The sequence below is a fragment of the Ochotona princeps genome, chromosome 6 (assembly GCF_030435755.1).
Source record: "Ochotona princeps isolate mOchPri1 chromosome 6, mOchPri1.hap1, whole genome shotgun sequence".
In the NCBI taxonomy this organism is placed as follows: domain Eukaryota; kingdom Metazoa; phylum Chordata; class Mammalia; order Lagomorpha; family Ochotonidae; genus Ochotona; species Ochotona princeps.
The window spans coordinates 21,600,619-21,744,797 of NC_080837.1; the positions used below are offsets into that span (position 1 = coordinate 21,600,619).

Genomic DNA, 144,179 nt, shown 5'->3' on the forward strand with positions numbered 1-144,179 from the left:
TTCTTCTGTCTATTTTGGGTGCTCACTTCTGTTTTGTCTATTCAGTTTTCTCTTTCTAGATTTCCTCGTGTATGCATTTTGGATTCTTGACTGCTCTCTCAAAGTCAGCCTCCCCTCTCATTAATTTCCTGTAGGCCAAGAGAACATCTGTACCTTTCACTTTCCCATACTGGTTAGTAGTTTGTTATCTCCTTAGAGTTATCATTCAGATTTTTCAGCTGTAGAGCTTCTTTCCCTAACTCCATTTTCTGAACTGTGTTCTATTCAGGTCTGCTCTAGCTTTAAATTCAAACTCCACCTGAATTTTGATAAGAAAGCATTTTAAATGTTCTCCAATTTTATTCCAGTTGCTTCAGTCATAAGACAATTTGATTGGAAAGATGTGGCCCCCTCTCTTGAAATGGTGTCTCTTTTCCATAATTTTGTAGGAGGTGTGTGCATGTCTACCTTTGTGAGTTTGAATATGCAGTTTGTTAGAACCCTATTCAAAAAGTTTAGCCTAAAGAAATAGTGGAAATGAATATAAATTTGCTCTAGCTTTACTTATGTCTTGAAGTCTATGGAAAATGATGAATGTGCCGTAACTCAAATGTTTCAAACAGGATTCTTCACTTCTGTAGCTATCACTTTTGCTGCTCCTTTTGCAGCTTGAATTGCTCAAGGCAGTGCCCCCAAGTCCACGGTTGCCCTCAGAAAGAATCAGCCATAGCCGTGTTCTCTCTCAGTTCAGCTGGCCTACTCATATCAAACTAAAAATAGCAATAATAGCTAACATTTTTGAGGGCTTATAAGATCCCAGGCACTGTTCCATCCTTTGTGTAAACTTGGTGTAAACATTTCAGAAAGAGTCTCCCCACTCCCCTGGCTAAGATGTTTCCCTGAGGAATAACTGAGGTTGATATTTGATCCCTTCATGTGTCATTCAACGAACACTAGCTAGAATGACCAGATAATTTATCATCTAAACTGAGATGCCTTTGAAAGGACAAAGGAAATGAACAGCTAAGACAACATGGGGAGAATGTAAAACAGGATTATTCTAGGTCCCTGTTGGTTACAATCATCGTAGCACACCCTCACCTCCAGCCATTGTTGCTCTGAGTAAGAATTGATATGTTTCCTTAAATTGTTGTACTAACTAAACAATTCTCATCCAGTTTTTAAGAGTTATTTAATTAGCTGAAAGGCACAAGAGTTAGAGAGAAAGTGGGATCAGTGAAGTAAGAGATGCCTTCCAGCTGCTGGTTCTTTTTCAAATGGCCACAATGGACAGAGCTGGGCCAAGCTGAAGCCAGGATGAAGCCAGGGTCCTGGATCTTTATCCAGGCTCCCATGTGGGTCCAGGAGTATGATTGACCACTAGATGCCACCTTCTAGGATCAATGAGAATACAGCCTTGTGTCTGTGATATTATGTATGAAGATGTATAACCTGGATCAAGCTCTAAAGATATAGCAGACAAACCTAAATTGAGGGACCATTTCCAAACCAACTGGTCTGTAATCTTTAGAAGTGGCATCACTGGTAAAAGCAAAGGCAAACAGAAGGATACACTCCATGCAGAAGACAAGAGAGCTATAACAACTAAAGACATGTAATTCTAAACTGGATCCTGTTGCTGCAAAACAAAAAAACAAAAACAAAAACAAAAAATCACTACAGCAAAGCTGGTGAAACCTGAATGGAGATAAAGACAAGACAGAAGTAATACAGGCACGTGGATGTCCACATTGCAATGGCTGCAGTGTGCTTATATAGGCGAGTACTTATTTGCAGGCAATGCACTCTGATGTATTCAGGGACAAGGGCACCATATTAGCAGCTTCCTTCCCAATAGTACAGAAGAAGTTTTTTGTATTCCAGTTGCAATTTTTAAATGTTTTATGATGTTTTTAAGACATTTCATATGATACAGAGGTATGAAAATTTTAAGGATTCTTCATCTGAATTGCTAACTTGTTGGCTGAAAGTGTTATTCTTTGAATGACAACTATGTCGTTCCATTTTTTCCTCTTAAATTTTCATCATGTAAGCCAGGCACTTATTTTCAGTCCTACCTGTGACACTTCATAATAGAAGTATGGGTTTTCATGAACTCTCTTATTATCTCAATGTGGAGGCAATCACTCACTATATCATTAGCTGATAATGACTGGATGAGTTGATTGAGCTGTAAATGACTATGGCCAGAGATTGCAGCTCTAGCTGATTAGGTAAATATGCCACATATTTCATTTTGATCGTATCAGTTTCGCTATCATTTGATTGAAATGTCTTCCTTCAACCTAAACTTCTCATTAAAGCATGGTAATTTCTCTGAAATATGACTGTATGCATGACTTCAATCAGCCAAAACCAATAGTCACAGAAAAGAAAGAGTATTCTATGTTTTAGCAACTGTCCCACTATATGTTATTTTTTTCAGCTCTCAGAATCTGAAAATCCTTTGTGAGAAGGTGAAAAATACCTTTATCAATCTTGGACTATTACACATGTATGGGAGAGATCATAGTGTCTTTAGGAACCTTGTCTAGTTTGAGAATTATTTGGGGATGTCACTCTGAACAATATGTCCTAAAAGATGATTTGTTTTGGCACAAGGTGCCAAGCCTTTAGTTTAAACCTTGTAAGTTACGTGTCACTACCTGTCATGTACACAGGAACCACTGGAGGTATTGCTAAAGTGCAGGTTCTGACTCAGTAGTTCAGGGTGGTACCTAAGAGTCTGTGTTTCTAACAAAGTCCCAAGCAATGGGAGCTTGTGAGTTGCCCAAAACCTACTGTAAGTGAAAGGCAGACCACATAGCTTGTATGAGGACAGGCTCTGCAGACAAGACTTCTTCCACCAAGAGGACTGGCTCATTGGTCATCCACCTGCTCTGCAGTGCAGTTAATCCAGCAGTAAGTGGGGTGAATCATGAAGCTAATAACCGGGGGAACATTTACGGGGTCAGGATTGTGTGCTTATGAAAACATCCAAGGGTTGGTTGTGCCACAACAAGTCAAGCTGCTAATTGGGATGCCTACATCTCGTATCAGTGTACCTGGGACGGAGTCCTTCATTCGCGTCTGATGCAGCTTCCTACCAGTGTACACAATTAGGAGCAACAGATGATAAGTCAGTTATATGCATCCTCACCACCCACATGAAAGATTCATGTGATGCTCCTGGCTTTGGCTTGACTTAGAATTGTCTGTTGTGTCTGGGGAATGAACCAGTGGATAGAAGATACCTCTTGTATGTGCCTTCTCTTATTCTCCCTTCCAAATAAATAAGTAAATATAATAATAATGAATTCCAAAAGTATCAAAGATAATAATGTTTTCAAAAAGCCCCAGATTTGAGATCTTGTCCATAATCTGATGATTTCAACTAGAATATGATACATGTCTCTCTTTTTCTCCTAACATTTCTTGTATAACTTTGGGTAATGAGTGTAAATCCTTACTGAGCAGTGGAAAGAAAACAAAATAGGAAGATGCTATAAAAGCATCTAATGAGCTTCTCTGTGCCTCCAGGTAAACAGGAGTATGCCTGTTCTGGCAGGCCATAAACTGGCTTGCGATTTAAGTTTATTCAATCATCTTTTTCTGTTATGGGCTAAGGTCAGGAATCCCTCTGTAGGTAGCTTAGAGTTGCTGAGTCTTTTTCTTCGATGGCTTAGATTCAGCATTTTTAAGGATAGAATTTTCTCTTTGGTAAACCAATACTCTAACATTCCCAAGGAAATCAGAACTTTCTACTTCAAAGGATCTCTTAACCATGGAAAACTAGGTCATACTATCCTTATAACTAACCTGGAAACTGGGGCATCGGGCAATTAATGAACTTACCCAAAGCCTCACACCTTGTGAGTAGTGGAGGTAGGATGTGGACTCCACCTGTATGACTTCACAGCTCAATACCTTCTAGTAAGCCAGATGTCTTCTCTAAGAATAGTTGTAAAATAAAACTGCTCCATAGAACTAGCAGGATAATTTGGTGGGAGATAAGTAATATGCTGATATTTCATGCTACTAAGAAGTGATGGAGAAAGAATGCAAACTCAGGTCTAATCAACTGCAAAGGCTTTGCATTAAGCACATCACCTCCAATGAGGTGCTAATACCAGTAAAAGGAGTAACACATTACTTATGTCCTGCACATCAAAGTTCTCTGCAAATGAAAGAATTGTCATTTTGGCTTCTTGGTAATCATGGAAGATAAATAGGACAGACTTTCTGTGCAGTTCTCAAATTAGGAAACCAAGACTGAAAATCTGAGACTCACAACCAGATTACAAATGTCCTAAAATCCGATATTAGGCAGAAGATTCCACGATTCCACAGTCTCCACTGTCCTCAAAAGACCTTGGCATGTTTCTGGAACATTTCTTAAGTAGACATATCTACTGCTGTGCCCAGAGAGATTTATCTTCATTTTAAAGCTGTTATTTACAAGGTAGCCAAGGTCTTGATCTACTTTCAGATTCCTAAAGCAGCAGCAGGTTCTGAATAGAATTTATTGAATACCTATGAAATAAAATTGAAAATGACATTGGGTCCTTCCTTCAAGTTGCTTACAAACTACTAGACATAAAAAGAAAAGAAGACTACCCTACGGGCCGGGAGTGATGGCTCAATAGCTAAATCCTCACCTTGCTAACTTCAGGACTCCATATGGGTATCAATTTAATTTTTAAAATTGTAAATTTATTTTTGATATTTACATAGTTGAGATGGATGCATGCCCCTGTGGACCACTGATTAGGGTGGGGAGGTCTGAGGTATGGAGGAAAGTGAATGAGACAAATGCTTCTGATTGTTTTTTCCTTCCTATATCTGTGGGAATAGGGCAGAGAGGTAGAGAGCGCTGATCCCAGCAGCCAAACCACATCAGTACTAGAGGAGGGGGACAGCCACTGAATGTTATCCTATGGTCTCCAATGTGGAGCATGTTCCAAGAGTATTGCTTAAGTGATTTTTAATAGTTCTGGCCTGCTGCCAACTCCAGTACATGCACATGCCAATATGTGCAGCAGACTGAGGTAGTCAGTCCTGTATTCCATTTGGCTCTCATACACATCAATGGGTATTGGAGCATAGCTCAGCCCAATTGACTCCACTGTACAGCCCACACTTATGCTGGTGGGTGCTACCACCTGTCCAGCCAGGCCTGCCCCCAGCCCTGGTTCTCATGCTGTGCCCATCAGAGAGGTGCCCATGGTTTCCCTGCTAGGTCCACTCCTAACCCCAGATCTTGTACTTTGCAGGTGCTATTGCTGTCTAGCTTAGCAGGAATTTGTCCCCAGTCCCAGCACTTGCCAGTTGATGCTGCAGCAAAGCCTAGCCAGCCTGCACTTACTCTGTCTCATGCAAGCACTATTGGATATAGTCACTTAGCCCAGTCTGGTTCTCCTCCTAACCCAGCTCATGTGCAGGCCAATAGGTTTTATAGCCATCAGATGGGGGATGATTCTCTCCATAAATCTGATCTGCCTTTCCAATAAAAATGTTTTCTTTAAAAAAGAAAGATATAACTGTACAAAGTGAGAAATCCATATTAGTCCACGGATATAGAAGTAAATGCAAATAGAGGTAATGAATTAATGAATTAGAAAAATACTCTTATGGAAAGGAGAAAACCACTTTACACTCTGCAGATGAAGTCTTTAGAAGAGATCATTACCGTACTTTTGGTCCATAGCAATATGTGTCTTCATTTCTCTTTCCTGTGTGCAAGAGCCCACATAAGCCTATGAGTAGCCCTTGGATATCATCCTGGAGATGCAATCCCTGCTAACCACACTCTAATAATTACCAGTGGTTCTGTTGAGCTGCCACATGCCAACTGTAAAAAGTGAAAGCCAACGGCCCGGCGGCGTGGCTTAGCGGCTAAACTCCTCGCCTTGAAAGCCCCGGGATCCCATATGGGCGCCGGTTCTAATCCTGGCAGCTCCACTTCCCATCCAGCTCCCTGCTTGTGGCCTGGGAAAGCAGTTGAGGACGGCCCAATGCATTGGGACCCTGCACCCGCGTGGGAGACCTGGAAGAGGTTCCTGGTTCCCGGCATCGGATCGGCGTGCATTGGCCCGTTGCGGCTCACTTGGGGAGTGAAACATCGGAAGGAAGATCTTCCTCTCTGCTTTTCTGTGTATATCTGGCTGTAATAAAATGAATAAATCTTTATAAAAAAAAAAGTGAAAGCCAAGCTCTCTGTAACACATGCTGAATGTCCATCCTACTCCAAGTGTTTGCATGTATTCTGACCTCTCAAATACAGTTGTCTTTGACTCTATTCATCCTGCAGGTTTTAGAATAGCTTCATGCCCTCTGGAAACTTTTGCAAATTCTCCAAGCCTGTGGAGGTCAGTGGAGGTCATGCAGCCTTCAGATCTGTGTGGTTTCCAAACACAGGTTTGTTTCTGTCACACCACATATCCCTTGCAGTTTGGGGGAAGTGGAGGCCCTCCTCCATAACATCTTCTCCCAAGAGCCTAGTCCTGTAGATTCTTCACCATCTGGAGTATTCAATATCCCCATGAGAAAAAAAAATCTCACTGCCTCAATGCAACTGGTGTTACTCCCAGTCATATTTCAGTAACTGAAGCAAGTCATGCTGAACTTTAAAGATCAAATTCAGTCTCATGCTTGTGCCAAGAGGCAGAAAGAGAATGTTGGGGAAAATCACTCCTAGCCAGCACAGCACTCTTTGCCCATTCCCAGAGCTCCAGCTCTTATCCTGTGCAGCATTTATCATACTATTCTACAAAGGCATGCTCAGGATCATTGCCTTATAGCACAGTGAGTTAGCACTGTAATCTCATTACCAGAATGCCCATTGGAGATCCAGCTCTCTGCTAATGCATCTAGGAAAGTAGTGGGTCATGACCCAAGGACTTGGTTCCTGCCACCTATATGGGAGACCTTGATGAAGTGCCAGGTCACTGGTCTCAGCCTGCTCCAGCCTGGCTATTTACAGAGGAAACAAATATTCTGCTTCTCTCTGTGTCTGTCTCTCTGTCTCTCTGTCTTTCTCTCTCTCTCTCTCTCTCTCTCTCTACCTGAGTGTGTGTCTCACTCTGCCTTCGAAGTACATAAATCTTTTTTTTAAAAAAAATGCATAGATAAAAAAAACTTGAATAAAGAGGACAATGTCCCCATGTCTTAAGATGCAGGTCTGTACCCTTAAATGTATGATTGCAAAAACAATTACAATTCACAGTGCTATTTGTATCTTATGTTCCTTAGGAAGGAGCCTGGAGCTATAATTCTAACTTTGCTTATGAATGCAAATATTTTAACAAGTACAACACACAGAAACTTGAAGTATCAATTATTCTTAGCAGCGTATGTAAAATATCTTGCTTATTTCAGAGATTTCAAATTAGACTGAAAGGAAAAAAAAACCCTGCCTTTAAAAATACATCTCTGAGATTTTTGCATGTTTTTCAACCTGTATGGCAAATTAGTTAGGGCAGTTCAAGTCTCAGTTGCTTGCTCAAGTTCTGTTCCAGTTCCTTGCTAATGTGCCTGGGAAAGCAGTGAAAGAAGGCCTAAGTGTTTGGGCTCATGTACCCAATGTGGGAGGCCCAGGAGGAATGAGTGCCAGGCTCCTGGCTTTGACCTGGACCAGCTACAGACATCACAGCCATTGTGAGAGTGAACCATTGGATGAAAAGATCTCTCTCTCTCTCTCTCTCTCTCTCTCTCTCTCTCTCTCTCTCTCTCTCTCTTGGCTGCATCCCGTGTGTTTTGATGTTTTTTATTTCAGTTTCATTTCTTCCAAATACATTCTTCTTTCTTATCGAATTTATTGCTGGCTCATGGATTACACGGTGGCATCGTTTTATGCAAAAGGCTTTTGTGTTTTCTTTTTGACGCCCATATGTTGGTTACTCAGTGGTGTGTTTTTTTCATGGTGCTGTAATTTTGTTGTTGTTGCTGCTGTTCTAATTCACCCCAGTTGTTGACCTTATTTCATGGCTTCCCATTTATGGGAATGTATAGTGATAGAGACTACCATATCCAAATGTGGGGATACAATGTAGTATGTGTCCCTGCTTCTAAATGAAAGATGGATTCCCAGTGAAACTGTTGGAAATGTGTAGACAATGGGATGCTGGACTGTCTGACATTATTTGTACCAGCAATGTCAGGGCACACTTAAATAACAGACTGATGGAGTTATAACTTCTTATGAAGGACTATACTGCTGTAGCAACATGGGGAACAGCTGTTGGCATTGGGAAATTTGGTGGGGGGGGATCCCAGTCTATACAAAGTTATACCAAAAATTCAAAATGAAAATTTAACTAAATAAATAAATTAATAGATTAGCTAAATAAATTAGCTAAATAAATTAATTAATTAATGGTTTGCAAAAAAAACAAACCTGGGATATAATGGGGATGATATACACGAGTCAGGCAGTGCCTAGTGACAAACCGAGACAAGCATTTTGACATAGACTAGCCCTTCTTTAAAAGTGAATGAAGGGCCCGGCAGCATGGCCTAGCGGCTAAAGTCCTTGCCTTGAACGCCTCAGGATCCCATATGGGCGCCGGTTCTAATCCCGGCAGCTCCACTTCCCATCCAGCTCCCTGCTTGTGGCCTGGGAAAGCAGTCGAGGATGGCCCAAAGCCTTGGGACCCTGCACCCGCGTGGGAGACCTGGAGGAAGTTCCTGGCTCCTGGTTCCAGATCAGTTCAGCACCAGCCATTGCGCTTACTTGGGGAGTGAATCATTGGGTAGAAGATCTTCCTCTCTATTCTCCTCCTCTCTGTACATCTGACTTTGTAATAAAAATAAATAAATCTTAAAAAAAAAAGTGAATGACACATATAGGACTTGATTTGGAGGAAGGGAGAAGAGAGGATTAGGAGAACCTTGCCTGAGAAGATGACCTTTAACCTCTGTTCTGACTAATGAAAAGGTTAGAGGTGAAGCCGGGGAGCAAGCAAGAATGAATGGAATTAAAATACATAGGAAAAGTTTGGAACAGGAGTTCAATCAGTAACAAATGAGCCTGGGAAGGCAGGACCCTATGGAACATGCTAAAATTTTTGTCCTAATCACAAAACAATAGAGAACCAATTACACATTGTACTGATTTTAAAATTGAATCATTTGAAAGGCAAAGAAAAATAGAGGGACAAGCTCTCCCATCCACTGGTTCACTACCAAATGCGAACAGCAGCTGGGCCTGGTACAAGATTTTAGAACATATGCAGGTCTCCCAAAAGAGTGGCAGCAACCCAAGCACTCGAGCCATCACCTGCTGCCTCCCAGGATGTAGAATAGCAACAAGTTAGAACAGGATGCAGAGTCAGGATTCAGACCCCATTACTTCAAAATGAGATATGAGGGCCCAGCGCTGTGGCCTAGTGGCTAAAGTCCTCACCTTGCATGCACTGGCTATATGGGCGCCAGTTCTAATCCTGGTGGCCTGGCTTCCCATCCTGCTCCCTGTTTGTGGCCTGGGAAAGCAGTCGAGGATGGCCCAAAGCTTTGGGGCCCTGCAACCGCCTGGGAGACATGGAGGAATTTCCTGGCTCTTTGCTTCAGATTGGCTCAGCTCCAGCAGTTGCGGCCACTTGGGGAATGAACCATCAGACGGAAAATATTCCTCTCTGTCTCTCCTCCTCTCTGTTTATCTGCCTTTCCAATAAAAATAAAAGAAAATCTTTTTTACAAAAATGAGATGTGAGGTCCTCAGCTCCCATACCAACGCCCACTTCCATGACACATTTTAATGAGAAGTGAAGAGAAAAATCAAAGTAATGCATTTTTCTCAGAATCAAGAGAAATATGTGTTTTTTAAAGATTTATTTATTTTTATTGGAAAGTCAGATATACTGAGAGGAGGGGAGACAGAGAGAAAGATTCAAAAGCCATGAGCCAGAAACTTCTTCCATGTCTCCCATGTGGGTACAGGGTGCCAAGGCTTTGGGCCACCCTTAACTGCTTTCCCAGACCACAAGCAGGAAGCTGGATGGCGAACAAGGTCACCAGGACATGAACTAGCATCTGTATGGGCTCCTGGCGTGTGCAAGGTGAGGACTTTAACCGTTAGGATGCTGTCTGGGCTCTGAGAAAAATGTTTTGAGATGCTCAACAGTGTCTATTTCTGCTGAAAGATTAAGAGAATCAGGACTAGACTCTGTCTACAAACATTAAATTTGAGATTCAACACCAGAGCCTCGAACTGAACATGTTTAAATGACAATTGGGAACATCTGCTTGGCAGGGAAGGGCCACACATGGGAGAGAATGGGTAGCTTTTCATTCTCCAGTGCCATCCCAGTAGGCTACCCACTTTGTGTTATCTATTCTGATACCGAGTTAGGCAGTTCAGAGCACCTTTTTAAAGGCGTCTTACATAAAATGAGAATAGTAGGGCCCAGCATGATGTCTTAATGGCTAAATACTCGCCTTGTATGCACTGGGATCCCATATGAGCACTGGTTTGTGTCCCAACTGCTCCCCTTCCCATCCAGCTCCCTGCTTGTGGCCTAGGAGCACAGTGGAGCATGGCCCAAAATCTTAGGACTTTGCACTCGTGTGGGAGACCCAGAAGAATTTCTTGGCTCCTGGCTTTGGATTGGCTCAGCTCCAGCCATTGCAGCCATTTGGGGAGTGAACCAGCAGATGGAAGATCTTTGTCTCTCCTCCTCTCTGTATATCTGATCTGCCTTTCCAATCAACAAGAAATCTTTTGAAAAATGAGAACAGTAACATCGGTATTTATTACACAGGGTGCCTATGGAGATTAAAACAGTAGATGAATGGATAGTCTATACTATCAAAATGGAACTGAAAGTATAACAATTGCTACTTCTCTTCAAACTCTGGTTCAGCCAAAGCTTATATTTCCTATGTCCTCTTCCTGAAAAAAAAAAAGTTATACCTGTAGCTGGGAACAACTTACTGTATATTGTACTGTGCTATTAAGAGGGGCTCCTGTAGCCTCATTGATAATACCTACAAAGAAGTTCTCACAATCTGGGTACAGGCAATGTGACCAGCCAGCAGGCCAGACAGCATGCTGAGCAAAGGCTTACTGACGTAGCCTACCTAAATTCATCTCCAGTGGGTAACTGCCTTCTCAACTCACTGAGAAAGCACTGATTATTAGATAATACGAGGAGTATGACTTTCTCTCTCTCTTTCCACAAATTGAATCACCCAACCTTGTGAGGATTTTTATAGAGCTTTGTTTTTGAGCCAAGGAGTCATTTAGAAAAATAAAGCAAGAATGCCATCTTGGGGTTTCTGCTGTCAGCACAGTCTAAGTGACAGATGGGAAGAGGAACATGTTCCTGAAGAGTGTTCTGTGGGGTGACAGGAATGCACAGAGAGCCCTGGTGGCTTTTTCCTCTGATTAAATCAGTTTAACTGTTGAAATCCTGTATTTAGAGATTTTAAAAGTTTAAAGTTAGACTAATTTGCTGCATTTCAGATTGGCCTTTCTATATAAACTGAAAGTCTATTGGGCTCATTCTCACCTATTGGCTACTTGCTGGTGATCTTATGTCTGCTTGATGAGATGTCAGAGTTTGGGCCGTCATTTTATTATTTGCTTTCTCGTTTATCTTTCCTGTTCATCTCAGAACAGATTAAAAGATGGTGATATGATAATTGTTCTGTTTTTTGTTTCTTTTGCTTGGGGAGGTGTGAGATTTATGGCTTCCAACACTAGCTCCCAAGGTTAAAAAGCTGTCAAGTAATAAAATTTCTTCGTGGAAGTGAGTTCCAGTCCTTGACAGAATGCCTTTGTACCTCATTACTTGCATAATTGCTCTCTTATAGGTATATTTTTCAAAATAGGTTTATTTATTGATTGATTAATGAGCGAGCGAGAGAGAGCACTTCCTTCCAATGGTTCACTCCCCAAATGGTTGTGAAAATTAGGACTGGGTCAGGCCAAAACTAGGAACTTCTTCTGAGTCTCCCACATGGGTGTAGGAGCCCAAGAATTTGGCCCATCCTCTGTGGCTTTCCCAGGGAACTAAATCAGAAGCAAAGCAACTGAGACATGAAACAGATCTCATACAGAATACAACTGTTGCAGGCAGCTTTATCTGCGATTTCAGAACTCCAGACCCTCGTTGAACTTTTTTTTTAAGAGTGACATAGAAACCAATATATTGTACATGGCCTCTTTCTTTAGTCACTCATATTTACTAAGAAGTAAATCCAGTCAAAGTTGCAAAGAATTCAGTAGCAAATAATTTGGAGTTTGCTTGCTTGCTTGCTTGCTTGCTTTATTTATTTATTTTAGATATATATTTTCCATCCAGTGATTCACTCCCCAAGTTACCATAATGGCCAATGCTGCACCAATCCAAAGCCAGGAGCCAGGTGTTCTTCCAGGTCTCCCACATGAGTGCAGGGTCCCAAGACCTTGGGCCGTCCTCGACTGCTTTCCCAGGCCACAAGCAGTGAGCTGGATGGGAAGCGGGGATGCCAGGAATAGAACTGGCACTCATATGGGATCCCGGCGTGTGCAAGGCAAGGACTTTAGCCGCTAGGCCACATCGCTGGGCCCTGGAACTTAACATGTTTCTTTCTCCTAAGATTCTTTCTGTTTAAAGTAATGTGTTTGAATGAGGTTTTCTGTGCAGGAGGAATACAAAACAGAAGATGAAAAGAAAATATTTGCAAGATGTGAACGCTTGTTTGCATTGTACCTTTGGACGATCTTGCCTAGGACGATCTCAATCCTAGGAAGTGTTTTCATTGGCTTGAGATGAGTGCCCACTGTTATCTATAACATGGGGCTAGAGAGCGGCTGAATCTACCCATGTGTGCCTGAAAGGTGACATTCACACTTGGCTTGGCCTTTCTCTCAAGGTTTTAGAGAGGACATTGTCACAAGTTTGGAAGCAAGGTTGTTTTTTCTGTACCTATAAGGGAAAAGCAGAAATTTGAATGCCAACCAAGTTAAGTGTTAATTACTTATTCTCTTATTTCTCAACTACAGAGAAACATGTAGTAGCTCTTCAAAAGCAAAAGAAAAGAGACATTATGGATTTTTTTCTCTTGTAATCAAATATGCAAGGGGAAGAGTATGTGAGAGGTGAAAGGATAAGAAACAACAGATAAGATTTATGGATTTATTTGAAGGAGTTTCTCTGTCTCTATCTCTCTCTTTCACACACACACATGCACACGCACACGCACATACACACATATACAGAAATATAGCCCGTCCATTGTCTCACTCCCGAGTTGATTGCAACAGCCAGGGCTGGACCTGGATGAAGTCAGGAGTCAGGAATTCCATCCAGGTATCCTGTATTGGTAATAGGGACCCAAGTACTTGGACCACCTTCAGCTTCCTTCCCAGATCCTTACTAGGATACTGGATTGGGAAACATAATAACCGGGACTCAGACCAGCACCCTGATATGGGATGAAGGCATTGCAAGCAGTGACTTAGCCCACTATACCACAATGCCAGTCCCAGGGATTGCAACAGCTTCATCGCTGTTCAAAGTCTCTCCTTAAATTCTCTAAAGTTTGAGTTTGGGCTTCATGTGAGCTTTGTGGCCTTGGATAAATAACTGAACATCTCTATGCTCCAGAATCCTCATCTACAAAGTAGGACTGATAATAGTACCTCCTTCATTATCAGGGTTGAATGAGATGATGAATGTAATGTGTCTAGTGAATGGACATTGTTTTAAAAAAAGTTTAAATCCTAAAGCCAGAGGCTATCCAGCCTAGTCAGTAACAATGGACACCTGTGTGGGGCAACAGCCTCATACAAGGTCATATTGCTCTTGAGGGAGACTCCTTCTCAGTGTGTGTGTGTGTGTGTGTGTGTGTGTGTGAGAGAGAGAGAGAGAGAGAGAGAGAGAGAGAGAGAGAGAGACACTCCTGGGTGGAGAAAGAATGACCACACAGAGTTATGCTTTATTAGATACAATGAAATGTCTTTAAATAAATACTGCCAGGTTGCCTTGCAAAGATTGACATCAGATAAGGGAACCATGTGGAAATTGGCTCTGCAAACTACAGAACTCTGGTACAATGGAAAATGCAAGCTAAAGCAACTTCAAGGTCTCACTATGAGGGGAAGTCACCAGGAAAGAACAACAAGTTAGTTATAGCTGGGAATGTGTCCAGGCAGAGACCATGCCCTAAGAGGAGCAACTGGTTTGGTAGGAACCCAGGATTTCAGGAGGCGGGTGTTGTGGTACAACAAATCAGACCACCATCTAAGACAACCACATCAGCAGTAGAGTGCCAGTTCAAGCCCTGGCTACTTGGCTTCTGAGTCAACTTCTGGGAAATTCACCTCAGAGGTAGCTGGCAATGGCTCAAGTACATGGGGCCCTGTCACCCATGTAGGAGGGCTGGCTGGGCTTCGGGACTCCTGACTATAACCTGCACCAGCCCTAGTTGTTGTGGCAGTTCAGAGAGTGAGCCAACAAATGGAATCTCTGTCCACAGCTGGGTCCCTGATCGCCTCTTAAGCCGTGTTCATCTGGATGGAACATCAGTATCAGTTAAATGGCACTGCTGCTCTACCTTCCAAGTAGATGATAATCCATACGTGAATCCCAGAAATTCAAGGAACAAACCAAACATATCTTGTAGTCCTACCTGTCAATGAAGTTTTTGAAGCCCCCTCATAGTATCTGCTACTAAACTTTTTTTAAGAAGAAAGAGGTATGTGTGTGTGCATGTGTGTGTGTGCATGTGTTTGAATGTTCCTTAAAATCCCACTGAAAGAGTAAATAAAAAGCAAATGGCTGATTATCTCTTGAAAACATTATGAGCCAGGAGGTAGGGGAGATTAGAAGGAAAATTTGAATCATGTGAGGATATTCTTTACAAATGACACACACTTTCATGGCTTAGCTTACAAATTTTTTACCTGATGGTGTTAAGAAATTTGTTTTGTTCCAAATCACACTTGGAACTTGGCATTTTGTTCTTTTCCTTGGCTAGTAATGTGGGTGTGATACTCTCCTGGAGTGCTGGTCAGCAACACTGAATCTCAGCTCCTGATCTGCCTTGGGGTCCTGCAGGAAACAGCCAGGAATCTGCAGGTTACTAAGTTGTCAGCATTTTGTGATGCTCTATTTTGTGCTTTCTTGCATCATTATGTCTACAAAACATATACCAATATCTTATTTATTCATATAGTCATTACTTTTTTTCTTCCAGCATAATAAATTATAGTAAGTTACATGAGATATTTAGTATTCTACTAGGCATAGTAAAGGTGGTTTGCCCAACTATTAGCTAGTGCAGGTGTTTTGAGCATGTTTATTTAAGGCAGGCAAAGCTAAGCTGTATTTGGCAGATTAGATATGTTAGATGTACTTTTTTTTTTTACAACTTCTTTGGGTGCTAACACCAATGTAAGTTAAGCATTTTAATTCGAAAAATTAAAAGCAAATCATTTTATAAGAAACCTAATGATATTTTATTTAACAACAAAGAAAAACTAACAAACCAACAAACTAACAACAACATGTAGGAATATCCCTAGAAAAGAAAAAAGAAAGAGAAATTTAACTCAAAGGTTCATGTCATATGTTTTGAACTGCCAGACTCTAGAAAACCTATTTTCCTATTTCTTAGGCCACAATACTTATCAAATGAACATAGACTTCAATAAGCAAGTCAATATTGCTGAGACTCAGGGTCTGTGGTGATGAACTGTAAGCAACAATAACAGTACATTTTCAGTCAAGATGATCTTATAAAGGTGGCGTGAAAGGAAGTTATAAACATCAAATATCCCATAAACGTGCAATGACCAGTTGCTTCTATTTATCTTTCTCCTCTTTTTAAGATTTTTATTATTATTGGAAAGCCGGATATACAGAGAGGAGATACAGAGAGGAAGATCTTCCGTCCAATGACTCACTCCCCAAATGAGCCGCAACGGGCCAATGCACGCCGATCCGATGCCGGGAACCAGGAACCTCTTCCAGGTCTCCCACGCGGGTGCAGAGTCCCAAAGCTTTGGGCCGTCCTCAACTGCTTTCCCAGGCCACAAGCAGGGAGCTGGATGGGAAGTGGAGCTGCCGGGATTAGAACCGGCGCCCATATGGGATCCCGGGGCTTTCAAGGCGAGGACTTTAGCCACTAGGCCACGCCGCCGGGCCCAATCTTTCTCCTCTTTGATGAAATAGAATTATGGACTTTCATAGTAACTTTGCTCAGAGGATGACAAACCTCTGCAGACAGAGGCCATAGGTTTTAACATGAAGTATATTCCTGCTGCCTCGGGCCTACTATGAATTCTTAGCTTGGATTCCTGAAATGAAGAATCTAAGAGCCAGTATTTTGGCACACTCAGTTAAGCAACTGCCAGCAACCCATGTGAATGCAGGTTCAAGTCCCAGAGCTGCCTGCCAAAATGCTTGGGGAAAGATGACCCAAGTGTTTGGACACCTGCTACCCACATGGAAGACTCAGATCAAGTTCCTGGTTCCTGCTTTAGTCTTTCACAGCCCCGGCTATTAAAGCCATTTGGAGAATAATCAAGTGAATGAAGATCTCTTTTTCTCTTTGCCTATCAAAAAAATAATCTTAGAAATAAAATGAGGTTGGGTCCAAGACAAAAGTTGGCTATTTGTTCTTCTGACACCAGAGGCAAGAGTACACAGAGAAGAGGTGGAACTGGGTTGCATTACCAAGATGCCCATAACCTGAGCAGTCTCGTGAAGTGCATCCCCAGCCCTTATTCTTAGAAAAAGGAAAGTGAGCCCAACCCTATGGGTCATGGACTGACTCCTTGACCTTTCTAAGTTTCACAGGCATAGGTGCCAAGTGGGTTGCCCTGGAGGCTCAAAGGTACAGCCTCCAAAGAAACAAAGGCAGGAGGCAAAGAAGGCTGGGATGCAAGCCCAAGAGAAGCCCTGTTAGGCTTCCTCTGTGCAGAGCTGGATCAGGTCTTCAGGGAACTGGGTGTAGCAGCTGTAGCTGTCGTAAGAGGCAAGGCTGAGAAGACCTGAAGTGGAGCACAAGAGGTGTTCAACACACAGTGACTTGCCACGCAGTCACAGTTCAACAAATATTTGTTCAGTGAAAAGACCCCAGATGACCAGATCACAGAATTGGAAACCTGGAGGAGGCCTTGGAAGTGAACTTCTTCATTCCACCTGGGGCAGGTCTGCCTGCTCAAGGAGCCTGACAGATACTTCCACACTTTGCAAGAGGGGAATTTTACCCACTAGTCCTGAGGGAATCCCTTTTGTGTTTAAGTGTCTGTACCTTCACAGGAGGAGTCTTTCTTCACAGGAAGAAAAATCTGGCATGCCTTAAATTCTACCATGGGGTCCACTTCAGTCTTCCAACAGCTCCGTAGGACCCACCCAGCTCTGCACACAGAGAACCTCTGAGGCATACGTGCATATGCACACATTTGTTCATGCTAGAGGCTGAGGGGGAAGAAACACTACACTCAGTTAATTTTGAAAAAAAAAAAAACAGAATAAAGCTAAATAGATTGTAGAGATATGAGACACTGTTCCTGTACTAAACAAATTATTTTTTAAAACAATGTACATCATGTTCTTTATTCAGGATCTGATTACATACCTTTCACAAGAATATTTTATAGACAAGAATTCTGTCACTCTGATGATATAGGGCACAACAAATTATTTTTTTGAAAAGGAAATACACTTGAATAAAAGGAGGAAGCCGTGATTGCACTTTATGGAGATCAGAATTCCTTTTTCAGTTATTTAAGTTTTAAAATGTTCATTAAAGAGAGGTGAGGGGAAGGGAATGTATGTTACTCCCTCCCTTTAGTGCAGGGGAGACGATCTGATGTTTCCTCAGTGGCCTTGGTGCAAGGAAGAGTGTCCTGGGGGTATTATTTGAGTGGTCATTGTATAAGAGGTGACACATTCCATCTGTCCTCACAGAAACTTGGTCTTGTTCTCTCTGTGTGAGTCTTAAGACCTGTTGGTTGTCCACGTATACCCCAGAGTGTACACAGGCCTGGATGTTTCCTATAGAACTTGGCCTAAAGTGCTTGCCACTTGTTTTTCTTTCTACCCTTCCAAGAGGTACTTGAGCTCATCTGTTGGCTTAGGGGAGCCAGTGTCTTGTCTTTCACGTATATCTGGGTATGTTCTTTGCCCTTCTCTGTAGTCAGCAACAGGGGTGGCCAGGTATCCAACATGTGTTCCATGGTCAGAGGACATGTCTATGGGATGTCCCTGAGATCAGGATCCTGTTGGTCTAAGACACTTATGTAATTTAGGGAGCCTACTCTGACATCAGGATTGCTTTTCTCATACTTCACACATTGAGTTGAACTTGACTGGAAAAGAACACCCAAACTCCTGATCCACCTCACTTACATCCAGAACCCTCACTTTAGGGGAGCCTTGAGTTCACATGAGATTCTACCAGTTCGCTCACATCCCCATTCTCATTGACTGTTTCTGTATTGTTTCCTTCCTCAAGGGCTCAGTAGCTCCTTACCAACAGACACAGCATGGAGGCATTGAAGGTATATGACTCCCAAGTCTGGGTTTTCAAGCATTGAGGCTGCTGCCTTGTTCTTTCTTGTACTACTCACTTGAAAAGAAAAAACCGTATTGAGAGTACACTCAAGCAGCCCTGTGAAGAGTCCACCAAATAAGAAATTGAGGTGTCTTGCCCTAGCCAACATGAAATTTCCAGTCATAATAGTACACTATATCATAGTCTTCAAATGAGCTGTGCCCAACATCTTGACTACACACACACATAACAGATCTTGAGCCAGAATCACTCAGTGTAGATGCTGCTTAATTCCTGACCAACAGATGCCGTGTGAGTTAGTGAATGTGGGTTTTCCTAGCTCTGAGTCACTAAACTTGAGAAGAATTTATTACATAGCAATCAACAGTTAACACATTATGGAGGAGCTCTTCGTGGTTCAATCCGGGGCAAACTCTTCCTTTGTGAACAGGATCTCATCTCCTTTCACCAACTCAAAACATCAACTCAAAACTACCCAAACAGCTGTCCTCTTTCCTCCTACATCGCCAGTACTTTCCTGCCTACAGAGCCATTACCATGAGCATGCCAGCATACTCCTATCTCAGAGGCAAACAATGCACACTTTCTGGTTACAGCCCGATTTCTGCAATGGGAAGACATAGAAACTGAGAGATCTTTGTAAAGAATGTGGCCAAAATGAAAGTCAAAGGCTAATTTGAAGAGTGGGACCACAGGCAATTGAGAAGCTATGAGTGGATCCTTCCCTCAGCAGAGAACCAAGTATCCTAAGGTTAGCTGAATACGGCAGTATGCATAGCTCTCTGAGCAATCTGGGTATTAACACAGTAACATTGAATAGGATGTTTACCTGCCATCACCATCCAGAACCCCTCAGCAGTTGACACAGCAGCCTGTTTGTGTCACACAGTTTGAAAATTACACCCGGCAGGGATGAGTGCCTGCTTCAGGGAAGTTGCGGGGGGGGGGAGGGGAAGAGGAGGAAAAGGGCAGTTAGCTCATTGTTCTGTTGGTGACAGGAAAATCTACCATAGCATGTTAGGTCTGGAAAACGCTGTGACAAGTGTGTTCTTTCCACAGAGGACAACAACCTCCAAGGGACTCAACTGAGGTCAAATAATGTTAGTAACTCAGCTGTTGCAAGAATTCTAGCCTCCTGGCTCTCAATTCAGCACTCCTCCACCTCACTGTGCTGTCCTGGCTGGTGAATCCAGAGGTGCTCAATGACACCCCTGTAACTGTAAGATGAGCTCAGCACAGTGCCAGAGCTCCCTCCATGCCACCTTGGCTGCCCCAGCCCCACCCCCAACCTTGACACCTAGCACAATGGTTCTTTGCATCCTTGGACAGTTTCTACTTGCATCTGCATCGATTAAACCTTGATCTCATTTATTATCTCAGGAAATGGTCTCAAGGTCACAGGGCTTGAAATTTAATTATGGTAGCAGTATATTAAGTGGCACATTTAAAGATGCTGAATTGTAGTAATTAATTTTTTGGATAGTGGTCTCGGAGGAATGGGTTTTCTCCATACTGGGTGTTTGGCATCCATCATGGCCATTGAGCTTGGCAGCTGTCTTTTAGCTTTAAACTGCCTCGTTATTCATCTTTTATGACTAGCCCTTAAAAACACCCGGCGCCAAGATCCCCCTATATTGTAATATACGCGTGCAGTGGGAACTCAGCCACACTTTCCTTTTGCTATAAAACATGAACCGAAGGTGCCAGTAGCTACCTGAGCTGGCCTCTAAATTGAGACAACAATTACCCTTCGCTGACATCTAGTGTCAAAGCGTGAGATATAGCCAGAGTGCTGAATCCATTGGCCTGGAAAACTTAGGCTTCCCCAGCGACAAAGCCTGTCTCGCCCACAAGGTTTCAGGCCCAGCTAGAAGGAGGGACCCAGAGGGATTCATTTGGCACTGACTATTGACTTTGCTGGGGCTCCAGGTTATCAAAGAGGTCACCTGTCTGCCAAGGCATTACAGGGCTTGTAATGTTTAACAAAGGGACAGTTATTAAATGTGTTTGGTTCAAATATTAGGCTCGATAAGCCTCAGTGGTACTTAATAGAGAGGTGGGAAAATATGAATTAAATTAGAGAGATTCATTAAAGAAATTGGCCTGGAGCCCGGGCATGACTGCTTGTCAGACAGACTTGCCAGGAGCCCAGACCTTATCCAGTGAGGAAAACTCAAACTAGGTACGGGTTTTAAAGTCCACAAAACCAGCATAAAATGTGTTTGCTCATCAGCCTTTGCCTAGGAACTCAGTTTTAAAACTGACATAGGCATGGTGATCCTTTTTCTCAGAAAAGCCATGTTCCTTGCAGAATTCCCACTCCTCCCTCTCCAGTGGGGATCTTTCTTATCCCCTTTTCCAAAATTTCTCTGCCATTATGCTCAGTGAAATAAGTCAATCCCAAAAGGACAGATATCGTATGTTCTCTCTGATATAAGGCAACCTTCCTGCAAAATACAAGATCAATAGATATTTAGGTAAAATGCATGTACCTATAGTCATCTAGAGGAACTGTATAATAGAGGCTATCATATCAAGATGTAAAGATACAATGCAGTATACATCTCTATTTCCAAATCAAAGATGGACTGCCAATGAAACTGTTAAATATATCTTGACAGTAGAATGCTGGACTGCTATTCTCCATACCTACAATGTCAGGATACACTTAACTAGCAGAAAATGGATTTACAACTGTTTTCTGAAGGACTATATTATTGTAATAAAATAGGAGAAATCAGAGTCGGGGGGAGGGAAGAAGAAAAATCCAAGAGCCTCTGGAACCATATCATAAAATAAATTAATTCATTCACCTTTAAAAAGTGATATTCCAATGCTGCAGCATTCAATAAACTGAGGTTAATGCAAGATGATACAATAGAGGATGATGACGTAAAAAACTCCACAAAGAATCTTCCTGAAAACCTTTATAATGACAGGATGCTTCACATTAAGAGGACACTGGACCTCACCATGAAGCATCAGATCTTGCCTAAGGAGCAGCGGACAAATATGAGTAAGAATTCTACCTTTAACCGTGTCTGGGATAAGTTATTTGGGAAAGAAAAGATAGAAAAGAATGGGCAAAGAAGCAATCATATAGTTGACATCTGTAGGTACAGTTGTCCTCATGTCCCTATTTCAACAAAGTTCATTAAATGTGAAACACAAAACTATTTGGTCTGCAGATGTATTACCTTAAATAAATGTCAATTTTAAAATAAGACAATCAAAAACACTGCATCACAGAATTTGGATTCTAGTGATGAGAGCTAGCCAGTAAATCTGTTAGCCAATAAGCCGTTTTCAGACAATGACAGTGTCAAGAAGGAAATAGATAATTGGATAGAATGCAGAGGAAAGAGTGGGCTGCCTAGCCATGGTCACCAGAGAAGTGAAAAGAGAAACTGGGGCAAAGTGGAAGGTAACCCTGAGTTCAGCGATATTACCATTTCTTTTTTTTTTTTAAAGATTTATTTATTTTGTTACAAAGTCAGATATATAGAGAGGAGGAGAGACAGAGAGAAAGATCTTCCGTCCAATGATTCACTCCCCAAGTGAGCCGCAACAGGCCGGTGCGCGCCTATCCGAAGCCGGGAACCAGGAACCTCTTCCAGGTCTCCCACACAGGTGCAGGGTCCCAAAGCATTGGGCCGTCCTCAACTGCTTTCCCAGGCCACAAGCAGGGAGCTGGATGGGAAGTGGAGCTGCTGGGATTAGAACCAGCACCCATATGGGATCCTGGGGGCAGGGAGCTGGATGGGAAGTGGAGCTGCTGGGATTAGAACCAGCACCCATAAGGGATCCTGGGGCGTTCAAGGTGAGGACTTTAGCCGCTAGGCCACGCCACTGGGCCCACCATTTCGCCATCTTTTCCCAGTCAATGAATATCTCTATGGAGCACTATTCAAACTTTGATCTCTGTCAACTCATTTTGTCAACAGCCTACACTATTTGTGTGGGAGTGTTCTGCTTTCCTTTTTCTGGGAAAATCAGCAACTTTTTATCAACTATAAACTTCCAGTTACTTATAAACCTATGAGGGGGGTCCTCCAGCTGCCTTTGGAAACTAAAGGAACTAGTTATGATGGAACCCACATCACAAGCACCTGTCAGGTTAACCCAGCACTGCTTGATGCCTAGGAAGGAATGGAGACTCAGAGAAGACATAGTTCTATGTGCTTTTGTCCCCTCTCCTCCCTTCTTGTTTGCTGAACAAACATTCCTGCCAGAGAACATGAGAGTAACACTGGGTGCTGCCAACCTCCAATTAATCAGTGAAGCCATAACAAATCTCGAGATGAAGTCCATGACACATCAATTACACTAAAAACTAAGGGTGTGTATGGGAACTGGCAGTCAGCACAGGACCTCCACCCTACTGGTGGAGGACTGAAAGCTTTGCTACTTCTCAGTTCAATTGTGGGGTGATGGCTCACAGCTCAGCAGGTGCCTGTGGCATAAGAAGTGTTTTTGCACTGGTAGTGGTCTAAGTAGAGACTCTGTGTCTGCTATTTGCTTCCCCAGGTCAGTTCTGAGGGACATTTTTTCACAGGACTTAGTTATAATGAAGGGAAATGATTCACAATTTGGAAACTTCCACTTCTGCCCCTGGCTGATGCGACTAGAAAGCTGATGCACAGATCTAAATACTTGGAGTCTTCATTTCTTCAGTGGCTACACAGGGATTATAATGCATGCCCTATCCATCTCCTGGAAGCATTTTCTTATGACAACATCAAGGGAGACATGAATTGATGGGTGATTATGTTTTTGTATGAGTAGTTGTTCACTGATTGTCCTCCCAGTAAACAAGAATGGACATACTTTGCAGTAGGGCTTCATTTCCCTCAAGGAGGTCACAATGGGGAAGAGTAGACTTGAATGAGAAGTGAGAAATCCACATAAAAGCATACTGGAAAAAGCTGCAGAAGTAGCCTGCCACTCTCTGGGATGCCCACAGGGAAAGCTTGTCAGGTGTTGTTTGAATACTGTGAAGCACCCAGCACTTGAAAACTTCAATGATGCACTTCTTAGACTTGTCTGGGACATCCTTGTATGGGCTGTAGTGAACCCCTAGCTCTTTTCTCATAGTTTTTTTCTCCATTATCCATTGTCCCTCTGCGTGAATATGATTATGTAGAAAAGAAAAAAAAGACATAAAACATAAGAGTAGTTGAACAGGTGAGGGTAAGGAAAAGATTTGTCAAGTGGAGCAGGAGTTGCGACACACTAGGTTAAGTTGCTGCCTGGGTCTCCTATATACCATATAAGTATGCCAGTTTGATTCACAGCTATTTTGTTTCTGATCCAACTTCCTGGTAATGTACCTATGAAGGCAATGGAAGATAGCCTAAATGCTTCAGCCCCTGTCATCTGCAACTCTTGTTTGGCTCCTGGCTTCAGTGTGGCTGATATCTAGCTTCTGTGGCCATTTGGAGAATGAACCAACAGATAGAAAAGTTCCTCTTCTTCTCTCCCTCCCTCCCCCTCTCCCTTCCTCCCTCCCACCCTCTCTCCCTCCCTCCCTTCCTCCCTCCCTCCCTCCCTCCCTTCCTCCCTCCCACCCTCTCTCCCTCCCTCCCTTCCTCCCTCCCACCCTCTCTCCCTCCCTCCCTCCCACCCTCTCTCTTCCTCCTTCTCTCTCTCTCCCTCCCTCTCCCTCCCTCTCCCTCCCTCTCCCTCCCTCTCCCTCCCTCTCTCCTTTTCTCCTTTCCCTGCTTTCCAAATAAATAAACCTTTAAAAGAAAAAATTACCAGTTCAGGACAGTGCCACTGGTTCCATCAGCATGAAATTCAGTGTTTCTCAGTGTCTAGCGTGTGGCCCAAGTAGCACAGTTAGTTCCTGAGCCCAAACTACCCCTCGAGTTTTCTGTGTCTACGCTGCTTCCCACTGGGAGGAGGTGGCTTACTGAATCAGAGTCCTGATCGCAAGCAACAGAGACTTACTTGGCCTGATAATGTGGACATTGCCAGGCAAACATCACCAGGAAATGTAAATTTGTTCAGGTGATAGGTTTTTTAATTTGTGCTTTTTTTTTTTTAGGGTGGGGAGGGTAGAGACAGAAAAACAGAGATTCTATCTGCTGGTTCACTCCCCAACAGCTCAGTACAGCTGAGACCTGAAGCTGGAAGACAGTGTTGCAACACAAATCTCCCATGTGGGTGGCAGAAATCTAACTGTTTGAATTTCCCAGGGTCTATATTAGCACAAAGGTGCAGTCCAGAATAAGAGATGGGTATAAAATCGAGGAATTCTAGGATGCTCCAGGCATCTTAAACAGTGTCTTCAGCACCAGGCCAAATGCCTGCCCTAAAGTGAAAACTTTTAAATAGCGTATACATGGGCATTCAACTCATATTACTTACAAGATTACTTGCAAAAGAGAAAAGTGCGCATTAACGCTGGAGAGAATTCTCTTAGCCGAAGGACCAAACTCAGCATGTTCGTTAGCACATAGACTGATGGACACAACCCCACCCAGGGATTGTGCTTGCCAGGCTTCCACCATGATTTTAGATTTACATGAAATAGAGAAGAAAAGTCTAAGCAGAACCAAGAAGAAACTACTGGGCCAACCTGCAGAGTAAAACACCCTGGGAGACAACTGTTCAACCTTTACACAAGTCATTATTGTGAATACATCTTTACTTCAAGATAGAGTACGAGAGAAATGGAGGTCTTCCATCCACTGTTCACCTGCAACAGCCACGGCTGGACCAGTGACTCCATTCTGCTGTCCCACATGAGTGGCAGTACCCCCATAGTACCCCCAGGGTGCACGTGAGGGGAAGCAGGGTAAGAATTGAAGGCAAGACTCCATCCCAGGCAGTGGCTTATCCCACTGTGCCACAATACCCACCTCATTTTTGAATGTTAGAAATAGTCTAGACTGAAAGAAGCAATTATGTAATATTGAGCCTAGGTTGGCTCTTCTTTGGAGAAAAAATAGTAATAAAAAATATTCTCTGGCAGGGAAAACTATGGGCTGTATTCCAGATAGTTTCATGATAACAGGTAATTTTCTTGGGATGAATAACAATTTTGTGGTTCTGTGAGAGATAACGCTTTTTCTCAGAGATGCTTTCTGAAATGTTTAGGAATAAATTGCCAGGATACCAACAACTTTGAGTTATATGACCAAAAAAAAATGTCTAAAATAAAAATAAGGGGCCACCTTGTGACATAGCCACTACTTTTGACCCAACATCCTTGGCTTGACTCCTGTCTACTTCACTTTCCATGCAGCTTGCTGCTAAGGCATCTGGGAAGTCATCAGAGGATGGCCTGATTGGCTGGGTCCCTAGCACCTGCATGGGAGACCTAGATCGAGCTCCAGGCTCCTGGCTTTGTCCTGGCCCGGCACAGGCCATTGCAGCTGTTTGAGAAGTGACCCAACAAATGGATGGTTCTCTTTCTCATTCGCTTTCCCTCCCTCCTTCCCTCTCTCCCTCCGTCCCTCTCTCCCTCCCTCTCCCCCTCCCTCTCTCGCCCCCCCTCTCTCTCTCCCTCCCTCCCTCCCTTCCAAATACATAAATTTAATTAATTTTTAAAATTACGTTAAATTAAGCAATACAGGGGGAGAGAAAGTAAGCACAGCAAGACTTTACAAGTATTGCAGCTTAGTGGAGATAATACTAAGCATATATCAGAGCAGGGGTATGCAGTGAGGCACTTAGTGATCAGAAAGGTGCTCTGAGGGAACCTGTATGGAAATTAGGCTTCCAGGACCAAGGCCAAAGCTCACCCCCAGCAGGTTAGGAAGGAGCCCCAATCACCAGAGTAGATGATTGCCCAATGCCATTTCTACATCAGCAGTTTACTTCAGAAACCACTGGGATTGATCCCTTTTGGTCCTATAGGACCAAAGGTTAGGCACCTGTGTCACCCCCTCCACCAGCAAAAACAGAGACCCTGCACCTGCACAAAGCTCTTTGCTCAAATGTCGGGTAGGCTGGTCTCCTGCAGGTGCGTGGGAGTGGCAGATCCCCTGTTGCAGGCTAGGAATGGGCACGTGATGCTTTTTGGTAAGGATGGGGAAACGTGGTACCAACTCCTTCATAGGAAAACATCGGCTCCCTGGAAACAGAATGTATGTAAAATAGCAGGGGCCCTGGCTCACTGAGTTCAGCATATTCCAAAGTCAAAAGAATTGTGACTTTTTCAAAAGACCTTGCCTAGTTTCATTTATAGCATTTTCTAATTGTTCACTCCTAGCTGTAGACATTTACTTCTGGACCTCTTATTTGTTCAGCCACGTGGCCTTATTTAATTACAAGTTCCTCTCATCATTATTTTCTTTTAAAATGCCACAGGCCTTCAGGTAGGATGCCCATGAACTGAAGTACATGATGATGATGGCCATGTCTCACAATGTTTTCATAATACACTTTCATCGGAATGCTTCATCAAGACATTGCACAGAGACATTTGTAAAAAAAAAAAAATGACTTCATGTGTTTTCCCTTGCAAATCAAAGTGGATGACAGTGCCATTCTCCTAGCCATTGGTGAGAGATTCAGATAAGCTGAATTCGTGTTTGCTGTGACCAAATATTAATATCCATTAGCACGTTTTATATTGATAAATTTCAAAAGGGAATTCATGGTATTCTCTTGGAGGCTGCTGGAAAGTGTCTTTGACCCTTTCATTTGTCATCATTATGGACAAGAACTGTGGCCCACAACTTCTCATTTGTTTTTGGCAGTAAATACAGCAAAGAAGGCATAGGCAGTATGCACAAGCAGGCTGCTCATCTTCCTTGATGTCCCCAGCACGCCATATCATGTATCCAGATATTCCAACCACAACCCCCCAAAAATACTCCCCAGCACCCAGTCACTCCTAGCCCTACTGATTTTAACTCTTAAATATCTCTGAAATCCATTAAATCTATTACTCCTCTCCATTTCCTGCTATACCTATTCTTGCTTGAGTTAACAGCATCTCTGTGCTTCATCAGTCCCCAGCTGGCCTGCCTCCATATGCCACTAATGCCCCACTTCCATCTGCAGCATGAGGAAACTTCTTAAAGATTTATTATTTATTAGAAAGTCATATTTACAGAAAGGAGGAAAGGCAGAGAGAAAGAGCTTCCACCCACTGGCTCACTGCCAGAGCTGAGCTAATCCAAAGCCAGAAGCCAGGAGTTTCTTCCTGGTCTCCCATGCGGGTGCAGGGTCCCAAGGCTTTGACCCGTCCTCCACTGCTTTCCCAGGCCACAAGCTGGGAGCCACATGGCAAGTGGAGCATCCAGGATGTGAACCAATGACCATATGGAATCCTAGCAGATCAAATTGAGGTTTTAGAGACTAGCCTGTTGTGCTGGGCCTGTGGAAATCCTTTAAATGCAAAGAGGACCTACTATTTCTCTCTTCTCATCTCCCTAGCTCTCAACCTAAAAATGTGCTTGATATTTCCCAATTGCAATTATAATGCAACCCCAAATCCTTAGTGCAGCCTGTATGGAAGGCAGCTATGCTTACCACTACACCACCAACGCAGTACAACCTGTATGGAGACTTACACTCCCCACCACACAGCCTTCTCAGCCTCATCCTGCTGCCTTCTCTGCCTTGATCAGAGCCTCAGCTGCAACAGCCTTGTCTCAGTTTGTTCCAAACTTCTCTCCTCCAGCCTTCCCACCTACACCCATTCTTGGGCAAGGTCCTCCACAAGCTAGATCTGCTCTGGGCTCTGATAGCACCCTATGTCTTTCCTATGGCCACCCATCACAGTTGGGAATTGCCTGTTTATTGGAGTGATTATTCTGTTGTCCCCAGTAGAGAGGTAGTGAAGGCAGAGACTATGTTTCAGTTCACCTTGCATTCTCAATTCACAGCACAAAAACTGAAAATGCAAGAAGTACTTGTTGCTTTTTAAGATTTATTTATTTAAAAGTCAAATAGAGAAGAGAGAGAGACCAACACAGAGAAATAGAGCTTCCATCTGCTGATTCAGTCCCCAGGTGGCCACATGGATGGCAGCCATGATCCAAGTACTTGGATCATCTTCTGCCTTTCCAGGCACATCAGCAGGAAGCTGGACCAGAAGCAGAGCAGCCAGGACTGAAACAGGCGCCCTAACATGGGCTTCCACCATCACAGGCAGCAGCCTAACCCTCTGTAGCCCAAGGCCAGTCCTGCTAAATAACTACTTGTTGAATAAAAGAATTGGTGCACCGATGAATGAATGTGAGTGCATTCTGGTTGGAAAGGGGTGAGAATGTTCAGAATGCATGTGTTTGGTGCTGTGAATTGGACATCTGTGGACTTGGATTCAGACACCAATGCAGAAACACAGGCTGGACTGGTCAGTCACATTTGGATCTTTCCAAGACTTTGAGAGACTGCCTGAGGAACAGCAACAACTGACTTCAACTTATGGAGCCTTCAGTCCAACCTTAGGTTTCCATGATTGAAATTCTGCTAGGCAGCTCCCCTGAATTGCACTCAACTTTCCTAAATGAGATTTTATGGGAACTGATTGTGATTAGATAAATGGGTGACTTCACTAATGTATAATACAATTTTCAATTACCATGTGTATATAATAATTTATATTTCCTGTTTGATGGTGTAAATTTATGTGACATATTCTGGATAGGACCCTGCTGCTGTTTACATAATGATCTTGCTTTTTCTCTGAGAAGATCTGGTTTTTTAATTTTCTGTTTTGTGTGTGTGCTGCAAGGTATTGTCATTTCAAGATAAACATTGTATATTATAGAATGTGCAGGTGAGAAACATCAATAAAGTAATCATCTAGATGGGATTTAATAATTCTTAGTTCTGTCACTGGTTTAGGTAATAGAGTGATTCACCTTTCATAAAATGTTGGAATAAAAATGTCTCTAAAATTACAGTAAATTTTTTGTAATCTCCTAGCTGCTTGATCACTTCTATGGCAAAATGCCATTGAAAAGCAAAAAAAATTAATGTTTTATTGAATATATTCAACCATTAATAATAAAATATTTATCACCAGAATACTGCTCTGAAGCTAAGCAATAGCACTGGAAAAAAAAAAAGTCTTTTTTTTTTTCCTGACCTTTAAAACTAGGTCTACATGAAACAAAGGCTTTTATGCATTTAACCCCAATGTCATTGTTCCGCTTCTGACTGGAGATGGATGATAGATAAGGGAAAATTCCAGGCACAAGACTCTTCTTAAAATAGCAGGAAGTGGGGTAGGAGTGAAGGAGGCTGAGAAATAAATCCAGTTCAGGGTTCAGGGCTCGGACAAGTAGCAGGGCAGCATGGATGGCCTTGAACCCCAGGGGCCACAACTGTAGACGGAGAGAAGGCCTGGCAGGTGCAGCCCCCCACCTGGCCTCTGCCAGAGCTGCTGTCCTTCAACCCGACAGATCCTGTACAGATCAGAGCCCCCAGCGAGCATATATTCAGAAAGGAGACATGGCTCTTTGTAAAACTTCACAAAAGCACTAGTGGAAAGAGCATTCTTCCGGAAGTTAGCTCTCTGTGCCTTGTTTATGAAATAAAGGGTTTGTCTCTGACAGTATTGTACTGTTACATTAGACCTGCCATCAATGTGGCTTCCATCTGTACAGCAACCAGTGAGACGGTTGCCCGATGTGCTTGCCTCCCTTTGACCTCAGCAGGGAAGTTAAACATGGAAACATGGAGCCAATGATAGAGCAAGAGTGCTGACCTCAAATATAGAATGCTCCCATTAATGTGGGTCCCTGAAAAACATTCAGATGGCCTAAATCCCACATATTGTCTGAATTCACACGAGCCCACCTGGAGATTAAATTGCAAATAAATCTAGCATTAAGAAACTTTCACAACTTCAGATCATGTTCTTTTAGTCAAAATCTACTCGAGCAGTAAACAGTGTGTTGGATTTCTTCTCCTTCCTGCAAATAAATAACTCATATAAATAAATTCATTAGCTAAACAAGCCATGGCAGAATCAAAAATTCAAGTGCCAAGCATCTATGAAAAATCATAATATGGATATATATTTAGTATGAAACAATGTCCAGATATATTGAGTGAAAATCAAATAAGAAAACATTATACATAATATTATCTCACTTTTGAAAAAATTAGCTGTATAAATTGCACACTGAAGACAGTTTTAAAGGATATTCATAGTTATCCCCTGTAGAACTGCATCATAAATTACCTACTTTTATCTTTTTTACCTTTTAGTGTTCAAAATATTGAAGGAAAGGTTGCAAAAGTATTGAAGTATGAGACACCAGTGGGGGAAGTAATTTTGGGGAAAAAAAAAAAACCTTACTGTTTTCCTGCTCTCAGACACCATTCAACAATATAAATCTAGTGTTGTGGTACATCAGGTTGAGCCACAACCTGCGATGTTGGCATCCCATATGAGCACTGATTCAGAGTCCTGTCTGCTCCACTTCCCATCCAGTTTCCTGCTAACACACCTGGGAAGGCAGCAGAGGATGGTCCTTGCCACCCACATGGGAAACCCACATGGAGTTTCTGGCTGCTGGCTTCAGCCTGGCCCAGACTTAGCTGTTGTGACCATACGAGGAGTGAACCAGCAAATGAGAGATGTTTCTCTCTCTTCCCCTCTCCCTCTCTCTTTTACTCTCTTCCTCCTTGTCTCCCAGTCTCTTTCTCGCCCTCTCTCCCTCTCTTCCTCTCCCTCCCTCCATTCCTCCCTCTCTTCCTTTGTCCCTGTCACTCCATGTTTCAAATAGATAAGTCTTTTTAAAAGATGTAAATAATAAGCCTTAGAAATAGTGACTGTCAAGAAGCAATGAACTTTCTCCATGAAGGGCTAAATAATAAATATTTAAGCTCTAAGCCCTATTTTTTTGTAATAACTCAAATTTACTATTATAGCACAAAAGCCCTCAAGGATAGTAAGTTAATGAATGCACATTATTGTGTACCAATGAAACTTAATAAAAGCAGGAGTCAGAAAAGCTGTCATCAAAGAAAGTTAAAAAAAAAAAGAAAAAACGAAGAAATCATAAATGCTGGTGAGGATGTGGTGGGGAAAGGTACCCTAATGCACTGTTGCTAGAAGTGTAAACTAGTGCAAGCATTATGGAAGAAGATAGCATGGAGATACCTCAGAAATCTGAAAACAGATCTACCATAAGACCCAGCCATCCCACTCCTGGGGGTTTACCCAAATGAAATGAACTCAGCATACAAAAGAGTTATTTGTTCCAAATAGCTATAATGTGGAACCAACCTGGACATCTTCAACTGATGATTGGATAAACAAAATATAGCATACATACTACTATGTGATACTTCACAGCTAGGAAAGAATGAAATCCTCTATTTTACAACAAAATTAATGCAGCTAGAAACCATTATACTTAATGAAATAAGCCAGTCCCCAAAGACAAATATCATATTTTTTCTGATATGTGGTAGTTAATATAGAATAGACAGTTTTTCCCATTGCCTAAGACAGAGAAGCAGTTGTAGATAATGATTAACACACATACCGAAGGGGGCATTTTTACTCTATAGCTAAATACATTTCTTAAATATAATATTCAAATCCAAAACACAGTGATTTATGTTAGTTCCTTTATTTTTCTAGAAAAAAATAGATTGTGTTCAAATGCAAACTGCTTGTAGGACCACAAAGAACAGCAAAATCTGCACTGCCTACTCCCCACAGCTGCTGGGTCCAGGAGAGGAAGGACTGAGTTCCAGTCCAAGTTCCGGTGTCAGGCTTAAGGAAGGAGTTGTCTGGGCAAGTTGTAGCCGTGGGCATTTGGGGAAGTGAATGTGATCCCCAACAGAGACTTAGCTAGAAAATCTAGGGCTCTCGAGGAAACCTGTGTGAGCAGGTCAATGGCAGAAGGGGACAGATGGTTGAACTCAGAAGGTGGAGCTGCATTCAAAGGCAGAACAGCATACCAAGAACTTATCAAAGCCTTCATCCAAGAAATATTTTCTTACCATATAGATAGCATTCCATGTTGTGGATGACATAAGAAGAGTTTTCATGGAGCAAATAGATATGACTCCACATGAAACGGTGATTGGCCACTGGAAAGTAGTTCTAGGGGAGGAGGAACAGGCAAAGAGCTGTGATCAGGGAGGTGCTCCGGAGGATGCCATGTCTGAATAGGGCCTGGCTGGAATTCACCAGCTACACAGAAGAGAAGATATTACACGTAAAACGGTTAACATGGGCAAAGTTCAGAGTCATGGAACCTGTCCAACTAGGGAAAAGACAAATAGTTCTGTGTGTCTGAATATAGGGCCGTGGAGTTAAGGGGCCATAACTGGGGAGGTAAATAAAGGGCTCTGCACTTGGTGAAAGTGGTTGGAGCATGATCCTCCATGCAGTAAACCTTTGTCCTTTTCTCCGTAAAGTATGCCAAATGCCATGACGTGCTTAGTACGCATCAACTTACTTCATCTTCACAAGAACCCTCTGAGGTGTGTATGAATACTCTCCCCATGTCACCAGGAAAGGAATGGAAAGGTTAAACAACTTGTCTGAGGTCAACGAGCATGTAGACGTGGGACAAGAGGAAACCCCAAACAACCTGGCTGTAGTGTGTGTGCTAACACCATCATTGCTAAGTTTCCTTTGCTGGGCATTAGACCCAGGTTACAGCTCAGGCTAAGTAGGCAGTGAATGTCGGTGCTGACAGCACACACTCCCACGCCCCCCTCGTTCTCTCTTCTCCCAGTAACCCTGGGCTTCTGCCTGGTCCTGGCCTGTTTCTACCTGACGCAGTGCTGGAGGTCGGGGTGAGCAAGGAGCATGTTTTTCATTGATTCTGTTCAGTGGGCATTCGCCTTCCATTCACAGTGGATGACAGCAATGCCCAAGAAGTAGAGCCTGGGACACCAGGGAAGACATGTGGATATGTGTGTCTTTCTATACATACACAGGTTTTGGTCACTTTCTAAAAAAAAAAAAATCTGGTATGCTACATCCTTTGAGATAAGCCACTTCGGCTATTACACAGCACTTTTGACATGAGTCTGTAAAATTGATTCAGATAGTTTGCCAAAGCCGTCAGTCTTAATTAATGACTTGCTATAACCTCCTGTTTTATTAGGGCTGTATTTCTGGTATATTGGCACATATATTAATGACTGGCCTGTGAAAAAGCTGACAGTTTTTAAATGATACGAGATAACTTGTTTTCTGATGGAGACTTCACTCATGCCTTGAACTTGCAGTTAAGATGAGGATTCGTTCAGTAAATTATGACTCCAGGGTTCTTTGCTCGGTGAGCAATGGGAAGATGGATGAGTGGAGCCTGTCTCCTTGTGAGACACCACTTCAGATGCATCTTTCTAGCGAACTTGATGCTGCACCAAATAAGACAGTTGTCCTCACAGTTGTCTCCAGCAGGAAGACACTCACTAGGAGTCTGCTGTGTCTAGATTAGTGGACATCTAACTCTATCAACAATTCCAAAGTACGTTTCTCATCCCATAAAGGGTATTATCATATGATGGCAAAGCAGAGCTAGTTCATTTTCTTTAACTGTTAATAAAATTCATGGAGAACATTTTAAAATGAGACATGGTATTGATAAAATGAAAGACTAAATAGCTGGATGGTCTCCAGTACCGCTTCAGAGGTTTCCCATTATCTCCAAAAGGGGGCGACAGATGCACCATATTTTTAATGTGTGTATTTCACAGGCAAAGGTCTTAACTGAGATGTGCTAGAAAAAGCAGTAAGTATTGAGTTGCTGATGAATTAGAGTTTCCAGAGTCACTACCTTTTTTGAAAGGTAAAAACTGAAGTTACGGTGACAATTCCAAGTGAGAATGAATAAAAGAGCTGGGATTTTTCATCTGAAATGAATCCAGACAGTCTGATCCAGTCTACCATCAGTCAGCCACATGTATTACTGTGGTTCCCGATTATTCCCAGAGGTCCAACATAATTAAAGACTCATTTTCCCACAGAATTGACAAAGGATGGTTGGAATTTGTTTTTTAGTTAAAGTGGCGCCACCATGTGGCAGTCGTTTAACACAACACAAAATTCATAATCAGGCAAAACTTAAAAATTAGGAAATTCTTAACACCTTTGATGGGAAGCAAACATCTACATTACTTGAAGTTTTGTGTGTGGAGAGTGGTTTCCATTTATATATTTTTAAATTATAAAATTTAAAATTAATATATTCAAAATTAGTAAATACGAGCATGTGTGTTTATATAGCAGTACCTTGTTGCTTAAAAGACCACACTTGGCAACTCATTGGCCTAAGTTCAAATCCCATCGCTCCTACTTATCCCTTGAAAGTCTCACTTTTCTCATCTGAAATGGAGACAATAACAATATGTATGGGTTGCTATGAGAATTGAATGAACTTAAATAAGATCCATGGAACACTGCCTAGTACAATGGAAGTCTTCTAGAGGGTTTTGTTACTGCTTTTCTGTTATTAAACTTAAGCGACTTTGGTAAGTTATCTAAGCCATATTTACAAATCCATTCAGGGTACACTCTAAATCAATTCACAAGAGATTAACATCAAAGACCAAGCCTAGGAAATATACAGCAACCTCATGTTACAGTTTAAAAGCTGGTAACTATGCAGTGTTCCAAAAGTTTGTGGTAAATGCACATTATAAAATGTGCATGGGTTTAATTTTTGCACCAAAATAAGCTTTTCATTCCATTTCCAACAGATTGTTTTTAGTAGCCACATATTTTTAAACGATTGTTGCAAAAACTAGTTAAAGTAACTTCAGTGGTTTTTGTGGAATCACTAAACATCAACATTTTGCCTATATTGTTAAATTTGTTCATCTAGGTCAAAAGATCTAAGATTTTAATGTGCAAGCAAATTAGAAAGTATTTTGGCCTAAATGCAGATCTTTTTTTTTTTCTTTTTATTGATTATATTGCATTATGTGACACAGTTTTATAGGCACTGGGATTCCCCCACCCATCCCCAAACCCTCCCCCCATGGTGGATTCCTCCACCTTGTTGCATTACCACAGTTCAAATTCAGTTGGGATTCTTTCATTGCAAACATTTATCAAGGATAAAGTCCAGCATCTTATTGTCCAGATAAGTTCAACGGTTTCTTGGGGAGACCATCTCTGGTCTGAAGGTAGAGCTGGCAGAGTATCATCCCAAACAATTAAAAGCCCCAACATAACATCAGTAACAATTTATAACATTGTGGAATTAATTGACATGGTATTGAGTAACCAATATGTTAAAAAAAAAAAAAAAAAGAATGCAAGTTCTGAACCACATCCTGTGACTTCTTCATAGACATTTCAATTATTAGTTTATGTACAACCAGGTTCTATACACCTTAAAATGGCTATAGATCACTATTCAGCTGTCTTGTGTCTATTTTAATTTTAATGTTTAGCAGTTTATAGCGTTGAAGCATGATTTTGCTGAACCTGGCTGTTTTTCAGGTAGTCTAGCTCTATAACTCTAACAAGACATATGTCAGCAGTTTAGGTGGACAGTTTTAGGAGGGGTGTGCAGAGAAATCTTCAATACCCTAGTGAGGAGTAGCTAATCTTTGGGTCCTACCATCCACGCTGACTGTTTCCTGTCTGATTCTAAGCTTTGCTTGTTGTTCTCTATCTATTCTAGATTGTTTGTTTTGAGGAGTTTCTGGAGCGACCCTGATGGTCATTGCTAGAGAGGGTGGGGACCCAAAGTCGGAACCAGGCAAAGACCAGAGAGAGCTCCCCTCCCTAGTCCCGAAGGAAGTTTACTGTTCTTCTGTTTCTGCGGACCACTCAGTGCTCCTGGTTGTCGTTCCAATGACCTTGGATCCTGCAAGGCAGGATTTGGACTTCTTCCATCCCATGTGGTAGATCCAGATGGGAGTGGGTGACCTCAGAGTTCTAGGCCTCCGAAGGCACTCCAATCCCCAGAGTGGAGCAGGTGGACAAGAGGAGGCTTGTATTCCAACCCTGAAGACTCCCAGATCCTCACCAAGGACTATCAGTACAAGCACCAAGGACTACATCCCAACTGCCAAGGAGATCTGTTGGTTTTTTTTTTTTTTTTAATTTAACAAGTATTTGAAAGGCAGAGGGAGAAATATCCCATCTACTGATTCACTTCCACGATGTCCACAGTGGCCAGCACAGGGCTTGCCAAAATCAGAAGCCAGGAACTCAGTCTGGGCTTGCCACATGGCTGGCACATCCAGTAGAAGTGTATCTCAATAAAAACTTGGAAGTATCTATTCGTTGAAGAAACTAGGAAGGTGTTCAGTCCAATGCTGAGATGAGTTAATACTCACCGAAGATTGGATTTTCATTTTGCTAAACTGTACCTGTCCCTCGTCCGCATTGCATAACCAGCTTGTATTACTTTGTGACATGGAAAGAAAGACCAAAAGGAAATTACACGCAAAAGAGAGAGAAACAAAGAGAGACAGTATGTGAGTAAAAACCTTAAGAGTTTACTGTTTCGCAACTGAACAACCTTATTCGATATGCTAGTTCAGAGTAGAGTTTCCGACCCTTGTCTTGCTCCTTGATGAATTTCTGGAAAATATCCTCTTGTTTATTTTTAGAAAATAAATATCCGGGCCCGGCGGCGTGGCCTAGCAGCTAAAGTCCTCGCCTTGAAAGCTCCGGGATCCCATATGGGTGCCGGTTCTAATCCTGGCAGCTCCACTTCCCATCCAGCTCCCTGCTTGGGGCCTGGGAAAGCAGTTGAGGACGGCCGAATGCATTGGGACCCTGCACCTGCATGGGAGACCTGGAAGAGGTTCCAGGTTCCCGGCTTCGGATCGGCACACACCGGCCGTTGCGGCTCATTTGGGGAGTGAGTCATTGGACGGAAGATCTTCCTCTCTGTCTCTCCTACTCTCTGTATATCTGACTTTGTAATAAAATAAATAAATCTTTAAAAAAAAAAGAAAAAAAGAAAATAAATATCCAAGGTGGCACTTTAGTGTGTTGTGAATTTTCTCTGCTAATAACAGAAGCTGTGGCCTCCATGAGTTCTTCATTACTCTGGAAAAAAAAAAAAACTGAGATCTAGAAAACCTCGATTTTGCTATATTGTTTAAACTCCTGAAACATTTCCAAGCAGCACTTCCAAGAAAGCTGCCTTCCACTGGAATCCTTCCACTCGAGTACAATCCTGCAAACAGCCGGCAGAATTTATTTAACCTTCAGCCACTGCTCAACCAACTTGAAATTATGGATAGCCCATCAGCAATGATCAAGATGGAGAAGCTAAATGAAGAGGTGCATTTGATTTTTTTTTTTACAAGAGACCCATTGAGCTGGTAACAGGACTTGAAATGCCCTGTCAGCTCGGCTCGCGTGGTCAGGGAGCTCAGCTGCTGCAAGGAAATAAAACTGTTCAGTTCCGGGCACCCTCCCATCAGTCACAGGGGTAATGGTGTTTGGCTACAGTCAGGTTGTATGTCAGCAAATATACATCTCTTAGACAGCCCCTAAGAGTGCCTTAAGCTCATGCTTATTGTTTTATATAGATAGGGGTCAGATCCTGATCGATGGTGGCCATAGGCCACCGAAATAAATTTTACCACCTTCAGCAGGTAAAGTTAATCTCAATCCTGGAGAGCGGGAGAGCCATTCCGATAGAATATTCATCCCATGGACAGTGATAGGACATTTTTTTCCTCTTCTAATGTCTTGCACAGGCCATATGAAAGTGAATAGCTTCTCCTACCTGTTTCCCAGCCCCCCGTGGAGAGGGGTCCTGTGCAGAAAAGAGACACCAGGAACAACATTAGAGAGTTAACTAAGACTGAACTTTCAAGATGGAGTTTTGGTGGCAGAGCACTTTGGGGAAATGGGCATGTACCAGCCCTACCTGGCTGGGGTCAGAGTGGCACGGAAGCACAGAATGAAGCACAACTGTACCACATCCTTACTCCAAAGAAGGACTGGGGCAGCCAAGCCAATGTTGAGGGTCAGCCATTACTCACAGCTCAGCATCTTAATGCAATGTTTGAAGCACACAGAATGAGTTGGGCAGCATCTCATGAAGTCTTGAAAATCTAGCAGTCTGCCCCCAATGATTCCAAACTATTTAGTGAGGTAGCTACAGGATTCGGGAGTGGGGGGAGAGGGACAAATTTTGGATGACAACCTATGAAAAAGACAGTCTGTAACCCTGCAGGAAGTCCCCCTCCCCCCTTGGAAATGACAGGAAACAGCCATTGAGCAGAGGACATTGGCCCATTCTCTGGAGAAATGAGAGGATTTTTCCCCCAAAGGCTGGGTTGCTCCAACCCCAGAGTACCCGGTCATGCATCATGAATCTAGATCAGTAAACACAAGAACCCCTCAGAGGCGATTCTCATTCAAAATTCTTAGAGAGCCTGAAAGAGGTTGAGGAGACTATTCTTGGGAGAAATGTTCACCACAAGGTGACCTCCTGTACCTCACCCTAGGCATAGGGAAAAATACCAGCCCGTTTGCCAACACCTTCAGCCCTTTTGAGATCTGCTGTAGGACGGGCACTTGCTTCGTCTCCCTGGCCTGTTGTTTTGTATCAGACTGCAGAGCACGGAACTTCCCAAAGGCGTTGGGACTCAGAGCTTGCTTCAGGATGAAGGAGTAACTAGAATCTCATTTGCTTAATCTAGGAAGAGTAAACCTTTGTTTGATTAACTTGTTCACCTTCTTGTTACCCACTTGTTTGAAAATGGAGCCATAATCACCTCTCTTTGCATTTGCAGAGGCTGGCTTGGAGCCTCAGGGTTAGTGAACTCCCAGTCCTCTAACCCAGCGACTGAATCATTCAACTCTCCCCCTTCACAGAAACACTCCAGATCAGGCTGCTGTCTGCACCTGTGAGCTTACTGCAGCTTAAGTAGGCCAACTCCTTTATCTAGGCCAGAATATGTCTATATATACTTAGCCTACGTCCCTTCTTTAAAAAAAAAGTGACTAAGCTGTCCTAGAAATTGGAAACTTGGTTCTTAAAATCTTTATTCACAATGATTGTATAAGTACAAATACTTGGGTTAAAGTTTGCTGTGTAGTGTTCCAATAAGAAAGCTGGACTGTGGGATGAAACTGTTGCAGTGGAGGCCTCGACTTAGACTTTTTGAACATGCTATCAACATGTTTCTTAATATAGCAACCAGCCCTTAATGAAGGAGCTTCCCCCAGGGCCTTCCTTTGATGACTAACTGAAGGGTTTGTGATTCATTGGTTTAGTGATTTCTTGCTTATCCTTGAGGAAGAAATCGGCAATTAATACAAACTTTTTTAAAGCAATTAATACAAACTTATGTCCTTGGTAGTTTTCAGCAGTCTGTCTTGCATAAGCCTAATGTTGGGAAGCTAGCAATGGGATACATGATGAGCTTGAGAGGAGTTTAGAAACAGCTGCCTCTCTTGAGCAAGCATGTGCTGTTCCTTTTCACAATGTACTTGCCACGGTTTTAATTTTTAAGATATTTGTTTTGAGCCTGGCATGATGGCTCAATGGCTAAATCCTTACCTTGCAAATGTCAGCATCCCATATGGATGTTGGTTCGTGCTCCAGCTGCTCCACTTCCCACCCAACTCCCAGCCTAAGGCCTGGAAAAGCAATGGAGCATGATCAAAACCTAGGATCAGCTCAAACCTGGACATTACAGCCATTCAGGGAGTGAACCAGAGGATGGAAGATCTCTGTCTCCCCTCTCTGTATAAACAAATAAAACAGTAAACACAAGTAAATCTTTAAATAGTTTAAAAATAAAAGCAAAAAAATCTTTTAAAAAATAAAATGTATTTTTAATGCATTTGAAAGACAGAATGACACAAAGTGAAAAAAAGATAGAACAAGAGTAAAGAGACATCTTTCTTGTGATGCTTCATTCCCCAAAAACCAGCATCAGCCAGGGCTGGGCTAGACCTAAGATCAGGAGCCCGAAACTCCATCCAGGTATGTCACATGGGTGGCAGGAGCCCAAGCACATGGGCCACCCGCTTGCTATCTCTGAGGGTGTGTTAACAGGAACTGGATCGGAAGCTGGAGAGCCAGGACCACCACTTGTGCTTTGTCGCCATTGGTGGGTTAAAGCCCCTGCACCAGAATGCCCACTGCACCATTTCTTAGCCAGTACAAAGTTCAGTTTTAGTTCAGGCCACAAAGATCCTTATTAACAGGATCCAAAAATGCCTGTGGTTTTACTTAACTTTAAAATATGGTGCTCTAGGGCCCGGCAGGGTGGCCTAGCAGCTAAAGTCCTCGCCTTGAACACACCGGGATCCCCTATGGGCGCCGGTTCTAATCCCAGCAGCTCCACTTCCCATCCAGCTCCCTGCTTGTGGCCTGGGAAAGCAGTTGAGGACGGCCCAAAGCTTGGGACCTTGCACCCGCATGGGAGACCTGGAGGAGGTTCCTGGTTCCCAGATCGGCTAGGCACCAGCCGTTGCGACTCACTTGGGGAATGAATCATCGGACAGAAGATCTTCCTCTCTGTCTCTCCTCCTCTCTGTATATCTGACTTTGTAATAAAAAAAATAAATAAATCTTTAAAAAAATATATGGTGCTCTAAATTTAAAGCACTAAAATACATGCATGCCTTCCGCCTCGTCATTTCACTTTTAAGAGTAGTAAGTAGGGCCCAGCGTGGTGGCCTAGTGACTAAAGTCCTTGCCTTGAACCCACCAGGATCCCATATGGGCCCCGATTCTAATCCCAGCAGCTCCACTTCCCATCCAGCTCCCTGCTTGTGGCCTGGGAAAGCAGTCAAGGATGGCCCAAAGCCTTGGGACCCTGCACCCGCGTGGGAGACCTTAAAAAAGTTCTTGGCTCCTGGCTTCCGATTGACATAGCACCTGCTGTTGCCCTCACTTGGCGTGTGAATCATTGGACAGAAGATCTTTCTCTCTGTCTCTCCTCCTCTATATACATATCTGACCTTCCAATAAAAATAAAATCTTTTAAAAAAAGAGTAGTAAGTAATGATAGTGTAAATATTCAGATTTAAATAAAGTTCATGATTTGGAAGCAGGAAGACATTCAGTAGAAGATACTCAATAGGAAAAGCATCCCAGCTTCTTAAAATGTCCTTGTAGGAGCAACTACTGTTGCGTTTCAAGTTAAGCTGCAACTTGCAATGCTAATGTCCCTGTGCTGCTTTGAGTCCTGGCTGGTTCCACTTCCAGTTCCCTAATGCCCTTACGAAGGCAACAGAAGGTGGTCCAAAAGTGGGAGGCCTGGGTGTCTGCTTTGACCTGCTCCGGCTTGGTCATTGTAGCCACTGGGGTGTGAACCAGCGAATGCAAGAACTCTGTGTGTTTCCCCCTCTCTCTGTCACTGTGCCTTCCAAATAAATGTTTGTTTTATAAAGGCCTTGTGAATAATTACTTAGTGACTTGGAAAGATAAAAATGTGTTAATTTTTTCTCTTTAAATCAAGTTAAAGATGACCTAAGTGATGTTGAGTTTGAGAGATTGGCCACAGAGGAATACTGAGCGACAGGGAGGGATCGCTGGGTAGTTTAGAGAATTCTACTTATTTGCATTTGAAATTGTTTCATAATGAAAAATCAGAAAGTAAAACAAACTGAATAATAATCCCATTATGTAGAAAATTTAAACCATGATACATGTGATATGCAGAAAGATTGAGAAAAACCTCAAAATATAGTTGTCTCACATGAGAAATCTGTATTTCGGGTTTGGTCTATATTTTTTATTTATATTTTACAATTGTTTCTAATGCATGCATATTAGCTTTGTAATGTCAAACTATTCTTTTAGCTTGTTCATGCAATTAAGTAATTTCTAGGCTTAAAATGATAAGACTATATTATAAAATGAAATTGCTTTATCCATAAATCAGTTAACCCCTACACTATATAATGTACTTCCAAGTCACTATAACATTGTCTTCTCTGTAAAGTGTGAGAAATGGCTGTAATTGGAAAATTCTGTTTATCTTTCCTGCTGATTTATTGTCTGCTGATTTATTGTGATTGAATCAATTCCTTTCTTATTCTGTGCTAAACTTTTAAAATGCATTAATTCTTATTATATTGATATAGAAATGCTAAAATAATTGCCTTTTGCAATTATGGGTTTCAGTGTTTTTATTGCTTTTCTTAATTTATTCAGGACTATGATTATAAACTTATTAAAGAATAACTGGAAAAATTAATGAGACTGAAATAGCTAGTAATGTTGTCTGTATCTACAGATCTGTTGTGTAGGAAACTCTTAGAGAAATCATTTGAGATTCTTGTTAAATTATATTCATTGGGCCTGGCAGCATGGCCTAGCAGCTAAAGTCCTCATCTTGAACCCACCAGGATCCCATATGGGTGCCAGTTATAATCCCGGCAGCTCCACTTCCCATCCAGCTCCCTGCTTGTGGCCTGGGAAAGCAGTCGAGGACGGCCCAAAGCCTTGTAAACCTGCACCCACGTGGGAGACCTTAAAGAAGTTCCTGACTCCTGGCTTCGGATTGGTATAGCACCTGCCATTGTGGTCACTTGAGAAGTGAATCATTGGGCAAAAGATCTGTCTGTTTCTCCTCCTCTATATACATATCTGACTTTCCAATAGAAATAAATTATATTCGTTAACATGAAGCATGTGCCTCTGGTCCTTGTCTGGTTCCGACTTTGGGTCCCCACCCCTCTCGTAATAACCATCAGGAGCGCTCCAGAAACCCCTCAAAACAAACAAACAAACAAAACTGGAATAGATAGACAGAGAACAACAAGGAAAGCTTAGAAACAGACAGGAAACGGTCAGCGGGGATGCACTTATAACTCACTGGGTGGGACACAAAGATTAGTTACTCCTCACTGGGGTATGGAAGATTTCTCTGCACACCCCTCCTAAACATGCTCACCTAAACTGTTGACATATATCCTGTTAGAATTATAGAGTTAGACCACCTGAAAAACAGCCAGGTTCAGCGAAAACGTGCTTCAATGCTATAAAGTGCTAAATACTAAAATTAAAATAGGCATGAGACAGCTGAATAGCAATCTAAGCCATTTTAAGGTGTATAGAACCTGGTTGTACATAAACTAATAATTGAAATGTCTATGAAGAAGTCACAAGTTGTGGTTGAGAACCTGCATTTTCCTATTAACATGTTGGTTAATCAATACCATGTCAATTAATGCCACAATGTTGTAAATGGTTGGAAATATTATGTTGGGGCCTTTAATTGATTGGGATGATACTCTGCCGGCTCTACCTTCAGACCAGAGATGGTCTCACCATGAAACCATTGAACTTACCAGGACAATAAGATGCTGGACTTTATGCTTGGTAAATACCTCCAATGAAAGAATGTCAACTGAAGTTGAACTATGGAAATGCAACAAGGTGGAGCAATCTGCCGTGGGGGGAGGGTGTGGGGAAGGGCAGGGGAAATCCCAGTGCATAAAAAATGTATCACATAATGCCATGTAATTAATTAAAAAAATGAAATGCAATAAAAATATGTTTAAAAATGTAAAATAATCTCTCAAAATGCTCAAATCATTGTAAGGAAAAAAAAACATGAAGCATGTGCAATGTTATTTTTTAAGGTTTATTTTATGTATTTGAAAGGTAGAATGACAAGGAAGGAGAGAGACAGAGAAACATATCCTTGATCCATTGATTCACTCCTCCAAATGATGCAATAGGCAGAACTGGACCAGGCTGAAGCCAGGAGCCTAGAACCCAACTGGGTTCCCCACACGAGTGGCAGGGGCCTAAGTACACTGCTTTCCCAGAAACATTAGCAGGGCACTGGGTTGGAAGTGCAGCAGCTAGAATCCGAACTGGCACCCTAAATCCAGCTGCTGCCGTGGCAGATGGAGGCTGCATATAACACTGAACCTGATTCAGGTGTTGCTACTGCCTGCAAACACAAGGGCTGTGTGTTTGCCTGGTCTCTCATAATGAGAACTTTGAAAATGGATTGTTGTTGTTGTTGTTATAGCTAAAGCTGAAATTATTTATCCAGTTCCAACAATAAATTGAAATTTATGTTCATCGTATACCTAATATATAGACTGCAACACTGAAACTATATGGTTGGTACACATTTTTTTTCACGTTAACTTTAAAAAGCAAGACCTAGAAATTGGGAGACGACTAGGTCTGTTATTAGGGATGGGTCAGATGTGCTGCCATGCAGACAAAAGGAGGAACGGAGGTAGCAGAGAGTGAGAGTTACTGGGGAGCTTCTTAAGCAAACGTTCTGTTGCAGGATGTCATACATGGTGCTGGAAGATTTTGGCAAGAGTCTGTGGGACTGAGGCCGTGTTCCATGGAATCATATTTTATTCCTTGTTAACGTGGAAGTCCCTCGGAACCAACAACATGCCTTACAGTCCCTCTGTGTGTCCCCAAGATTCTATGCAGGCAGTTACCCCCAAGTTACATCAGCCCACCGGAACTGACCACTTAGGATAATCCTAGTCACTACTGAAGAATTTAAAGCCATTTGCCAGCTTGATACACGTTGATTCCTTCTGTAGTGAAGGTGTGAAACATGGTAAAAATAAACAGGTGAGATCACAGTCTACGTCTGAATATATATATATATAATCTGGAGTGATTTATAGAGATAGTCTAGTACAAAACAGAATTTGATGAGTGCTGTGATATAAAGTAAGATGATTAAGGAAAGTTTAGTTATGCCTTGAAGAACAAGAAGATGTCAGTAAACAAAGGAAAAGGAAATGGCCTTTCTGCCTAATTTATTACTGAGCTAGCTTCCTGTGCACCATGAACCATGCTGCGTGCTGAGGAAGCAGCAGAAGACACAACTTTGGTTCCACGAGCATTCTAAGGCGAAGAGGAGCTAGTCAGTGAACAAGTACCTCATGTGCTATACTTGGGAAGCACTGAAGTGCTAACTCTTGTATGTGGTGGCCAAGCAGAGACAAGTGGAAAGCAGAATTGGGATCAGACAGACCAGTTGGAAAAGAGGAAGACATGACATGGGCAGAAAGAAGGACAGGCGTTATATGTGGATGGTGAAGTGTTCAGCAAAGTGATCAGCAGTAAGAAAGATCTAGGTGAACCACGACAGAGTTCCTGACCCAGAGTTCGTTAGACATCAGAAAGGATTTATGTTAAATAAGTGAGGTTAGGGCTGACCTGCACATCTAGTAGTTTAACTGTTACTGTAAAACATAGTAGCATTGAAAAAGCACTAGACTAGTTAAACAGGTAAGATTATCTCCTCCGGAAAGTGTGATGTTTTCTCTGAGGGTTTTCTATGGTTTTCTCTAAAGCTTTGACGCTTAGTACACAAAATACAAGATCTAATTCTAGTCCCTTCACTTACTACCCTGTGGGATCCAGGGAATGTTGTTAAAGCTTTTCTAGTAGGTGACTCCAATATCCACTGTTTTCTGTCTTTATGGTGTTTGCTTGAAAGAAAAGATGAATTTTTGTAGCTGGCCCTTCCACAAAATAAATGAATACATAATGAGGTCTCAGCTTGAATATTAGCATGGCTAGTAGCTTTTCCTCCCTCCTGCCTTAAATGACTAAGATATATGTATCATATATATTATATAAACATATGTTTATATATTACATATTATATAATATATATTATATATGTTTCAGTGAAGTGTGATTTTTCTCTGTATCATATTTAATACTTATGGAAAGCAAAATTTAACTGATATTTAAAATAGCATATTTTAGTATCATTTTCTGAAATTTAGTTGTCATTTTGCCATATTCTTTGACAGTCATTTAAAAGTGTAAAGTTGCATAGCCTTATGATGCTAGACAATTAGAATTTAGTTGTTCGATGATGTTCATCTTCATAGTGACATGTTGCTGGTATTTCTTTGTGTTTCTTTTTTACTTTGTAATTTTCCCTCTCAAATAGTTTTTTTTTTACTAAGTTCCTCTGTATTCTACTGGACTAATTTTTTTATAATAACGATTATAATTTAAGAACTTTATTAACAGATTCGAGCAGTTTGTTGACTTGAAAAAATCAGGTTGTAAATATTTCTTACAAATTAAAAATGAAGTTCTTAAAAAATCCCAACTTGACTGTATGTGAAACAGTTTTAAACCTTTAAAGGTAATTGAGAAAAATCAGGCTTTAAAACAGACACACATACACACACACAGATACATTTATCATTACCAAAAGGAGATGTCATTAGGTTAAAATAATTAAAATTCCATGATGCCTAAATAATGCAGATAGTTCCAGTAAATCTGATCAGTGGACAAAAAGCAGGTACTTCAAGTCTTCAGATCCAACCTTTTGTATATTTCTTATTTTTGGAATTTCATTTTTATTTCTTCCTGTTGGATTTCTAAGCCGGATGCTGGTAGAGATGCTAAGCTGGCATTTGCTCAGCCCTGCCCTGCTCAGCCTCGGGAGCCAAGGATTCTCAGCTGGTGGGTCACTGGCTGCCTTTGTCTCTTCCCCGACTTGCTTTTAGGGTTATCCGGGCATCAGTAATTGAAGCTGCGGTGGTACCAACAGGGAGGTAGCTGACAGCCCTGGGTCTCATCTTGATTTCCTGGTCCTCCTCATTGCCATCCTCTCTGGGCTGTCTTTGGCGAGGAGGACATCTGGGGAATTGTTGTCTGTAAGCTCATACATGTTCTGTCTCGTGGATCTACCGTGTTCTCCCACACGCTGGTGGCCATCACCTTCCATCTCTTCTCCCTGCTCGGGAGGGTTAGAATACTGTGGTCAATGCCCTTGGGTCTCTGCAGGTAGTGAGGTGGGAACCTTCTCCTGCGGCAGGCCTGGCGTGATTAGGCCTGGCCCTCGTTCTTCTCCCCACTCTCACCTTCCTGGTGAGTCTGCTGGTGGATGCAGAATCATGGAGGACCCCCAGTACGTGAAGCATCTGTAATAGTTAAGGCCTTCTGCATATTTGCTGCCTTGCATTGGAACTCTACCAGGACCTGTAAGATTGGCTGCCTCGACACCCTATTCTCCCTCAAGAATATCAAACTCCCCAGTCTCTCCATCTCCTCCGCTATCAAGGTGCTCCTGGGGTAATTCTTCATGGCGGTGGGATGTACAAACGCGTCTTCCTTGGTGCCATGCCGGTTGATAAAGGTGAATCTTTTTCTATTTTTTTTTTTTTTTTTTAGTTTTTACCTTTAAATGTATTATACAGGTGGTACACACAAAATGGAATACTGGCTACAAAAAAATGTATTTGAAAGAATAAGCTAAAAAATAAGTATATGATGTATGTCCAGCAGTACACACACATTTAAACCTCAGCAACCAGTATTGCTGGTTGTGTTACAGAAGACAGTACCTACTAATTAAAATACCCAAATTATCACATGTCCCAAGGCTTCAAATACAATATTTAGAACACTGAATCAACAAGAGGCAGTGCTGAACTGTCTCAGTATCCAGAAGTTCTCCTTTTAGATTATCATTCACTGTTCACCTCAAGCAAGGTTTCCAACAGAGGTTGCTTTACAAGCTATTAATGTCCCCCACACCTCCCACCAAAAATATGCATGGAAATGCATGATCTTAGCATTAAGAAATAACTATATGTTTATATTAACAAAAATTTATATTTGCGTTTACATATTTGTATATAGAAGGTATCTATATAGCCTACAAATTTAAGATATAAATATTTTTTCAAATATAAAAACTTTGATATTGGGCCCGGCGGCGTGGCCTAGTGACTAAAGTCCTTGCCCTGAAAGCGCCAGGATTCCATATGGGTGCCAGTTTTAAACCCGGCAGCTCCACTTCCCATTCAGCTCCCTGTTTGTGGCCTGGGAAAGTGGTTGAGGACGGCCCAAAGCTTTGGGACCCTGCACCCGCGTGGGAGACCTGGAGGAAGTTCCTGGCTCTTGGCTTCAGATCAGCGCAGCTCACTTGGGGAGTGAATCATCAGACGGAAGATCTTCCTCTCTGTCTCTCCTCCCCTCTGTATATCTGACTGTTCAATAAAAATAAATAAATCTTTAAAAAAAACTTTGATATTAAATGGATGCTAAAGGCAGATGGGAGAGAACATTAATGAAAACCAGAATGACAAAAAGAATGACAATGACAGCATGGCTAAGTAAGTTTTACTCTGATATATTAAACTATTTTTAGGCAAGATAAAATTGAAAGTGCTTAATACAAAAAAGTCCATGTTGCTAACTACTTTATAAAGTGCCATAAATCCTTAGATACCAAAAAAATTTATTAAGTTGGCTGAATTTTAATTACTATCATTACAGCTCTGTGTTCAAGCAAATTTAAAATATTTATCAGTTCTTTTACATGTAATTTATCTTACACATGTACATAAATAATGGGAAAGTCTAAGTATTTCTTACTATTTTACTCTTTTGCTTTATGATGTGGACCAATTTTACTGTTCCCAAAGCCGTTGTGATGACTTAACCCTGCCAGCAGGTGCCGCCACGTGAGGTTGCCTGGGCCCCCTGCTCCCTGCAATGTTATGGTGGTACTGGACTTGGTTTCCTGATGCTAAGGGGTGTGGGAACAGTGGGAGGATACTGGGTTGCTCAGCCTCATTGCTCACGATTGATGTGATGGTATCTGGGGCTTGATGCCGTAGTTGTGACTTCTTCACGGAATGTGATGGTGACCAGACCCATGGTGGCAGTGGGGCTGCTCAGGGCTCTCTGGTGTCGCTGTCCGCTTCCTCTACTGGTGGAACTCAGGCTTAATTTTTTAATGTTATTATATTTAAATCACTCAGTAAACGCTGAAGTCAATTCTGTGCCTTCACACTAGGGTAGTAGCAGAGAAAGGGAAAAATGGATGGATGGATGGATGGATGGGTGGATAAATGGCTGGCTGGCTGGCTTTTGGAAACAGTAGGCTGGCACTGAGCCAAAACAGAGAGGCAATTAATGGAACTGAATCCACTCCTTCTTAGAAAAGGAGAAGTAGTAGAGCAGGGCAGGGAATATTTCCAAAGGAAATGGTCATCAGGGTTTTGAGGACTAGTGAATAGGAGACAGTGTGGCCAGCTAAGTGGGGAGGAATGTTCTGGCAAAGGGAAGTGAGTGTACCAGCAAGAGATAAAGTCTTGTCTTATTTCAAGCAGAATTTGAGTCTCACCAGGACTTTCAGATTACCCTCAACATTTTAGTGCTTGTCACACCAAGAGTCTCTGAGGTCCAGAGTTATTTCCTGGCCTTCACTAGTTCCTGATCTTTGCTTTTGTGTGGCTGAGGAGGCTTAGGATGAGGCTGGCTCTCCCCTCCCTGGGGAGTCTGACCCTGTTCTTTAGAGCAGCACTCACCCAGGACTGCGTTAGTGACTTCATACAGACATACAGCTTGTCTTAATCTTTTACTTTCTGATGCAGAACCGTGTTACTATTCCCAAAACTGTTGTAATGACCTTCTTGTCCTTGCAACACCCATGGGAGGCCGCCCTGGGCCACCTGCTGCCTGCATTGTTACAGGTGGTACTAGACTTGAATGAACGTGTCAGACTGGACCTCACTGCCAGGATCAGAGGACAAATACGGGAAAGCTGCAGTGTGCAGAATCTACTCTTCTTGCTAAGGTGCACCCTAGGAGGTGAAGGTGATGACTCAAGTGACTGGGTCCCTGCCAGCCAGGTAAGAGGTGCAGGTGAGTCCCTGGTCGCTGACGCTGGCCTGGCCCAGCCCTGCCCCCTGCCTATTGCAGACATGGATAGGAAACTTCTATCTTTCTGAAATTTTGAAACTTTTGAAATATACTTTTTTTACTAAAAATAAGTAATATAACTCAAACTTCAGAAATTAAAAAGAATAATGCTGCAAAACATACAGCTTCTATCTGTGCTGTGAACTAGGATAAAAGGTGGCTTGCTTTTCTCTGCAAACATCTCCCCCTAGCGGAGATGGCAAGATGTTGTCCTACCTGGAAGCATCAGGCTCTTTAGTGAATGAGAAGTGAGTGGTTTCTATTATCTGTCCTTTTCCAAGATGGATCTCAGCTTAGGAATACAGGCAACTGAATGGTGCCCCCAAAGTGCACAGAAAGCACCCACAGTGGCCAGTGAATGGACCACCATTCACAGAGATCTGTGGCTACATCTCACAGAACAGCATATTTTGAAATGGCTAGCACAGAAATAAATGTCCAGACGTTATCCACCGATCATGGCAAGTCGGTTGCTGCTGTACCGCCACAGCATGGTTCATAGTAAAGATGGATAATTCAAGATGTCCAAGGCAGCTTCCGCTGCTCTGTATTCCTTGGTATTGGTATTACCAAGGCAGTGATATTCCACCTCTGTCAGAATTTTTTTCCTACTGTGGGCACCAGTGAAACCTCACAGACATTTAAATCCCATTAGCACGGGAGAGAGTGCTGATTTAATTGGGAGTCAACACACATTTACACCTCTTTGGGAAAAACAAGCCGGAGACCTGAGCATGATTCACGGAAAAGGCTGGGTGAGGCACTAGGAGGGATAATTAAGCTATAAATTTCATCTTTGCCAAATGAGAAACACCTTTTTTTCGAAGAAAATATGACGCACTCTATTTCTCCCAATCTTATCTGTCTAGATAAATATAATTAGTTAATGGATGATGATTTGTTAGCATTTTATTTCCTGTGTTTGCAAGGGCATTAAGCGCGATCTTAAAGCTCGCAACAACGAGAGTCCATTTCTGATTTCCAGAGGCAGAACGTGACTTTTGAGAACCAGATGGGCCAAGAATAGGCCTCCTTGCAAATTACCTCTTCCTGTAGGCTAAACAGGATCAGAAGGACTTTTGTCTCTGCAGATTTGCATGCACTAATTGCTAGTTCTGAACAAATGTGGAGTGATCACCTACACAATTACATTCATAAATTAATATTTCTACTTCACAATTATTTACACACAGGAAGAAATTGTATAAATAATTGTAAAGCTTGTGTCTACACTTACATAATGAAGTGGTTAATTAAAGTAATGAGCTAGTTATTTTTTATGGGAATATCCAAATATTTTTTTATGAAATACCAAATTTTTTATGAAATATCCATATGAGGGAGAAATTAGAATTCTTACAATTTCCTCAGTGTTTCATGTGAGTTTTATACAGAGATTTGCCCTAAATGACACCATGGTTCTAGATCTGTGATGGTGAGAAGTACCATACAGGGAGCAAGAGAACCCATTCAGAAAGACTGGCCACAGGCTGAGTTGGACAAATAGGTGGCTCTGAATCTACAGAAACATAAGCTTGAGCTAGGTCTGGGGTAAGTTGCCGACTGCCCACACCAGTGGGTGCCCTCATCATCCCCAGTCCAAGGTCCACACACAATCAAATTTTAGATGTCAGCCTTTCAAAGAGCTCTGATTCTTTGGTCCAGTAGATCCCTGACCTTAAGGTTAGACTCTAAAGTCTATTGTGGTTGGCTTGATTCACGCTTACATCAGGGACCTGCAACACCCAATCACCTAGGTTTGGACAATCACCTTGTTCATAGTGGAAGGGATCAGAGTGATCTCCCCAGTTCAGTGCATGGAACCCTGTAGCCAGCTGCTCACAGCAGGACCATAGAGGCCACCCTTGACTCACCACCTGCCCTCCTGTTGATCTGGGCCACTATCATCTCTGACTTGGATTCCTCCAGGGGCCTCACCAGTCTGCTAGCCTCCACCTTTGTTCCCTAAATTCCGTCACTGATTCCCAAAGCCTATTCCCAAAGTGCAGGGTCCAGAATACTTCTCTTAAAATGCACATCCTATCATGTCAGTCCTCAGAATTCTGTGATGGATGGGGGCTGACGCTACGAAATATACCAAGAGCCTGGAAGCACAGAGAGGACAGGACGCAGGAGTCCAACTCCTGTGTGATGAGAGAGGCTCACGTGCTCAAGGAGAAATAGTGGGCCATAGCCCCTCCTGGTCTGAAACCAGACCCCTTGGAGCTCTTCTATTCAAGTTCAAGGACACTTTAGTGCAGATAGGATTTGAGAAATGAACCTCTAGGGAGATAAAATGACACAGACCCAGCCTCGTGATGTGGACCTGATCCAATACCACCTTGTGTGTCAGTGACATCCCCTACAACAGGAGCTGGGAGCAGTTGACTTTAGACTGAATTCAAAACTGAGGTCTCTAGAGGGGATCATACCAATGAAACAATAAAATAAGCAAATGCAGAAAATGCCAAAAAAAAAAAAAAACTCCTTTCCAAATAACTCTGAAAAAGAATTCTAAAATATAGGAGTAAAAATCATCTTAAAAAGACTGCCAAGGGACCAGTGCTGTGGCCCAGCACGTAAAGCTACTACCTGCAGTGCTGGTATCTGTATTGTCGTTAGTTCCATCCTGGCTGCTCCACTTCTGATCCACTTCCCTGCTTCCTTGCTGGGAAAGCAGCAAAGAATAGCTCATGCTGAAGAACAATTGGCCATTTCTTACAAACATTATAGTTGTCATACAATCCAGAATCCAGACCAAAATGAACTTATACTTGAATTGTTTCCATGCACTTTTTGAGGTTTACTTGTATAAGTGTCAAATTAAGCAAAATTATATTTTCACATAAAAATTTGACCAAAGCAAAAATAATGATTGCACTGAACAGGGATGAAAGAATAGAAAACATTTCAGAAGGGTGAACAATTCTGGGGGTAGGCACTAGACCTCACAGCTAAGATGCTGGTTAAGGCGCCTGTGTCTCACTTCAGAGTTCCTGGGTTCAATTCCCAGCTCTGGGTCATGATTCCAATTTCCTTCTAAGGCAGACTCTAGGAGGAATCAGTGATGACTCAAGAAATCGGATTCCTGCCCTCTATGTAAGAAACCTGAATTGAGGGCCCGGCGGCGTGGCCTAGCAGCTAAAGTCCTCGCTTGAAAGCCCCGGGATCCATATGGGCGCCGGTTCTAATCCCGGCAGCTCCACTTCCCATCCAGCTCCCTGCTTGTGGCCTGGGAAAGCAGTCGAGGTCAGCCCAAAGCTTTGGGACACTGCACCCGCGAGGGAGACCCGGAAGAGGTTCCTGGTCCTGGCATTGGATCGGCGCGCACTGGCCCGTTGCGGCTCACTTGGGGAGTGAAACATCGGATGGAAGATCTTCCTCTCTGTCTCTCCTCCTCTCTGTATATCCGGCTTTCCAATAACAATAAAATCTTAAAAAAAAAAAAAAAAAAAAAAAGAAACCTGAATTGAATTCCTAGTCCCTGGCTCTGGCTCTAGCACAGTCCCAGCCATCATGGGTATTTGGAAAGTAAAGCAGGTGAAAGTTTTGTTCTTCTTAATATTCTCTCTCTCTCTCTCCCAACTTGAAAATAAATCTAAACCAAGGTGAACCTGCTAAGCCCATACAGCATGTCCTTGCAAATATGTATTAGGGCTTCCAATCCACCAGCAGATACCGACAAAGTGGCAGCCTTCACTGCTCGACTTTCATGGGTGTCATGTTAAAACAGCCTGGCTCTGTATTTGGGGGGCTAGATTATGGAAGTGTAGTGGAGACTGATTTGTTCAGTATGTCTCTATGCATACAGACCAAAGATGGATTCCCAGTGAAAGAACTGAAATATCCTAACAGTATTATGATGGACTCTATGACATTGTCCATGCCTACATTGTCAGGAAACACTGCAATAACAGCATGATGGACTAATGACTGTCCATGAAGGACACCCATTGAAAAACTAGAGGGGAAATCAATGGCGGGGGAGGAACTTGATGAGAGGCAGAGGAACCCCAGAGCCTGTGGAATTGCATCATAAAACAAAACAAAACAAAAAATCCCAGGAGAGTTTAGAACTACCCCATACATGGCATTCTGGACAATTTTATCTCCAATTTCCACATCCTACAGAGAGGTGTGCCTAAAGGCTGATAAAAGTATCTGCAACAGAACAAGACTTAAGAAGAAGGTTAGAAACAGTATTCCCATGTTCATCCTTCTACTAATAGAGCAGACGTAACTGCTAATTTCCTACTTACATTTAACCTGACTTGCATAGAATTTCTGTAGTAACAGAGCAAGCGGACTATTTATAAGACCGATCTCTAATCCTAGGAGAAAGGAGAGGAGTTTATTCCTTCTCTTCCAGCAGTTTCATTCACCAGCACACATTTCCCCAGGCACTCATGTGATATGGATTAGGAAACCACGTGAGATGAGAAGTTGATGTCATGGTGGGTAGGGATGTATCAGTAGTAATACCACAAGTATTATTGAAATCATTGATACCGAGAGGATGGTAACAAAGTTCTACTTTAACACAATGGCATTTCAATATTCGGAAATATGTAGTCATTTCAGTTTAACTATATTCATTGTCTTGTGTTCACTTTTAAATTCAAGATGGGATATGCATTTTTAAAAAGTTAGATGCTGCTTTTTTAAGAATAGCAGAGTTCAAATTTAAAATTAACATTATGTTAAAAGTTAACTACATCTCATGTTCAATATTTTCTTAAATAACGATTGTATGGAGCAGGCTACTCTGAAGCATAATAAGTGGTTTATTCTGAATCCTAATACTGGCTGGCATTACTTATGACCCTTTCTGAAGCAGTAGCCAATAAAAAAGATCATATTTTCAGCATATACCTATCATTTTGAAGACCCTAACATTCCAAATTGAGCCAATTTATTTAATTTATGGGAATATGAAAGCCATTCTAGGAATAGCATTTTATGATTCTACTCTCATCAATATCTGATACTTTAAATTTTCTTTTTAATCATCTCCATTTTCTATTGTCAAATGTGAATTACCTTTATTATTGTATTTTACCTATTTCAATGTCTACCTTTTATTTTATAAAGTAATTAATCAATTGAAAGTCAAAATGAGCCTAGAAACCCTTAGATTTAAAATACATTTTAGTCACCATATTTCATGTCACTAAGACATTAGTCAAATTTAGTGTGTGTGTCTCTCTCTCTAAGAATCACATTTATAGGTACCCTACCATTAAGTCTGATAAATATGATCTTTTCGGGACAGCTCTGTGCACAGTGGCTTAAAGCAGCAATTGGTACGCCTGCATCCCATATCAGAGAGCCAGTTTGAGTCCGGGCTTCCCCATTTCCTATCTGACTTCCTCTTAATGCACCTGGAAGGCAGTAAATGATGGCCCAAGTGTATGGCTTGCTTCTACCCAACGCTGGCTATGTGGGCATTTGGGAATGAAATAAAGTGCAAGATCTCTCTCTCTCTCTCTCTCTCTCTCTCTCTTTCTCTCTCTCTCTCTCTCTGTGTCTCTCAATCTATCTTCTCTCTCTTTCACTCACTCTTTGTCACTCTGTCTTTCAAATATATAAATGGATTTTGTTTAAACATTATATTTATTTTTATTGGAAAGTGAGATATACAGAGAAGAGGAGAAACAGAGAGGAAGATCTTCTGTCCATGGATTCACTCCCCAAGGGACTGCAATGGCCAGAGCTGAGCTAATCTGAAGCCAGGAGCCAGGAGGCCAGAGCTTCCTCCTGGTCTCCCACATGGGTGCAGGGTCCCAAGACTTTAGGATATCATCAAGTGCTTTCCCAGGCCACAAGCAGGAAGCTGGATGGGAAGTGGGGCTGCCAGGATTAGAACTGGCACCCACATAGGATCCCAGCATGTGCAAGGTGAAGACTTTAGATACTAGGCTACCACTAGGCATTTTTTCAAAATATATATAAAAAAACAATGTGCGTCTTTTTTTTTTAAAGATTTATTCATTTTATTACAGCCAGATATACACAGAGGAGGAGAGACAGAGAGGAAGATCTTCCGTCCGATGATTCACTCCCCAAGTGAGCTGCAACGGGCCAGTGCGCGCCAATCCGAAGCCAGGAACCAGGAACCTCTTCCGGGTCTCCCATTTGGGTGCAGAGTCCCAAAGCTTTGGGCCGTCCTCAACTGCTTTCCCAGGCCATAATCAGGGAACTGGATGGAATCAGGACCATTGGGATTAGAACTGGCGACCATATGGGATCCCAGCATGTGTAAAGTGAGGACTTTAGTGCTAGGCTACTACACCAGGACCATACATATTTATTGTAATGGGTGGCTTATTTCTTCCTAAAACAGGCAATAGGAATGATGGAAATGCAAATGCAACAATAGCACTCAAATAGTTTGAAAGGTCAAATATCAACAATATACTCAATTTTTATATGTATTTCCATGTTGTCACTTCAACAATTTTTTTTGAAAAAAAGATGCGGGCCAGGCGGCGTGGCCTAGCAGCTAAAGTCCTTGCCTTGAAAGCCCCGGGATCTATATGGGCGCCGGTTCTAATCCCGGCTGCTCCACTTCCCATCCAGCTCCCTGCTTGTGGCCTGGGAAAGCAGTCAAGGGCGGCCCAAAGCCTGGGGACCCTTACCCTTGTGGGAGACCTGGAAGAGGCTCCTAGCACTGGCTTTGGGTATGCTCAGCTCTGGCCATTGTGGTTGCTTGGGGAGTGAATCATTGGACAGAAGATCTTTCTCTCTGTCTCTCTTCCTCTCTGTATATCTGACTTTCCTAAATAAAAATAAATAAATCTTTAAAATAAATAAATATATGTGAGTAATGGAACCTATGCATAAGTATATAAAATGAAAATGTATGCATACACATATTAGCGGATGACACTGTAAAATGACTTTGTAAAATTAATGCTAGTGAGCCCAGCATGGTGGAATAGTCACTAAAGTCCTTGCCTTGAATGCCCCGGGATCCCATATGGGCGCCGGTTCTAATCCCGGCAGCTCCACTTCCCATCCAGCTCCCTGCTTGTGGCCTGGGAAAGCAGTCGAGGATGGCCCAAAGCCTTGGGACTCTGCACCCAAGTGGGAGACCTGGAAGAAGTTTCTTGTTCCTGGCTTCGGATTGGCACAGCACCAGCCGTTGTCACTTGGGGAGTGAATCATCAAACGGAAGATCTTTCTCTCTGTCGCTCCTCTTCTCTGTATATCTGACTTTCCAATAAAAATAAAATAAATCTTAAAAAACATTAATGCTAGTAGCAATGATTTGAATACAAGAGATGGGAGAATTTTCAAAGATTCTGTTAGTGTGGAGAACAGCATAATAATAACTTTTGATGAGCTCTTGTCTGGTCAATTAAATCCACAAAAATTTTTTTTCTGGTTTTCGTTCATCACTCATGCTTCCCCCAAGAGGCATTTTGAAAGATAAGTTCAGTTTGTTACGATCTCAGCACTGTGGGAGTTTACCTTGACTCACCGAACCCCTCTCAAGATGAAGATCCACACATCTGCCTTCAGCTGGAATGGCTCTTTGGCAATAGAAGCAGGTCTTTATTTCATAACCACTAAAACTCATCTGGAGAGTTTATTGTCCATGGTTAAATATTTGATCCTCATAAAGAAATTTCAGGATGCGTATTTAAATCAGTTTATCTTATTAATTGCATTAAACCTCAGTATTTTACCTCCCCTGGTTATTTTTAATTCTCATTCATCCCTTCAGTTAGTTTTTTCCCTTTAACTAGTTTATTTTTTTTTTTTAAGATTTTTTTTTTTTTATTATTATTGGAAAGCCGGATATACAGAGAGGAGGAGAGACAGACAGGAAGATCTTCCATCTGATGTTTCACTCCCCAAGTGAGCCGCAACGGGCCGGTACGCGCCGATCCGAAGCCGGGAACCAGGAACCTCTTCCGGGTCTCCCTCGCGGGTGCAGGGTCCCAAAGCTTTGGGCCGTCCTCGACTGCTTTCCCAGGCCACAAGCAGGGAGCTGGATGGGAAGTGGAGCTGCCGGGATTAGAACCGGCGCCCATATGGGATCCCGGGGCTTTCAAGGCGAGGACTTTAGCCGCTAGGCCACGCTGCCGGGCCCTAACTAGTTTATTTTAATTATCATTTTTCCTCTTTTTCCCTAAGCTAAACTTTGCCTTTTGCATTTTAGAATGAGTAAAATTATCCTTGCTCTAATTACCTGAAAATATTGGTAGTGTAAATATTATTAAATGTGCTATAAAACCTGTAAGATTATTAGACACAAAAGACAGAAATTGATTTGAAGTTTTCAGAAGGTACTGGAAGTTTTTTGTGACACTACAACTCTAGTTACAACTGAAAGTGTAGAAGATTAGAGCAAAATTATCTATATTAATTTTTTAAAACTGACATAAATAAACCCCTTGTTTCTTATGGATATGTGTCATCTTAAAATGATTAGTTTAAAACTCAGCCTAAATAAGACCCATTCCATGAAGTATGTATCACATAAATATTAGCAGAAAAATGCTTGAGTTGATTTTATAAAACCAATGCATTGTTACAATATGCATTTTTTTTCTTAATCCACGAACAAAACACTCTGTTATTGAAGATGTACACCTATTAAGTTATGGCACATCGTATGAGCTTGCGCAAATCTAACAAATACATTTAATTTCATTTCTTATTGTGAGTTTCTAAGTTTAAATTTCGTCAGTATGCCATTGGTGGGGGAATGCGGTTACCATTTTTCTTAGTACATTGGTCTTCACATTGTACCAAGCAGAACATTTGCTTTAAGATAATTTCTGTTCTTTTTTGCTTTCAATATTTTTAAACACTTGTATTGATAGAAAAAAGTATCTTAAGCGTGCAAATGAAATAACGGCCAACAAAAAACTCTTCTCTGCATTGGATAATAGAGTTGTAATGTATTTCCTCTGTCATGTTGGTGTATTTGTGTGATAATTTTATGTGACAGTGTAATTAAATTGTAAAACAATTCCCATTTCCTATGTATTTTTTATCTATTTATCATCATTTATTTTCTTACCTTCTTTTTCTGCAATAAACATTATTGTAAGGAGAGTTAAATAAGTTAAACCAATGCAATTAGTTTTACAGATTGAAATTAACTTCATATATCAATTTGTACGCACTTATACAAAGTACCTACAACTTTCTAGTATAAACGAATGTATTTATTGCAGTATATTTATGATGTCACTGTAGTTTTCATGTTTGCCTTCCTTTTGAGTAATGATATATATGTTTAAACTTGACATTTTAACAGTATTTTCAAACAATTTCATTCATTATCAAATAACCATTTATTACACTGTGGCAATTTCATACCATTTACTGAACCCTTTCGACACTCCTAAACAATGATTTATCAACCAATATACAGATTTTAATGCTTATCACAGCAAACACAGAAAGTAACATTTAACATTAAATAGTAACTTGACAAGAGATAACTAAATTATCCTTTCAAAAAATTCTTGATGAGTCATGTTTAGTATCAGCTAGCATGCATTTATAACTGTACTAAAACTTAAGAGAAGTACATTAAATTCTGTAACATTCATGCATTAAGATGGCTAAGTGTAGAACCTATGTGGACATCAATGGTTTGATTCCAAGTGTTGATTTTAGAGGAGAGGAAGGAGAAAGGGTATTTTGTAGGTCTTGTAAGTGTGGTAGCTTTTTGTATCATGGCTTTCCCGTAGGAGGGCATATAGTGCGTCTCAGAAAAGTCATCTCTAGCTAACAAATCTAGAATAGTCCAGAGAGATCATGTTTTGTTAGATGAATAGTTCCTTAGAATAATCCTATCTGCTGGCTGCACACAGGAGACACCCAGATCATTTAAATCCTCACAAGATCTAACCACATTGTCCTCACTAGAGCGAGCCACTGGAGCCACAGGGTCATGAACTGCAATGGGGGAGAGCAAACTGAATTTCATCACTTAAAGGAGCCAAATAGCAGGAGAGTGCTTTGGTATTGTAGCATCACACAGTAGTCTGAGCGTTTAGGCTGAACAACAATTATAGGGCAGAAAGGGAGACTGGAGAAAGAGGACCAGCTTCTTTCAAGCAGGATCATTTGCATAAAACATTAAACCTGATAAAGGTATCTGTCAGCGTGTGGGAGGAGCTGTGTTCCTTCAGTTATGCACATCCCGAATGAACTAATTTGACACTAATTGCGGAAGGATTAAATTTATTCAATCTCCATAGACTACCCCTCGACTATTAAAATTAAATGAAGATAAAAATGAATTATTCTTTCCTGGATCAAAAATTAAACATCACACCAGTTTATGAGAGTGTGGGAGAAGGAGGCAGCAAGGATCACAATCTGTGACTTATTCTTCTAAAATAAATTGAAATAAGGAGCTTCATTTCGGGTAGATTTATGATTTCACAGAAAGCCTCCTTACTTAAGAGCCCCTGGGACACCACTGGGAATGTATTAAACCCTGGCTAGAAGAACCTAAAAACATGTACATGTTTATCAATACTTCAAAGACATACAGAGCAGGGTGAAGAAACTCAGTAGTTACAGAATGATTTTGTTATTAATCAAAGCACACGCACAGTAAAACTATCCAGGGCCCAGTGCAGTGGCCTAGCGACTAAAGTCCTCGCCTTAAACCCGCCCGGGGATCCCATATGGGCACCGGTTCTAATCCTGGCACCTCCACTTCCCATCCAGCTCCCTGCTTGTGGCCTGGGAAAGCAGTTGAGGACGGCCCCAAAGCCTTGGGACCCTACACCCATGTGGGAGACCTGGAAGAATCTCCTGGCTCCTGGCACAGCACCAGCCATTGCACTCATTGGGGAGTGAATCATCTGACGGAAGATCTTCCTCTCTGTCTCTCCTCCTCTCTGTATATCTGACTTTCCAATAAAAATAAAATAAATCTTTTTAAAACAATTATCCAAATGAAAATAGGACTAAGTTTCAACTGATCTGGCAGACATTCCATACCTCCAGGCACGTTAAAAACTGAGGGACAAACCACCTGAAGAAACTGAACTTTGCAGGAACTCTCTGTAGAAGGACATTGTGACCCTAGAAAGTCAGCGAGCACAGGATTACAACTGATAGGATAATATTTATACGAGAACAACTGAGTGTGTACCATTCATATAGCTAAATGGATATCATTTGTATGAGAACAGCTTAGTGGGACAGAAAGTGAACAAAAAAAAGAGAACAGCTTAGTGGACAGTGTGAGTGAGAACACTTGGTGGGATATACAAAACAAAAGAGTTCCAAATAAAAGTACAGAAACAGTTGAAGGGTTTTGTTGGTAAGCTCAATACCTCCTCCCTTATCCTATGTGACCCTCGGTGTAGAAAGTCTGATGCCACTAATAAACTTCAGCTTTCGACCATCAGTCAGAGCCACGCGTGTTATTGTTGGCTCCATACTCCAAGTCCTTTGCTGCTGGACAGCGACAACGCTCCATGTTCAGAATGGTCTTAAAACCAAAACAGTCACATCAAACCAGTACTGGAGACAGCCATCAGTTTCATCATTGGCTGTTGCCTAGTAGTTAATAAAGACGCTGTGATCAGATTGGAATTTTAAAGGAAAATTGCTAATCTTGAGTTCAGCCATCATCATGGGCTTGATTGTGCAAAACAGCCTATTGTTATCTCTGAAAAATCTTTAGATTCTTGGAAACATCTGTTCTATCGTCTGGCAGGGCTTTGGGTATTGGCCTGCATTGTCTTGGCTGTGTCTTTTATCTTTTTTTAAGCTAGAATGTCTTATAATTTTCAAATGTTTGCACTTCAACATCCACATGACATTTTATTAATTTATTTTTTTAAAAGTCAGACATACAGAGACAAGGAGACAGACAGGAAGATCTTCATTCCAATGATTCACTCCCCAAGTGGCCGCAACAGCCAGAGCTGTGTCAATCCAAAGCCCAGAAGACAGGAGCCTCTTCCAGGTCTCCCACATGGATGCAGGGTCCCAAGACTTTGGGCCATCCTCAACTGCTTTCCCAGGCCATAAGCAGGGAGCTGGATGGGAAGTGAAACAGCCACCAGAATTAGAACCAGCACCCATATGGGATCCTGGTGTATACAAGGCAAGGACTTTAACTGCTAGGCTACCACGCTGGGCCCCCACATGACATTTTAATGAATTTCTAAAAACACAGGAAAGAGTCATCCTAGCTTTAAGGAAAATCTAAATTAGATCAAATTAATCTTGGGTACATCATAAATAGCTAATAAGGAAATAGAGGTTAAATAAGTAGCTCAAGATCACAGCGATTAGACTAAAACAAAAACAGACTGCTTCTACACCCAATCCAGTCAGCAGGCCTTCCGTTCCAATTTGAGGGCTACGTGTTCAAATGTTTCTGTGAAAAATAATTGCATTTTAGTATGGATCAGTGTCATGAGCTAATTAAGGAAAGACTAACAATGTAATTTCAGCCATTAGTCATCTTGTTGATTCAAATCCTGTCCACACACACACACCCTCACCCCACCCCAACACACAGACTCTTACACTCCAAGCTACAGACAAGGTGTATTATGAACACTTTTTGTAAACAGTGCTTGGGTAGAATAATTGGAATGGCATCTCGAACACACACACACACACACACACACACACACAAAATCTAGAATTTTAAAGACTGTCATTTGTAGCATATTCATGCTAAACTTGTCATTTCATCTTTCCTTATAATTTACTTACCAGAAACTACAAAGTTTTCTTCTTTTTCTTAGTAAGGATAATTTTGATGCTTTAGCAATCATATTAAAAGAAAGTATTTTCTTTATCATAAATGAACCATGTAAATGAAAAATAACGTTATAGTTTGAATATATTGTTAGCTATAGTGAAATTCATTAAAAATAATTTAATTTTATTAGTATATTTTTTTATTTATTGAGTTTCCGTGTTTTAAAATATAATCCGCTAGATTCACTGAGTAGGTTACTTTTAGGATGTTAACTATTTTTAAAAATATGTTTGTAGAACATTTACATATTGTGACACCGAGGAGATGCCATCTTTTAATTTTTATATTTGTATTAAGTGAAGATATATTTCCCTTACATAAAGCTGATTAATGCTTTGCAAATATATTGCACTTTCCAGGTGACCGAACAGTTGATGTGTATTTTGAAATGCACGTGCTTTCTAAAAACAGTTACGTCAGCTTTCATGCTGAAGATGCAGAGTGACTGAGGAACGCTTCCGAGTCGCGGCAGTTAGAGCTCAAGGTTGACCTGCATGAAAAGACTGCAGCTGGCTGCAAACCAGCTCACTTCAGTCGACCAATTCTCACCTTACATTTCAATTAATTAAATAATTGAAGGGGCGAGGGGGCTCTTCCATCTGCTGGTTCATTCCCCAGATGAAGCCAGGAGCCATAGAATTCCCTGCCATGGAGGTGGCAGGAACCGAAATGCTGGGACCATCCTTGGCTGCCTCCCTGCAACATTAGCAGAAAGCTGGATCAGACAGAACAGCCAGCCCTGCAACTGGCCTTCTGATGTGGATGCCAGCATCCTGGCAGCAACTTAACCTGCTACACCACAATACCGGCTCCTTCCTGCTGGTGGATGAAATACACATCTCCATTCTTAACAAACATGACTGCTCCAAATTTGAACTCCCTGGATGAATCAAATCCTTAAATTCCTATACACTAAAGACCTTACATGGGCATTTTCCCCTGACATGGCTATACTTTGCACATGGGAGTATTTCTATATGACAGATATAAAGAGCCCTGCTGCCTTCGGCTGGCACTCAGGAACATGGACTCACCCACAAGAGTGGTGTATAATACATGTGTACCTCCGCTTTGACTTTTGTGACATAGGGGAGCATGAATTCTCTCTGGAACAGTCTGTTTGACTGGTTCATTGTAGAAAAGGAACTTGTCGGGCCCGGCGGCGTGGCCTAGCAGCTAAAGTCCTCGCCTTGAAAGCCCCGGGATCCCATATGGGCGCCGGTTCTAATCCCGGCAGCTCCACTTCCCATCCAGCTCCCTGCTTGTGGCCTGGGAAAGCAGTTGAGGACGGCCCAATGCATTGGGACACTGCACCAGCGTCGGAGACCCGGAAGAGGTTCCAGGTTCCCGGCTTCGGATTGGCACGCACTGGCCCGTTGCGGCTCACTTGGGGAGTGAATCATCGGACGGAAGATCTTCCTCTCTGTCTCTCCTCCTCTGTGTATATCTGGCTGTAATAAAATGAATAAATCTTTAAAAAAAAAAAAAAGAAGGAAAAGGAACTTGTCACCATGCCAAAGATAAAACTGCTGCTGGGTTTAGTTTTGAATTTTATAAAGTGAGTAAGTGAAAGTATATGTATTCATTTCAGGCTGAGCTTATGAATAATTCAACAAATATATAATTGTATCTAGCTTTACCCTCCAGCTTCACCAGCAAAGACATCTTCAGTCCATGCGAAAGGATTTTTCATGTTTTTCAGAAATTATGAGTGAGCTGCTGAGTATCATAGAATTTATATGCACATAGGGAAGAATAACAATGTGCCATTCAGTGGACAGGGACAGTAACCCATGAGAGCTCTGTTTAACCTGTCTTATGCCTTCCAACTTCAAGCTCACACAAACATCTTCTTTGTCTCTGGCGTCGTCTTCTCTCTCTAGCCCAAGGTTGGACAGGGGGCTGGACAGCAGGCCTAGTGAGCTTCAGTAAGTAGCATGTGTGAATGCAACTAGAAAGTCCATTTCCATGGTCAGAATGAAGCCTCCAAAAATGCTTTCTTAATAGCACAATTTAACAGTTTTTGAATGCTACAAAAATAAATTGTCTTGAATTTGAAGATCTCGGGGGGCGGGGACTAGGGCCAGTCTGGACAGTGAAGGGTGTGTCCTGCGCATGCCATAGCTGAGGAAACACCGCGCTGATCGAATCACAGGCTCTTGAGCAAGATTTTTTCTGCCCAGGAGGGTGAGGTAGTTTTAAAACTATGCACTAAGGTGCGCATAGGTAAGTAGTTGCCATGGCGGTGTTTGGGGCAGGCTTTAGGCTCAGGAGTCAAGATGTTGTTTGCATTGTTTGGGTTGCCCACATATGCCTGGGTTCCAGTCCCTACTCTACTCCCAGTTCTGACTTTCTGCTGTGTATGTTCCAGGCAGTAGTAACCTTACCTGCAGCACCACACATTCAGCTCTATAGTAGATCTTTTTCTTATCTCGAGATATTTTCTGATCTGTAGTCTCAACAAGTTCAAATGATACAATGGCTTACTTCCAAACCAAAGCAAACACTGATCAAACTTATTAAATAATGAAGTGACTAAAAATAGCGAATTATGTTATCTGCATTATGATTTCAAATGCTTTCTCTGCCCCCCTGTGGGGAATTTTATGCATTGCAGCACTGAAATAAGCAACATTGGGAGTGATAAAATTTCTGCAATTGAAATATCTTACAGGCATATGGTCAAGTAGTTGTTTAGCTAAAGTTGTTTCATCGGTCATGTTTTCTCTGCCAGCTATTTCACCTAGTTGTTGCTAGGAAAATAATACTTAACTCTAATGTACAGTTACAATATGCAAAACAACCTTACCTTACTAAGACTTAATGGGGTAAGAGTTGTCCAACTCCCTCGTCACCCATGTTATAGACAAAGTGTGCAGCGCTCAGGTGCCTGTCAGCAGTGAGTAAATGTGACCAAAGCAATGCATCAGTTGCTCCAGAACTCTGCATTTGGGGTCAGTGATTTCCATTTCTGCTCACTTTGGGCTTGATGATTCCTTTTGCATTATCCAGATTGTACAGATTTAGTAGGTTACACTCTAGAGAGGGATTATGATGTTCCACTAATCTCATTTAAAAAATTATTTTTTTTCTTGAAAGAGTTGAGAGGGAGGAACACACACAGAGATCTTTCACCTGTTGGCTCCCTTTCCAGACTGGCCACAATGGCCCACACATCTGGGTCATCCTTGTTGTCTTTTCCAGACCTTTGGCAGGGAACTTTGAATGGGAAGGGAAACAGCCAGTTCTCCAACTGGTGCCCACATGAGAAGTTGGCATCACAGACCTTAGCTTCTATCCACTACGCCACAACGAGGCCCCTACTCTCATGGTCTTGATTCTGTAGAGCAGGGTTGCCACCCACAGACCTCATCTCTTCAAGAAAGCGTTAGTGGTGGGTGGAGAGGAAAGTACAGAAATGCAGAGACCTTACGGCATGTGCACAAGGAATATTATGACTGATGGCTAACAATTTTTAAAAGATTTCACTTATTTTTATTGGAAAGTCAGATATGCAGAGAAAAGGGAAATCAGAGAGGAAGATCTTCCATCCACTGATTCATTCACCAAGTGGCCGTAACAGCCAAAGCTGAGTCGATCCGAAGCCAGGAGCCCTGGGTGCAGGGTCCCAAAGCTTTGGGCCGTCCTTGACTGCTTCCCCAGGCCACAAGCAGGGAGCTGGATGGGGAGTGGGGCCGCTGGGATATGAACCGGCGCCCATAACAAAAATGTTTTAACTTGCAGCTGAAATGCTTTTTTTTCCATTTCTTTTATTAAAGCATGATTCACAATGGGAAATTTAAACATAATAAATTGATGGCTTTGTACAGACAATTTGAGAAACACTGCTTTAAAGCTGTTCAAAGTAAGGAAATTAAAAAGAAAAAGATTTATTTATTTGAAAGTTAGATTGAGTAAGAGAGAGAGGGAATCTTCATCCCCTGGTTCACTCCCCAGAGGGCTGTGATAGCTGGGTTGGATCCAGCTGAAGCAGGGAGCCAGGAGCTGCTGGGTCTCCTAAGGGGGCCCATGGACCAAGGACTTGGGTTATCTGCTGCTGCTTTCCTAGGAGCCTTAGCAGGGAGCTGGATCCTAAGGGGAGCAGCTGGGACTGAAATCAGCACTTCTATGGGACGCTGATGCCAGAGCACTGGGCCCGTAAACTAAGAGAATTTGGGGCCAGGCTTGCAGCCACAGAGATTAATCCATCCTCTTACAATGCTGGCGTCCCCTTTGGGCACCTTTTCAAATCCCAGCTGCTCCTCTTCTCACCCAGCTTCCTGCTGATGCACCTGTGCAGCAATGAAGCTAGCAGAAATGCTCCACACCCTAGCCCCACCCCCCCCCTCTCTCTCTCTCTCTCTCTCTCTCTCTCTCACACACACACACACACACACACACACACACACACACACGATGGAGCCGGTTGGAATTTCTGACCCAGCAGTTGTGACACAATTGTGTCATTTGTGGGAGTGAATCAGAAGATGGAAGGAATCTCTGTCTCTCTCTTCCACTGGCATAAAGTAAATAACTAAATCTTAAAAGAAAAAAATTTTGCCAAACGTTGACTTCTTTCTTGTTTAAAAAAAATTTTTTTTTCTTGGCAGCCCAATGTTACAGAGAGGAAGAAAACATCCATCTGCCGGTTCATTTCCTAGATGGCTGCAACGGGCGGCAGACGCCAGGGTGGACCGTCCTACGCTGCTTTTCCCAAGCCCTCAGCAAGCACAGGATCCAAGTGGAGCGGCCTGGACTTGAACCGCTGGCGTCGCAGATGGCGATTTTACCCCCAGCGCACCAGCTCCTAAAATGGTTCATTCTGAGACCAACACGGCGTGAAATGAAGCCTTCCCTATTCCTCCTCCACTCGGTTCAACTACTGTATGGTAATGATCAGTATAGACAAGCCCGGGGAAGATCCAACGCGTCCTCTCCACAGAGAAGCCGGCGGAAGCGCGTGGAGACTCCGAGACGCCGCCGGAGAGGAGCCTCCAGCCGTCGCTAGTGCGCATGTGCGGCCTGGGGGACGGGAGCCGAGCTGTGGGTTGGCCAGGACGCCCCGCCCCGGCCACGCCCAGACCACACCCAGCCACGCCTCTCTCCCGCGGCAGCCGAGCCCCGAGGAGGTCGCGCTGTTGTCACTTCCGCCCCGAGATGCGCTCTGCGTCCGGGTCGTTTGCGGCGGGGGACTAGGCTGGTTCTGCACCGCCGGCCGGGAGGAGCGGGCTCCTCTCGGCGTTGTCTTCTGCGACCTGGCAGTCAGCCCCACGTCGTCGGCCTGGCGGGTCCAAGAGGACGAGGGGGCCCAGGCTTCCTCCGGGGTGAGTGCGGCCTGGGGCGCGCCCGAGTCCCCCGGGCCGGGGTGGGGTGCGTTTCCGCGGTCTCGGGGTGCGCTCGGGCCTCCCGGCGAGGCGCCTTCCGCTCCCCGCCCTTGGCGCGGCTCCGTTCCTTTTCCGTGGTTGCCGATCGTGCTACGGATGGAGAACCTACGCCAAGGGGTCGGGCCGCGTGGATGCCATGTTTAGGGATCTGTCCTGGGGCCCGAACAAAGAAGCTCGGAGTCGGGGTGCGCCGCGCACCCTGGGGGAGCCTCTGTCAGCAGGCGGGGCTGGACCGAGACGCCCCGGGCAGGCCGGAGCACGGGCGGGGTGTCCAGGGCCGAGCCCCTGCGTGGGGCAGCCGCGGGCAGGCACGTTCCCTCCGAGGTGTGGTCCCATCTTCGGGACGCGGCTGTCGGGGAGCTCTGAGAAGGCAGGGGTTCCCGTGTGCAACCCCGTAGTCACAGTGCATGAATAAAGTATGCGACTGCCTTATCAGGGTACTTTTTATCACCCTCGCTTATTAAAAAAAAATAGTAAGAGTTAGGGTCTGTAACAAATAAAAGCACTGATTGGTTTCCTATTTTCAGTTAAATGTATCATTTTTTCTGGGATTTTATGTTGGTGTCTGCAAGTATAGAGCACATTGTAATTTGTCAATGGTCACACTGCTCCCAGAAGTGTAATGTAAGTTACCCTACAGCCTACCAGTTTCTTGACGGATTTATGCACCTTCTCCTTAGCTTTTATCTTACGTAGGCTCTAAATTCTTTTCCTGGTCTTCCTAATCTTTTCTCATGCAGCCTAAAGTTGGGCCTCCTTCTGTAAACCCAGAACTTGAACTGGATTGTTTTATAAAGCAGGACGTTTGCCCCTTGCAGGCATTGTAGGACCTTGGCAGCTGAGTACCAGATCTGGCCTCTGACAGGTCGCGTAGCCAGTGGAGGAGCTGGGGAAGCAGGATGTGGTGTCCGGACTTCCTGGAGACAGCCTGGGGAGAGAGTAGTGCCAGGGTCCGTGCCCATCAGAGGTTGGCGAGAGCAGGTGGCCTGTTGCACATGTCCGTGGCCAGTGAGTGGGGAAAGCACTGTTTTGGAGGGTGGCTCTGTGCATCCTACCTGGATTAAGGTTGAAGTGATAAGGGTGGGAACTGTCCCAGAGAAGAAAAACACTTAGAGCCACACCCAGTAAGTTAACCTTGGCTGCCGATGGATCAGAAGTTAACATCCTGTAAAGCAGAATGCTAGAATGATAAGGGGATAGTAATAGTCCAGGATTACAGAGTGGCAAGGTCTTTTTAAAGCTCTACAGTATGTTCTGCAAACTGATCATTTGTCTTAAACAGTTTTTTTATTTGAAAGGTATGGTTAGGTAAAGAAAGTGTGCCTCCACCGATTCACTCACTCGGTAAGTGGCTGCAGCAGGCAGGGCTGGGCCAGGTGCAGGCCAGGAGCTGGAGATGGCATTCGGGGTCTCAGTGTGCACAACACCGGAGCCACCTTATGAAGCTTTACCAAGCCAGTTAGCAGGGACTCACAGGATGCCAGCAGTGGCCTAACCCGCTACGCCACAGTGCTGGCTTCTGTATGCTCGTGACTGAATACGTTTTTTTTTTTTTTTTTTTTTTTTTAAAGATTTATTCATTTTATTACAGCCAGATATACACCGAGGAGGAGAGACAGAGAGGAAGATCTTCCATCTGATAATTCACTCCCCAAGTGAGCCGCAACGGGCCGATGTGCGCCGATCCAAAGCCGGGAACCTGGAACCTCTTCCGGGTCTCCGACGCTGGTGCAGTGTCCCAATGCATTGGGCCGTCCTCAACTGCTTTCCCAGGCCACAAGCAGGGAGCTGGATGGGAAGTGGAGCTGCCGGGATTAGAACCGGCGCCCATATGGGATCCTGGGGCTTTCAAGGCAAGGACTTTAGCCGCTAGGCCACGCCGCCGGGCCCCTGAATACTTTTTATAGGTGACTTATTATCCTTTGCTTTGTTTTCATGATTTTCAGAAAAATTGGAACCCTTATAGTTTTTCGTGGAGTTGTAGATTTTGTCTTAGCATTTCTCACTGAATATCTCATTGTATTCTTAAAAATTTACAAGATACTGTCCACCCTGAAGGGAGAAATGACGGCAGGAGAGACTTGTCCAGGGCTGTTAAGCATGCAGATTCTTTTTTTCTTAAAGATTTATTTTATTTTTATTGCAAAGTCGAATATATAGAGAAGAAGAGAGACAGAGAGGAAGATCTTCCATCTGTTGATTCATTCCCCAAGTGGCCACAATGATGAGAGCTACACCTATCCAAAGCCAGGAACCCGGAGCCAATTTTCCAGGTTTGCCATGCGAGTGCAGGGTCCCAAGGCTTTGGGCCATCCTCAGCTGCTTTCCCACAAGCAGAGAGCTGGATGGGAAGCGGAGCTGCTGGGACTAGAACCGGCACACATATGGGATCCTGGCACATTCAAGGCAAGGGCTTTAGCCACTAGGCTACCACACCGGACCCAAACATGCAGATTTTTGATGAGAAACTAAACAAAAGTGTTTTAGTTTTTTGTGTTTAAAGGAGTAGATGCTTGATTGGCATTTTGCTTCTGCAAGCTGTAATTGATAACAGCATAGATAGGCGTGATGTGCACCTCTTCCAGCAGCAGTTACAAGGATGTGACAGTCAAATCGCCATGTGCAGTTATGAGTTGCAATGAGACAGTTCAAATATAACCCTAATGTTTACTTTTTGCATCTGTTGCCAGGTTCTGTGGGGAAATCCTTTCCTTCACCCCCCTTCTGTGGCTTTGTCGGGGAAATGGGTGTCTCCCCGAGTTTGCCCTGCCCTTGGTCGGTGACAGTCTAGAATTCATCTTTGTAGCCTCCCCGGGTAACTGGAGGATGTGCCACCTGCTGCCCAGTCTGTTTGGAAATCATTTGATTCATGTGGCGCTAGGTTATCTGAACAAATTGCATGTTGAAGTGCTATTTCCCTATTCTAATTTACCTTTAAAAAAATCTGAGTAAAAAGGGGAAATAACCTCCGTGAGCGTGTGTGAGTCAGCACTATCCGCATTTCCTTTCAAAACGGCTGTGCTTGTGTGAACTCCTTTCTTGTGTTTCCTGTCCCTGCAGCTGCGTGGTGATAAAATGCTTCCAAGAACAGTATGCACCCATTTATTTGAATTGTTTTTATCTACCTGGTGTACTTTTTTTCTAAAGTTCTTGGTGAAATGGTCAAGTCATTCTATTTCTTTTTCTCCTTCTATATGTCTTTGTGTAATTATACTCCAACTAAACATCCCTACTCATGCGCTTAGGTGTGTTAACATCACATGATTTGGTGTGTTCAGATTGAGTAAGTAGACTGAGAAGGCAGAGGGATCCGATATGTAGTTTGATAAAATAAGTTTGAAAGGGGCCATCATTGCAGCCTTGCAAGTTAAGCGGCTGCCTGCAAAGCTGGTGTCACAAGTACTGGTTCAAGTTCCTGCGGCTCCACTTGTGATCCAGCTGCTTGCTTACTGCCTCTGGGAAAGCAGGGGAAAAAGGCTCAGGTATTCAGGCGCCAGGCACTCAGCTGGAGATCCAGGTGCACTTGGAGGTTGGCTGTGGCCGTGGCCATTGCAATCATTTCGGAAGTGAACTAGCAGATGGAGAGGATAAGTCTTTAAAAATTGTGTGTGTACACGTGCACACATGTGTCTAAGCTTGAGCAAACCCTTGCTTCAGTGTCACAGCTCTCAATTAAATATTCACTAAGTTGATACTTACAGCCCTAATACATGCCAACTACTATGCTAGATGTTGGCAATACGTGGGTTGCAACTATCTTTGATGTGTTAAATGTTCTGCTAAAAGATAACCTATGCTTGCTGATATTTTCGAATCCCCAGTAAAAGAGTGACACAAGATAATGCAAAGTTTTTCAAATTGATGAATTTCAAGAAATACTTTTCTTTGGAGTACCCAAGAATTGAGAAAACAACATTGAGAGGTATACAGTGAATTATAAGTCTAGAAGGGACTGTTTTTTTTTTCTCCGCCAAAGGCAGAGTTACAGGGAGAGGGCGTCTTTCGCTTGCTCACTCCCCAAGGGGTTGCGGGTGGAGCTGAGCCTGAAGGCAGGAGACAAGCTTCTTTCTGGATCTCCCCTGTAGGAGCAGGGCCACAAGGTATTGAGCCATTTTCCACTGCTTTCCCTGGCTGTGAGAGGATAACGAGACGGGTCGTGGAGCACCTGGGACACGAAGCAGCACCCGTACGGGACACTGGCACCGCAGGCTGAGACCAGCCCACCATGCCTCAACACTGACTCTGGGCTGTATTGCCAACCCTTTGTGATGCAGTCGTTCAGTCTCATTGATGCTACAGTAATCAGTGTCAGCCATTTGGGCTTGTCTATAAACAGTGTTTCACCAGTTTCTCAAAACTGCTTGGCTCATTGTTCTCCCGGAGAATCAGAAATGCCTTACTCCTATGTAAAATATGCTGACGGAAAGCATCTGGCTGGCTTTTTCTTCTTCTTTGTGCTAACAAGTACATGTTCAAAAATACTAGCTTTGGGAATGTTTAAAATTTCGAATATAAATAAAAATTTTAAGTAGGAGTAGAGCCTTCCAGTCCGCATAGAGATGAAAATTTAATTTACCATGTGAAATGTAACATTTTCGGAAGTTTTCATTGTAATTTTGTTAATGTTCTGAAATTTTTTTTCTGTACAATTTTGTGTATTTTATGAGGGCTATGGCAACAGCATATAAGGCCATCATAAAATGTAGCTACATCTTTGTTTTAGACTAGTTGCATGTGAATGGCTGGCAGCATTTGTTTGATAGTTTTTTTTTTTAAACACCTTTATTTGCTTTAAAAACATAAGACTTCTTGTACAATAAAGCATAAGCATGTTTCATCTACAAAGTCAGAATATCTTCCTCATAGAACACGCAGGAAGAAAGGAAAAACACACACATGGCAAAGTAGTCACAGATTACCTCTAAAATAATTAAGACTTTCGGCCAGAAAAATTAATCTTTTGAGTTTTTTTTTTTAAGTTATGCATATGTAGTTTAAAAATCAAGTGTGGGTGACAGTTAAGAACTTGCTCTGAGGGCCCGGCGGCATAGCCTAGCGGCTAAAGTCCTCGCCTTGGAAGCCCCGGGATCCCATATGGGCGCCGGTTCTAATCCCGGCAGCTCCACTTCCCATCCAGCTCCCTGCTTATGGCCTGGGAAAGCAGTTGAGGACGGCCCAAAGCTTTGGGACTCTGCACCTGCGTGGGAGACCTGGAAGAGGTTCCAGATTCCCGGCTTTGGATCGGCGCACATCGGCCCGTTGCGGCTCACTTGGGGAGTGAAACATCGGATGGAAGATCTTCCTCTCTGTCTCTCCTCCTCGGTGTATATCCGGCTTTCCAATAATAATAAAATCTTTTAAAAAAAAAAAAACTTGCTATGAAATCAGTATCATACCAGTTAATCTGTTGGAGGCGTTTGGCATTGTTGCACAGTGAGTTAAACTACCTGCAATACCACATCCCCTGTGAGCTCTGGTTCAAATCCTGGCTGTCCCACTTCAAATCCAGCTCCCTGCTAATGCACCTGGGAAAGCAGCAGCAGATGGCCCGAGTACATGGGGCCCTCTCATCCATGTAGGAGCCTTGAAAGAAGCTCCTGGCTCCCTGCTTCAGCCTGATCTAACCTCACCTGGCTACAGCCATTAGGAAATTAATAGCCTAAGTTAAAATACATAGTTGCATACACAATGACATCCCCAAACTGAGGGTCCTAAAACATGCTGAATTATGAGAAAAAGTGTTGATGGTATAAATGTGAACTTAATCAACATAATTCATTTATTGGGCTATTCAGTAGTAGCCTCCATTAAGTGACTGTAGAATAGTGGTATCAGAACCATGGGGAAGAAGATAATAAATAGTAACATTTTGGCTCTGCTGAATCATCATCATGTTAGTTTGTTATTGTTCATTTTCTGGAATTAAGTTATATCCAAAGGATAGAAAACCTTAGGGATATTTAGTGGAAAATGTTACTTTTATTGCTTGTCCCAACTTCAGATTTTATATACATAATCCATATGTGAAATACATTTTTAATCACACTTGAGACACAATATGCCTATGAACAACTGGGGGAAAAAGCTAAACAGTGTCCTTAGGACAGACAGTCATCCTTTATAAGAATATATGGCCTTTGAATTTTTGTATTAACATGTATTTATTTGAAAGCCAAAGATAGTGATTTTTCTGTCCACTGATTTATTTCCTAAAACCCTTCAATAGGTAGGGCTGAGCCAGGCCGGGGCCAAGAACTCCATCCAGATCTCCCTTGGGTGGTGGGGTCTCAGATACTTGAGCCGTTATCTTCTGCTTCCCAAACACATTGGCGGAAGCTGGATAGGAAGTAGAGGTAGAAGTGGGACCCAACTCCATGCACTCTGGTGTGGGAGGCAGGTGCCCCAACCAGTGGCTTAAGCCACTGTGCCCCAATGCCAACTCCTGTGAATATTTTTCTATTCTGAATCTCCTGAGGGAAAATTGTAACCTGATAAATTGGTTTCTCCAGCATACCTTCCCACTGCGGTTGGTGGGGTAGAGGTCTGAACTGAGATCAAGATGACTATAGCTTATCAGCAGATACAAGTAGAATTTAGGTTAGCCATTTTTCTGTCTTCACAGGACATTGGCGCTCCAGATTCTCCAGGACTGGTAGCTGACATCGAGTCCAAGCTAAGGATGGAAGGTGTGGAACTTAAGGAAGAATGGCAAGATGAAGATTTCCCAGTGTGAGTAATACACTGGAGTGAAAATAGACTTAAAACGTCAAAGTTTTTTATTAGGATATTGCTTAATGAATACTGGGCTTCACAAAGAAATTCAATATTGAAAAGTGGTTCTTTGATAGTAGGAAATAAAGTTCATTTCCAACAATTTGAATATTTCTCTTCAGTCTCACTTTCCAATCAAATGTACAGGTTCTACAATCTTCAGTATTTGTTTTGACTGTTGAAATTTTTAAAATTTTTGTCCTAAGCACTTCTTGAAAGCTATATAGTTTTTAAACTGGGGACTGAGAGGTTCCTGGGAGAAGGGCAACTTTGGTTGTGAATAAGAACATTTAAGTATTGTAAGTATTTCCAGGGCTCAGGGGAAGGAGCTGTATTCAATAAATAACGAGGATGTTCTATGTCCGGCTAACCCTGTGGGCACACTTGCGGAAGCAGGCCTTCTGTATAATGCTGTTTCTATGCCATCATGGCCAGAGGATATCCTGGTGTGCAGTGAGGTTTTTTAGCAATTGGAATGTGGACAGATGGTGGGAAAACTGGGTCATTTTAGCACATAATCATGATAGTAACAGAGGGATGCGAAATTCAGATGTGTAGCCTAGTTACTATATTCTCACTGTGAATTAAAATCAGATTTGAAGGTCTGGCGTGGTAGCCTAGTGGCTTAAGTCCTTGCCTTGCACATGCCAAGATTCCATATTGAGACCCTGTACCCATGTGAGAGACGCAGAAGAAGCTTCTGGCTCATGGCTACAGATTGGCTCAGCTCTAGCCTTTGCAGCCATTTGGAGAGTGAACCAGGGGATGGAAGGTCTTTGCCTCTCCTTCTCTCTGTAGATTTGCCTTTCCAATAAAAATACATAAATAAGTAAATCTTTTTTTAAAAAGCAGCTGTATTATGCATTGCATTGTATCTGTGCATTTGGTGGTTTGTGGTTTTTATAGTATTTAAACAGTTGCATAGGAATTTGTATCTACTGTGTGTTAAATAAATAGGTCAGTCAATTCTCACAGACTGGGAATGTTTCTTTAAAAGTGGTTTGTAATTTACTAAAGATGAAATGCACTATTTTCTGCACATCTGTTCCCTTAAGCTATATTTTAATAGATCTTCAACCTCCAAAATAAGTTTTTATTCTACTTTTAAAAATGTGTTTATGTCTCTTAGACCTTTGCCAGAAGATGATAGTATTGAAGCAGACATACTAGAAGTAACTGGACCAGAGAGCCAGCCTGGTAAGACCTGACACTTTTACTTAAGTGACATGATGAGCTTTGTGTTGGTTTTGAATCCATTTCTTTATCAGAAATATACACTGAGCTTTTAGTTCTTTTTTTTGTTTTATTTTGTTTTATTTATTTTATTGTATTTTATTTTATCTTATTTGTGTTTGTTTATTTGAAAGTCAGATACAGAGAGATTAAAAAATTGTCCACCCACGGATTCAATCCCAGATGGCAGCAACAGCCGGGCATAGGCCAAGAGAAGCTAAGAGCTCTCCTGTAGCTCTCCCACATGGGTGGTAGAGTCCCAAACACCTGGCAGCTTTTCCAGGATCATAAGCAGGAGCAGCTGCTTTACCTGCACTGGCCATGACCTTTTATTTCATCATAGGAGCCAAGGATAAATTCACTCCGAAAGCATACCCTAGGTCTTCAGAAATTTTCAAAGGGATGAGAGGAGATAATTTTTTAATAGAGAAGTGATTGTAAGGTCTGTGTCTCTTCCCAATGATGTAGCAATAATAGTGATCAAAATCCAAATTTTGTAAGTTAGTGTTTTGGAATTTTGTTAAATAGTCTTCTCACGAATGAAGTGATTAATATGCTGTTACTACTCACCAAGTGTCTAAGCATTCCTTCGAGTATCTTTTTGTTTTCCATGCCAGGCTCCCTGGAAGTTAATGGAAATACTAAAGTAAGAAAGAAATTAATGGCTCCAGACATTAGCCTGACCCTGGACCCTAGTGATGGCTCTGTGTTGTCTGACGACTTAGAGGAGAGTGGGGAGATTGACTTGGATGGCTTGGACACACCCTCAGAAAACAGTAATGAGTTTGAGTGGGAAGGTGAGTGCAGCCCTGTTTTTAGTCTGGTGTTTGATGAGTAATGTTTGTCTTTGTGTGCACACGAGTTCTTATAGTGCTGTTGTCTTAGGAATCTCGCAAGTTGATCGTGAACTAACTAGATTGGATACGTTTTGTCTGAAACATGTTACTTTTTCTAGGATTCACACATTTGTTAGTGAGGTATAAAATTTTGCTAACATCTCAATATTCTCATGGTGTTACCATTTACAGTAAATTACCTTGGTGGCTTTATTTTTCTTCTTAATTGTCCAAAGCTGTAAACTTAGTTTTTTGGTAGATGCTCCAGAAATATTGCTTGGTAGTTATGGCGTGCTCTTTTCAGCTGATTTAGGAAGGGGAGGGGGAAAAGACACAATTTGGAGAATGTGCTAAAAATAGTAAGGATTTGCATGAAGGGCATGCTGAAGGCAGTTCTCAGGAGTTACTTTTTAAGTAGGTTTGTTTCATACTGTTCCACTTTTTGAAGCCATCAATTTGAATTAATGTATGCTCTTGGCCACCAAACCTTGTGTGTATCAGTGCTTATATCGATTTAAAGAGATTGACATGTTTTTGCTTTGTGTGCTTTCCTTAATTAAATAATTGCTATCTCACTTTATAGTGGCTAATTAGTGGTTTATATAAATAAGTCCTTGACATTATTTCTACTTCAAGTTAGTGTCTGGCATTAGGTATTTTGCAGTAAAAAAATTATATTTTGTATCTTCTGTTCTTATTTTCCCTGACTTACTGGTTCAGTAAGCAGTCCAGTAATAAGCAATATTTTATGAAGATACTGAAATAGTTTTTTGCCTGTGTGTTTTGTCTCTTTCTTTAATGCCGCTGTAGTCATTTCCGGAAGGATATTTTCCATTAACAGCTTTGTCTTGGAAACAAACAACTAACATGCAGTAGGTTTCCTATTCCCCCATCTTTTGGTAAGGACTCTGATACTAAAATTTTGAAAATCATTACTTCAGTAAAAATCGGCTAAACTGCAAACCTTAAAACATAAATTTCACCTAATCATTGGTGCTTATACTTCAGCTAATTTTAATTGCTTTTGCATGTCCACTTCAGAATATTATAAATACATTTCTGCTTCTAAAACTGATGATGAAATGAAAAGTGATCATTGTAGTTAACCACTTTCTATCTGGCATTACAATGTTTGAGAATTTATGTGCTCAGTAGAAAAAAACGACTGATTTTCAGTAACCTATAGAAGCAGTGAAAAGTACAATCTAGAAAGCCTTATAGATCCCATGTACTAAAGTTTTGATGGCTCTCTGTAAATTAGCTTTCTGATGAGCTTGTAGATACACATAACACTGTGATCAAGTGCTTTGCTGAATTGAGCAGTTAAAAAAAAATTTAAAGAATTGTGATTTCTGAAGACTTAAGATGGCTGCATGCTAAAAGCAACCTTTTTTTCTGTAATGGAAGAGATATTTAGAAGTCCACAGGTAGTATAATGAAAATTCTCCAAACAATCTAGATAGTAAAGTGGTTAGCATTAATCTGATTTTTATTGTATAGCAGTCTGTGATTTAAAAGCTTTGTCTTTTGACAGATGATCTTCCAAAACCCAAAACTACTGAAGTGATTAGGAAAGGCTCGATTACTGAGTACACAGCTGCGGAGGAGAAGGAAGATGGGCGGCGCTGGCGCATGTTCAGGATTGGAGAGCAGGACCACAGGGTGGACATGAAGGCAATTGAGCCCTATAAAAAAGTTATCAGCCATGGAGGTAAGAGGTACTGAAGATTGTTCTTTAGACTTACGAATGCAGTATCAAATTCTAAATGCTTCCAAAAATATCTCTAGAGATTTAAGAGATACTGTACTGCTGTCATTTTATGAGTATAGCAGTTTTGAAATAAAAGGATGAAATTACCACTTAAAAAGTCATTAATACACATCTGCAGTCAGTTTAAAAAGTACAAAGAGAGTAGGGCAGGTGTTGTGATGTAGGTCAGGCTGGCATCCCATGTGGGCACTCAGTCCTGTCGTGGCTGCTCTCCTTCTGATCCAGCTCCCTGCTAATGCACCTGGGAAGTGGCAAACTATGGTCCAAGTGCTTGGGCCCCTCCATCCATGTGGGAGACGTGGATGAAGCTCCAGGCTCTTTCCTAGGTTTGTCCTGGCCCAGCCCTGCCATTGCAGCCAATGAAGCAGTTAACCAGTAAATGGAAGCTCTCTCAATCTCCCTGTCTGTAAATAACTACTAAGTCTTCCAAAAAGTACAGAAGAATATGCACTAGAAGCTGTCTGCCTTCCATCCGGCCACCTGAAACTGGAACTGTACTTCTCTCTTTTGTAATCACCTAAGACTTACATCAAGTTTAATGAGTTTTAACAAATGTGTATGTAATGGTTTATGCCAATGTAATGTGACTTCCACCTCCTAACATATGGAACATTTTTGTTGCCTTAAACTAATTTTTAAATTTATCCTCCCAATAAATATCCCTTCTTCGGTAACTAAAATCTAGCCTGCTAGTTGGGACACGGCTTGTTGTGTAAAGCATGTCATATTACCGTATATCCTCTTAACTGAGGACAGCCACCACTTGGATCCAGCAGACGGATTCTTTTCACTTAGCGTCATTTCCACTTAAAATTTGCTCTCTGCCAAATGCATCCCATTGCTTTTCTCTATTGTCCTCATTCATTTGATAACACATTACTTGAATATTTGCAGTTACATTCTTCTGCCTAATCTAACCTTATTCAGATGAAGAAAAATGGATCATCAGGATGAGAAGCCCAGATACCTGTTCATTTCTGGTACAGAAGAATCAAACCTTGAGACCTTCCTTCCAGTTTAAACCAAGGGTCTCTTAGAAATAGCATTTCACTTCTCGTAGGGGAAAACAATTAAGATACCTTAGCCTGGTGGATTAATACCTGTTAACTGATACGCATTGTTTAGTTATTTGAGATGATTAAGAAACACAGATAGAATTCTAGTGTTCCTGAAATGTTCGTGTCTTTTCACGTTTTTAAGAACAGTTAAACATCTGGCAAAGAATACTTTTACTGGTTACAGCTTAATGTCTAAGCATTGCAGTTGAAGCGAAGGCATTTTAGTCCTGTTTTTCTTTGCTGAAAGTTGTGTCAATTATATTATTAGTTTTAATATCTTAAAATCTGCAAAATTTTAGGCATCATTGAATGTAAATGCATCTGTGAAAAAGAAGAACCTTTGAATACTTCAAAATATGTTATTTCTGATATGTTTTAGTTGCTGAGATTTTTATCACCTAAAGGAAGGTTTTAATAAAATTATACTAGTTGAAGTGTGTTTGTCAGGTGGCATCTAAAAAGATCAGAGTAAAATCATGCAAGTAATGTAATCTTTGGTTTCTTATTCAGGATATTATGGGGATGGGTTGAATGCTATTGTCGTGTTTGCTGTCTGCTTTATGCCTGAAAGTGGTCAACCTAACTACAGATACCTAATGGACAATCTCTTTAAGTAAGTATATCTTAAAGATATTTGCTGGAACTTAACCTGTGTAGAAAGTATACATTTCCCAGTTTTGGTTCTTTGTCTATCCTTTGGCTTTATGCAGTTGTAGTTTTACAACTCAGTAAAAACAAGGTGTCATTTTGAATTTAGAAGATATAACTTTAGATTATCCTAAAGTCTTTATTTATATTTGTGGATTTGTGAATCTTAAAGAAGTGACTTTCTTAAAAGCATATGGCTAGATTACATGAGCCCCCTGAAGCCCAATGTCATAAGCCGACTCTTACTAATCCACATCCACCAGATTTCTCAGGTTGATGTAGGTTTCTGGAACTGTGGCAAATAAGCATCAACTTCTATAATTATCAATTTTTATGTCATCCTTTCTTCTCTCTGCACTGTATCATTTTGAAACAGATCCCACACATTGTTATTGCATCTGTAAACATTTTAATATACATCTCTAGAAAATAGCTTAGAATATTCATAATGCCATTTAATACAGTTTTAAATTTTTAATTGTGTTTCCTGTCATTGTTGGGTAGAAAGGGAGTTGTATAATTTAGAAGACTTAGTTCAAACCCACCGTGATATTTAGGGCTCAATTTGTTTTTACAGGTATGTTATTGGCACTTTGGAGCTGTTAGTAGCAGAAAACTACATGATCGTTTATTTAAATGGTGCAACAACACGCAGGAAAATGCCAAGTCTGGGATGGCTCAGGAAATGCTACCAGCAGATTGACAGAAGGTAATAGAAATACAGTTGAAAGCCGGGCTGAATGATTTTTATAATGACCTTAGTGGATTTGTGTTTTTTTTTCTATTGCCTTGTAAAGACACCATGTCTGCTTCTTAAATTGCATTTGTTCATTTCATAATAGATTTCTTTTTTTCTGAAGGGTGTTTTAAAATGTCACAAGGGACATCTATTTAAGTCTTAAGCAAACACTCTCTTATTTATGCCAAATTGAACGCTTTGCTACAGTTTCTATCTTGGGAAGGGATGGAAAATAGAACATTTCTGTACTTTGTCATATTCCAAGTTTGCCAGGTTCATATTGCTTAGCATATTCTGGGCCTCTTAAAGACACAAGAGAGCTTCAAAAAGTTTGTGAAAAACCAAAGATATTTGGGTGACCCAAATTTTTGTAATGTAAAAAGAGATCTTGAGCTGCTGATTCATTCCTCATATGACTACAATGTCCCGGGCGGGGCCAGGCCAAAACCAGTATGTAGCGGCTTCATCCAGATCTCCTACATGAAGGGCAGTGGGCTAAGTACTTGGACGATTTTTTCCAATACTTTCCCTAAACCATCACCAGTGAGCTGGATTAGAAGTGGAATATCAGGTGCATGAACCAGAGATGCCAGCATCTCAGGTGGCAGCTTTACCTACTCTGCCAAAATGCTGAGCCCTAAACTTATCATTCCTTTAAAAAAAAAAGATGGGGAAATATTTATTTATATTTATTTGAAAGGTGGAGAGAGATATCTTTCACCCATCTAGTTTATTCACCAAATGGGCACCAAATGAGCTAGAGCTGAGCTGATCCGAAGGCAGGATCCAAGAGCTTCCTTTGGGTCTCCCGTGTGGGTGCAGAGTCCCAAGGCTTTGGGCCATCCTCCACTGCTTTCCCAGGCCACAGGCAGGGAACTGAATGGGAAACAGGGTAGCCAGGACTCAAACCAGTGCTATGTGGGGTTTTGCATTTACTGGTAGAGGATTAACCAGTTGAGCTATCGTGCCAGCTCCTGTTCTTTAATTCTCTTTTCCATAGATTTTTCAAATGTCCTAGTATTAGTTTAATTACAGTGTTTGTAAACAACTCTAAAAGTATTCCTTTGATTCATATTCGTGCTAATGAAAGGAACTTTGATTCTCTGGTGTATTTGATCTGGCACAGCTTATTTGAAATAGTTTCATCAGTTAAGATTCATTACTAAGTTTCTCTTTGTACCTGCATTGGCTAGTTCTTGTGATGAAAAAGGAATCACTTTGTTTATATATGAAATATGCATGATTAAACAGTAGTTTATTTACTCACTTGAAAAAGAAGCCATTTTGGGGTTATTGCATTTAATTTTAAAGTAAAGTTAATTTTAAAGTAAAGTGTAAGAGTGGGACTTAGGACTTAGGCCTGATTCATGTTGTTAATGGCTGTGGGATCTCTGCTCACAGCGCCCTACCTACCGAAGGACTTGCATGGTGTTTGAGAAATTGGTGTTCGTTTCTCTCCAAGTTGGAAAATGAAAATCATTTGCTTTCATAGTCAGTATAGCTGCTTTCCCCATTGGCAGAGTCCTGGAGACGAGTGAATGTGTGCTAAGAGGCAGTCCGTTCAGTGGATAGAAATTTAGCTAAATAAGTAAAATTCATTTAGTAGCAGTAAAGAGAGGTGGTCATGATTAAAGAATGTGTTTTCTTATCTTCAGTAAAAGCTTTTATTTACTTTCCATAAACTTGCATGTACTTATGATGTCTTAACCTCTAACATTAAAATTTGTAAATATTTTTAAAATTTCCCCCTTGTTTTAAAACTGCAGGTTGCGAAAAAACTTAAAATCTCTAATCATTGTACATCCATCTTGGTTTATTAGAACACTTTTGGCTGTCACAAGACCATTTATTAGGTAATTTTAGCTCTTGACCTTATAAAGAAAAAGTTCTCGTGTAAATTTCTTTGCAGCTATATTGGTTGGAAATGCTGAGGTAATTGTTACTTTTTTCTTCCATAGCTCAAAATTCAGCCAAAAAATTAGATACGTCTTTAATTTGGCAGAATTAGCAGAACTGGTCCCCATGGAATATGTTGGCATACCAGAATGCATAAAACAGTATGTGTTACTTTTATTTCTTTCATTGTATTGGTTCTTTGTGCTTTCATATAAGTGGGTGATAATTTTTAATGTGCATTCTTTCTGAGTTTATTTTGAAATTGCATGCTAATGTGTGTAACAAAGACATAAAAGCCATTTTCTCTCACATTATCCATTAGTCACCAAGTTCTTCAAACTATCAGTTGAAGGATTACAACAAATTGATTTCTAATAGTTATTCATTTTATGCTTTGAAAGACTGGTGACAAGCTGAGAGGTGAGTTCCTGTTTGTTTAGTACTAAAGAACCCTCTCCAAGCCTGAGCGTGATGGTCTCCTAAAGGGGGTTCGTTGTGGCACTGAATGATCATACTGCTGGAAATAGGGGGCATTCATGAAGTCAGTCAATTGGTAATAATTTTCAGTGAGTAGAAGTTAAGAAATTCACTTTTCCCAGTCTGACTTTGGAAGGACATGGTTTAAGGCTGTTGAGATAAATACCTGAACATCATAATGCTTTTACATAGAAACGTTAATTTGTTTTAGTGATCTGAGATTTTAGGTTGTATAACGTCAAAGATGACATTAAGTCAGTTTGTACATTGCACATTTTTTGTTTTGTCTGCAAAGTTTTAAGCTTATTTTTGGTATCTTTTTTCAAGTTTTTTGTTCACTTCATAATATGTGTACTTACTGAAATAACTCTTCCCTACCAAGGTATGAAGAAGAAAAGTTTAAAAAGAAACAGAAAAGGTATATGCACACCTCGACTGGGTTGCATCTAGACTAGTTCATTTGCATTGCACAGACTAACCCTTTCTTACTGGTTGGTTAGCTTGTAGACAAAGATAATAGCATTTGTAAATATAAGTAAACCCCCACATCCAAATACAGGGTGAATCCAGAGTTCCCCTAGTGCTGGACATGAAATCCATTCACCCTGTTTTGATACCATATATGGTGCGCATTAGGAACTAAAGACCACAGCACATCCTACCTTTGGCTCTAAACACTGATGGTAAAGTTAAAGGAATTACTTTGAGTCCGTTTGAAATACCAGCTGCTTTTAAGACCATCTGTTCACCATTTACTTGCGATCCCTAACCTGTGCCTCTGCAGTATTTGTGCAGATATCTTTACAGAATTGTGTCTTTCCCTGGGGTTGATGATTATATTTGCAATGCATATGTTCTTTGGCTAACCAACATCAATTTCCTTGTACGCTTAAATTAAACGGCCTGCTAACCAGTCAAATTCTACATGTGATAAAATACCTAAAAGTGTGATGGACCATTTAACAGTTGATCGCTCTGCTTTCCATTTTAAATTTAATTTTGAACACTTTGCTTTGAGCATAGCTATTATCTATTAATATCTTGGCATAGAAGATAAAGTACAAAGTTATTAAAATAGCATTTTATATGATAGTATAGAAAAAATAAAGATCTAATTTGTTGATAAATTTATTAAAGTTTTGTCAGTTAAGGTGGCCAACCGTAGTTTCATGCAGTTCTTCTTAAGAGTTAAGGTCAGAGATTTATATGTGGTTTTCACTTGACCATTCTAAGACACTAACTGTAATTGAATAGAACTGGACAATTTTTGTAACACATTTTAGTTTCGCTGCTGAGAATTGTGTTAATCAATCATGGAATGGACTCGTGGCTTTACATTTCACAGTTTAACTGTACTTTGCCATTTTGATGTGGGCAGTGATTTGAGATCATGCTGATTTCTCATTCCTTTCCGGGTATCACTGTATACTTGGCAGACAAATGACTCAAAACTATCTGTAATCACATTTTGAAGCAAGTGGCTTTGTGGCTTTCAGAATGAATTGTCTTTGTGAATGCAATGTGCTGTTGTTATTCTGATGCTAATTTAAGCATTGAGAAAACTGGATCGCATCCTTTTTTGTTTTGTTTAACTTTTGTGTTACTAGTCTTAAGTAGAAACATTACCTACTTTTTAGTTTCTGTACCACATTTTGCGGGCTGTTGTAATTAGGATTAGTTGTAGAATAAAACTCAATTTTCAAAACTTTATCCAGATATAGTATAGTATTTTTTAAATAAAGATTTTATTTATTTTTATTGGAAAGACAGATTTACATAAGAGGAGAGACAGAGAAAAAATCTCTAGTTTACTTCCCAAGTGGCCACAGTGGCTGGAGCCAAGCCGATTCATAGCCAGGAGCTTCTTCAGGTTTCCCACATGGATGCAGGGTCCCAAGGCTTTGGGCCATCCTCCACTGCTTTCCGCGGGCACAGACAGGGAGCTGGATGGGAAGTGGAACAGGTGGGACATGAACTGGCACCCATATGGGATCCTCACACTTGCAAGGTGAGGACTTTAGCCACTAGGGCTGGTGTACTATTTTTAAAACTAAAATTTAAAAGGATAGGTGCACATGAGCTTATTTGAGGTGCCATCTCCATGCTAGGTACTGATGCTAAGTAGGATGTAAAACCATTGCTATTGAAATACAGTATTTTTAAATTTTATAGATGTTTCTTTCAAACACCTAGTGCAAGTATGGCCATGACTAGGTAGATAATTAAACTTTTAAGCAGTGTTTAAGAAATAGTTTAATACTTAGTTTATTAGAATATTCAAGATTTGGACATGCATTATATATGTATCTTTGAAATATTCTAAAGTTAAAATATTCTAAAGTTGGTAATCTGGCTTCACAATGGACCAAGACTTGTGGGTCTGACTTAGTAATGGGCACAAGTGTGAAAATTATCTTCCTGTGTCATACCAAGTTGTTACTACATGTTTCCACATCAGTAATTCAAATAACTACAAATAGAGTAGTTATAAATTGTCGCATGTTATCTTTGACATGTTGTGGGAATTATTTTCTATTCAAAGATTTGTTTTATTTATTTGAATAGCAGAATTAGACTGTCTTCTATCTACTGTTCACTCTAGAAATAGCTGCAGTGGCCAGGGCTGGGCCAAGCCAAAGTCAGGAGCCTCGATCTCCATCTGTCTACTGTATGGGTAGCAGTATTCCAAGTACTTGAGCCATCTTCCACTTTTCCTGGCACACTCAGGAAATTGGATTGGAAATGGATAAGCCAGGAACTCAGATGTGATGCCAGTATCACAAGTTTGATATAAATTCTGTCTAATCTGTAGTTCATTTAGAAGGTTTTAATTTACTTTTAGATATTTTTGATATTAAATTCTTGTGGCTTCTCAGTGTCAAAATAAGTGGAAAGGAGTCACACAGACAAAGCATACCAAGAAATTTTGGAGTATAACTATGGCTTATATTACTGTGCATTTTTATCCCTTATTGTAAAAATAATATCAGTCAGTGGATTGGTAGCACTTTCATATTTCAGATAACAAAACCATTTTTGAGGAGTTGTTTTTCCTACCAGTCTTTTACTCTTTGGATTCTTGTGCTGCAGCAAAGCTACAAGTCATGAACTTTTAAGAAAGTTCATATTCATTGTTTGTAATTTATGATCTTTAAGAAACGATAGTCACACGTTTCTTAATCAGTGTCTTCCTGTCTGTAAAAATGTGCTTGTCTTTTGTGATTGGGGAAATGTTTGGTAATCTTTTACTATGCTTCTTCGCAAAGCTTTGTTTTTAACAGAATAATATTCTGTGCTGGAAGTAGTCACTCTTAGAAAATGTCCCGTTGCTAGTGTTTTATTATTATAATTTTTTTGTTACACAGAGTTGATCAAGAGCTTAATGGAAAACAAGATGAACCAAAAAGCGAGCAGTAAGTTTGGCATCTAGTCCAAACAAGACTGAAGAACATGCTGATGAAGCAATCCTGTTTTGCATTTATAATGCATTTATTGGCCCATATTTTATGTAATCTGTTACAGAATTGACTTGACTTTTTCCTAATGGACTTTTGTACAAGGGACTGTTCACTGCTGTATTGGTTTGCAAATTTCTTGAATTTAGCTCCTTTAATAGCTAACTTTATTGTAATCATTTTATATTTTATAGTACTAATTAGCAGAGAACTACACTTTATATGAAAGTTTTGCATTTGTTTATTGAATGATGCATCTTCTTCAGTAAAATATTTATATGCATAAATGTTAAAGAAATAATATATATTTTTATGTTTCTTGAGCAATATTTTTAAATGTATACCTGTCTTATGGAAGCATATGCAGGTAACCAAGACCATAGTTTTATAAAGTACATGTTAGGATTTGTCTTTATTTTGTAAATGGTTAAATACATTTCCTGGGTAACTTAGAAAATTAAGTTGCTCATAAGATGAGGGACAGTCAGACTGATTCTCTTAAACATCCAAAGATCATGTGTGTAATCTCATCAGATTTGGTGGCATGCTAGGCTGTTGTCTAACTTAACATGTATTGTTCCTTAATTCAGAAGAGCAACTGCAAGTGCGATGCACAGTTTTTTTCCTTTTTAAACTGAAAGAGAGGTCAAAAAGCCATTTTTAGAAATAACAGGATTTAAGAGGCTAAGAATTTGTGTTTGTACATATGTATATAATGGGACATTTTATCTTCTGGCCCAGAGTCAGAAGTTTATAAAGTCTTGGGTTTGTTCACTAATGTGAAGTGAGCTGTGTGTCCAGGGTATTGCTCTCTTCTGTGTGTGTGAATGCTGTGGAGTTTTGCAAAGAATGATGAGTTCTTCACTGTCATGACTTTTTCTGTAGAAAACAGGCTGCTTTTTAAACTGCTCTCACTGTGAGCACTTTACCAAGTCCTTCCATCTCAGTTATTTGAGCTTGTCCCAGATGATCTGTCTCCAGGTTGCTGTTGGGTCATTGTTAACAGTACTGTAAATTAGGGTAAAGCATCATCTTCGTGTGGGGTCTTGGATGACACAATGAACGCATGTCAACTCTTTGTTTTATTCAGTCACCTACTGAACCATTCAGAATCAACAGATTGGTCTAATGCTGTATTGGACATTTGAATGACTCATGTATTTGGTAAATGTACCATCTTCCAAACCTCTTCCAGCCACTCTCCAGCCCCTTGTGTGTTTTTCAAGATTTAGGCCTGGCGCAGCAAAATTGAAGAGAATAGAAGTAAGCCTTAAAGGCTTAATCTGTCTTCTGTTAAACACATAGTTTGTGCAAAACATTGTTATTTTTAAGGACAAAGTTTTTAATACAAAAGGGAATTCTACTTTTTGTGCTCTTACATCACAGACTTGTTATGGTAACTTAGATACAACCGTGAGTTGCTGGAGGATTCTCCAGCTGAGACCATCTTTAGCAGCTCCTTGTCCCAACTTGGGGTCCAGTGGCTCTTGGCACATCCTGAGGCAGTAATGTGAGTTACGGTGAATTAAGCCAAGACCATTACTTGCTGAAAATTTAGAAACACTGTGTTGAAGTAAACTAATGGAAACAGTTTGAAACAATTTAGGCATTCCTTCTGAATTCACCATATGGAGATTATGAATAAAAGATCATGGTTGAATCAATTGTGATTGATAATGCATATTTGTAGAGCATTGTAAGCAACTTTCATCCATGTGTTTTCTTGATATGGGTTAGCCTTTTTAATAGGTGCTTTTCCCACAGCAAGTACCTGGGTCAGTTGAAGAGACAAAAAGATTAATTAAACTATGTATTTTTGCTTCTGAAATCATGGTTTCTAACACTTGGTTTTGTTTTATTTTGTTTTGTTTGTTTTTTTAAAGATTTATTATTATTGGAAAGCCGGATATACAGAGAGGAGGAGAGACAGACAGGAAGATCTTCCATCCGATGTTTCACTCCCCAAGTGAGCCGCAATGGGCCGGTGCGCGCCAATCCGATGCCGGGAACCTGGAACCTCCTCCAGGTCTCCCACACGGGTGCAGGGTCCCAAAGCTTTGGGCCGTCCTCAACTGCTTTCCCAGGCCACAAGCAGGGAGCTGGATGGGAAGTGGAGCTGCCGGGACTAGAACCGGCGCCCATATGGGATCCCAGGGCTTTCAAGGCGAGGACTTTAGCCGCTAGGCCACTGCACCGGGCCCTCTAACACTTGTTTTTATAACAGAAGATATACTCTGTGAAGAATCAAATTAGAATACCTGCTATAACTCACACTTAATGCATTCTGGTCTAGGGATGTGGCAACAAATGTTTCATAACTATGAGACTAAGATAATAACTGGTAGTTTAAAGGAAAAACATTGATTAAGCTTACTTATAATTAGCAATCATGTAACATTTTATTCAATTTTAATTTTCCATGACTGATTGAGGTGGAAGTAGATATTGTATTTCATCTTTTGAGGGGTTATGAGGCTAACTTACATGACCTACTATGATGTTTCTGTCCACATTTTTGTTAGCTTTAGTTCTGGTGCCCCTTGTAGTTGGAAGCTTGTCCTGTGGAGCATGAAATACTTTGGTTTTGTGTTCTGTGCACCGGGGAAAGTTGTTGTGGACTCCACAGTTTAAGCTTAGGAGGTTTTAAATTAGTGGGGAGTATGGGCACATGTGATTCTAAGCATGGTCTAGCTGCATATCTGGGGGAGATCAAGCAGGAGAAAGGAGCCCTTTATAAAGGGATAAAGAAAGACTTAGCTGTTATCTAAGGCCCCCACTGAATGAATGTGTCCTCTTAAGGGTCAGTTGGTAGTTCCGTTTCTTTTACCCAGCCGGAAAGCTTGTGGCTGGCTGTACACAGTGTGAATAGGAGAAAAGGTGGTAACAGCTATGAAAGGAGTTCATATTTGCTTTGCTTTCTTGCTAGAGAAGCAAGTTTCAGCAGAGAGGGTTAGCAATCAGTGCCAGATTAAAGGTTTAGACAGGTCAACGTTAGTCTTTGAAAAGGACATTGTTCTTCAGTAACCGCACTGAATTCTGAACTGTGCTGACGATTTTATGGCTAAAGTTTCTGCAAATGTGTTTACAATATTTGAAAAGGGGTCTGCTTTTTGGATAGAGGCTTTTTTCAAATGACTGATAAGGTGAGAGCTCAGGGAGTTTGGAAGTGCTAAATGTAATGTAGGTACAGCTTGTTAGATTTCTGCAGTTGGTCATTTAGCATTAGGATAAATATCTGATAGAACAGTCAGGTTCCATGATGAAGCCTGTGTGTGTGTGTGTGTGTTCGTTCATAGTAATACCATCCTTTTCCCATGTTGTATGTAGAAAATAGCTAACATAGATCACATGAGGAGAGAGACTGAAAAAACAGTCACTACACTGTTTTGTTTTTCTCCCCACCCTATCCATATATTTCAGAAATACATCTTAAAGGGATGGAGTTAGTAATGGACTTAATGTACTGGGAAGTTGTTGCTGGCCAGGAGTTTGTCTTTATGGTGAATAGGAGTTGTGTGGTTGGAGTGTGTTAGAGCATAAACCTAGACATGCATGGAAGGCCAGCTGTGGCGGGAAGTGAGTTACTGTCTACTTGATGTAGTTGGTAAGGACTGTCTGAGGGACCCCAGCCCCTTTTCTCCCATGCTTGAGATTCCTGAAGAGCCTGGATCAGTGGTGTGGGGCTCAGTAACATAACTTTGTTTTAAAGTTCTAAGTATTAATGGAAAATAAAGTAGTATGTTAAGAAAAGAATGCTAAAATCTGGATAGAACCTTTTGTCCCAACAAAATATAATAAATAGGTCTTCTACTTAATTTCAGATGCTTGGAGAGTAAATTTTAAAATGCCATGAAAATTCACACAAAGCACTTAACGGATGAAGTATAGATGAAGACCAGGAGTCTAGTGCTTCGAACTTAGATTTCAGTTCACGTTTCGCTTGGCAAAGGAAGAATGCCAGTGCACTGTTTGTATACAGACCAACTGAAGCCTAGTGTCCTTGAACAGTTGCATAACTTTATTTGCATAAACCCAGTGAGTCCATTTTAGTTATGTTCAAGTCCACGGACTAGCACAGCCCTTGTTCCTGTAGAAAACAATACAGAGTTTGTTAGACACTAATGCACTTTCATACATATTTCAAAAATATGTTTGTTGCCACAGGTTCACAAGTTGTCATTTAGACAGTACTGTGATAGTTGTACTACTAGTAGGATGGTGTTGCCTAACTCGTTAGATCGTTGCACACTGAGAAATCTAGTTTCCATGTGTCTGTGTGTGTGCAGCATGTCCATGTGGTCTCTGTAAGACCAAGGTCGTCAGGATTTCCTATGGTGATGTAATATTTTCTTTTTCCTTGGACCTGTTAGGAATACAGTAACTTGTGTTTTAGTTTGTTGCACATGGTATTTTTGCAACGTTCGTGAGTTTAAATAAATGAATTGGAAAGTTTGTGCCTCATGTTGTCACTTTTTTCTGCCTTCTGTCAATACTTGTTAAAACTCTCACAGTGGATACTAATAAGCCTTTCGAATAATACCAGGCCTTTTGTGTTTCTTTCTGGGGTCTGTGTTGTCCACTCAAGGAAGGAATAGTGCAGTCTGATTTTTAACATTGAAGTACAAATTTTGTACATCAATTAGGGAAGTGGCTGAAAATGAAGAGATCGTGTAAAGTTCTTACCAAAACCTTCTCAGAGGATCCGATTGGTTACGTTTGATGGCAAACTGCTGTATACATTTACAGTTAGATTCATTAATTCACAATAATTAGGATACCTAAAATAAGCTGGAATTATGTAGAGTGCATACGCTAAAGTACTTGCTTTACACATTGGGCACAAATTTTAAGTGCAAGACCTCAGAAATTAAAATTCTTAATGAATCACAGGCTTGAAGCCTAATCAGGGCCAAAATAACGGCAGCTCTGTTTTGACTAACAGGAGGTAATGGATCTCAGATGTTGCAGAATTCCTCAATTTATTACTACACGTAGTTCAACAGTATTATCCTGAACAGAGTCTAGGCATTGAAAAGTGAATGTCTAGGTCCATTAAATTGTGCTGCTAACAATAGGGAGATGAGCCTCTAAAAATTCTAATTTGTTTCGAAGTGATGTAGTCAACCTGGCGAGCTGCCGGGAGGCGTGGCCTCGGGACTGGTTGGGCGGAGTCAGCCAGAGGCTCCACCCCCGCCGCGCCCGCGCTCTGACCTCGCAGGCCTTGACTGGCGGGCCGGAGCCGTGGGGGGCGGAGCTGGGTCCGCAGGCGTGGTGTCACTTCCAGGTTCCGGGAGCACTTCCGGGTCGTGCGCCCAGCGCTGCGGTTTGGCGGCGGCGGACGCGGAGGTGGCGGCGAGGCCGGAGTGTGCAGGCCGCTGTGGGGCCGCGGCCGGGAGCGCCTTCGCTGCGGTGGTGAGCGAGCGGGCGAGCGGGCCCCGGGGACCCCGCCGGGAGGAGGGGCCGCGGCGGTCGGCGGCCAGGTGCGTGCCCGCCCCGCGCTGAGGCGGGAACCCCGGGGAAGTCCGCCTTTTGAACGGGGTGCTGGGCCGGGAAGGGCCAGGACGGGGCCCTGCGGGACCGTGAGCCCCGAGCGCCTGGAAGCCCCGAGCCCGTCTCCGTCCTGCGGCTTGGTGGGCACCTGAGGTCAGTCAGGCGGGTGAGTGCAGCGCTCTGTTGTGGTTAACGCAGACTGCTTGCCAGCGGGGCATGGCACGAGTCTCCGTACTGTTAAAACTCGTCGGGTCTTTAATGTTTGTGATGTTCTGGTTAGCGTGCGTACCTTGGGCATCTTGGGGGGTTCTGTGCGGTGTGAGCGGATCGCTCGGGGCCGGGAGCGCGGGGTGCCCTTTCCTGGGTGCTGGGCGTGTGAGCCGAGGCAGCCCCGGTGCTGGGCGTCCCGAGAAGTGTGTGGGAACCGTTACCCGTCCCAGCCGCTGCTCATCACTGTAAAACACCTTCCACGTGTGGGAGAGTAAGCGTGCGGCGTTTGTCCTCCTGTGTCTGATTTCACTGGACTTGATGGTCTCTAATTGAAAAAACGTTTTGATGCAGATGTCAACAGTTACGTTTTTGTGCTGGAAACCTGAAATTATGCCGTCCATTCCCGGACACCCGGGTTGGTTCCGTGTCTGTGCTGTTGGGAACAGGGAACGCGGTTGGCTCTTTTTCGGGACTTTGATTTCTTGCCTGCCACGGACTAGCCGGGTCATACAGTAGGCGGCTACACTGCTGACGTGTAAGGGTTTCCTTCTGGCCACATACTTGCCAGCTCTTGTTATTTTTGCGGATTTGATAATAGCGAGTGTCGGAGGAGTGATTAGGCTGTATCCCTGTGGTATTGGGCTGCTTCCCACTGAGAGCTGTTAGGATTGCGCCTGTCTGCTAACGCTTTTGTGTCGTCCTTGGGAGATGTCTGTCCGGCTGTGTGGGGGCTCTGTAGTTGAGTCATCTGCACTACTGGATTTCCTATGTAAGATAGTTTGTTCGTGTTTTCTCCCATTCCATTGTCTCATCACTCTTGTTTCCTTTGCAGAGTTTTTTAATTAATACGACCCCATTTGTAGCACTTTGCAGCTCTGGTTTGCAGTGACTCTGTGACGTATCTTACAATGAATGCCATGGTACCTCTGGTGTTCTTCATTATAGGATTATTTGGGTATTCAAGGTCTTTAGTGCTTGCGTGTAAATTTGGGAATGTTTTCTGGCTAGTTATGTGAAGAATGTCATTGGTATTTGGATGGGGATGCATTGAATCTGTAAATTGCTTTGAGCAGTGTGGACACTTTAATGATGTAAGTTTTTCCACTTCATGTTCATGGGACATCTTTCTGGTTTTTGGTGTCTTCACTCTCTCATTAATGTTTAAGTTTTATTCGAGAGACCTTTCACTTCTATGGTTTTACATTTATTACATGGTTTTTGGGCGATTGCAGCTTGCATAATTTCTTTCTCTGTATTAGTGTAGAAAATACTCCTGACTTGTATGTGTTGATTTTGCACCATGCAACTTTGCTGAGTTCATTTATCTGTCCTAACTGTCCCTCCCTCTAGGTTTCCCTGTGGAGTCAGGTCATCCTCAGACCAGGGTTCTCCTAGCCTAATTGCCCTGGCTGCCACCTGCACTACTGGATTGAGTAAGAGTGCAGAGAGGACATCCACAGTGGAAGAACTTGGAGCTTTTCCCCTCTTGAGCATGACATTTGCTGTATTGATGGTCATACTAGCTCTTGCTGTGTCCAACGTTTGCTTTCCAGTTTGATCAGGGTTTTTGTCATGAGTGGATGCTGAATTTCATGAATACCTTTTCTGGATAAAAGATGATGCTTTTTCTCCTTCATTCTGTTGATGTGATGTATGTATGTATTGATTGGCCTGCGTTGTACTGCCCCTGCATCCCTGGGGTAAATCCTGCTCAGTCATGGTGAATGGTCTTTTTCATGTGTTGTTAGATTCGGTGCGCTGGTATTTTGCTGAGAATTTTTGTCTCTGCTCCTATGGGAGGTGAAGATGTAGGTTTTTGCTGTTTTGTCCTTGTCTGGATTTGGAATCGAATTAGTGCTGGCCTCACACGAAGAGTTTGGAGGAATTCTTCCCTTTCGATTTCTTTGTAGTAGTTTGACAAGAATTAGGAGTGAAACCATCTGGTCCTGGGCTTGCTTTTTGAGTGACTTTGTATTAATGATTCAGTTTCATTAGTGGTCTGTTTAGATTTTCTGTATCTTGTTTAAATTTGGGAAGTGATGTTTCCATTTCTTGTAGGTTTCCCAGTGTGTTGCTGTCTAGTTCATAATGCTGTCTGTGGTTGGGGGAATGGAGGCATTCAACCTGTGGCCACCTGTGCTACAATGCCAGTGCACACCTACAGCCCACAGCCTGCCAAGCAGTACAGCTCAGGGTTGGACCAAGGACTACAGCCAGTCACAGGTCACAGTTGCTGGTAGATAACTCCAGTCAATTAGGACCACGGTGCTTTACTTGGAATGGGAGGGTCTGGAGGCTGTATCTGCAGGTGCGGTCCTAGGAGAGGGCTGCTTGGAATCTGCCCTTGGCCGTTTTGCCACTTGCTGGGTGCCTTCTTCTCACTGTGGTGTCCTGCACACTAGTGAGTGGCGAAAGGCACTGGCAGGAATGTGAGCTGAAGCACTCTCCAGCCCACCGAGTCTGTCTGCAAGGACCTGCTGGCACTGGGTCTCTCCACTGCAGTGATGCTGGCTCTGAGCCTCAACTCTGAAGTCTTGAATTCCCTTTCCCACCCTACTCGCCAGCACTGAGTGTCTTGCTTGGCTTGCAGGAAGTTGAGGGAGAGGGGTAGTGAAAGCCGGTTGGTCTCCTTGTTCTCCCAGCTGAGAAGACAAAAGGCAGGTTCAAGCTTGGTGGTAGTAGGCCGAATAATCCTCTTCAGCAGGTGCTGGATTTGAAGTATAAGATATGGAATTAATTATCCCTTTTCCCAAAGAGAAGGACAGCAGTTTCTCCTTGTAGTGCTTAGGGGAGGGGAGGTGGTGATGACACCATCTTGTAGCCTGAGTGAGTCTTCTATCAAAACCAGGTACTGGTCTCGCCCGGCTTCCAAATCTCTTCTGAAAGTGCCTTGGCACACACCTAGTTATTCAAATTGGCATTCCTGTGGGAAGATGATTACTAAAGAATCTTAAGTCGGCCACCCTCTTGCCCTGCCTCTCCTTGCTAAAGGCTTTATCTCTGTTGCAACCTCTTCAGTTTTTACCCTCCCCTTCCGCTAACGTTATGTATATCTATTGGTAATAGCCTTTAGTCATTAATTGAAAATGCTTCATCTGGCTTCTATTATGCACCTGGTACTAGTTTAGATGCCTATTTTACTTCAGTGACCACAACAATCTATACCTATGGAATTTGCAATGCATACTGTGTTAGTCATCGGAGCTGATCAAGATACGGGGTTTGAGCAATTCCAGAGTGAAAGAGGGAGTTGGCATTGTGGATATGTGCTGAATTTAGGACTGAGGTAGTTCTGTCTGTGCAAAAACAAAGACAGTAGGGTTAACCAGGTGAAGAGTATTGCAGGCAGAAGGAACAGCCATTTTTAAACCTCTTAGGAAAATGCTTGTCGTGTTAGAGGAGTATCAAGGAACACAGAATCTGTTTGTGGGAGAGAATGAACAGTAGGAAGGTTATAATGACAGATGGAACATTGTTCTCACTGACGTCTTAAAGGTCATCCTGGCTAGGAGTTGTGGTTAGAGGTTAGAGAGCAAGCACAGAAATGGGAAATCCGGGGCCTGTGTGTTGGCTCTACTAGCTAATCTTCCACCTGCAAGTGCCACATCCCATATGGGCACAGGTTTGTGTCCCAGCTGCTCCACTTCCATCCACTCCCTGCTCATGGCCTGGAAAAGCAGTGGAGGATGGTTCAAAGCCTTGGATTCTGCACCCACATGGGAGACTGGGAGGAGGCGCCTGGCTTCAGCTCAGCTCTGGCCATTGCGACCATCCAGGGAGTGAGCCTGAGGATGGAAGACCTTTCTATCTCTCCTCTCTGTAAATCTGCCTTTCCAATAAAATAAGTAAAACTTAAAAACAAGGGAAATCAAGAGGTTGTTGCAGTAAATAAAGGATGGTGATGGTGACTCCCGCCAGGGTGGTGACAGTGGAGATGGCCAGAAATGCTCTGAGTGCACCTGGAGCTTACAGGGGGTGTGTGCATTGGAAGGTGACCTCACAGATTTTTGTCCAAACTACTGGCTTCTTTGAACTGAAATGACAAAAACAGAGATGTTTAGTGGCCAACTAAATCTAGGAGTGAGAAGTGCAGTGCCAGTTTCTGAATCTGGGAATCATCAGTCATTTGTACAGCCATAAGAATGAATGTTGATCACTAAGTAACAGGTAGAACTATAAAGTGGCAGAAAATAAAGCACTGTGTCCTTGACATTAAGCGTTCAGAGGGACCAACAAACTTATGAGTTAAGAGGAGAACTCAAAGTTTTGTAGTCTAGAAGCCAAGCAGGCATCTGTTAACTAAGAGTCTAATTGGCTGTGCTGGTCAGATGTTCTGTTTAGTAATGTCGCTGGTGACTGTCGCCCCTTGTTACTTTAGAGTGGTGGAGGCAGAACCTTAGTTATTTTAAGAGAAAAGGGTGGGAGAGAGAATGGGGAAAGTAAAGGGCAGTACAGAAATGTACTATTACTATCTGAAGAAGTGGGTTGTGGCTTTTTAAGGGACAAAAAAAAATAAATTAAAAATGGGAGGAGTAGCCATTTGTTTGCTGATAGAAATGACCTGTAGAGAGGATGATTGGATGGTAAGAGAGTGAAGGAACAATTGTTAAAATGCTGTGCTCAGGGCCAGCGTTGTGGAGTAAGTAGGGTGTAAAGCCACTGCCTGTGATGCCAGCATCCCATAGGGCTGCTGGTTGGAGTCCTGACTGCTCCACTTCCACTAATCTAGCTACCTGCTTGGTGCACCTGGGAGAGTAGCGAGGATGGTCTCAAGTGATTCTCACATGGGAGACTAGAAAGAAGTTCCTGGCTTTAGCTCTGCCCACCACTGGCTGTTGCAACCATTTGAGGACTGAACTGGCAGATAGACGACCTCTCTAATTCTGCCTTTTTTTTTTTTTTTTTTTAGTTATTTTATTTTAAAAAGGTTTAAGGGCTATAGGGAAGTGGGTAAAGACTATTAGTTCCATATTGTTTCCTTCATGTATCTGAGGTAAAGGGGATTATTGAGGGAGAAGCCCCACCCAGTTTCCCACCCACCCCAAGTCCCGGATGTGGGGCATGCTCTGAGATACTTGCTTAAGTGGCTTTGATAGTTCACCAGTTATGAATCGCTGCCAGTCTCGCCACTCCAAGCACGATGAGGTCATTGAAGAATCCACTGATTGACATAGTCCATCATAGAGTCTCCATTTGCCCAGTATTTTGTTGCCAACGTATAGATGAGGTGGTTGATTGACTTTTTCTTTCTTCTGTCTTTTCTCGGCTAGGGTTCTGGGTCCAGCAGTTCGATTGGGGAAATCCCCAAAGAAAATTTGAGATATTCCCAGACCAGATTCTTGTATGTTCTAGCAAGCACAGGGCCTGGCACAGTCCATCACTGCGATCAGCTGGTGGTTGCAATTGCTGGGTTGGTTCTGTTTTCAGCCCCGACTTCCACTGGAACCAATGGGTGTTGCAGTCCAGCCTGGCTCTGCCCAGAACCACTCGGCCCTCACATCAACCAGTGGGAGCTGCAGCCTGTCGGAGCAACCCACAATAACCCCCACCAGGCCCGCCCCCTACCCTGGTTTGCCAGAATGTGTAGCAGTAGTCCAGTCTGTCCCACATCCCATTTGGCTCTCGTACATGTCAATGGGTATTAAAGCTTAGTTCCATCTAACCAGCTCAACTATCCAGCCCTCATGAATGTTGTTGAGTGCCTCTCTGTCTAGCCATCCCAGCCCTTTTCCTAGATTTTGTGCCCTCCCGCAGGAGTAGTAACCCAAGAGGGAGGAACCCACTATTTCCCTCCCAGGTCTCTCTCAATCCCGGTTTATGCACTCTTGAGGTGGTTCTGTGGTTTGACTTGACAGAATTAGCCCCCAGTGTCAGTTTCTGCCAGCTGATGCTGTGGCTAAGCCCAAACAACCCTCACCCACTCTAATTTATGCTTGCACCAGTAGGAATAATCCGCCCAGCCTGGCTTTTCCCTGATCTAGTCCACATGAAGCCCACAGGTGTTATAGCCCTGCTTAGTCTGGTCTGTCCCCATTCCAGCCCACAATCTCAGTGTGAGTAGCTGTCCGGCAAGGGGACCAGCCCCTTAATCCCCCTGCCGGCTCTGCCCCTTCCTTTCTGGTTCTCACGTGTGCTGGTTGGGTGCTGCAGTCACATCCGGTACAGGCAACCTCGCCCTGGCATTCCATATTGTGCACTGGTTTTTGTTGCGACCGAACCTGGTCCGACCCACACTCTGTTCTGGTGCTCGGATCTGCCAGTGGATGACGTGAACTGATTCAGCCTGGTCTGCCCCTAACCCATGCCAAATGTATGCTAGTGGGAAACTTTCCATTGGCCTATTCTGGGCTGTTTCCTATCATGTTTCTTGCGCTTACCTGCAGGGACTGTGTCCTGCCAGAGGAGTTGGCCAGGCTCCTCCATCAGAACCCCTCCCAGTGCCAGATTTTGCGCATACCAAGGGGTCCATGAGCCAGCCCTACTCAGTTCATCTCCTGTCCTAGCAGGAACGGTGGCTTTTCTTGGTTGGCTTTCAACCCAAACTGATTCTTATTGGATGTTTCAGCCCAGCCATGGCTCGTCCATACCCACATACGGCTCACATATGGCTCAGTAGGGCTTGAGACCTAGCCTAGTCCGTCCCACATCTACCCTGGACCTCCAGGACACCAGATGATGTTGGGGTCTGGCCTGGCCTGGTGCATCCAGTCCCAGTCCACACTAGTGCCAAGAGAGACTACGACTGTTTCCTGGTTAGAATGCAGCCGCCATTCCAGCCCACGCGCCCCTTGGTGGGAACCTCAATCCAGTTAGGGTGTCCCCTTGGCTCCCCAACCAGGCCCGTTCCCAGCCATAGATCACGTGCATGCCAGTGGTTGCTCTGACTCAGCTTGGCCTCTGCCTTTGACATTGTGGCTTAGCGTCCTTGACTCACGCAGACCAGCAGATGCAAGAGCCTAGCTCAGCATGACCTGTGCTCCATCCTGGCTTCTAGTTTGACTTGTAGGCTAAGGTTTGCTCAGTCCTACCCAGTACAGCCTGTTCCATTACCAATTTACGCATTAGCCAACTGTTGGAGCTACTTTGCCCAGCTTGTCTGACTCTCAGGTCTGGACCACATGTGCACCAGCGAGAGCTATGACTCGCCCAAGGAGTTTCCCAAGTTCCTCCACTTGATCCCCTCCCAGACCCAGTTCTCATACATGCCAGTGGGTTTAAGGCCAGTGCCTGGCGCAGACTGGCCTTCCATTTGGCCGTGTATGAGCTGGTGAATGTTGCAGCCCAGCCCACCCCCCACCCTATTCAGGATGCACATTCGGGTGCTGCTGCCTTGACCAGTCCAGGCTGTTGTGGGTTCCTTTACCTGTGATTGATGGCAGGCTGCTTGGTCACACCTAGTTTAGTCCATCAACACCCAAACTCTTGAGCTAACCAGTGGGGCTAGGATTTCCACAGGGTGCGGCCCACACATACCCCACAGAATCTACCCCGGGTATGGTTCTCGAGAGTTAGTTAATGTTATGGCCCTGCCTAATGTGACCAGTCTCCTGCTCCATCATCATGTCAGGTAACAGGATATGATCCTGCTGAACAAGCCCCAAGCCTTAGCTTTGCATGAACTGGTGTTCGCTGCTCAGCATTGTTAAGTGATTACAAGTTCTTCAAAAGAAGAGTTACTGCCATTGGGAATAGTCTAAGATCCCAGAAGCACAGTGGGATCAACCTGGAGCTACCTAAGCAGCGATTCAAACAACCAAAACCCCAGAGCTCCCCGGCTGGGTGGCCAGCAGGCAAAGCCTGGCACCAAATGGCGCACTGGCCGCCCGCAGACAGTTCACCATGTGCACATGGCGGCTGGGGTCGGGATCCGAGCAAGATGCCCCATCCCGAGGCCCACCAGTAATTCTGCCTTTCAAATAAGCAAATCTTTACCAAAAAAAAAAAAAAAAAAAAAAAAAAAACCTGTCCTCCAGGGACTAGAGTGGACTAAGTGATGCCTCGTGCATACAAAAAACAGTATGTAGCTCAGGTCTTTTGAGAAAGATTCGTTAGTATGCCCCACAGTCACAGAGGTATGAGCGATAAGATTTAAATTTGTCTTCCTGAACCCTGCTTTTTGTGGATTTGGTGGGGAAAGCTGTTAAGTGGAAATAATCTGATAGTTGATTGGAGGTGTTTAAAATCAGGCTTGTGGTACAGTTCAGTAGGATGTGTTGCAGCATTGTATTGCCTTGTTACCCAGAGTATTCGCTTCTGAAAGGTCTTGGGGTGTTTAAGTAAGTTCCAGTGGTACTCTAATCTCTCTGGTTGTGGTTATTTCCACCTTCTGAACATATCCAAGTACCTCTGCATTTCTATGGCTACGTCTTAAACAGCTTTCTTAAGAAAATAGGAGCTTAAAAAATCTGGCCAAGCCTTTAGTGCCAGAGCCTTGTTAGAAGCATGAGGCGGAGAACGGAAGGATCCAGGAAACTTGATTGAAGGGGTGCCTCGAGAAAAATTGATGGAGCAGCCTCGGTTCAGTAGGACCTGATGGATGCAGAGAGCGGATTTAGAGAAAGGCATTTTTGATTCAGCTATAGTGACCAAACAGAGGCATGGCTTACTGGCACAGGTTTTGATTGTTGTGTGCTTAGATTTGGTTGTGGCAGTCAACAAATGTTGCTTTCATTTGTTACATAAAACAAAGTTTTGAATCATACTTGGAATTCTTTTTTTCTTTAAGATTTTATTTTATTTTTATTGCAAAGTCAGATATACAGAGAGGAGGAGAGATGGAGAGAAAGGTCTTCCATCTGATGATTCACTCCCCAGGTGACTGCAACAGCTGGTGCTGCACAGATCCAGAGCCAGGAGCTCTTCAGGGTCTCCCATGTGGGCGCAAGGCCGTCCTCGACTGCTTTCAGGCCACAGGCAGGGAGCTGGATGGGAAGCGGGGCCGCCGGGATTAGAACCGACGACCATATGGGATCCTGGCATGTTCAAGGGGAGGACTTTAGCTGCTAGACCATGCCGTCAGGCCCCATACTTGGAATTGTAATTGTAATGTAACACCTTAATGTACCATCAAGCTGTTAATTCAACAAGTATTTACTGAATATAAATTATATACATTGTTCTTGGGGTAAAGGCTCATATATAGCTATATAAAAATCCCCCCCTTCATGTGTCATCAATTACAGTAAATGGAGACAAGTAAGCATTCATTATGGGCTTTAGTTAATGGATGTGAAAATCAGCTTGGAGAGGAGGGGAACTCCTTTTCTGCTTGTTGATCGCAGAAAGCCTTTCTGGTGTGGTGATGTTTTTAGCCGAGTGCTGAATCAGATGAGGGGATGAATTATGTGGGTGTCTGGGCAGAACATTCACAGCATAAAGGCCAGCTTATGCTGAGGTCCTCAAACAAGAACATACTTGCGAGGTAGAGGCACAGCAGGGGACACATGTGACCCAAGCAGAGTGCAGGAAAGGGGCAGGAGTGTGGTAAAGGGCCCGGATCACAGAAGGACTCGGGATTTTTTTACTGACATGAAACATTGCTCTTGGTATTTTTGAATTGTATGATTTGCCTTGGTTTAAAATTTCAGGGTGATTGCTATGAAGGGTGAGAGAGGCAAGGGAGAACCCTGAAATTGCTCTAAGACAACCCCTGCAATTTGGAGGAGTTTCTGTAGGACTCTAGCAGTGGAGCTGCTTGTCTGGGGGCAGTAAGCCAGTCTCTGGCATCAGACTGATGAGAAATTGGTGATATTGATTGCACTGCATAGAGCCAGGGGTGGGGCCGCTAGCCATTAATTCCCCAACGGAGTCAGGGCAGTAAGTGTTATACTTCAGCATTGAAGATGAGCAGGGCATGATTAGTGTACGTGTGGGCTTGTGGTTGGTCCATCTAAGGGGTGGCTGGTGTTGCTTTCAGTGGTCAAAGATAGGACCCAGTACGTTTCCTTTGGAGCAGCAAAGGTAGGCTCCAGTCAGTCTCCATTTCCAGGTAGATTGGTTATTACTCTATTTGATCTGGGCTTGAAGTTTCTAAAAATATTTATATATGTCTTTGACAGGAAGTTGTTAGCTGTGGGTGATAAATCAATTTCAAGGCCTGCAGTTAGGAGTTTGGGTGATGTCTTGCCTGAGCTCCCACAGCCCAGACTGGCATTGAGATGTTAACTGTGAGCTAGAGAGACAGTGGTGACATCACCTTTAGTTAATGAGGTAAGCTTTACAGAGAATTTGCAGTGAAGGAAAAGGAAGAGATCCCGGGATGGTGCATGGTTACAAAGTCCTGAAGTAGGCTGGCATTAATTACGGTGATGTAGCGATGACATATAAGTGTGGTTAACATTGAAGATGAGAGAAGTGTCAGATTTTGTATACATTTAGAAAGAAGCTGAAAGTGTTAAGTGATAGATTTGATGCCAGGCAAGAGGAAAAAAGGGGGGGAGGTAATGATTTGAGGATTGGAACGGTGTTAGGAGTTTGTTTTTTTGCATATTTGAGTTGCCTATTAGATGTCTTTATCTACTGTCAAGAAGTTTTATACAAGGGTACTTCAAAAAGTTCGTGGGAAAAATGAAATTTAAAAATAAGCTTATTTTTTTTCTCAGTACAAAAAAAAATGTAATTATGTAGTTTTTCATAATTCATTTTCCACAAACTTTTTGGAAATCTTTTGTATATAGATACAAGAGAAGTCAGGACTAGAGATACAAATTTGAATGTCCCTAGAAGATAGATGGGACTGAAGCTGTGAACCTGGATGGAGGAACCGTGGGAGTCAAGCATACAGCTAAGAGAACACGTGGGAAGCCTTAGTACAGTTGGGTAGGAAACAGGCAAGAGCTGAGGGAGTGCCAAGTCAAGAGAAGTGTAATAGCAGTGAAGCAGAGTGAGAACTGAGAGTGAAGAAATGTGAAGATACTGGCTGACCGTTGTGTTTGCTTTCATCTGAGGATTACTCCTGACTGGTAGTAGTCATTGAGTCTGTGCCACTGCTGTCCTTCTAGGGTTTCCATTCCTCATGTTTACAGTATTTGAGTTTTCCATGATTTAGGGGCACCATGTGGTCTGTTCCTCTACTCCATCCATCTGCCATGCCTTGCTCATACACTAGTAATACAGAGTTTTATAATTCTCCCACATTGTAGTTTTTTCTATCATCCCAGAATGATTTTCCTTTTTGATGCTTCTGAGATCTGACTTGAAGAATTAGGAAGCTTTGCTGAACCCACTCAGGCAGAACAGAGGTAGGCTCTGTAATACTGCTTTGTGTGTGCCTATCACGGTTTTGTTTGGGCATGACATTTTAGGGTTGGGATATGTCTTTCTTCACCTCCTTCCACCTGCTACCTACTATAGTAGCATCCTCTTGGAAGATACTTCACAAATACTGACATCTAAGATAAAAATAAAGGAGCTGGCAGGTATGCACATGTGAACTAAAGATTGTCTGCATCTTTAATTTCACAGCAGGTAAAAAGAATGGTACATGGAAAATTCTAAGCTAAATCAGGAAGGCCGACTTACATATTTTAGGAACTATAACAGCTCTACTATATGCCCATCAGAAAAAGCTGTTCCTAAAATTATTACGCAATAATTGTACTTACTAAAGGGTTCCCAGAATATATACAGTTGACTATGTAACAGGTATAATTTGTTATAACATTTTTGAAATTTATGTTGAAATTTTAGGACATCAATGCAAGCCTGAAAAAGAAGAACAGTTTCCTCCTCCTGAGCCATGGCGTATCAATTATACAGAAATACCACTTTGGGAAACAGTCTTCAGGAGAGCCTAGATGAGCTCATACAGGTGGGAAACTGACAATCAGGCACTTCTTCAGATGGCTCTGTAATAATTTGTGTCACATCCCTTGTCCCAGAGATGAGAGAAATAGGGCTATTAGGCCCCGTCAGTATTGCTGCCATGTAACTTCAAATCCTGTTTATTATACCATTGAGATACATGATGAGTGAGTGATAGTATTGAATGTATCTAAAACTTTAAAAAGACTTAAATGTTAATAATCAGATTGTTGGTTTTCCCTTTTCATATTAGGAAGAAAAGCATATGCTGTATAGCTTCAGAAGAATTAGCTTTTTTAGAGTTATTTATTGGAAGGGCAGAGTTATGGAGAGGAAGGAGAGACATGTGTTCCATCTGCTAGCGCATTCCTCTAAATGGCCAGGATGGGCCATGCCAAAGCCAAGAGTCAGAAACTTCAGATGTGTCCCTCTCGCGGATGCTAGGGTCCAGTTCTGTGAACCATCTTCCACTGGTTTCCTCGGTATGTTAGCAGGAAGTTGGATCAGAAGTAGTGCAGCCAGGGCTTGAACTGACATCTATATGCGATGCCAGCCCAACTGCTTCCCATTGTAGGTTCCAGAGAATTAGCCTTTTTAAAATGCAGACTCTCACTTGGAATATAGTTTCCTGGGCTTCAAAATGATTTTAGTAAGTTTTTCTGTTAAACAATAACAACACATCTTTCCAGGGTTTTTGAATGAAGAAAGCAAGGTAGGATAGACGGGTTTGCTTAGCTTCATAACCTCACTGAATGTTTTTGTTTTCAAAGTGAAGTTTATGTCAAGACAGCTGGAGCCTTTTTGCTTCTTGTCCAGGATGGCAAAAGGGAAACAAGGAATCCTGGGTTAGAGGCTTTGGGTGACCATAGTTAAATTTGAGGTAATGTATAGTTTGGCTTGTCTTCAGTGTTGTTCCTAGAAGAACTTAATGAGTTTCACTTTTTCTCAGTCTCAACAGATCACCCCCCAACTTGCCCTTCAAGTTCTACTTCAGTTTGATAAGGCTATAAACTCAGCATTGGCTCAGAGGGTCAGGAACAGAGTCAATTTCAGGGTAAGGATATTTTCTTCAGTCTACCTGTTTGCGTATTTATTAACTATGAAGGAAGAGACGGCTACAACTTAATTTGAAATAACTTAATTTTTAAGTCATTGAATATGTTTGTTCACTTAATGAGAGTTGTTTTTAGATTTATTCTATTTTAAAAATCCGCCTGTATATGTTTGCCTACCTTTCCTGAAGAGTTACGGGAATGTCAAGCTCAAGAATAGCTGCAAGATTGGAGGTAAGTGACAGAATAATCCCTAAGGTTCAGTGGTGTTTTTAGGAGTCTTGCCTTAACCTGTTCCAGGGAAGTCCAGAGATGTCTGTCACCTTCCTGCTTGCATAACTGGCATGGTAACCTGAAGTAATAGTAGATAGTCTGTTTTGCAGCTTATTCTCATTTTAGTCATTGATAACTCTGAACAGCCATTCAGAGCTGAACATAATTCTCTCAGTGGTCCCTAAATCAGCGTGAAATTTGAGAATCATGGTGGGCTGGAAATAATTATCTTGTCAATAGACATCATATTCAGTTATCCTATTCTCATTATATATGCTTACGTTGTATAGTAAGGCATAACCATAATACAGAAAATCAAAGGTTAAAATATATATGAAACTCAGTCAATGGAGAGATAGATTGGTTATCTGTTCAAATGTAAGAAGCTCAGTGTTGTAGGTTTGTCGATTTTATTGATGATGACAAATACAAAGGAAAACCTTGCCATTTATTAAATACTTGAGTGCTTGTTATGTATCACACTTTTCAGATATTGGCAATACAGGGATGAGCTAGACAAGCAGATTTTTTTTTTTACATTTTATTTATTATTGCTGTCATTTTATGATACAGTTCCATATTCCCTTATCCCCTCTCCAATTCCCTCCCCCCCCACCTAGTTCCTCTATATCATTACTAACATATAGTTTTTCATACTCAGTCTTATGTCCATCATTGCGGGCATGGACAATGGCAGAGAGTCCAGAATCCTATTGTCAACATATAGTAAACAATTTCATTTTAAGTCCATCTTTGTCTGGAAGCAGAAATGCATACCACACTACATCCTCACCTCTGGATGTTAGTCTCCATTTCACAGCTACTGTACATCCCCTTAAATGAAAAGTCATGATACAAAATCAACAATAGAAAGAAAAATAGAAATTTACAATGCCATGAAGTTAAATGACATGTTGCTAGATGTGACAGTCTCCATTACACAGCTACTGTACATCCCCTTAAATGAAGAGCCACAAAACAAAATCAACATCCAGGAGAAAAAAGAAATTAACACTAAGAAGTTAAATAACGTGCTATTAAATGACTAATGTGTAGCTGAAGATTTTTTTTTATTTTTATTACAAACTCAGATAAAAGAGAGGAAGAGAGTAGAGAGGAAGATTTTCCATGCAATGATTCACTCCCCAAGTGACCCGCAACGGCCAGTGCGTGGTGATCCTAAGCCAGGAGCCAGGAACTTCATCCAGGTCTCCCACGCGGGTGCAGGGTCCCAAGGCTTTGGGCCGTCCTCCACTGCTTTCCCAGGCCACAAGCAGGGAGCTGGATGGGAAGTGGAGCTGCCAGGATTAGAACCGGTGCCCATATGGGATCCCGGGGCGTTCAAGGCAAGGACTTTAGCCGCTAGGCCACGCTGCTGGGCCCTGCGCTGATTTTAGTGAAGCAGTAAAATAAGTCTCCTAATTTCACATGCCTAAAAAATAACCTGGGATATAATGTGGTGGTGACAGTCTAGAAAGTGGACTGTTATATTCTAGAATTTTTACTAATGACTAGCTTCTTGATTTGTATATGTAGAAATCAGCCCAGTTTATCTTTGCTAACCTGTTTTCTTAATTTCTAGTTCCAAAATTTGACCTCTTATCAGAGACTATGTTTTCCAAGGCCTGAAAAGGCATCTAGTTCATTATTGTAGGTGTCTCCTAAGTATGTTTGGTTTCCAGAAGCGACAATTTTGTTTTCTCCATTGCTAATCATTTTAATTTTTCATTGGAAAAGCAGATACAGAAAGATCTTCCATCTATTCATTCACTCCCCAAGTGGCTGCAACAGCCAGAACTGAGCTGATCCAAAGCCAGGAGCTTCTTCCAGGTCTCCCACACGGGTGCAGGGTCCTAGGCTTCGGGCCGTCCTCAACTGCTTTCCCAGGCCACAAGCAGGGAGCTGGAAGGAAAGTGGAGCAGTTGGGTCACAAACTGGCGCTCATGGGATCCCACCAGATACAAGGCGAGGATTTAGCCACTAGACTGTCAGACTGTGCCCTGCTAGTTCATCTTACCCTACCACAGAATATATATGGTAAAGATGAGAAAATACACTAGATCATATTTAAGTATATGGTTCTTTTCTATAATTATTGATGACCTATACAATAAGGTTAACCACAAATTATTGTTTATTTGAAAGGTAGAATTAAAGAAAGAGGCATCTGCCTGTGCTGGTTTACTCCCCAGATGTCTGGGTTTGCACCGGCCCAGCTAAGTTCTTCCAGGTCTCCCAAGTGGGTGCGCTGCTTTCCCAGGCCACTAAGAGGGAGCTAAATCAGAAGTGGAACAACTGGGACTCAAAGCAGTGCCCATATGGGATGCGGGCAGCAGAGGCTCGGCTTCCTATGCCAGGTCCAAATTGTTTTAATGGAGTATTATGGAGAGGCGATACCCAAGATTTTAAATATGCTGAAAGTTATTAATGTCAGTGTATGTATCAAATACCTTGATTTTTTTAAACCTGACTTTTAGTGGTTTAAAAAAACCATTCTGTGCTTGATACTCAAATTATGATTATTCTCTCCAAAGAGTAATGAAGCAGGTATAATAAGACTTTCTAATGAAAGCAAGAGCCTCCTTTCCCAGCCTGTTTTCTTCAGTGAAGAAGTGTTAGTCATTGTAAGCTAGAGAAAAAAACTATTTCTAGGTTGCCCATGTATATTTTAAAAATTATGTCTTACAAGTCATGGAATAAACTATTTAGCCAAATGTTGAAGTGTAAAAATCACCAAAGCCAGAAATTTTATAGAAGGAACCTTTTAAATATGATTCTTTGCCTGTATTAAGAGTGCTTTTACTCATTCTTTAAAATGAGTGCAGTGAAGAAATATTTATGCAACTAATATAATGAAGGTCATTTTATACTAAGCATTCTACTTTAATTATAAGAGTATAACTAATATACTCTTAATTATGTTAGCATAAATGTGTTTTCACTCCCAACTATATCTAAAGTGCTTTGTATTAGAAGTGAATATCCACACAGTCATAATGTCCAGCAACATGCTTTGTTCAGATTATTGCTAGGAAATCAATTAGATTAACTTATATATGGAATGGTTGATTACTCACAAAAGGAGACAGCATTCTGGATGCCAGAGGTGAGCATTGAGGGTGGCATTTGTCTCCTTCAGGACAGAAGCAGATCGGATTTGTCAAGCTCTGTTGGATATATGATGCATCATTTTTTATTAGTTTTTCTTTAACTGCATACTCTCTAGTGAAACTGTACTATCCTACCTTCCTATTCCTAGACTCTGTCAGACTCCTTGTAGTTCTCTTGCCCCTCTCTGTCAGTTGATCCTCAGAGCACTCTGGGTCTCTACACATTATCCTTTAGTGCACCCACCCAGCACTGGGGCCCTTAGGTTGAAATGTTTGTACATACCTGCCTTCTCTTGTTCTCTTACTAATTCCCGGATGTTGTGACTTGAATCTGTCCAAAACTCAAAAAGTCTCACTTACCTTCCCTCCCAAACCAACCTTTCTATAATTATACAAGGTAGAAACATGGAAATTATCCATCATAAGTAGAATTCTCCCCATTCCTGCCAGTTGTCCCGGTTCTACCATTCAGAATCTGTTGGTTGATCCTGCTACTCTCTGCTACTTTAGTAAAGCTACTTCCATTTTTGATAGAGCTAGCCGAGAGGCCTCAGTTGTAAGGAAGTACTTGTCTTCCTTTCCATTGACTGTCCTCTAGAACTCAAACTTCTTTGTAAGAGCAGCTTCCTCTGCCCTTTGTCCTCCCTGTTGAGTCTTTCAGAGTACCGGTCCTCTGGGCATCCACTTGTTCTGAGGCCCTCCTACTGAACTAGGGTGACAGGGACCCAGCATAGGCCATCACACAGTAACTCCCACATTCATTAGATTTAGTAACTGCTATTAAGAAAACAGTGGCAGCAAAGAACATAAGACATTTAGATCTGATTGCTTTTACAGAGATACTGTAGGGGAGTATTTTTATGTGTGCTCATCATTTAGATATCCTGCTACATCAAATGACCTTTATAAATGTATGTGTGCATCTGAGGTTTTGGTTGCATTCTCTTTGTGTCTGGCACTTTAAAGTTTGTATCCATTTGAGGCAGGGATTGTGACACAACAGATTAAGCCACCACTTGCAATCCAGGCGTCCTATATGCAAGTGCCATTTTGGATCCCTGCTGTTCTAATTCTGACCCTGCCAGTGCACCTGAGAAAGCAGCAAGAGATACAGCCCAAATACTTGGACCCCTGTCACCTACCTGGGATACACGGATGGGGTACAGCCTGGCTCAGCAAGTGGAGAGATTCCTGTCACACTGCCTTCCATGTAATCTTTCCTCCTAATCTTGAAAGATACACAAATTTCTGTTTTAAAAAAAATTGACCACAATACTCATCATCCTGACATTCATCTTATTGGATAAATACAGCAATCACAGGTTAAAAATTATTTCTAGGAAATTCCTTTTTTATTCAAATTTATGGAGAATTAACTATGTAGCTTTTAAAGAGTGTTTATATAGAAGTTCCAGTGACTCTGAATGTTAGCCACATGAGGGCAGCAGAGAACAGATTGAGCTTGTCCGCCCAGATGGCAGTCTGCAGAACTTGGACATGCTAACAGTGATCTGCCATCTGAAATATTTAACATTTTCCTTAGCATACTGATCGAGGTTTTGATTTTTATTTTAAATACATATAAATTAAGCACATCTTAAGCATTAGACATTGTGTTTTAACAACTTGGTAACTTCTCTTGAATTGCTTAAGGGAAAAATGATTTTTCCTATTTCTTTGTTTTATTTTAAAGGGCTCTCTAAATACATACAGATTCTGCGATAATGTGTGGACTTTTGTATTGAATGATGTTGAATTCAGAGAGATGACAGAACTTATTAAAGTGGATAAAGTGAAAATTGTAGCCTGTGATGGTAAAAGTAAGTGTTCACTAAACTGTGAAAATGCAACTATTTGAAACTGTTTTTATTGCATTGACTTTTCAATTACATGAATTTCTAAAGGGCCAAGTTATGAGCTTTTAGAGACTTGGCTTTTGTCTCAGCTTCTGAATTCCAACTCTCAGGTTCTCTTAATACCTATACCTTTAGGCATTTCAGCCACCAGGTAGACTGCTCCTACAGATCGAAGGAAGTAGGGATCAGGGAAAAGCTGCTTTGCAGGGCTTGATAGCCAGACCTGTGTAATTTGTCCGAAACCTTATTTTAAGGAAGACTTAAAGCTACAGGCAAAATCTTGCAGTCATGTGCAGCTCATTCCTTCCTCCAAAGTGTTAAATCTGTTTCAAGAGTTGTAACTCTGCCATGAGTCCATGAATAGCTACTGCCTGTTTGCTGGTTGCATTTCTAATGTGTGCTTACCTTTATAATCTGACAATGCATTTAAAGCAGCTATTCTGGAATTAAAAGGCCGCCTCTCTCAGAAAGCAGATTCCTAGATTAGGTATTTCCTTTGAAATAAAATAATCACTGAGGAAAGAGCACAAAGAAAAAAAAGTAATACCACCTGGAAATGGCTTTCACTTTCATTTCCAGGATTTGTTAATAACCTTACATATATATGAAAGGATCAAGAGTTTCATGAAAATTTTTGCATTATCTTTTGACTCCATTTTCCCACAAACTTTGGAATCTCCAGTTTTTTTTTTACAGTAACAAATATATGACTATAGATAAGTTTGCAAATACATCTTGTTTCCCATGAGTTTTCTTTATCCTGATTTTTAGTAAATATAAAAATAAAATGTACCTGGAGCTCTTTTGAAGAAAACCAGGTCCTAGAAAAGTCTCTAATGCTAGTAATCTTACAATGGCTTGTACAGTTGAAAGTAAAGTAGGAATAATCATTTGATATATGATATATATATGTATTTTTTAAAATATCTTTGAAGGTGGTGCTATTTTCTGGACCAAAAGATAATGCATAAATTGTAATTTAAATTAATAGAATCCTTGGAAGTCTTAACTTTTAAGTTTACTGCATAGATGATGGCTAGTAGCCATGCATAGCTACTGAGCAGTCAAAATGGAGCTAGGACAATTGAGAAACCATACCTATGCTAATAAAGTAACTTAAGAAAAACACTAGAGGAATTTGAGTCACAGTAGGTAAACACAATACAGCGTACAAGGAACATAGTAAAATGGGGGGATCCACCTCAAGACACCAGTTCATGAGGCTCTTCCAGGAGAAGCAGCAGACCAGCCTCAGCTGTGGCACTGGCTTGGAGGACCTCCCCTAGCGAGGGCTGATTGCAGTTTGTCTAAGTACTTGTTGAGCACTCAGGGAAACCCTTAATCGTGTTATCTGCTCTATCGCACCACCAGAAAAGAAACCTTTTTTCCAAAATGGTTTGGCATTTGCGGTAGAGGTGAGGTACGTTTGCATATCATTCAGTGAGGGAGGTGATTGAGGTACTGCTATGGATATTCTAATAGAGACTCGTTCGTTTCATAAAGCTGTGACTAATACAGAAGCAGGGAGTAGCTTGAGTTTTGATTGTTTCTCACCTGGAAATTTCTTTTTCTTCTGATTATTATATTGTAGTTCCTTGTGATTTAGCATCTTAGGATAGCAGTGAATCTGAAAGGTAACTATAGAACAGTTGTAAGAATTGAGTGCAGTACAACTTGGTTTTTCTCTAGCATTAATCTGAAGAGCTAAGCATGTGCCCTATTCCATGGTCATCATCTTCCCCACCCCTCAGACTATGTCACTAGTACCTATTATCTTTTGGAAAGCAACTTAATTATAAATGTTTTAAGACTATCTTCACAAATTTACTTTCTTTCTTGTTTCCTAGATACTGGCTCCAATACTACAGAATGAATGGAAAAAACGGCTTTTTTATGCTGTCTTCTGTTATTACTCATCACTTTTTGAAGAGCAGAGACTTTATTTATTCTAGCATTGCAGAAATGACTACACTGTGCTATATCAAAGCCACACAGCATGAAGAAAAGGTAGCTTTTTTTCAATGACAAATCAAACGTTATTGCCTTCCTAAGAACTTTCTTTAATAAACTCATTTTAAACTTCAGTGTAGTCACTGGTGGAGCTGGTGGAGTTAATTACCCCTGAAATATGAAGTAAAAGTGAAAGCACACCACATCACTTACAAAAGCACTTAGAAATCAGTCACCTCTGCAGCCACGTGAGTTTTGGTAGTTGTAACTTACTCTGATGAAAGCATCAGCAAGGGACAAGAGCAAACCTGATGGAAGCAGAAGTTACCATTGGGGTGAAAGAGCTAGACGTGGCTTAAGCCAGGTCATCTTTAGTTGTTCTGTAGCAAAAACAAAACCAAACATTCTGCAGAGCAGACACATCATTTCTTGAACTGCCCACACTGATCAGAATCATAAAAGCCCTACTAAAAAATAGGACATCTGTCAGATCTGTTTCTAAAGGGGAAAGTGTCCCTTCCTTACCGGTCTGGAACTACACATTCAATATGACTTTTCTAAACTCAAAGAGAAAATGTTAGACGCAGGCAGTTGAAGTGACTGGAGGCTAGCAGCAGAGCATAGATCTGTGAAGAGCAGCTTTTTAAAGACAGGACCCTTCTCATCTGTTCAGAGTGGATTCTTGACAGCCACCTGCCCCTGTTCACTACTGGTTCCGTGCTTAAGCTACTATGTGGGGATGAAAAAGCTGCTTTCTCAAAAGATAGAATAACTGACAACATTATTTTAAAAAAAGAAAAAAAGGCCTTTCAGGATAATAGTCACTGTTACTATAATGTGAGACACAAAGTGCTACGTGTTGCATACATTCCCCTGGCTTAGTCCTCACAAAGATTCCGGAAAGAAGCCTGTTGCCCTTTTGCCAATTAAGAACTGGAAATTTGGGCCCAGTGCGGTGGCCTAGCAGCTAAAGTCCTCACCTTGAATGCGCCGGGATCCCATATGGGCGCTGGTTCTAATCCTGGCAGCCCTGTTTCCCATCCAGCTCCCTGCTTGTGGCCTGGGAAAGCAGTCGAGGACGGCCCAATGCTTTGGGACCCTGCACCCATGTGGGAGACCTGGAAGAGCTCCTGACTCCTGGCTTCGGATTGGCTCAGCTCCAGCCGTTGTGGTCACTGGGGAAGTGAATCATTGGACAGAAGTTATTTCTCTCTGTATATCTGGCTTTGCAACTTAAAAAAAGAACTGGAAATTTATCCTCAGGTTACCAGAGGTCATATATTAAGATTTTTCTTCAATATAATTAATCAAAATGAAGACCTTTTTACTTTGGAACTTAGCATAGTAGTTAAGAGACAAGTATGTTTATAGTATGCTAAGGATGGTTCTAGAAATCTGTTTATAGGACCTAAGGCATACCTTACACTTTGTTAGTTACAGGCTTTGCTGACAGGGAAGCATAGGGTTGGAGGCACATAGAAAAGATACAGAAGCAGCATATCGACCCCAGGTGAGGAGTGTTACACAGTTAACAGGCTTGACCTATAGCTGGCAGAATGATTTACGTCATTCTCTGGGTTCCTCTACAACCATTAACTTGTCCAATAGTTCATTACCAAATTAGAACTAAGTGTTTCATCCGTGCAACCAGCCTACTCCTCCTGTGTTTTCCTAACCCTCATTACATGGTTAGCTTTTCATCACTGGGACAAGCAACTTAGACTCATTTGACTTAGTTTTGGAGATTCACTGACCTGGTAGGCCCCAAGTTTAGGCTGGTGAAACTTCAAGGATGGCAGCCTGGATAACAGCCAGCTCTGGAACAGCATTATCCAAGAAAACACAGGATGCACAAATTTACAAAATTTGTTACGTACCAAGCATACCAGAGTACAAAGATGAAAGAGTCCAACTATAGAGATTTCAACCACACTCTCCCTTTAAATATTGCACTGTATTGTTCAGTGAGTCATCCATATATAGGGTATTGCTCAACTTACCGGGTAAGAGGCTAAATGTGCAACAAGCTGGGCTTTTGTTACAGGCTGCTTAAACTTGTCAGTTCCAGTGGGCAGATCCTAGACCACTCACACAAGTAAATGGTTTGGGGGCTGGTGTGATGGCTCAATTGGCTAATCCTCTACCTGCAAGCACCAGCATCCCACATGGGTACATGTTCATGTTCCAGCTGCTCCATTTCCCATCCACCTTCCTGCTTGTGGTCTAGGAAAAGCAGCAGAGGATGGCCTAAAGCCTTGGGACCCTGCACCCACATGGCGGCTCCTGGCTTCATATTGACTCAGCAGATGGAAGATCTTTATATCTCCTCCTCTGTAAATCTGCCCTTCCAGTAAAAAATAAATAGCTCTTTAAAAAACAATAAGTAACTGGTTTCTGCTTTTGCCTGGGCAGGGATGTGGAAGTCACCCTGATGTCTTCTCCTGTTGGTTCCAGTTACACACACATCACTGTGCTTGGCGTACCTTCTAGCCTTGTCATGGTGTCAGATTCCAACACTGTATTAGAGTTAGACATCACAGCAGGCTCTTTACTCACCTAGACATAGGCTCCAGAGATGTAAGCTTAGTTGCCTGACAAGATAGAGGAAAGAAGCATTAATTCACACACTGTGAGGACTAAAAAAAAAGTTGGGCTTTTTGTGGTCATGTCCAGACAGTGAACAAAGATGAGCTGCTTTGGGTTTAATGCCACTGTGACTGATGGGCTTGCTAATTATGACCATCAACCAAATTTAGAGGGAAGGCAAATTTTTCATTTCTTGGTACATAAACAGTATTGAGTGGATCTCAGATCACTACTAATAGTAAACCAGAAGTTTAAATATATGTATTTTAAAATTATGTATTTGTGCATTACACATATGTGTTAGGAAACATTTTGACATAACCACAAAACTTGGATTCAGAGAAGATAGTGAATGCAAAGGGGAAATGATTTTATGGAATGAAAAGATTACTAGAGCCATCAAAAGCTGGAAACTGTCAGGGGGATTTTCATGATCTTTAGGACAGGAGACTCACAAAGGTGAAAATGAAGAAAGAGGCAAGAATTTACAGGCAAGTGTTGACAGAGAAAATGCCAGGAAAACAGAGCCCCAGAATTGGACACATTGAAAAGCCAAAGACAGGCTGGAGCTCAGGTGGCCTGTGAACATCACTAAAGATCTGCTTGCCAAGACACCAAGAGTCACAGAGCAAACTCAGAGCTGGATGGAATCAAAAAATGATCCACTACATCCAGTGACCTCATTCAGTGTAAAGAGGACACCTGTTAGAGAACCAGTAATCCAACGAGCAGTGAAACTGGATTAGAAAAAAACAGTACTATGAAATTACAGGGCTTAATATTAAGCTGTTCTTTAAGGGACTGCAAATTGTTTAAGCGTCCTTCAGTTCCCTGCTACTCAACTTGAATATACACCATATGGAGCCGAGAACCCAGCGAATTGACTTCCACACTTAACCACTAAACTACTTTTTGTAATTTGATACATAACAGTAGAGGTAGTGGGTGGCAATATTGGTAAAAAGAAAAACGACCACACATTGATAGTTGTTGAGGCCAAATAAAAGATATATGGGATTCGTCATACTCACTCCAGTATTTGAATATATGATGATTGAAAACTTTTTGAATTTTATTTAAAAGTCAATTCCCACAATGTGCAACATCTGACCTAAAATATTGTGTGTGGGGCTTGTTTCTCTGTCTACATTATCTTAGTCCCATACAGGTGCTTCATAACTCAGCTTTCACCTGCTCTGGACAGCTGCCATCTTTTTATGATACCTTTCTGGAAATTCCAGAATGAATTTACAGCTTTTGGTTTGTCAGTATTTTTCAATTGCACCTTGCTGTTTTATTGCACTGATAAAAGGTGCAGACTTACTATAGTCTTGTTTGGAATGAGTCCTGGAACGCATGTGATTAGGGTGAAGCAACGGGAACATGGCTCAGATTATAGTAACCAGTGCATTTGGATGTAATCAAGTCATTCACAGCCATAAGACAGGGTAGGTATTCTGAGAAGTGCAGCTGTAATCCCACCCCTTATAGGTTAAGCATAACCAGCACTGGAGTGAGACATGGCTTCTTCTCCGTGTCGGACTATTTGAATTTTCAAGACAGATGGTAGATATAGATGGAGTTTTTCTTTTAATAAAAATGCACCACATGAAATTAATTCAGATTTTATCCCAGTCACCTCCTCAGATGAGCATCCTCCGGACATAATTTTGTTAAACATCATTCAGGTTACAGTCATCTTCCACTGGGTAACTAGGGCCACCAGCCCAGGAGCACCTGACTGCTGGAGAGCATCCAGCTGGCTCCTGGGAACATAACAGGCTCATGCTGCACCACCTTGGTCCCTTGCTATCCACTGGTCAAGTAAACAAGCACTGTCAAAGACCAGAGTTGCAGCCTCTCAGCTCTCATTTTGTACAACTACCTGAAAACATTGAGAAAAATGAAATAAATGAGCAAGCAATGTCTAGAGATGAAAAATACAAAGTATGAAATGAAAATTTAACTAGACAGATTCAAAACAGGTTAAGCAATTAGGAAGATAAGTGAAATTGAATACTTCATGATAAAACTCACCCAAAGGGACCCAGCATGGTAGTGTAGCGGCTAAAGTCCTCTCCTTGAACGTGCCAGGATCCCGTGTGGGCGTTGGTTCTAATCCAGCTCCCTGCCTGTGGCCTGGAAAGCAGTCAAGGGTGGGCCAAAGCCTTGGGACCCTGCACCTACGTGGCAGACTAGAGGAAGCTTCTGGCTGCAGCTTCAGATCGGCTCACTCCAGCCACTTGGGGACTGAATCAGTAGATGGAAAATCTTACTCTTTGTCTCTCCTCTCTCTAAATCTGACTTTCCAATAAAAATCAATAAACCTTTAAAAACAAAAGGAGGCATGGCATTGGGCAGTTATTTGTACATATATCTAAATGGCAACAATGTTCCCAGTAGCCCAGAGTATAAGAGAGCAAGGATCCAGCATTGCACGAGCAGATATGCAAAGTGTAGTACAACAATATTATTCTATAAAGAAAAATTATTTTAAGCAAAATTCTCACACATGCTACTGTGTAGTTGTACAATAACTACCCTAGTCACACACAGAAAAATTTTTATTCCTTTTACATAAAGAAGCTGGAGTGAGCTGAGTGGTGAAATGTATAAAGATAGAAAGCACAGGTGTGGTTGGCAGTGTAGGGAGGAAGGTGGAGTTGTGGTTTGGTGGATAGAGTTCCAGTTTTGCAAGATGCAGAGTTCTAGATTGGTTGCATAGCATGGTAAGTGTATGTATTACTGAACTACATGCTTAACTATGGTAGATTGGGGGCAGTAAGCAAACCCTCTGCCTGCAGCACCAGCTTCCCATGTGAATGCCAGCTCGAATCCCACCTGCTTCACTTCTGACCCAGCTCCCTGCTTGCAGTCTGGGAAAGCAGCAGAAAATGGGCCAAATCCTTCAGCCCATGCACCCATGTGGGAGACGAAGCAGCAGCTCCCAGCTCCTGCCTTCAGATCAGCTCAGCTCTAGCTATTACGGCCGTTTGGGGAGCGAGCCAGCAGATGGAAACTCATGCTGTCTGTCTCTGTGTAACTCTTGCTTTCAAGTAAAATAAATCTTTAAAGATCATTTACCATTTAAAATAGAGACAAACAGAATCATGATTTTCTCCAGAGCCATACTAAAGATTATTTGAACAGAGCACCTTTGCAATCCAAGTGATCCTAGATCATGAAAAGGCCCCATTATACTCTATGGAAATAATAGCAATGTAACAACCACCAAAAGAATGACATAAAGAACAATGTTTTTAAAAATGATAAAACATTTTCAATCCCATATTGCTATATTTTACAAGTTTTGTTTGTTTGTTTACATCTTAGAACCAGTGTGGAGCCAGCACAGTAGCCTAGTGGCTAAATCCTCATCTTGCATGTGCTGGGATCCCGTATGCACACCAGTTCATGTCTTGGTTGCACCACTTCCCATCCAGCTCCGTGCTTGTGGCCTGGGAAAGAGGTGGACGATGGCCCAAAGCTTTGGGACCCTGGGCCCTGCATCTGTTCAGTGTGACGCTGGCTGTTTTTCATACAATGCCTTGATTATGTTGAGGAATACATCTTCTATACCCAATCTGCTTAAGATTGCTACCATGAAATGCTTCCTCCTCATCTATTTAGATAATCTCAGCTTGCAAATGTGATGTATCATTTAGTGATTTGCATGTATTGTACCATCCCTGCATACCAGAGTTAAATCCCACTTGGTCCAGGTGAATGATCTTTTTAATGTATTGTTAGATCCAATTTCCTTGAATTTTTTAAAAAATTGATTTACTTATTTGAAAGGCAGAGTTATATAAAGAGAGAAGAAACAGTTCCTCTGCTGGTTGACTCCCCAAATGGCCATAATGGCAGGGACTAGGCCAGTTAGTTCAATGCCAGCACTCAGGAGCTTCCAGTCTCCCATGTGAGTGCCAAGACCCAAGTGCTTGAGCCATCTTCTACTAATCTTTTAGCCCATTAGCAGGGTTAGCTGCATTGGAAGTAGAACAGCTGGGACCCAAGCCCGTGCCTGTATGGATGTTGGCACCGAAGGCAGATTTTCTTTGCTACACCACAGTACTAGTCCCAGTGAAGCCAGAATTTTGTTGGGGATTTTTGCATGTATGTTCATCAAGGATATTGGTCTTCTTGAATCTTTTTCTGGTTTTGGAATTCAAGTGATGCTGACCTTATAGAAGTAATTTGGGAGAATTCCATGCCTTTGAATTGTCTTGAACAGCTGAAGAACTGGAAGTAGTTCTTTTGAAAAGCTTGCTAGAATTCAGCAGTGAAGCCACCTGGTCCTGGGCTTTGCTTTGTTGGAAGGCGTTTTATTATTGACTCAATGCCCATTTTTAGTTATTTGTCTACTTAGCTTTTCTATGCCCAGAAATCTAACCATTTTTTCTAAATTTTTCCAATTTCTTGGCAAATAGATGTTTACAGTAATTCCTGATGCTCTGCTGCATGCCTGTGATGTCCACTATATTTCCTTTTTCATCACTGATTTTATTGATTTGGGTCTTCTCCCACTTCCTTTGTTTTTTGTTTTATTTTGTTGATGGTGGTGGTTAAACCAATGGTATACCAATTTTGTTTGCTTTAAAAAAAAATTAGCTTGGGGCTATTGTCATGGATCAACAGGCTAATCTTCCACTGTGTGGTGCCAGCATCCCATATGGGCACTGGTTCATGTTCTGGCTGTTCTACTTCCCATCCAGCTCCCTGCTTGTGGCCTGGGAAGGCAGAGGAAGATGGCCCAAGTCCTGGCACATGAGAGGCCAGGAAGACCCCGGATCAGCTCAGCTCAGCCACTGCAGCCATTAGGAGAATGAACCAGCAGGTGGAAGACCTTTTCTACCTTTCTTCTCTCTCTAAATCTGCTTTTCAAATAAAATATTTTATTTTAAAAAGTTTTAAAAAATTTAAATCAGCTCTTTAATTTGATAATATTTTCTATTTTTTGTTATTTTGATTTTATCTGTTTATTCTCTAATTTTAGTTATTTCTACTAACTATGGGTTTGGTTTGTTTTTCTAGACCCTTGAGATGCACTGATACATTGATTTGATATCTTTCTGATTTCATAATATAGAAACTAATTGTTATGAACTTCCCTCTCAAATGAGTGCAGGGGCCCAAGGACTGGGGTCATCTTCCACTGCTTTCCCAGCATATTAGTAAGGAGCTGGATAGGAAGTATAGCAGCTACAACTCGAATGGCACTCATATGGGATGCTGGCATTACAGTTAGAGGCTTACTCAACTACACAGTGGCACAGCACCCTCAGGCTTTGTCTTCTAAGTTGGAAATTTTTATTATTATTATTATTATTCTTTATTTTATGACACAGGTCAACAGGCATTGGAGTTTCCCCTCCCCATCTCCCCTCCTCATTGCTCTCCTCTCCAGTCTCTCAGTAGGTGTCTTCCGAGTACCCTCAGAAGTCCATCACACTGCCATTGTATGTTGGAAATTCTTTCTTCTGCTTCCCCAAGCCTATTGCTAAGACTTGCCACTCTATTTTCTGTTTGGCATATTGAGTTGTTCATTTCTAATGTTTCCATTTGATTTCTCTTCAAAGTCTGTCTCCTTTCCAGAATTTTTCATCCACATCATGTCTAGATATTTTTAGCAATTTATTTCTGTGTGCCTTTGAGTAATCCTGTGATCCTTTTTTCCATTTATTTTCAGGGATTTCATCAGTCTCTTCACCTTACTTTTATATTGAGGAATTTTGTGCTCCTTTTTGGGAGTTACGTCTTTTGTTTCTTGTGCCTTTGGCATTTATTTAGACATTTTAGCTATTCCTCTGTGGCTTGATGGAATGGCTTTTCCTTCAGTGAACATCTGGGGGGGTGCAAGGTGCAGAGTGTACACAGACTGTTCTTGCTCGTGCCTGTGTGTGCGGTGAGTACAGGGTGACACTCAGGTGGAACGTGGGAGATCTCTCCTTTGCTCAGCATGGGGAAGGCTGTTAGTGGAATCATAGCTTCATCTTCCTTCAAGGTAACCAATGCCCAGTGCACACAGTGGCTACAACTCTCACCCCACATCATCACAATACCACATACATTTGCCAGCAGTTGAACGTACCTTGCCCGACCTGGACCATGTGATCACTAGCAGGAACTATGACCCATCAGGGTAATTTCCCACATTCTTCAACTTGGCCCACTCCCAGATGTCATGCATGTCAGTATGTGTTAAGCCCTTGCCTGGCATAGCCTGCCCCTCCATCTTGGCCTAGTATGAGCTGGTGAATGTTACTGCCTGGCCCGCCCCACTCCCTGGTTTAGGATGAACCTGCAGGTGCTGCAGCCAGGATCTGCCCAGATTGTTTGGAGTTCCTGTACCGTGAGTGATGGCAGGTTCTATGGTCACACCTAGCTCAACCTATCACCACCCCAACTCTTTGAGCTAACCAGCGGGATTTGTATTTCCACAGGGTTGGGCCCACATATCCCCCACAGAATCTACCCCCTGGACCTGATTCTTTCACATTCTGGTTAGTGTCATGGCTCTGCCTAATGTAACCCATCTCCTGTTCCGACATGCAGTCAGGTACTTGGATCTAGCCCTGCTAGACAGGTCCTCAGCCCTAGCTTTTGCATAGGCTGGTGTGTGGTGGTCACCAATGTTCCATGATAACAAGCCCTACTCAGGACTCCCATGTAGGCTGGTGTATCAACCTGACCCATACAGATCTTCCATTCTCTCCTCTCCAAACCACCAGGTCTCAGTCCCCTCGCTTACCTGCAAGTACAGTGGCTTTGTCATTGAGTGTCCCTCAGGATTCATTCCTCACCTACACACACAGTGGCCTTATATATGGATGTGCCTAGGCAGCAATTCCATACCCTCAAGACCCCAGAGCTCACCACCTGGCAGCCAGCAGGCAGAGCCTGATGCCAGTTGGTGTACTGGCTGCCTACAAGCCCAGGACTCGCTCACTCTGTGGCTAGGGTCCCAAGCATTGAGCCTGACCTGGCTCACGTATCCCCAGCAGTCACCACGTTCCTGGAAGCCTCCACCACCCAAGCCCCAAGGTTGAACTCACTCTTCCTAATGTCAGGGTGTCCTTAATGCTACCTAACATTATATTTCACTTTCTCAATTTGGCTTCTTATTCAGTTTTTTTAACCAGAAATAATTATTAACACATTGTCTTCTTCCCAAATTACCAATCTTTCTTCCCTCATATTAGTTTCATAAAATCATCCTGATCTTTATCTCATTAAAAAGATAACTAAAGGAGAAGTCCCAGGATATCCCAAAGGCAGGTCAACACGAAAAACTACTCAAAGTCATTAGACGTCAAGAAAATGGAAAAAGGGAAATTAACACCATAAACTGACATTAACAGCACCTACCTGGCAGGTAAAAATGGCAAAACCAATTGTAACAGCAAGAAGTGGGAAGATAAAGCTCTCACATATTGTTTAGTGCAAGTTTAAGTAGATCATTTTGTGAAACTTTTATGGCACATGCTAAACGTGAGCTTATGTATATGTACCAGCAATTTCACTCCAAGTTACACAACCAAATGAAACGTATCCATGTAGTCACTGAAAACATCAGTCAATAAGTTTCCTAACAAAACAAGTCTAATAGGCCAAAGCTAACAACTCAAACATTCATTAACAATAAAGTGGATACACTCTACTATCTTCATACAATGCAATATTATACAGCTGTGAGAATCATTAAACTACTACCCGAAGATAAGGTGACTGTCATAAAAATAATACTGCTTTTAATGAACCAGAAATAAGAGGACATTGTACTTACTGGCCATGATCTGTTTCTTGATCAGGGTTCTAGTTGCATGGCATGCTTGCTTGGTAAACATTCTTGTGCCATACATTTGGGTTTTCTTTTTTAATTTTTCCATTTGTGTTTTACCTAAGGTATAATGTTAATTTTAGAAAATATTTGAGAAAATCCACTATTACATCCACTCATCTACCTACTGCCCAACCCACCCACCTTTCTTTCAGTTCTGTTACTGGGGATAAACTGTTGATACTTCCATCAAAGGCAAAGCCAAACCTTCCTTCCTTCTGGTGTATAAATAAACATGCCTCTTCCTATTTTCTTTTTGTTTGTTTGTTTACTAAGATGTTATTTGGGCAAGTCTACCCCCTTACTCCCACATTCTTTTCTCTTGGTTGCATCTTTCCCATCAACAAATAAACATCACAGTTCCATTTTATTTAAAGACAACCACCTCTTGCACTATTACTTCCTCCTTTTCTTGCTTTATAGTAAAAATCCGCCATGAATATTCACCTTCACATGGACCCAGCATGATGGCTCAATTGACAAGTCCTCTTCTCCCATCCCGCAAGTGCCAGCAACCCATATGGTTGCCAGTTCATGTCTTGGTTGCACCACTTCCCATCCAGCTCCCTGCTTGTGGCCTGGGAAAGCAGCAGAGGATGGCCCAAAGCCTTAGGACCCTGCAGAAGACCCAGAAGACTGGAGACCCAGAAGAAGCTGCTGGCTCCTGACTTCAGATCAGCTCAGCTCCGGCCATTGCAGCCACTTGGGAAGTGAAATCAGTGGATGGAACATCTGTCTATCCTTCTCTCTGTATACCTTTCTTTAAAAATTAAAAGAAAAATAAATCTAAAAAAAAAAATACTTGCCTGTACTCACTGAATCCTTTTGCTCTAACATCCTCTTTGAGCCATCTGCAATCCCACACAAATTCATCTTATCAAGATGATCTTTGCATTGTTCGATCGTCATTTTCCTGGTCCTCATCCTATGATTCTCAGCAGGTTTCCGTGTAGTCATCAGCTCTGTCTTCCCTAAGACAGCTTCTCCTCCTAGTTCCTAACCACCCCCCTCCCCAGCTTTCCTCTTCTTACACCAGCTGATCCTTTCCAGACAGTTGTAGTTAGGTCTTCTCTATCTACCTGATCTGTCATTCTGGAAGGGCCAGAATTCAGCTGGGAGCCTTATTCCTGTTTCTTCCTCCAAGGCTCTGATTTCAGGTCATTTCCAGGGGTTTCTGTACTGGAAACCAGCCTCCAGTGTGGTTTGGTGAGAGCTGGGGAGCCTGATGGGGAGTCACTGCGATGCTCCCATTAGACATAATGCATTTCTTGTAGGGCACTTAGTACTCACAAAAGGATTGTTATAAATGAACAAAATTGGCCCATTTCTTTTTCTCTGGCTTCCACTCTTGCTGTGTGAACTCTCACATGTTCCTATCATGATACCACATGTCATAATGTGACACAGCCAGGGAAGCCAGGAAGCTCAATTAGTGGAGTTGCCCTTCTCTGACTTTCAGCCTCCAAAAACTAGCAACCACATAAGCTGCTGCTGTTAGGCACCCAGTGCAGGTATTTTGTTACAGCAACAGAAACTTACAGACACAGGTTGTCATCAGATGATGGCACATTCCATCAGTTGGTCAACACCGGGGCAGCATCTCTAACCCAGACCTCTTCCCTGAATTAGACTTCTGTTTGCATCTGCCTCTTCAGCTTCTGCACTCAAAGGGCTGGGAGGCACCTCTGCCTTTATATAATCAAAATCAAAATGATCATTCTTTAAAAATCCACTCTTTTTGTTATGCATTTATTTTCACAAGTACCATAGTTTGAAAACAGCACAAAGTGGAGCATGAAACTGGCTTTGTCTGTAGATAATTTGGTTGACGACATGTTCAGATTATTGTCCCTGTAAAGAAAACAGTAATAAAAAGTTTAGCTATGATTTTCGTAAAATAAAGGGGAAATAAGGTATGGTTTTCATAAAATACAGGGGGAAAGGCCACTGTTAACTGATACATACATACATACGTACCCACAAGATTTCAATCTAAGAGTTTTCTCCTTTTTTTTGCAATAACATTTTAAATTTATAATCACAGGCTTCATCCTCCACTAAATAAAGAATTCACAAGTAAAAAGCAGAAAGCCACTGCTCTAGAGGAGTACACACAGGGGCGATCAACAATATCAAATCCCAAGCTGTCAATTTCACATTTAAAAAAATTTGTACTCTTTCTACATATGTCATTTTCATATTAAAAAATTTTGGACACTTTCTATATATTAACTACCACAAATCAGGGACCCATTATTTTACAAGCTTTCCATTCATCTCTCTATTAGACAAAAGCCTTGAGGGGTCATTCTTGGCTTCTCCGTTTCCCTCATATAGTCAATCTGTCAGCAAGTCTTCAAACTGAATGTTCAATAATATGTTTTGAATCTGACCACTTTAACTTGTACCGTACCCCCCTGGTCCAAATCATTGTTCCATAATGACTGGGATACTACCTTAACCTCCCTGGTTCACCCTCTCCTTGTGCTTCATCTGTTCCATGCACCTGCCACAGTTATTCCCTTAAAATACGATGTTTATAATGGCAGTCCCTGCATAAACACCTCAGTCAAGACCAAATCCATATACTGGCTTTACAAAGGGCTTCACAATACACCCTCCTGTGTTGTTCCATTTATCAAAGCTTTCTTGGGGCACTCCAGAGACATGGTAGGGAGTTCCTGCTTCAGTGCCTTGCAAGTCTTCCTACTTAACCTAGGGTGTTGTGGTTCCCATGGGTCATCCCTTCATATCCTTCAGCTCTTCCCTTGAATGTCACCTGTTCACTGAGGGTCTTCCAGAAAGCCCTATTTAAAATCTTGAACATCCTCCCACTACAGACAATCTATAGTCTCCATCAGTCCTTCCTTCAATTCTTAATACTTGTTATCTTCTAATCATATTTACTCCTTTATAATTTGTTTCCTACTGGTATGCAAGCAGCAGGAGTGTGAGGATTTTTGCCTCTTTAGTTGACTGCTGTATTCCCAATGCCAAGAACAGAGCACTCTTGGATACTTTCCTGCTCCCTCCCAACGCCTGCAGAAGGCCAAGAACACTCTCAGGGGATGTATAAACAGACCATACAAAGCATGCTCCGTGGTGGGGTGGGGAGCGAGGTGCAGAGGATGCAGGGTGACAACACAGGTAGGTTGGTGGATGCAATTCTCATGTCCAACAACCTTACAGAAAACAATCACTGAAACAGCAGCAGAAAATCCAGCACGTCAGATGTAGTTATGACCATGTCGGTCTCATGGAATGCAGAGAAATTTGATGGTGAAGAAATCTGAGGGTGAGGAACCCCAATCACATATTTACACATAATGCTGTGTTCATGGAAATAGCTTTCTAATTACACATGGATCTGTTAAACACAGCATACTGCATGTAGAAGAGCATTCAAAGAGCACTGCCTGTGTTTTTACAGTGGCCCTGACCCATTACAGAAGCACATGACTGAAAGCTAACACTTATCTTGGGAGCTTCAGAAGAGGAACTGTTCCAGTGAGAAATCTTTGGTACCTACCTTGAGGAGTGTTCACACATTTGTGTGTACATTCATACATTTACACACACACACACAGATATATACATCGATTTACTTACACATTGTACCTTTTTCTTGGGGGGGGGGGAGACAATCTGCTAAGTCATGTAGTAACCCTTTGACTAAGTAAAAAATTTTAAGAAGGGTAAACATGAAATAATCAAATATCCCGGTTGTGCGGAAGAGTGCTAGTTTATTTATTTATTTTTGTTTCTCAACCTAATTGTTAATGCTATGGTCACTCCTCTATCCAAAATGTGTTTCAGTTTGAACAATAAACTATCTGTGACTTTACCTAAATGGCTATTATCTCGGTTATGGAATGTTAAACTTTGGCAATGAAGCTGGCAAAATTAGTGCTGTAATTTGCCAATAAGGATACGGGTGGTCAAACTGGTTAAGTCACCCTTACAGAAAAGTCATGAACCTGGCAACGAATAAAATGAACAGGGGAACTTTCAATAATGCAAAAAAATCTGCTCTGTTCCTCCAAATACTTGTGGATTTTCCATTCATTCAGCTTGCCAGGATCACTTTGAGATAACAGAAAATCCTCCTGCATTCCAGTAGAGAATTTAAATGTTACCAATAACCATGAGAAAGGTCTCACACATTTTATCTGTTCATATTTATATTATCTCCGCCTTGTTAGATAAAAAAGTAGAGCTTGGGCTTTGCATCAAAAGTATTTATTTAAAAATAAATACAAAAAGGAAGACATTCATTCCATCCAAGTCCCCCTCCTACTATCAAACCTAGCATTGTTAGGGGCAGTGCCCCTCATAGAATTGAAAACCTGATCCCAAGCATTCAACAAAAATCCAGGATCCCCTGTCACACACCTATCCTTTCACCTCCCATTTAACAGTAGTTCTTATTCTTACCCGGTGAGGAAGTCAGTGAAGGAACTGCTGTGGATAAGGGCGAGCGAACAATCAGCAGTCACCCAGGCAGCACAGGTGCCTACCTGCACCCCTACAGTACAGCCCCTGTCTCCTAGGGGCAGCCCTACTCTCCCACCCCAAACGTTCCCAGCAAGTGCTGGCCCATTTAGACATATCCCTACCACCGTGTGTCTCAGAGTTCAGTCTCATAGATGGCCTTATGACGGAGGTACTCTTCTAAGCACTGAAGAACGTTGTCATCCACCTTTGGGTCAAATTTGTTGGCCAACAGGTGATGGTTCTGCAATAGCCAGTGCAGGTCCCCAGCCCCATAAATACAGACAGCCCGCTGATGGACTCCAGAGCAAGGTGCATAAGGCGCCCCCTTCTTGACATCTCCCTCGTGGTCCTGCCACTTGACAAGTCTGGCAATGGAAGTCATGTCTGAGATGTCATACTTGCGGTGCCAAGGGGTGAAGCCAGGCATCCATGGTGCACGCTGCAGCGTTGCCCAGAGGTGTTCGTCTGGGCTGTAGGTATCTTTGACCCACTCAATCAGTTCTTGAGATTTGGGGTTCTTTATGACATGTTTTATGAAGTCTCTAGAAGCCACAAAATAGGCATTTCCCGTGAACATAGTTATATTATAAGGCGGAGGGTCTTTCTTCCTGTTGGTTATGTACAATGTGTCTTTCACTTCATAGTGATATTTCCAGCGGTGCCTTTTGCCTTCAGTAGGCACCTCTGTCTCCATACTATTTTTCCCATTCAACAGTTTGAAGGCCTGGACCATTTCGGCGTTCGTCTTTATAGGGAAGTCTGTACCGCATGTGTTCAGAAAGTATTTCCATGGCACCGGGCTCTGTAGCAAGTCTTCCATGCAGTTCAGGTCAGCCTGTACCCGGAACCAGGAGGCATAAACTACAGACACTAGCTTACTTGCTATGAAGACATTGGGGAAGCATGAAGTAATGGCCTCCACAGCTTTTTTGAAACTTTCGGGGGATTTGGTATCCACATGGACACAGTATATGTTCTGAGGGGCATACAGAGCTCGCAGCAACCTCTCAAAGTTTTCAATCTTCTCATGAACCACCATAGAGTAGGCGATTGGGAATTCCAACTCCTCTTTGCTCAGTGGGAACTGGATGAACTTCCTCTCCTCCTTGAAGCGCTCGCAGTCTCTGGTCAGTTCGAGGTAGTGGTCAGGTGTGAGAGGTTCCCGCTTTTTCTTGACCTCCAGATTATTCAGGACAGCTTGGATCACTGCCTCCTGGTCCCCGCGGGTGATCCCCGAACAGTTGATGGTGCCTTTTGCTGGCAGCTTCAGGGACCTGTACAAGATGTCCCTACAGTACCGGCTTCGAAAAGCCTTGGAGTCCAGGTCCAGGTGCTCAAAGTCACAGCTCCATCTGAGAGAGAATCTGAGTGAGACGATGGCCAACAGCAAATAGCACCCCAGGACCCACAGGTGACACCGACGGCAGAGTTTCTTCCACTGAGTCATCTTCATGGGATGGGAGAGTAGTGGAGTTTGGACACAGGGAAGGAGGAGGAGGTTGGAACCCTTTGACAGAACAAAATGCCTCTGATTATAAACAGTCCTAGGAACATGAGGGTTTAACTCCAAATTGAAGGCAAATGTATATTTATCCTCTGGACAGATACCTGCAGTAAAACCCTGCTTACAGCATCTTACACCTGGCTGCATGATGGAGATCTAGAAATTAACCCTACCAACCAGCTGACAGCCCTGACATCAGGATTTGGCTCCACTCCAACCACGCCAATTGAAAGGAAAGTAGAACTGAGCAGCTACTGACATAAAGATGTAATGAGCAAGAGGAAGTCCCCACCCTTCATTCCTCATTCTTCTTCCCACCCATTACCATCCTAAAAGGTAGATATTATATGGGGTCTGGAATTTCTGACTGAACCGGAGAAAAATAGCGATGAAATCCAGACTCAGCACCAGGGCTAGCAATCTTGAAGTCTTCTGACAAGGAAAACCACATTTACTTGGAAATTCACATATTCAGATACTTTTTACCACATGTAAATGTAATTCATTGGTCTGATGACAATATACAGCTACCCTCTTGCAAAAAATATTCTTGAGAATGTACAAGCAATATTAACCCCCAAAAAAGTAATCATCACACACTTCAGTAAATTCAAAATAGATGCATGTAGGGACACAAGCTGCTGCTGTATGTATATAATATTTTATGAGTGCCTGCTATGAGCCAGAAGTACTTCTTTACTCATCCCATTTAATCTTCACAACCAGTGTGAAATGTCATATGATAGGCTTCTTTTATAGATTAAAATCAGAGGTCAAGGAACTTGTCAATTATCACCTATGTTCTAAGAATTATACAAATGAAATCTGGGATTATTACTACCCTTTTCCCCTAACTTTTTGTCTGAAAATCTACCGTTTGTTCCACCTATCTTTAAAATAACACTGAGAACTGACTACTACTAAAGAGAGTGAGACACCAGAAGACCTGAAAAGGTTCATGGAACATGGAACTAAAATTCATTTTGATGTAATAGTTTTCTAAATCCAGGCATTATTTTTTATATAATTATGTACTTCTATGAACTTTCTGATGCTCTTACTGTAGCAGGAAAAAACCCTAGAAGAGAGTTCAGGCTGTGACAGATATTTCCAGCAGTAACTACTTTCCCTTGTTGTACCTCTTCTGTTTTTGGTTGATAGTGAGGATAATTTTTAAAATTTTTATCTTAAATTTTGAATTTTACGGTAAAATTCTGTATAGTCTGAGATTCCCCTCCCTCCAATTCCCACCCCCTGACTGATTTTCCCCATACTGTCCAACAGTACATTCCTTCCTAAGGAGTTACAGTTCTATCAGTCTGCTATCTAAGTGTGCCCTGGCAATGCTGGTTGTACCTCTTTCAAAGCCTCAGACTGTATCCTCTTTAACAACAATTTGTATAGAATTCTAGGAGAAATAAAAATCCAAAGTTACAAAACAAAAGTCTCACCTTTATGTCGTCCTGCTTTAGGAAGATCTCTTGCCAGGATGTGACTCTGTTTGCAAATGAAGACTAGCTGGGTTCCACAGAAGTCAACTGGAGATCCTATCTCCTCATGTTCCAACTCTCCAAAATGTATTTTTCCTATATTCACAAGACATCCAACTGTCTTGGGTTCCTCTCCAGTTTCTGAAAGTAGAGGGCAGCGTGTGGTTGTATCACCTACCACTTGGCTTGCTACTCTCAGATAAGCAGGAAAACTCAATACACCATCCAGGAGCATACTCTCCAGCATGACTCACTCAGGGAAGTGAGGGAGGTGGGGAAAAAAGAGTGCTGACCATATCTAAGAAGGCAAGCAGGAATTTCAGCCAGGACAGCCCACTGTGGAATCTGTACTCTGCTGTCCCGAAACGACTCCTAGTCACCTGTCCACATCACAGCAGAACTCACGACTTCTTCAACCAGGAGGGGCAGCAAGACACAGCCGTGGCCCTGCCTTCTTTCTATAACCCCACTGTCATGCCTCCTGTTCCCTGAACATTACACCAGTGAATCACTACAAATACTCAAAGTTTTTCTTTGGTCATTTCATTTCAGCAAAAAGGCAGATCATGGAAACCAGAATTCAATCACCAAAGACAAGTCCTAAAAAAAACCAGTTTATCTGTCTTAGCAAGACTGCTAGCCTTAACTTCAGAAAGTCTCACAAGAGCTCCAGAGTTCGCCTCTCACTGATGTCTAGAGTGTAGGGTTCTCAGGAATCTCAAGACTGGACCTTCAAGGAAAGGCCCAAGGAATGGTTTCAATGATCCTGCGCAGAAAATGTCTTTTTTCAAAGCTGCTCCAGCGCTCCACTCCCAACCAGTCCTCCAATAAAGCAGCATTCCTGGCCAAACGTCTGCACACAGGAAATTTAATATAAAGAACTTTACTAGATATCAAAAGGAGGTAAGTGAATTGAGGTGGAGCATCCCTAAATTATTAGAGGAGAACCAGCTGTTAGAAGAAGCTACCCATCTGGAGGCTGTGGAAATTGAAAATTATGACATTGAAAATGTGGGAGCAAGGGGCCCACACGAAGCTAAAACTCAGAACCCCCAAAAAGAGTTCAGGCCAAGGCTGAGATCTGACACGAAAGCACAACCCCCTAGATACAGCCACACACGCGGGAGGCAACAGGGATCCTTACTGCAGGCTGGCTCAGAGCAGCTACATCAAAGACCCGCAGCCAGAAGGCGTGAGCAGGCGTTGGCATGGAGACGCTCAGAGACAGGAAGTGGGCAGAAGGCAAACAGGAAGTCCCACTTCTTGCTTGGAGATGCCTGCTAGAGAGCTGCTGGCAAATCAGAAGCGAGGTTTGCAGAGTCCCACGTACACTATCGCATGGGCTTCATCCGAATCCTGGTGGTCGAGAGACCATGTTTGCCTGCGGTTGCCTTCTCCGTGTACGAAGTGCTTACACTGCTGCTGCTTCTCGCAATGGAGGGAACTGAGAGGGTTTCGCTTGCTTTCTGTGTTAGAAGTCACGGCATCACGGGCAGGAGAGCCATGTCGTGTCTTCTTGTGCCTCTCTAGGCGGCACTCCCAGGGCTCCATCACCTGGCAGCTTGCTGTACTTGGCCTCTCTCCGACTGTTCATGGCTCATCTCCCTGGGAGAAAGAAACGTTCAAGCGGAAGTCTGGGCTCCCATGTAGAACAATCCCTTCCAGGGCTTTACGTCTGACTTAACTATGGTGGGTGGGGCCTCAAGTCCTACTGTTCTCCTAAAAAGCGCACAGAAAGTATTTCAGTAAAGAGACATTTTAAAGGTGTTTTGGCGGTAACAAGGACAGGTGTGTCCACTCTTAATGAATCTATGCTTTAAAGCCTTTCAAAATGTCTTGTTGAGAGTGCAGAACTAGCTCTGAATTCTGGATGTGCCACTTCCTAGCTGTGTGATCTTGAACAAGTCCTTTCGTTAATCTACGCTTCCATGGCTTTCTTTGCACAGCAGGAGTTAACACTAACACCCATTGCATAGGATGGTTGAGAAGATGAGAGAGAATGGTGAAGGATTCTGCTGTGTGGAGCCTGGCGTGGTCAGTCCCTCCTTGGGTTACTGTTAAGTAGGTTCCAGTCCCAGCCACAGGAGGCCTGTCTTCTCACACAGTAACTCAACAAGAGCTACAAAAAGTGTGGCTGTACCCTGGACCCAAGAAAGGATGCAAATCTCGCTCCTTCTCTGTGCTCATAAAGATGGACCCCATCGCAGATGGCCTCGGTCAGAACCCCAGAGAGAAGCAAAGCAGGGCTGACCCCAGGGAGGGACGGGAGCCAGCCGACATGCAGAGGTGAGGCAGGCATTGAGAAAGGCAGCATGTCCACCCTTTACTCCCATGCTGGTCAGGAAGAGGAGTTGGCAGGAGGGAAGAAGGGCCCATTTCAGGTTAAACCCATTTCTAGTTTCTGGAGGTAAATTTCAACATAGAGATTCAGCAAGTGGAGTATGAACCCCTTCTTCAGGATTCCTTGTCCCACTGGCTGAGGATCAAATGCAGAGCCTGATGAGCCCTGAGGCATACTTTCCAGGGATCTAGGATGACAGGAAGATATTTAGATGTCTCCAACCCTGGAACTATGCCTGCATTCACCTTCTTTAAATAACCAACATAACCATGTAACTGGCCAGCATTCCCAGGGGCTCTTGCCTAAGATGTGCCTTGTAGAAACACTCCAACAATGGGGTAAGCTGTACACAGAAAGCAATTGATTTTGGTTGGCCATGCTAGGAGCAACTTTATCCCATAAGTAAAAGCCAGGTTCCTGGAAAGGGTAGCCTAGTGACTAAAGTCCTCACCTTGCACACACTAGGATCCCAAATGCGCACAAGTTTGTATCCTGGCTGCTCCACTTCCCATTCAGTTCCCTGCATGTGACTTGGGAAAACAATCGCGGATGGCCCAAAGCATTAGGACCTGCACCCATGTGGGAGACCCAGAAGAAGCTGCTGGCTCCTGGCTTTGGATTGGCTGAGTTCTGGCCATTGTGGGCACTTGGGGGAGTGAACCAGCAGATGAAAGATCTTTCTCTCTCTTCTCTCTGTAAATTTGACTTTCCAATAAAAATAAATGTCTTTAAAAAAAAGAAACAAAACAAATTCCTTGAGTAAAGGAGACACAGATTTATAAATTTGCTTTTAGGGAAGTCCTACTTCTTCATTATGTCTTAGGGGGGTTTTGAGGAGAGGTGGCATGTAAACCCACTAAATTATCATGTAAGTTCCAGGTTCAGTTGGGAAGTCAGCTTTAGCCAGGCTGGAGCACATAGTTTCTTATCAAAGGGAGTTAACCATGGAAAAGTGTCATGGTTCAATCAGCCATTCCAAGGATGGCTAATTAATTTGAACAATGATTAAAGCAGAGCTGTGTCATAATACCTTGGGCAGGGAGAGTTGTTAAAAGCAAAATAAAAGAATGAGGAACTGTGACTTATCTCCTGATGACTATTGCTGTGATGCCATTTTTGTTTATCATGTTTGAAAGGCAGAGAGAGAGAAGTCTCTTCCCTACTGGTTTACTCCTTAATTGTTCTCAACAGCCAGGGGCAGGTGTGGCCATGCAGGGAGCCAAGAACTCCCTCTCAGTCTCCCTTGAGGGTGACAGGGACCCAAACAAGCCGTCACCCATCTCTTCCCAGGGTCTGAATTAGCAGGGAGTTAGAATCATGAATTGAGAGGAAGCTTGAAGCCAGGTACTCCAATAGGAAAGGCAGGTGTCTTAAATGGTTGGGTTTTTCAGGAGGAGATTTTCTTTTCTTTGAAATGCAGAATTACAGATGGAGGCAGGACAGGATGAGGAAATTCTTCAATCTTCTGGTTTACTCCTCCAACGACCATAATGGTCAGAGCTGAACCATGCTAGGAACTCTGTCTTCATGCTCCATCTTCCGCTGCTTGTGAGATTCTGGCACCACAGGTAGCCTTAACCTGCTTCACCATGACCCCAACCCCTTAAGTGACATCTTCACTGCTAAACCAAACCTATGATACTGTTCTTCAAACAGCAGATCCTACCCACCCAAACTCCTAGGTCCTTTTCTCCTACTGATGAATTTAACTTACCTATTGGGTAAATGGCTTTGAATTATAGATCTCATAGGTTTGTGGGATGTTCTGGAGAGAAACTACATCAGAGTCATTGCATGGAACCTGAGAGAAGTTAGCAGGGTTTAGCGTTAACTGTAATGGAGGTTCACAAGACCTTCTAGCTCCAACATCAACGTCAGGGGAAGGCGCAAGCAGGAAGGATACAACCACGTAAACAGAATGCACACACTGACTAATGCTCTCTTTCCCTTACTTTGCCTGGGTGACATTGGCCTCTCTTTGTGTTAGCTTTGTCCTCCCATTGACGGGAAGCTCCTGGAAGTCACACTGTTCATCTGCATTTCCTGAGGGCACTTACAGTGAAACTCCTCAGCAGAACCCAAGCTTTCAAAGTGGTAGAGTGTAATAAATGGGTGAGGTAGCGAGAATTACTGGTATCCAGGGAGTCCTGGGAACCAGGAGAGAAGATAAAAGCCCATGACTCAGAGAGGTAGTAAGTAGAAAGAGAGAAGTAGGAAGGTCAAAGTTAATGTGTTACTGTTTAAGCTGGAGTTGGAGTTTAAGGGAGACTGAAGATACTGAGGAAGATGGGAACAGGGTGGGTGGGTGAGTGTGGCTGTGATGGGCAATGATTATATATTTTAAGTTCTAACCTTATTTAATGCTTCTGGGACAGCAGGTTCTCAGCAACGTTGGGGTTATGATGTACAACCACTGACAAGACCCCAAGTGTTCAAATTTCTTTCCAAACAGGGTTATAAAATAAAGCTCTTGCTCACTTGTGATTTGTCCAGATACAAAGTTTCTCTGCACATCTTTGCCTCTCCGCACAACCAAAGCTCTCCCCACTCCTGGCCAGCCACCTGCCATCCATACAACATGGAATAAAATAGAAAACAAAGTCAAGAACAAGAGAAAGCCCCCAGAGAACTCACAAATGAACGCTCACTGAGGGCAGCAGACAATCCTGGGGGAGGCCAGAGGAGAGGTGCTTCCAGGCACGAGACAGCATGGTGGGAAGCCAGCCAGCCAAGCCTAGCAAGGTAGAACATATAACAGGTGGTTGGGCAGCTCTACAGAAGGAACTGACACTGCCCAGGGTACCTTCGCAGCAGGTTCTTTATGGGAATGGAGTCGTCTTTTTCCTTCTTGTGGTATATCACTGGACAAAAGACTTTCTGGGTGTGAAACTCTTCCCAAGGATTTAAACCTGTTAGTGTTGTCTAACTGAATAGCTCCCTTGGTCCAAGGACAGGAAGATTTCTCTTGGGATGATGTGGGAGTGGTCCCCTAACAAACTTATCTGGTCAAAGGCTGGGCTGTATCCAAGGCGATTCCATTCCTTCCCATACCATGCAAACTTCTCGTCCAGGCTAGTGCCTACTTCCCCACCTGACAAAAGGAAAGCAAGTTGTCTCCACAGGAGAAATGACCCAGGTGGATCCTTCTTTCTCCTCTAGCTCCCTGAGTGGATCGCTTGCCTCTACTTAAAGGGCATCTTTGTTTGTCAGTCTCCTCTGAGGTGGCGCTCATTCCTGCCAAGGCTGAGCCCTGCCAGTGCTTCCCACACTTGCAAACACCATGGCCTGAGCTTGCTGCGCCCTGCTCTGCACATACATTGCAGAACAGGTTCATCCTTCCTGTGGCCTCCTGCCTCCCACTTGACTTCGTTCCCTACACAGCAGCAAGCAGGAGAACCTGTAGGTGGTAGAATGGTGATGACCACTTCCTGAATAAAGAGCTGTCGCAGTGTCCCTGGAGCGGTCCTCTGGCTGCCCGAGCCTTGGGGCTGTGGTTTACCAGTACCTCCTGGAAGCATTGGCTAGAGGCACCTGAAAGTAAGTTGTTAACACAAATACAGCCCATGGAACTGAAGCTAAGCGAAGCCCAGACAGCCTGAAAGGGATTTATTTTGTGTAGCAAACATTACCAGAAGTAATTGGACAAGGGATTAGAAGGCATGGTCGTGAGATTGTCACTTCCCACTGTGTCAACAGGCAACAACCTTCTAAGAGAGTAACAAAAGGGCGGGTCATGCACAGCCTTGTTTCAGCACTCATTCATGCTTTTGGCAATCAGGTCCTGGACAGTGCTGATGGAGACAGTCCCACTCTCCAAGACTTTATAGCCTCATGTGAGAGAAACAGGTTTTTTTTGTTTTATGTTTTTTTGTTTTTTTTTCTTAAGGTTTATTTGTTTATTTTAATTGGAAAGTCAGATTTACAGAGAGAAGAGACAAAGATCTTTCATCCACTGGTTCACTCCTCAAGTGGCCACAATGGCCAGAGCTCAGCCAATGCAAAGCCAGGAGCTTCTTCCGGGTCTCTCACTTGGATGCAAGGTCCCCACAAGGCTTTGGGCTGTCTGCTACTGCTTTCCCAGGACATAAGTAGGGAGTGGAAAAGCTGGGATATGAACCAGCACCCATATGAGATCCCAGCATGTGCAAAGCAAGGACTTCAACCTGGGCTGCCCTGCCAGGCCTGGGAGAAACAGTTTCAAATAGATCATTTACAAGGTGAGGCATAAGACACACTCATTGCATATTATGGAAGCCCAGAGGTTATACCTAAAAAAAGCGAATGGTTAAAAGTTTAAGTATAGGAGCAAGCATCTGATCTAAAAACTAAGGTGCCAGTTTAGCTACCCAGATCCGAAATCACAGTGCCTTGGTTGGATTCCGGCTCCTAAACCCAACTTTGTACCAATACAGACCCTGGGAAGCAGCAGGTGGAAACCCAAGTGGTGGGGTCCCCACCACCCACGTGGGAGCCCCAGGTTAAGTTCCCAGCTGATGGCTTCACCCTGGCCCAGTCCTGACCATCACAGTTGGTTGGAAAGTGAACCAGGGATTGGCCTTCCTGTCTGCCAGTGACATATATATAAAAGGGCAAAAAAATGTGCATGAGAGGTTATGAAATCAAGGAAAATAAGAGCAAAAATGTGGCTGTGGGCCAAATTGTGCAGGTCTCAGTGCCTATGGAAGAGTCATGATTAGTGACACTAACAACTCAGTGAATACATAACCTTAGCAGAACCACTTGGTCAGAGAAGATCGGACGCCTACTCCACAATATCAACATGACCACACTTTAGATTTAAATCTGAGAAGAACAGTTCTTAAATTTCTAGAAAATATGTAGATTATTTTTATGGTAGTTGGGAAGCTCTTTTTAGTATTATATCAAGACCAGAAAAAACTGTGTGTGTGTGTGTGTGTGTGTGTGTGTGTGTGTGTGTGTGTGTGTAGAGAGATTTGACTATACACAATGCAAAACAAAAATATAAATGAGAGTGTGAAGTGAGATTTCTGGCATGACTAAGCTCTTCTTCCCTTTCTTCCTTCCTTATTATGAATACAGATAAGATGGTCAGAACTTTAGCAGCTATCCGGAATCATGAGGCAATACTGAGAAGGGAAGTTATGAGATATAAGATGAGAACTACCAAGGCGCCAGTTTACAGTTTTTAACTGTTTCCTTCTAGGCTTCACTTAGGTTAGAAAGAAATAATTTCATCCTTATTTAGCCTCTGTTTTCTCAGGTCTCAGACATGAGACAAATTCCAGGCACAAAGCCATTTTCTAGGGCAGGGATGTTAAGAATCATAGGTTTATAAAAACACAATTTTCACAAGGCTGATGCTGTGGTGTAGTAAGCTAAGCTTCTGTCTGTGGTGCCAGATCCCATATGGGCACCAGTTCTTGTCCTGGCTACTGCACTTCAAATTAAGCTCCTGCCTGTGGCCTGGGAAAGCAGCGGAGGATGACTCAAGTCCCTGGCACACTTAGAAGAAGCTCCTGGCTTTTGGATGGGCAAAACTCTAGCCCTTGTGATCATTTGGGGAGTGAACCAGTAGATGGAGTATCTGTCTCTCCTTCTTTCCATGTCTCGCAAATAAAAACAAAATAAATTCTAAACACACACACACACACACACACACACACACACACGTACGTTTCAGAAGGGTAAAGCAAAGCTATTCTAAACTCGCAGAGGACTGACCAGGAGCATTAGCCACCACCCCACAAAAGCCATCTTATTTGTTATTAAGACATGTATTTTATTTCAGGAAAATCTGCAAAGGAACTACAGCCACAGTATCGTGACTTGCACCATTTCTGCCACTCTGACACTATCTCCAGGGGTCCAACGGTGTCTCCTAAGCTTTGCAATTTATTCACATTGCCCAGGAAACTCAGGACTTCCACATGAGGCCAAACAGAACATATCCCAGGAGGAGGATGTTTTACAGAACATTCTTTAAAAAAAAAAGATTTATTTTGTTTTTATAGGAAAGTCAGACTTATAGAGAGGAGAGAGGAAACTTTCCCATCTGTTGATTCACTCCCCAGGCGGCCACAATGGCCGGAGCTGAGCTTCGTCCCAGAGCTGTTTCCCGTCCCCACACTGTCCAAGGCAGTCCTGGTGTGTGGCTCTGTTGTGTGCTTGCTTTGGATAGCCAATAGCAGGGCAGAGCCCACATTACACTGGTTGGGAAAAAAAAAAAAACCCAGCCACCTTCATCCTTGGGATCTGTTCCCAGCCGCCCACTTGATCTCATCTTGACTTGCAGTCTAATGGAAGGGTGTCGGTCTGCCCGAGCTCATGCAAGGGTGGCTGCCTGGGAGGTAGGGGAGAGCCATAAAAACGAGCAAGAACAATGAAGCATAGAATGCACCAAAAGTCCCAGGAGCTCCTGGGCTTGGGGACCCACAGCTCTGTAGGAACTAGGAATTCCTGGAAGACATCCTGGAGGTAGTGGCAGTTAGGCTAATACCTGATGGAGAAATGAAGCTCCTGCCAGGCACAAAAAAGACAAAGGAAGAACTGCCAGCAACAAGACCAACTATTTCTCTCTCTCTCTCTCTCTTTTAAGTTGCTAATATTTCCCACAATACTCTGCTCTGTGCTGCGAATTCCCTAGGTGCAAGGGTTCTGCTTTCCTGGCCACTTTTTTTTTTTAACCCCTGGTGCCTCACAAATAACACAAGCAGCATAGGCTGCGATGGAGTGCGGGCCAGGCCCTGTAGCAAGCTTTCACATTTAACCCGCAGGGCAAAATTCTGTAAGGAATGGACACATTGAGTAACAAACCAAGGATTACACAACTAGTAGGAGAAAAGACCAGAATTCGTACCCTGGCAGTTTGGTCCCAAGTCTGTGCCCTCTCTATGCCACTCGGGTTACTTACACAACAAGTTTCACAATTCCAAGACAAGCTAGCTAATACCAGCAGGATTCAAGGTGAGGTTCTCTGACCCCTAGGTTGGGGTGCATCCTGGGACGTAATAACCTTGCTCTTCCCTGGGCCCCTCCTGCTCGGCCCATCAGGGAGTTAGTGGAGTATGTGTAAGGTGAGAAATCAACCTGTCCCAGGTCACACAGCTCCCAGGAGCCGAGTCTCCTTTGGGTCAGAGAGCTTTGGAGTCCACTTCTTAGCCTCATGCACATTCCTCAGGTGCACATGCGTCTGGGGGATTTGCACATGCGTGACTGAGCAGACAGGATAAACCTTGCCTATCTGCTAGGAGGAAGGATCTCTGGTTTCCAAGACCTGCCTCACCCAGCACCCTCTTGGCTGACTCCTATCATGCTTGGAAACTTCGGGGAGAATGTAAGTCAACTGCGGTTCATATTAACTGACAAAACTGCATTTTGCCTGATCTTTTGAAACTTGCCTTTTGTTTTTACAAAATGGACTGACGGTCATTTAGTTTAACGCTACCCCATTAGCAAAATGGGGATTGCTACATTTTTATGCCTGAGTAATATGGGGCATAATTCCTTTTCAATATTTCTGTTATCAATAAAAATAAATATATTCCTAATATGTTTCTAATTCTATTTTGCATTAAATATACATGTAGGCTATAGGTACACATACAATTTAAGCTGTTTTTTTTTTAAAGATTTATTTATTTTTATTACAAAGTCAGATATACAGAGAGGAGAGACAGAGAGAAAGATCTTCCATCCGATGATTCACTCCCCAAGTGAGCCGCAACGGCCGGCGCTGCGCCGATCCGAAGCCAGGAACCTGGAACCTCCTCCAGGTCTCCCACACAGGTGCAGGGTCCCAAAGGTTTGGGCCGTCCTCAACTGCTTTCCCAGGCCACAAGCAGAGAGCTGGATGGGAAGTGGAGCTGCCGGGATTACAACCTGCGCCCATATGGGATCCCGGCGCATTCAAGGCGAGGACTTTAGCCGCTAGGCCATGCCGCCGGGCCCAATTTAAGCTGTTTTTATAAATCATTGGGAATATAGCAAATAATGTGCCACTTAAAAAATACTGATACCACTCAAAAGGTTTTACCTTATTCCCAAAAATGTAAAGGGAGAGACCTCCTTCAAACACCTTCTAGAAGGCCAGCACTCCTCTGATCCCCAGAGACAAGGACACAACAGCAAAAGCTACAGACCGATATCCCAGATGAACATAAATACAAAAATTCCCCCAAAATACTAGAAAATGGAATCTAACAATACATCAAAAGATGTGGAATTGCTTCCAAGAATCTAGGAAAAGTTCAACAAACACTAATGAATAAATGCTATATATCGCATCAAAACAGCAAAAGATAAAAATCTTATGATCATTTCAGCAAAGGCATCCAAAATGTTTAACAAAATTCAAGGCCACTCATGAGGTAAAGATCTAAGTAAGGTGTAGAGGGAACAGACTACAGCATAGTGGAGGCTGTGTGCATGACAAACCCATTTTTATTTTAGTCAATACAATTAAAGATGGAAAAAAGAAATGAAGGGCATACAATTAGGAGATAAATTATTCCTGTTTACAGATGATATGATTTTATATATAGAAAAACCTAAAAACTTCAGGAAAGATTCTTAAAACTGACAAATGAGGGCTTGGCACAGTAGCCTAGTGGCTAATGTCTTTACCTTGAACACACCAGGATCCCATATGGGTACTGGTTCATGTCCCAGCAGCCCTGCTTCCCATCCAGCTCCCTGCTTGTGGTCTGGGCAAAGCAGTCGGGGACAGCCCAAAGCCTTGGGACCCTGCACCCATGTGGGAGACCCAGAAGAAGCTCCTGGCTCCTGGCTTCGAGTTGGCTCAGCTCTGGCCGTTGTGGCCACTTGGGGAGTGAATCAGTGGATGGAAGATCTTTCTCTCTGTCTCTCCTCATCTCTGTATGTCTGACTTTCCAATAAAAATTAATGTCTTAGGAAAGAGCTGGCGTGGATTGGCTCATGCCTTGCTGGGTGGGAAACAAAGATTAGTCACTCCTCACCATGGTGTTGAGGATTTTCCTGCACACCCCCGCAAAAAAAAAAATGTTCTACACCTTAAATGTCGACAAATATCTTGTTAGAGTTACAAGCCAGTCTAGATTATCCCAAAATCTGCCAAGATCAACAAAATTATACTTCAACACAACAAATGGCTAAATACTAAAATGAAATAGACACGAGACAGCTGAATGGTACCCTATAGCCATTTTAAGGTATATAGCAGCCGGTCCGGTCCTGTATATAAACTAAAATTGAGATATCAATGAGCTAATCATAGGTTGTGGTTAGGACTTGTTTTTTTTTTTTTTTTAACATACTGGTTACTCAAAACCATGTCAATTCCATAATATTGCAAATTGCTGTTGATGTTATATTGGGACTCTTAATTGACTGTGATGATATTATACCAGCTCTGACTTCGGACCAGAAATGGTCTCCCCAAGAAACTGTTCAACCCATCTGGACAATAAGTAGCTGGACTCCATGCTTGGTATATGTTTGCAAGGAAAGAATCTTGATTGAATTTGAACTGTAATACTGCATCAAAGTGGAGGAATCCACCAGGGGGGAGGGGAGGGGGAGGAGTGGGGGATTCCCAGAGCCTATGAAACTGTCACATAATGCAAAATATTAATAAAAAAATAAATAAAATAAATGTCTTTTAAAAAACTGATAAATGAATCAAGTAAAGTCTCAGAAAGCAAAATTAACTAAATCCATAGCATTTTTATATACCAATAAAGAGAATAAACTCAGAGGAGAATTGTAAGAGTTATCTCATTCACAATAGCTCCAAACAGAAATAAAATATCTTGGAATAAATGTAACCAAAGATATAAAATAACATCACAACAGAATTATAAAGCATTGATGAATAAAATTGAGAATACCTTAAAAAATATGAAAGATCTATGCTCATGGGTTAGAAAAATTAATTTTGTTAAAATTCCCACACTAGTCAAGCAATTTACAAGTTCAACACACTCTCTAGCAAAATACCAATTCTCCAAAGACATCAACCAACCAATCCTAAAGTTTGGATGAAAGCAAAAAGACCCTAAGTAGTCAGGGCAATCTGGAACAAAACTGAAGGCATCACAATATCTGTATAGCTCTAGTAAGGCTCAAATAGCAAGCACACTGACATAAACAGACCACAGGACAGATCCCAGACACAAGTCTATGAATCTACAACCAACTTACACTCAACACGGGTGCCAGAAACACTGCAGGCAATCTCTTAGATCCATACTGCTGAGAAAGTTGGGTGTTCCTCACTTTTCACCATATAGAAAGACCAACTGAAAATGCATGAAAGATGCAAATTTATAGCTTGAAACTAAGAAACTACTAGGAAAAAAAAACATAGGGGAGACACTTCAAGCCAACATTAGACACACATTTTTGGACCTCAAAGGCACAGGCAGTGAAAGCATGACTAGACAAATGAAATTATATAAAACTAAAAAGCTTCTGCACAGCAAAAGAAATAATCAGCAAAGACAACTGACAGGATGGAGGAAAATGGTTGCTAACTAATCTTCTGACCAAAGGTTAATATCCAGTATAAGGAAATAGATAAGCTCCACAAGAGTACGTTTTTGGTCTTGAATTAAAATGCCAGTTATGATGTCTTCATCCCACATCTGAATCTCTTGGTTCTACTCCTAGCCCCACTCCCAGTGTCAGCTTCCTGCTAATGTACATCCTATGAGGTAGAAGATGATACAGTATTTGGACCTCTGATACCCATGTGGGAGACCTGGGTTGAGTTCCTAGTTCCCAGCTCCACCACAGCCTGGCCTGACCACAGACCGTGTGGGCTTCTGGGACTGACCCAGAGACGGAAGAGTGTGTATGCATGAAATATTTTTGAAACTCAACAATATAAAGACCAACAATCAAGTCAAGAAACAGGCATAACCTCTGAATATACATTTCTCAAAAATTTACAGCCAAAAAGCAATATCACTAGTCATTTAGGAAACGCAAATCAAAATCAGAATCACATATCATCTCGCTCCACTTACAATGGACATTATCAAAAAGAAAAATATTGATGTTAAATGAGATAATTATATAATATTGTCGGGAGGGCAAATTAGTAGCAATTATGCAAAACAGTATGAAGGTTCTTAGCA

The 144,179-nt window shown here is 42.3% G+C and overlaps 3 protein-coding genes and 1 pseudogene across 9 annotated transcripts; 3 read left to right on the forward strand and 1 right to left on the reverse strand.

The window, feature by feature from the left end:
* The first annotated feature begins 21,348 nt into the window (after window positions 1-21,348).
* Window positions 21,349-21,593, forward strand: LOC101526701 (cytochrome b-c1 complex subunit 7-like; annotated as a pseudogene).
* A 46,352-nt stretch (window positions 21,594-67,945) lies between these two features.
* Window positions 67,946-88,398, forward strand: BNIP2 (BCL2 interacting protein 2). Of its 2 annotated transcripts, XM_004578031.2 has the most exons (11): window positions 67,946-68,138; window positions 74,821-74,927; window positions 76,099-76,166; window positions 76,820-76,999; window positions 78,573-78,749; window positions 80,378-80,480; window positions 81,093-81,224; window positions 83,021-83,107; window positions 83,213-83,311; window positions 84,010-84,045; window positions 86,993-88,398. In XM_004578031.2, exons 2-11 carry the CDS (start codon window positions 74,878-74,880, stop codon window positions 87,042-87,044), a joined length of 984 nt encoding a protein of 327 aa, XP_004578088.2. In that variant the 5' UTR covers window positions 67,946-68,138; window positions 74,821-74,877; the 3' UTR covers window positions 87,045-88,398. The 2 variants fall into 2 exon arrangements, with proteins under 2 accessions (XP_004578088.2, XP_012784186.2); XM_012928732.3 differs by lacking the exon at window positions 84,010-84,045 and having other exon boundaries at window positions 67,947-68,138.
* A 3,903-nt stretch (window positions 88,399-92,301) lies between these two features.
* On the forward strand, window positions 92,302-112,959 carry GTF2A2 (general transcription factor IIA subunit 2). 4 transcript variants are annotated; one of them, XM_058665762.1, is made up of 5 exons: window positions 92,302-92,434; window positions 104,471-104,591; window positions 105,534-105,638; window positions 110,713-110,839; window positions 112,723-112,959. In XM_058665762.1, the coding sequence occupies exons 2-5, from the start codon at window positions 104,520-104,522 to the stop codon at window positions 112,746-112,748; spliced, it is 330 nt and encodes a 109-aa protein (XP_058521745.1). In that variant the 5' UTR covers window positions 92,302-92,434; window positions 104,471-104,519; the 3' UTR covers window positions 112,749-112,959. The 4 variants fall into 4 exon arrangements, with proteins under 4 accessions (XP_058521745.1, XP_004578090.1, XP_058521744.1 ...); XM_004578033.3 differs by having other exon boundaries at window positions 92,337-92,494; XM_058665761.1 differs by having other exon boundaries at window positions 92,371-92,562.
* Window positions 112,960-127,474: 14,515 nt separating this feature from the next.
* GCNT3 (glucosaminyl (N-acetyl) transferase 3, mucin type) lies at window positions 127,475-132,448 on the reverse strand. 3 transcript variants are annotated; one of them, XM_058665760.1, is made up of 3 exons: window positions 132,070-132,448; window positions 130,701-130,880; window positions 127,475-129,252 (listed from the first exon to the last, which is right to left on the reverse strand). In XM_058665760.1, exon 3 carries the CDS (start codon window positions 129,196-129,198, stop codon window positions 127,879-127,881), a length of 1,320 nt encoding a protein of 439 aa, XP_058521743.1. In that variant the 5' UTR covers window positions 129,199-129,252; window positions 130,701-130,880; window positions 132,070-132,448; the 3' UTR covers window positions 127,475-127,878. The 3 variants fall into 3 exon arrangements, with proteins under 3 accessions (XP_058521743.1, XP_058521742.1, XP_004578091.2); XM_058665759.1 differs by having other exon boundaries at window positions 131,884-132,448; XM_004578034.2 differs by lacking the exon at window positions 132,070-132,448 and having other exon boundaries at window positions 130,701-131,011.
* Between the last annotated feature and the right edge of the window lie 11,731 nt (window positions 132,449-144,179).

Coding starts and splice junctions, on each gene's coding strand:
- BNIP2 (XM_004578031.2), top strand. CDS start 74,878: ATGGAAGGTGTGGAACTTAAGGAAGAATGGCAAGATGAAGATTTCCCA. Junction 78,750..80,377: donor AAAAGTTATCAGCCATGGAG/GTAAGAGGTACT, acceptor TTTCTTATTCAG/GATATTATGGGGATGGGTTG. Junction 81,225..83,020: donor TACCAGCAGATTGACAGAAG/GTAATAGAAATA, acceptor TTAAAACTGCAG/GTTGCGAAAAAACTTAAAAT.
- GTF2A2 (XM_058665762.1), top strand. CDS start 104,520: ATGGCGTATCAATTATACAGAAATACCACTTTGGGAAACAGTCTTCAG. Junction 104,592..105,533: donor GCCTAGATGAGCTCATACAG/GTGGGAAACTGA, acceptor ACTTTTTCTCAG/TCTCAACAGATCACCCCCCA. Junction 110,840..112,722: donor TGTAGCCTGTGATGGTAAAA/GTAAGTGTTCAC, acceptor CTTGTTTCCTAG/ATACTGGCTCCAATACTACA.
- GCNT3 (XM_058665760.1), bottom strand. CDS start 129,198: ATGAAGATGACTCAGTGGAAGAAACTCTGCCGTCGGTGTCACCTGTGG.